This window comes from Phaseolus vulgaris, chromosome 9 (genome assembly GCF_000499845.2).
Source record: "Phaseolus vulgaris cultivar G19833 chromosome 9, P. vulgaris v2.0, whole genome shotgun sequence".
Taxonomy (NCBI): domain Eukaryota; kingdom Viridiplantae; phylum Streptophyta; class Magnoliopsida; order Fabales; family Fabaceae; genus Phaseolus; species Phaseolus vulgaris.
The window spans coordinates 818,803-962,981 of NC_023751.2; the positions used below are offsets into that span (position 1 = coordinate 818,803).

The 144,179-nt window shown below is 35.0% G+C and overlaps 9 protein-coding genes, 2 long non-coding RNA genes and 1 pseudogene across 13 annotated transcripts; 7 read left to right on the forward strand and 5 right to left on the reverse strand.

Moving 5' to 3' along the window:
- Positions 1-19,982: 19,982 nt before the first annotated feature.
- Positions 19,983-21,565, reverse strand: LOC137820542 (dehydrin ERD14). The gene is made up of 2 exons (XM_068624679.1): positions 21,022-21,565; positions 19,983-20,644 (listed from the first exon to the last, which is right to left on the reverse strand). Exons 1-2 carry the CDS (start codon positions 21,256-21,258, stop codon positions 20,273-20,275), a joined length of 609 nt encoding a protein of 202 aa, XP_068480780.1. The 5' UTR covers positions 21,259-21,565; the 3' UTR covers positions 19,983-20,272.
- A 1,984-nt stretch (positions 21,566-23,549) lies between these two features.
- On the reverse strand, positions 23,550-28,427 carry LOC137820543 (chromatin remodeling protein SHL). Its single transcript, XM_068624681.1, has 5 exons — positions 28,218-28,427; positions 27,742-28,087; positions 27,292-27,360; positions 24,603-24,738; positions 23,550-23,920 (listed from the first exon to the last, which is right to left on the reverse strand). Exons 1-5 carry the CDS (start codon positions 28,288-28,290, stop codon positions 23,894-23,896), a joined length of 651 nt encoding a protein of 216 aa, XP_068480782.1. The 5' UTR covers positions 28,291-28,427; the 3' UTR covers positions 23,550-23,893.
- Positions 28,428-31,659: 3,232 nt separating this feature from the next.
- On the forward strand, positions 31,660-33,623 carry LOC137820544 (small ribosomal subunit protein eS10z-like). The gene is made up of 5 exons (XM_068624682.1): positions 31,660-31,813; positions 31,902-31,950; positions 32,036-32,315; positions 32,529-32,664; positions 33,344-33,623. The coding sequence occupies exons 1-5, from the start codon at positions 31,811-31,813 to the stop codon at positions 33,416-33,418; spliced, it is 543 nt and encodes a 180-aa protein (XP_068480783.1). The 5' UTR covers positions 31,660-31,810; the 3' UTR covers positions 33,419-33,623.
- Positions 33,624-34,797: 1,174 nt separating this feature from the next.
- LOC137820545 (probable phosphoribosylformylglycinamidine synthase, chloroplastic/mitochondrial) lies at positions 34,798-41,657 on the forward strand. 2 transcript variants are annotated; one of them, XM_068624684.1, is made up of 3 exons: positions 34,798-35,082; positions 36,763-36,829; positions 37,262-41,657. In XM_068624684.1, exons 2-3 carry the CDS (start codon positions 36,788-36,790, stop codon positions 41,447-41,449), a joined length of 4,230 nt encoding a protein of 1,409 aa, XP_068480785.1. In that variant the 5' UTR covers positions 34,798-35,082; positions 36,763-36,787; the 3' UTR covers positions 41,450-41,657. The 2 variants fall into 2 exon arrangements, with proteins under 2 accessions (XP_068480785.1, XP_068480784.1); XM_068624683.1 differs by lacking the exon at positions 34,798-35,082 and having other exon boundaries at positions 36,365-36,829.
- A 2,769-nt stretch (positions 41,658-44,426) lies between these two features.
- LOC137821461 (BEL1-like homeodomain protein 7) lies at positions 44,427-48,439 on the forward strand. Its single transcript, XM_068626069.1, is given in 5 exon segments — positions 44,427-45,570; positions 45,572-46,054; positions 46,801-47,177; positions 47,279-47,339; positions 47,471-48,439. Coding segments are annotated over 5 exon segments (2,046 nt in total). The 5' UTR covers positions 44,427-45,153; the 3' UTR covers positions 48,179-48,439.
- Positions 48,440-51,869: 3,430 nt separating this feature from the next.
- On the forward strand, positions 51,870-54,236 carry LOC137821085 (26S proteasome regulatory subunit S10B homolog B-like). Its single transcript, XM_068625511.1, has 10 exons — positions 51,870-51,995; positions 52,108-52,227; positions 52,345-52,481; positions 52,615-52,776; positions 52,887-52,973; positions 53,064-53,150; positions 53,243-53,380; positions 53,470-53,661; positions 53,746-53,844; positions 53,943-54,236. The coding sequence occupies exons 1-10, from the start codon at positions 51,893-51,895 to the stop codon at positions 53,991-53,993; spliced, it is 1,176 nt and encodes a 391-aa protein (XP_068481612.1). The 5' UTR covers positions 51,870-51,892; the 3' UTR covers positions 53,994-54,236.
- Positions 54,237-54,558: 322 nt separating this feature from the next.
- On the reverse strand, positions 54,559-58,043 carry LOC137821086 (bifunctional phosphatase IMPL2, chloroplastic). Its single transcript, XM_068625512.1, has 9 exons — positions 57,628-58,043; positions 57,441-57,519; positions 56,688-56,782; positions 56,550-56,599; positions 56,017-56,141; positions 55,763-55,829; positions 55,176-55,265; positions 54,959-55,070; positions 54,559-54,840 (listed from the first exon to the last, which is right to left on the reverse strand). Exons 1-9 carry the CDS (start codon positions 57,842-57,844, stop codon positions 54,770-54,772), a joined length of 906 nt encoding a protein of 301 aa, XP_068481613.1. The 5' UTR covers positions 57,845-58,043; the 3' UTR covers positions 54,559-54,769.
- Positions 58,044-58,789: 746 nt separating this feature from the next.
- On the forward strand, positions 58,790-83,823 carry LOC137821685 (uncharacterized). Its single transcript, XR_011082861.1, has 3 exons — positions 58,790-59,329; positions 59,621-76,561; positions 83,457-83,823. It is a non-coding gene; the product is annotated as an uncharacterized lncRNA (long non-coding RNA).
- Positions 77,952-78,786, reverse strand: LOC137822842 (late embryogenesis abundant protein-like). Its single transcript, XM_068627845.1, has 2 exons — positions 78,443-78,786; positions 77,952-78,351 (listed from the first exon to the last, which is right to left on the reverse strand). The coding sequence occupies exons 1-2, from the start codon at positions 78,722-78,724 to the stop codon at positions 78,100-78,102; spliced, it is 534 nt and encodes a 177-aa protein (XP_068483946.1). The 5' UTR covers positions 78,725-78,786; the 3' UTR covers positions 77,952-78,099.
- Positions 83,824-83,911: 88 nt separating the features above from the next.
- LOC137820569 (helicase and polymerase-containing protein TEBICHI-like) lies at positions 83,912-98,320 on the forward strand (annotated as a pseudogene).
- A 1,524-nt stretch (positions 98,321-99,844) lies between these two features.
- LOC137820743 (uncharacterized) lies at positions 99,845-104,580 on the reverse strand. Of its 2 annotated transcripts, none has more exons than XM_068624976.1 (5): positions 104,367-104,580; positions 103,141-103,550; positions 101,868-101,914; positions 100,601-101,567; positions 99,845-100,331 (listed from the first exon to the last, which is right to left on the reverse strand). In XM_068624976.1, exons 2-4 carry the CDS (start codon positions 103,454-103,456, stop codon positions 100,623-100,625), a joined length of 1,308 nt encoding a protein of 435 aa, XP_068481077.1. In that variant the 5' UTR covers positions 103,457-103,550; positions 104,367-104,580; the 3' UTR covers positions 99,845-100,331; positions 100,601-100,622. The 2 variants fall into 2 exon arrangements, with proteins under 2 accessions (XP_068481077.1, XP_068481078.1); XM_068624977.1 differs by having other exon boundaries at positions 99,845-100,334.
- Positions 104,581-119,326: 14,746 nt separating this feature from the next.
- On the forward strand, positions 119,327-119,826 carry LOC137822529 (uncharacterized). Its single transcript, XR_011082934.1, has 2 exons — positions 119,327-119,414; positions 119,495-119,826. It is a non-coding gene; the product is annotated as an uncharacterized lncRNA (long non-coding RNA).
- The last annotated feature ends 24,353 nt before the right edge of the window (positions 119,827-144,179 follow it).

Here is a 144,179-nt window from a genome sequence, read left to right on the forward strand (position 1 = left end):
ACTCTTTTTGTATAAGGGTTGGACCACTTTTAAAGTCGTTCCCATTTATTTATTTTTTATAGTTGATAAAAAAAATATAATAATGTTATTTAAAAATATAGATAAATTTAAAAGATTGTGTAATGAGACTATATTGCTAGTCACACAACTAGCAAATCATGTAATTGGAACAAAAGTAATGTTGAAAACAATATTTATATTTAAAAAATGCCCATATCTTTGTCTTAATTTCCATAACCATTTAAATGGAGACAATTTTCTGTCATCATTTCATATGTCATGATAATAAAAAGGTTAACCAAAAAGTCCATGTCTTTGTCTTAATTTCCATGACCATTTAAATGGAGACAACTTTCTATCATTATTTCATGTCAGGATAATCAATAAAAAAGATTGTATTCACACATACCACTATTAGTCCTCTTCACGGTCATATATTAGTAAAAAAAAAAGATAAGGTTTGAAGATATTAATATACATAAACAAAAAGTAATTGAAGAGAAACACCAACATAGTCTCTCAAAGAAATCTTTCAAGATTTATAAGACGTGCATAACTTTCAAATATATTCTAAAATACAACTTCATTCAAATATTAATTCATACTTTTAAGTACAACTATAACAAAAGGAGAATATTTGATGGAAATCATTCCGCCACAAAATCTCATAGCAAATGATGAAATTTCAAGAAAAAAAAAATTCTACATACCAAGAGTAGAATATAAGTATTTTTATTTATTTATTTAGTTTTGTATAAATTGTATAGGTATAATTTTTTTTATTTTGTAGAACTTTGTAGAGATTGTAGTGGACTATAATTGAGTCTTGTTGGATGACCAAATTGAGAGTATTTCTTCCGGTATCCTATCAATTTTGAAAAAGACTGTTTTATCCTTTTTTAAAATGATTTTTGGATTATTTTTTCTAGAATGTTTCAAGAACATACTTTTTAGAATTCATGAAATATATTTCTAGAAAATGTTATCCGAAACAGAATTTCTAAAATAAACTTTTCAAAACGTATTATATATGTTGCAAAATGTGTTTTATAGAATAAAATTTTCAGAATTCCGAAAGAGCTTTCAAGAATGATAACGAATTAGATGAAATATTTAGATATTTTATATAATTAATGTAATAGATTGAGAAATTTTATGAAATGTAGGAAGAAACACTCCAAACTCCATAGTAAAAATTCTAGTAAAAGCTGGTGAAGAGAGAAGAAAGTTAGATCATGAAAACTGTAAGGACCGAGAAAAATAGTCTTAGAGTATAAATGATACAATTAAAATGACACATGAATATTTTATTATTAAAGTGAAAATGCTATATATATAGAAATTTAGTTATTCAGGTTTCATTTTAAAAGAACCATCATCTCTCTAAAAACTCCTTTTCCTTTCTTCTACTTTCTCTCTAAAATTTCGACCTCCTCGCTCATTAGATCAACGATCAGAATCTGCCATTTGGACTTCTGGCAATGAACTCTACAAGATTGACCGATCAAAATCCTAGATAGAGTAAGTTCTTTCTTGGCTCCTTTTCCTTTGAGTTAGTTTTGATTTGATTAGGTTGCCTTTTAGTTTAAGTTTGCATGTGAGGTTTTTATCTTCAGAATTAGTCTCTGTTAGCTCAAGGTCTTAGTGATATAGTTGGATTTGTGATCAGGACTTTGTGGTGCAGGTTAGGGTATCCTTAAGCTTTTGGTGGGTTTGGAACTCTTAGTGAGCATATGCTAAAGTCCAGGTAAGGGAAGCTAGTTTAAAATCTTCAATAGAACCCTAGGTTAGAAGATTTGAATGTGAGTATGATGTGGTCACCAATTCCAAATTTTGTTGCAAGATTTCTTGTTCTGAGTAGATTGTAGTTTGATTGAAATTGAAAGTGTTGTGATTGAGAATTGGTTGTTTGATTTAAATGGTTTTGGAATTAGAATGTATAAATGGACATAATAGCTCAATGATTCAATGAGAGTGATTGTATCATGCTGAATAGGAACTGTCAATGTAATGTGTAGATTTATAATTTATGAATTGAATGAGGTATTGATTTATAATCTAATAGGTATATTAAGTTATGCAGATTTTTTCTGCATATTTCGCTCAAGCTAAAAAAATTTGGTGCTTTCTGGAGGATTTTACCTCAAACTAGCGAATTCTAGCTCAAGCTAAATTTCTAGGTGCTCTCTGGAGGATTTTAGCTCAAGCTAGCGAATTCTAGCTCAAGCTAAATTTCTAGGTGCTCTCTGGAGGATTTTAGCTCAAGCTAGCGAATTCTAGCTCAAGCTAAAATTCTAGGTGCTCTCTGGAGGATTTTAGCCCAAGCTAGCGAATTTTAGCTCAAGCTAAAATTCTGGGTGCTCTCTGGTGGATTTTAGCTCAAGCTAGCGAATTCTAGCTCAAGCTAAAGTCTAAAAAAAATAATAATAAATAAAAATATTAAACTAATTTTTATTTGCTTTTAAAAGATTGATTGATTTATTTCTATATAGTTTTTCTTATAAAGTATGTTAACTTTTATTTCATGTATAGTTAATTGAAAATCTCTTTAATTAGACATTTATATGATTAGTCAATAAATTGTTGTTTATTTTGGATATTCTAAACATTGGTATGATTTGATTGTTTGATGTTGGATATTATGAGGTTCAAAATATGAATTTTAATCAAGACATAGTATTTTCAGGAAAGAAAATACCGTGTTAAGATTGTTTAGGATGTGCATTGACTAGGGATTCGTCTAGAAGGAGATATTCTGACTCTACTGAGATAATGGAATCATATAGATGAAGTTATTCAGGTGATGAGAGTTGAAGGAGGTTCATATGAATGGGTAAGTTGTTTGAAAGATAACTAACTTGACCTGTTATATGAGTTAACCCTGTCATACTAGGAGAGAGATGATATTGAGATTAATTATGCGCATAGCTGTGTGGATTTCACAGTGATGTAGTATGACAGGTGCAGATCTCTGAGTCTAAGTCAACGCACGAGTCTTCCGGAAGTATGAATCAAGTGTCTATGTGTTATGAGTCAGTAGAAGTCTGACATGACAAAGATGAATATTGAAATTGTTGATAAACATTTTATTGTTATGTGGAATGCATGAGAAATGATGGATTTATGTGGATGTTTAAAGTTATATTATGTTATAAGTTTTAAAAATACCTAGCTTATCCTTTGTTTTGTTTTGTGGTTGTTTTTCTTTGATATGTGATGATCGTGTGTATTTTACACGGAAGCAGATGATATTACAGGTGATAAAGTTTCTCGGTGAGAAGATGGATGATGGAAAATGTTTATTTTCTTTTGAAATTTTGTTTTTAATTCTTTTATGTAAATGTTTCAAGTCTTATAAAGAGAGAGATAATTTCAAACATTATATGAAAGAATTGCATATATATTTATATTATTTTTATATATTTATTTTAATATTTCATATGGAAAAATATTGGGATGTTAAAAAAACCTCCCATCACATTGACCAATTTTAGGCCGAAGTCTTGTACAACCTTATATGGGCTAATTTCTGAAGGCTTACTTCCAAATCACATTCCTCATGGGCTGTTTCTTCCTGCACCCTAACAAATATTTTTCTGCACTCCATCATTTTCAAAGAAGATTATTTTACCCATTTTAAAAATGAATTTTGGATTGCTCTTTTTGGGATATTTTCGGAACATATTTTTCAGAATATATTTTATTAATTTCAGATTTACCAATCCAGAAATAAAAAAATGCTTTATGGAAAGGATATTTTAGGATGATTTTTTATCTTGAATTTTTTATTTCAAAAACATTTTTACTTACAGAACTCCTATTCCGAAAACTTTTTTGCTTATAGAACCCCTATTCCAAAATCATCCTAAATTGTGAAAGGTTAATTTTTTATTTCAAAGAATGTGGGGGTGTAGGAAGAAAAATATAAGTGTGTAGGAAGAAACTCCCTTCCTGATGTTCTTTGGGCTTATTTCAATATGCATATAGTCTTCAGGGTATTTCTTCTTGCACCGGTACATTTTTTTCCTGCACCCCTATATTCTTTGGAATACCAGAATTATCTTTTGATAATTTTGTGTAATTCCAGAATGGTTTTCATAAGCAAAAATTGTTTTCGGAATAGGAGTTTCATAAGTAAAGTTGTGTTTTCCAAATAGGAAATTTGAAAGACAAACCATTCCATAATATTTTTCCAGAACACATTCTTTTCATTTTCAGAATAATAAATCCAGAATTCATGAAATGTGTTATGAAAATATTCTAGAAAAAATAATTTAAAAGTTTTTAAAAAAGGATAAAATAGTCTGTAATATAACTTACCTTCGTCTATGGACTCTCAGGTATGCCGAATATTACTAAACAACAACATTTTGTAAATGATAATAAAAAGGTTTTTTTCTCCATATTTAACTGGAACATTCTTCTGCTTTGTGCTTTGTTTTGCTCTAATACTATGTTTGGATTAAAGGGTGTGGAAGAGTGAAAGTGTGAAGATTTGTGAAAAAAGTTGAGGGTGTTTGAATTGAGGTATGTTAGAGTGGATGTGTGAGGAAAGTTCATTGAAATATGTGAGTGATGTGGTGGTTGTAAGAATATTTTGAATTATTTTTAGTTGTGTAAATTGTAAGATTATAAATTTACCGTTGTATATATATATAAAAAAGAAATATATGATAATTAATTTTGTGCACATTTTATTTAATTAAAATAATTTAAATTTTCAATTATAAATAAAAAATAAAATAATGTAGAATTCAAATAAATAAAATATGTATATAAAAAATTATCCTTGTATATAAAAAAAATAACAAAATAAAATATTAATTAATTTAAATGACATTTTAGTTAACTAAAATAATTTGTATTATATTATTAAATTTGTATTATATTAATTTATTTATTAACATTCTTAAATTCCATTACTATATTAATATTTTTCATTTAAAATAATGCATATAATTATTTTTGATTAATACGACAAACTTAATTTATATTACTAATAATAATTCAAACGTAACATTCAATTTTCAGTTTTAATTACTAAAAAGTAAATTATATATATAAATATATATAAATTAATATGTTTAATTATATATAATATCTCAAATTAATAAAATATATCTAAATTAATACTTGAATTATATATCCCTACTGTCGAAATATTAATTTAAAATAAATAAAAAAATTAATAAAGAATTAAATGTTGAAAAAATACTTTTGTAAACAAAAAAAATCTAAAAAAGTAAAGGAATATTCTCAAAACCACATAAAAGAAAATTCAATATTTTATGACTAATATAAAAATAAACTCCTATTAATCAATAAAAAAACAATAATAATATTAATTTGGTCTATATTTAAATTGGATTTTAATTAAGACAAACTCATTCAAATGATTCTCAATAATAGATATTTAATTTAATATTTAGTTTTAAATAATATAATATAAATTCCATTACTATCTTAATATTTCTATTTTAAATTAATATATATAATTAATTCTCATGAAAATAATTATATTATTTTTATTACTAATAATATTTTTAAAAAACATATTGACATCTGTAATTTAAATTAATGTAAAAAAAATAAAAATAAAAAATTCATAAAATAAAAATCTTCAAAAATACAATAATAAATTATATAAACAACTTCACAGGAAAAAATAATTTACTAATACAATTATTGAATTTCATATCAAAATTTACATCTAAAATTAAAAACTTATTAACAAATTAAATTATAAAACCATAAACATCCAAACAGAATATAAATATAAACCACAAATTTAAAACACAAACCAAAAATAAATAAATAAAAAAACATGAAAAACAACAGATTGGAAATATCACCACAAGAAAACAATATAAAGTTGTGCCGAAAAACAATTCACAAATAATTATAAAACAAACAAAAATAAAAAATTCACAAATTTGGAAAAAACACATGAAGATAACCGATTAATTATTCCCTTAAAAAAAGAGCATAATCGATTATTGCTACAGTTTTAAATCCAACATAATCGATTATTCCAAACCATAATCGATTTACCTCACTTTTACACATAGTACATAATCAATTATGCTCGTGACATAATCGATTATTCCAAACCATAATCGATTTACCTCACTTTTAGACATAGTACATAATCAATTATGCTCGTGGCATAATTGATTATCCACTATTTTTAACAGCATAATCGATTATGTAATTTGTTGTTTTTCACTGATAATCGATTATCTACTCTAGAAAAGTAAGAGAAAGCTAACCTGAGATCAGAAACTCACTCCCCTACCACTGTGCTACCTCACAAACCTCTCCAAGCCTAGTGAACCAATTCACAACTATGTAAAGATAAAGATAGTTTAAGTTTGTTTTGAGTAAATTCTTAAGTTTACATAGGCATGACTTTATATGCGTGAATCAACAATTTATTGACACACATATACTCTCACCTACTGCATTCAAAGCAATTCAAATGGCACTCTATGGTCAAAGGATTCCTGAGCCAAAGTCAAGAATCTCATTACATGCGTAAATGGTGCATGACAATGGTTCTGGTTTGTCGTTGCATGTGTGAAGAATCAAATGAATAAAATGAAGGGTAGCATGGTAACTTCATGTGTGTGACATGGCTTTAAGCTCATCCCTCTCTCATTTCTCTTCACTCTTTAGATGATCCCCAACCCCTTCAATTTCTCTCCATGAGCTCCCTCACCTGCATGTCACCCTTGAAGCAAATGGGGTGGCACCCAAACATTCGGCATGAGCAGTGCCACCCCCAGAAGCAAACAAGCACTAATGCTTTGTTTGGATTGGAGAGTGAAAAGTTGAGAGTGTGAGAGAGTGGAAGTGTGAGGATTTGAGAAGAAAGTGTGAAGAGAGTTTAGGGTGTTTGGATTGGGGTATGTTAGAGTAGATGTGTGAGGAAAGTTTATTGAAGTTTGTGAGTGATGTGATGATTTTGTAAAAATTATTAATTTTTTAAGAGATGTAAAATGTAAGTTTACAAATTTACCCTTATTTTTAAAAATATATTAATAATAAAAAATTAAATAATTTATATATTTATTTTTATAATTAATAATAATTTTATTATTATATAAATTTATTTTTTATATAAATAATTATATTTATATTATTATTATTTATTTTATTCTTATTATAACTTTTTTAAATGTTTATTAATACCACGCTGCATCTTGCACATACATTTTGGGGGTAAAAGTGAAAAATATCACTATTGATGTGACTTTCAGCTCAATTCTTTGCATGTATGTGAAGAGAAGATTTTAATTCATTCGCATGTTTCCACGCCTTCAAATTTGCACATTTACCTTGATCCGAACACAAATAATTTCATACTTCCATCGTCAACAACCGTAAATACGTGGATGCAAACACACCATAAGGTTGTGTTTGGATTGCGGAGAAGATTTGAGGGAGTGGAATTGAAGTGATTTGAGAGGAAAGTGAGGTTGTTTGGATTAAGGTATGTTAGAGTGGATTTGTGAGAAAAGTTTATTGAAATTTGTGAGTGATATGATGGTTGTAAATGAATTTTTAATTTTTTTAAAATGTGTAAGATGTAAGTTTATAAATTTATCCTTATCTTTAAAAATATTTAATGTAAAAAAATATTTATTTTTATTGAATAATTTTATTTTTATTATAAATACATTAAAAAATATTTTAATAAAATCAAATTAAAATTAATTTATTATTATTATTATTAATTTTATTATTTAATAAATTTATTTTAATTATTATTAAATATGTAATTTATATTTATTATTATTGTTTACAATGTATTATTATTATTGTAATATATATAAAGTGTTATTTTGTATGTATAAAAAGTTAAGTATAGTTTTGACGTAATATTATATAATTTTTTGTTAGTTTCTTTGCCATTCTTCGCCTGTAAGTATTCGTTTTTCTCTCCTCACAATTGAACAGATACAAACGTATAGTTTGCTCGCTTTTCAATCCGAGATTCACTCGTCGGATGCAAACAAAGCCTAAGTGCGTTACCAAGAACATCAAGAAAGAAACCACATATCAATGGGTTTATATACGATTCATCTTTATATCTGTTATAATGTATGTGCATATTAATTATGAGGATGCATCTACTATACGAGTAAATTTTTTTTTCTATAATCTACAAGAAACTAAGTTATGGAGAGGGAGAGAGAGAGAGTGGCATATTGTAAAGAAAAGAGGGTATGGGTTTAACTTTTTCTTAAAAAAATTCCCTTTGGAATATGAAGAAAAGAACACGTGGAAAGTGTTTCAGAGATGGGGAAGGGTTGTTGATGTGTTAATCTCTAAATGATTGAATAACAAAAATCAGAGATTTGGTTTTCTTAAGTTTCAAGATTTGGTAGATGTGGTGGAGTTGGAAAGAAGATTGGACTCCGTTTGGATCGGATACTGGAAGGTAAGGCTAAACAGACCGAAATACAACAGAGACAGAGCGCCCAAGAGACGGGAGGTATGTAGAACCCAAACCAAAATTTAGTAGCGACAGAGAGCCAAGGAAGGAGTGGAATGGTGAACCTACCATGAATCAGAGCCATACAGTTTGGAAGGAAAAGATGTTGTATGCCTCCGTAATAGAGAAAGGAGGTGAGGGGAAAACGAAGATTACATACCCAATAGCGTTCAAGGCAGAGGTGAATCATTTGGAGTGGTTAGACAATTGTTTCACTGGTAAAACTGTGGAATTGAGTAAGGCTAAGGATCTTAATGAAAGTTTTATTTTGGGAGGTTTTAATTTTATTCGTGTGCATTACTTGGGAGGCAACTACGCCCCACTGTCCGGAGAAGATGCAAACTTGATTAAAAAGTCTATAGATGAGAATAAATAGTGGTTTGAATCAATTTTTGAATCCATTATCCCTTAGGAGAAGGATTTTGTGGTGTCAGAAAAATTTGTTTGGGGTCGTATTAGAGGGCTGCCCCTAAATTTGTGGAGTAGGCAAAGCTTGGAAAGCATAGCGTCTATGTTCAGAATGCTTGTAGAGATTGACAACTCTACGTTGGAGATGGAAGAACTAGAGTATGCAAGAGTTTTAATTAAATTACCTATATCAAGGGAGACTCGTTGGGCAAACTGTATGATGATTAATAAAAGTATGTGTCAAATAGCTATTGAAGAAGACCATGTTTTTAAAGTTGAAAGGTGTTGTAATCATGACTTGGAAAATTATTTTGATGATGATGAGCTTGGAAGTAATTTAGGGGAGGAGTGTTTTGCTTTGGAAGGATCGGAGATTGGGAGGAATTTAAAGTTTAATGGCGGCATTGGGGAGGAGACCATGGTGGAGGCAGCAGAAGAACTTCTCTGTCGTGAGTCACAGAGGACTTACATTGCTACAAAAGTTATGGGTGTTGACGTGGAAGGTTAGTAACTTAGTGAGATACAAAATACTAGACGTCTTAATGAGGCAACTGATGAGTTAGGTGGACAATTTGGGTGATTTTAATGAGGTAATTGATGAGTTAGAGGAGGAGCCTAGGCAATTTAACGTTGCAATTAATGAGGTAGGTGGGCAGAAGCAAACCCTAACAAAAATTAAAAGCTTAAATGTTCATATTGGGCCTTTTGAGTGTGATTCAGCCAAATTCCAAATGCTAGAGAGGGGGTGTGCTTAGCTAGAACAAGCCCAATTTTTAGTGAAAGTGAATTTTCTGGAGTTGGGAGTAGGACTGACGTGACCCTAGGTTGCAATAATAGGACAACGCACTTGAGTCGCTCCCTTGCCTTACTGTTACCGTCGCTTGCGACGCAACTCCGTGCCTCGCCGTCATCGTCGCTTGCGACGCAGCTCCGTGCATTGCCGTCATCGCTGCTTGCGACGCAGCTCTGTGCCTCGCCATTAACGCCACACACAGAGTTGTTTCGTGCCTCGCCGTTAACGTTTTCCGGAGACGGAGGGACATTTGCGCCGACGTCTTCTTCGCGGTGTGGGAGCAGGTTCGACGCACGGATGGAGGCGCCTGACACTGCCGCTTGTGACGCAACTTCTTCCTCTACCTGTCGCCTTGCCATGCCTGTTACACTTGTCGAAGATGGAGGTTTGGTGGTGGCGGAAACCCCTTCGGGATGTGGTAGCGACCCAGCATACTCTTTGGTGGTTCGTAGACCTTTGGGCGTTGCCACTGTACACTCTGGGGGCCTTTCTACGAGCTCTGCCACACACGTGCGCCTTCACCACCATGCGACGCCGTACTCCGGTGATGGACATAAGTTGTTGGAGATTGGAGAGTGTAGCAGTAGAAAACCACAAGAGGTGAGGTATGCACGCTTTGATGAACTGTCCCGCAAGACGGATGTAAGGTTAGATTCTAATTCTAAATGCATTACTGATAATGGTGTTAAAAATTGCAATCGTCTGGTTAGGTTAAATAACGAGAATTTGGAAGCAGTTAGAGTCTGGAATGTAGGACAGGAACTAGGTTTCTCTTGTCTGGGAAACGAGGAAGAAGTCTTAGATAGTATAAAAAGTCTGAAAGAAAGGGACAATAGAAATGAGGGTCTAAGTAGGGATGGGCTAAATGATTTAGATGATGAAAATGATTAGTATGAATATTAGGGGTTTAGGAGGAAGGGTAAAAATGAAGTATATTAGTGATCTCATTAGAAAAGAACAAGTTGAATTTATTTGTCTTCAGGAAACAAAATGTGAACAACTTAGTAAGGAAAGGTGTTATCAAATTTGGGGGTGAAATGAAATTGATTGGATTGAGATTGGGGCAGTCAATAATGGTGGAAGGATAGTTACTATGTGGAAGAAAAATTGCTTTGAACTGAAAAGATACAGAAACGGGAACAATTTTTCAATCATTGAGGGAGTGTGGAAGATAGGAACACCAATAGAAATAACGATAGTTAATATTTATTGTGGTGGTACCTTAAGAGAGAAGAAAATTATTTGGGATGATCTAAGTGAGATAAGAAAGAGTCACCTAATAAAATTGTGGTGTGTAGCTGGAGATTTTAATTCTATCAGATGTGTTGGGGAGAGAAGAGGCCAAAGCTTTAATGTCAATTATGAAAGCGAAATACGGAGTTTTAATAATTTTATCGAAGATTCTAATATGGTAGATATTCCGTTGGTGGGTAGAAAGTTTACTTGGTATAAACCTAATAGGACAGTTAAGAGCAGAATAAATAGAATTTTAGTTTCACTTGAATGGTTAGAGAAGTGGTCGGGTAGTAAACAGTATGCGGAAGGGAGATTAGTTTTGGATCACTTTGTCTTGATCTTAAAGGATATAAACATTGGCTCGGGCCCAAAACCATTTATATGTCTAGATGTATGGCAAAAAGATGCTCGTTTTTAGGAACTCATAAGGACTAAGTGGGAAAGCTATGTTATTAGGGGAAATGGTTTGTATATTTTGAAGGAGAAGTTAAAATTTGACATAAGGAGTTGGAACAAATTTGTCTTTGGAGATGTTAATAAACAAAGAGGGGAGTTGGAAAAGAGAATACAATTTCTGGATGAAAAAGATGATGAGGGAGTGTTGAGTGTGGAAGGTAGAGAAGAAAGGAGACGACTTTTAGCTAATTTGGGGCAAGCCAGAGTTAAACAAGAAGCGATTTTACAGCAAAAAGCAAGGATGAAATGGGTAAGTCATGGGGGTTTGAATACAAAGTTTTATCATTCAAGTATTAAGTGGAGAAGGATACAAAACGGGATTAGTGGTCTCACGGTTGGCGATCAGTGGTGTGATGACCCGATCGAAGTAAAAGTTAGAGTGAAGGAATTTTTTTAGGACAAGTTCAGTGAGGGGGAAAGAAAACTTGTTAGATTGGATAATGTTTCGTTTAAGGGTATCACAAGAGAAGATAATGAAATGTTGATTGAAACTATATCTGAGGCAGAAGTTAAGGAAGCGGTGTGGAATTTTGATAGTTCTAAATTTGGTAGAAGTTAACTTTAGGTTTATAAAATTTTGTTGGGATGTTATAAAAGGAGATGCTTTGAGTATGGTACAAAGTTTTGCAAAGGGTGGGAGTTGGCCGAAAGGTACTAATGCTTCCTTTATTACTCTTGTCCCAAAGACTGTGAATCCACAACTTTTGAATGACTTTAGACCAATGTCCTTGGTGGGATGTGTGTATATAATTGTATCTAAAATTCTTTCTTCAAGGTTGAAAAGGGTGTTGGATAAAGTCATTGACCCTAGTCAATCTGCTTTTCTAGAAGGAAGGGGGTTGTTGGATAGTGTGTTGGTAGCTAATGAGACCCTTGAGGAAGTAAAGAGCAAAAAGAAAGAATGTGTGGTGTTTAAGGTGGATTATGAAAAGGCTTATGACTCTGTAAGTTGGGAGTTTATTTACTATATGTTAGGAAGATTGAGATTTTGTGGAAAGTGGATTGAGTGGATAAAAAACCGTTTAGAATCTTCCTCGATATCTGTGCTGGTAAATGGAAATCCAACAACTGAGTTTAAACCAAAGAAGGGCTTAAGACAAAGAGACCCTTTAGCACCATTTCTTTTTCTTATTGTGGTTGAAGGGCTTGCAGGGGTAGTTAGACAAGCGGAAGAGAAGGTGTTAGTTGAGAGTATTGAGGTTAGGGAAGAGCGAGTAAATGTGAGTATGCTGCAATATGCAGACGACACTCTTTTTTTTTTGTAAAGCCTCAACTCAAAGTGTTCCGACCTTAAAAGCTATTCTGAAGTGTTTTGAACTTGCCTATGGTCTTAAGGTTAATTATTCCAAGAGCAAGGTTGGTGGAGTGGGTGTGAACGTCAACCAAACGATGGTTTTTGCCTCTATTCTTAATTATGATATTATGAAGGCACATTTTAGTTATTTGGGGGTGACGGTTGGAGGGAATCATAAGAGGTGTATTTTTTGGGAATGGGTGCTTAATAAACTACGGAGTAGGTTGTGCTCTTGGAAAGGAAAATCCCTCTCTATGGCTGGTAGAATTTCCCTTATCAAATATGTACTTACATCCTTACCGTTATTCTACGTCTCTTTCTTTTGTATGCCAACTACTGTGGTGAAGGAAGTGAAAAGGATACAAAAGAGTTTTTTGTGGGGTTGGGGTTCAGAGAACAGAAAAATTGCCTAGGTGGCATGGGACAAGGTTTGTGAGTCAAAAGAAAAAGGTGGATTTGGGGTTGTTGATACAAGAAAATTTAACTTAGCTCTTCTGGGGAAATGGATTTGGAGACTTAAGTCTGAAAAGAGAAGTTTATGGAAAGATATTCTAGACTCTGAGTATGGTGGATGGAGGGGATTAAGGTCTCAAAAGAATTGTAAGGAATTGTTATGGTGGAAGGACATCTGAAAAGTTTGGAAATTAGAGGAGTGGAGTAATGACTTTGAAGATAGAGGGAGGTGGGAAGTAGGGTATGGAAAAGAAGTTCGATTCTGGGAGGATAAGTCAGTGGAAAATGTCCCTTTAATGCAAAAATTCCTTATACTATTCTCTATCTCCTTAGATGTTGGTCAAACTCTATCATAAGTTGGGATTTGGAGCAATAATAGTTGGTTGTGGAAGTTGAGATGGAGAAGGGATTTTTTTTGTGTGGAAATCTAGCCTGGCTGAACTTTTATAGCAGGTGTTGGATAACAAGAGGCTTTCAAGAGAGGGTGAAGGTACGACCGATAAATGGCTGTGGAGGGATGTAGATTCTACAGACTTCTTTGTGAAGTCAGCCTATAATATTCTTTTGGGGAGGAGTCTTCAGTGTATGTGGACTTTTTCGCGGAGTTCTGGACATTAAAAACCTTACCTTCGTCACATTTTAGAGCTTGGAGGGTGTTATCCAATGCAATTGCCACTAAGGACAATCTCTTGAGACGTGGTATTCTATGGTGTATGATCGGTGTCCACTATGTGGTGTGGAAGAAGAGACGGTAAGACATCTCTTTTTTGAGTGTAGGGTCTCTTGGAGAATTTGGGGACTGTGTCTCAAGTGGTTGGGGTTTTCTTTGGTTTTACATTGCGATGCACATATGCATTTTAAGATGTTTAAACCTATAGGTTTGAAACATGTTATTATTAAGTGTTGGGGGGGATTTGGGTAGGTATTGTAAGTGAAATTTGAAATCATAGGAATAATTTGTCTTTAAGGATGGGCGAGTAGATCTAGTTGAGGTCTTTACTATGGTACAAAGGAAGACTTGGTCTTGGGTTACTGTAAAGGAAAGATTGGTTGATTTCTCTTATTCAGACTGGTGTTTGGAACCTCTTTGTTGTATGAGTTATATGAGAGTTTGATGTTTGGTGACTCATATTTAACATTTTTTGTCCAGGTTTGGAAGTGTTAGCATTAAACTCAAAGCCTTCAGCCGTCATCAGTTTTATTTTAGCATCTGAATAGACAATAATTATTATCTTTAATTCTAGTTTTGAAAGTCATTTATACTATGATTTAAATGTAAATTATAGTATAGGTTTTATGAGAGAGAAGGTAGAATTTGAGAAGTCTATTGTAAGACTATTTAGAGAGATTGTATTCTTATTTGAAAAATAACAGTGAAATAAAATATATATTTTCTGTTCACAAATATCTTGCTCTGTTTTATTCCCTCAACACCAACAATTGGTATCAGAGCTATTTTCTTGAGGGATTTGTGAGGTTAGTAGAGTGCACCAATGGAAGGAGGATCAAATTTTTCAGCAATGGCACCACCTGTCTTTGATGGAGACAGTTATCAAATGTGGGTTGTTCGTATGGAGACCTATCTAGAAGCATTGGATTTATGGGAAGCTGTAGAAGAGGACTATGAAATTTAGTCCCTTCCAGAAAACCCTACGGTGGCACAAATAAAATCACAGAAAGATAAAAAGATGAAGAGTTCAAAGGCAAAAGCATGCCTATTTGCAGCTGTATCTCCTATGGTATTCACAAGGATAATGTCCTTGAAGTCAGCAAAAGAAATCTGGGATTACCTCAAGGCAGAATATGAAGGTGATGAGAGGATTCGGGGAATGCAAGCCCTGAATCTAATCAGAGAGATTGAATTGCAGAAAATGAAGGAGTCGGAATCCATAAAAGAGTACTCAGACAGACTTCTAACCATTGCCAACAAAGTGAGGTTGCTTGGATCTGTGTTTAAAGATTCAAGAATTGTGGAAAAACTGTTTGTAACAGTTCCAGAGAGGTTTGAAGCCACCATAACAACCCTGGAGAACACAAAGGACCTATCAAAGATTTCTCTTGCAGAGCTCTTAAATGCTTTACAAGCACAAGAACAAAGGAGAGCCATGAGACAAGATGGAGCAATAGAAGGAACCTTACTAGTCAAACATGAAGGTGGCTGGAGAAACAAAGGTAGAAATTATCCTCCTTGTAAGCATTGCAACAAGTTAGGTCATCCACCGTTTAAGTGTTGGAGAAGACCTGATGCTAAGTGCAACAAGTGCAATCAACTTGGGCATGAAGCAATTATTTGTAGAAACCAAAGTGAGCAACAAGATGTAGATGCTCAAATTGCAAATGAGGAGGAGGATGTGCTTTTCGTTGCAACTGGTTTTTGCAGCAATATTTCAAGTGCATCTTGGTTAATTGACAGTGGCTGCACCAACCACATGACACATGACAAGGAACTCTTCAAGGAATTGAGAACTATTGATGTTAAAAGGGTGAGGATTGGAAATGGTGAACACCTGGCAGTAAAAGGAAAAGGCACAATAGCTATCACAAGCTATAAAGGTATAAAAATCATTACAGATGTTCTTTTTGTGCCAGAGATTGATCAAAACCTTTTGAGTGTTGGTCAATTGTTGAAAAAAGGCTATAAGGTGATGTTTGAAAATAAACATTGTTTAATCAAAGATGTTGATGGCAGAGATTTGTTTAAAGTTGAAATGAAGGGAAAAAGTTTTGCTCTCAATCCAATGGAGGAGGAGCACATTGCCTTTAAATCCAAAGAAAATGTCACAGAAATTTATGTACCTGACTTGAAGAATAATATTCTCAGTATGGGAAAATTATTGGAGAGTGTTGAAGCAAAATTTGATAACTTGGAAAAAAGGTTTACAAAATTGGAAGAAAAATATGTTGATATGGAGAAAGACAAGGAAAGTAGAGTCAATCAAGTTGAAGAACTCCATTTGTTGCTTTTGGCACAAAAAGAAAAGGTGAATGAATTACAATTCAAATTAAAAGCCCCTTTTGGTTCATGTGTTTTACTTGAAAATAATGGTTTTGACTTAGGAGAAGACCATAAATGGAATGGTGTTGAGACATCATCTGAAAGAGAAATATGGTATAATCATTATCTTCGAAGCTCATTGAAGTCAAAGTCTTTCTTAAATCCTTTTAATTCAAAGGGTGAAAGTGGAGAAGATTTTGTTTGGAAAATTAAAAGTAATTCAATTCAAAATTCTGCACGGATTGATGCAGTGAAGGAAAATATTGGAGGCAGTGTGAGCGATGACAATCAGAAAAGCAACAATCTGAATGAATAATATGAAAGGTTTGAGTTTAAGGGGGAATTTGTTAGCATTAAACTCAAAGCCTTCAGTCGTCATCAGTTTTATTTTAGCATCTGAATAGACAATAATTATTATCTTTAATTCTAGTTTTGAAAGTCATTTATACTATGATTTAAATGTAAATTATAGTATAGGTTTTATGAGAGAGAAGGTAGAATTTGAGAAGTCTATTGTAAGACTATTTAGAGAGATTGTATTCTTATTTGAAAAATAACAGTGAAATAAAATATATATTTTCTGTTCACAAATATCTTGCTTTGTTTTATTCCCTCAACACCAACAGGAAGTTTGTGTGTTTTGTGCAGGTTTTTTTTTTGGCTTTTGATTCTACCTGGCAAGGTCAAGTTGATGGATTTGATCTCGGGTTACAGTAAAGAAAATGTTATTTGTTCTATCCCACTCGGTTTGGTGTTGGAATCTTTATGATGTATGAGTTTTGAGAGATGGATTTTTGGTGATTATGGTTATGATTTAACCACATTTGGAAGTTGTGGTGTACTTTGTGTAGATTCATTTTGGTTTATTTATTCCTCTCGTAGGGTCGGTTTGTTAGTTTAAACACTTGGATATTTAGTGTACTTTTGGTTATTGGCAAAGTTCTTGTTTAGTTGTTGGTTTTTGTGTCCTGATTAGAGGGTGTGTTTTCTTTGGGACGTTGTTGTTCTGTATTTGTTGAAATCTTGTATCTTGTTCTGGTTTGTTATTATGGTTATTGTGTTGTAATGTCTGTCGGTTTCCTAGTTGGTTGGGTGTTAGGAACTTGATTTGGAATTTTGTATAAGGATTGAGCACCTTGAAGTGCCTCACTTTATTTTATTTATTTTTTGCTGATAAAAAAATTAATATATAAATGGTTGTAAAAATGAAAAACTTATTGTTTTTGTTGTATAACTATATAACAATTATAACAATTGATAAAAAATTAAAATATTTTTATAAAATCACTTTAAAAATTCAAATTTTTATAACTTTTTCATTGCAATATTCAATAATGGTTCATATTATTTTATTTAAATTTTAAAAATACAAACACATAAATAACAATGGTTTTCCTCTACTTAAAAATAAATGGTATATATGGCGTAGGACTATGGATGTGAATTTTAGGATTTTCTATCTTCCTCTCTCTCCTTCATCTTCTTTCCGTCTTTTTTTTTCTTCTTTACTTTGCCTATATCTCTCCTCTCTTTATCATTATACTTATTTCTAAACTGTAAATATTTAAAGATTGACTGGTACTTTTTTTAAGTTTAATGTCAAAAATTTAATTTTTAATTCATTTTACATAGCTAAAATTAAATTGTCCCATCAGGATTAAGAATTTTCAATTAAAAATAATAATTTATCCGATCAATTTTTAAAAAAATTCAATTCAAACTTAAACGTTTCAATCTTAAAAAATTTGACATCTAAACGCAACTGAAGAATATATTTTTACTTGAAATGGGAGAAATATATGTTGAGATTTCTCGTGGATATATATAACATTTTTGTGTATTTTAGGGTGTAAAGGTTTAGCTTTAGTAGTTTTATGTTTAAATGGGCCATGATGAAACTTGTAGCAGAGCTCCATTAATGGCGCTTGCACAGGTCCGTGTTTAAAGAAGAAAATGTTGAGTGCCCTACAAGAGGACCAAAAATAATGAAGTATTAAAGAATCCTAACACGAAAATGAATATTAGTACTATAGCCTACAAATGGTCAACAATCATAATTTCAGAGGTCTTTGTCTCTTTGAAGTGGGGTATGGCACTGTTTACATTATTGCCCCAAATCGAATGCCCTAGAACAAAGAGGAATATTTTTTTTTCAATTCAAAAGTTTAAGTGAGTTCAATTTTGAAATTTAAAGTTGAAAAGACACTTGTACATATATAAATTCAATCCAGACTAGACGACAAAATTTAAAGTTAAACACGTAGTTAGATATAAATAAGTCAATTTAGGTAATAAATACGGTTAAGGCACAATTGGATATTCGTTTGAACTCTAAAGCAGATCTATAGTAGCCAGAACTTATTTAAAGTAGTATAAATAGTAGAAGGGGCACAACACCCAAAGAAACTATTCATTCCCTACTCTTCTGGTATGTAGCTCTCGGACTGACTTGATCGTCGAAGTGTCTTCGCAGGTACTCCCCCATCATGTCCAGATCAAAGGAGATACAACCAAAAAAGCCTAACCGAAAGACGAGAAGATTGTAACAGAAAGTAGTGTTGTACAAGGTTTAAGCTTTGTAGAAACACGTACCAATATTAATTCTAGTTTCGTGATGTTGGAATATTTATATCTATAAGTCAAGACTAATTTACATAAAATTAAAAAATTAAAAATAGAAAAGCTACATAAAATAAATTTACAAATAGATTATACATAAACTATTTTTAACTTTTAAATTGTGTATACAAAAATTTATCCAAATATATTCTATATTGAAATGTCTTAACTCCTTCTCAGATCAGGCTTTTAACGTTTCGCATGTTTCAATTTTTTAATTTAAATTATTATTAATAAATTCCATATATAAATTATATTTTATTTATTAATAAATTTATGCAATTAAAATATGTGCACATAAGTATATTGTTAGAGGTTATTTGAGGAGTTTCATTAGTTACTCATTTAAAATTTTATATAAAAAATCCTTTACAGTTATTTCAATTCAAAGAAGAAAAACGGTATTAAATTAGATATAGAGATTAAATTTCTTAAAAATATAGTTTGACTCTTAATTTGTTTTTAAACTCTTTTGTGATCGGATTAAAGTTAAGAAAACTTGTCTGTCTTATGAGATGAGTTACTTAAAAAAGAAAAATCATCACTTAAATTGAATTGATATTTTTAAACCTCCAATTAGTTGTTTTGATATTTTAAATTAATTTTTATGAAAGTACGTATTATTTTGGTATTTTAAATTATTTTTTGCAGAAATACGTTATTTTTTATTAAAAAAATAAATTTGATTAAATAATGAAATATTTTTAATTAAAACAATGATAAATATTGTGTAGGTGTGATAGATATGGGAAATGTGTGTGCTTGTGTAAATTTAAAAATAATATAAATAATTTTAGGATAATAATACATTAACAACTCATATTTTTTATCCAATCATATTATTATTTTAATTTTTTTTCAGTTATATATGGTCAAATATCATTTTCCTAACTTTTAAAAAAAATGTTGAAAAAATATTACCTGTCTACAAGTAGAGTGCGGTATAGGAACGGTTACTTCCACTTAAGTTTCATTCAATAAAATATACTTTGAAAATTACAAATTTAGTTTTTTTAAAACAAAACAAAGCTTAAATTCAGTAAATTTTGATCATAAAATGTTTAATCCAAATCAACTTATTTTAGTGAATAGAATCCTAAAGTTGAATCAAATTAAACTATTTCAAATCATGTACAGTCTCAATTAATTGGATTGGGAATTAAACTGATGCGTGGTGGGGAGTTTTATATACATCCAATCAACAATTATTAAATATTATTCAAAAAAGAAATTCTAAAGCACAAATAAATAGTAGATTATTGAATTAAATTTCTTTCCATACATTTTTTTTACATCAAACAAAGTTATGAAAAAGAAAAAGAAAGAGGAAAGGTACAGAAAGCTTTTTTGTATATGCAAGAGATGATACATACACAATAATAATAATAAAAAAGTAAAGTATGCATGAAGAAGAAGCACAAAAGATAAGAAAGCCCACAAGTGTTTGATATGATGAAATGAAAACAAAGCACACCACAATCATCTCCAACCAAACCCCACAACACAACCCTTCTCTCAATCTCAGTGACCACCACTCTCCTTTTCTTTCTCCTCCTCTGTCTTTGAGTGGTAACCAGGAAGCTTCTCTTTTATCTTCTCCAATATACCTTTCTTCTCCTTCGCCTCTCCTTCATGTTCCGATGAGGTGGCAGCAGGTGGTGGCGGAGGAGGAGCTGCCGCCTCCTCACTCTTCTTGTGCCCTGGTAGCTTCTCCTTAATCTTCTCCAGGAACCCCTTCTTTTCCTCACTTTCCACAACCTCAACTTTCTCCACTGGAACACTCGTGTCTTCCTTGTGATAACCCTCTATTTTCTCCTCGATCTTCTTCTTCTCCTTCTTCTCCTTCTTCTTCTTCTTCTTTTTCTCCCCGTCTTCTCCTTCCTCCTCGCTTGACTGCACATACACCAATCAAAACCACATTACTCTTTCAATAAAACCCAGATTGGATCAGTGTTTTTTAACAACCAATAATGTTAATTAATTAGATTTACATATGGACAAAATCGCTTAAGTATTCATCACAAATGATTCATTAACATAAATCTCTATCTCACAAGACAAAACTTCAACAACTCCTATACATGAAGAGATCCACAAACTTTTACATTAAAAAAGAGTTGACAACTTGCATAAGAAGTTACATGTTAAGTTGGTTTGAGCTTATTCCTTTGATCAGCTACGATGAACAATTACACGCATATACATATACATATACACATACATATATATCTATATATTTGCATAGAGACAAAAGGAAAAGAAAAACTTACAGAGCTAGAGCTGCTGTCAGATCGGTGAAGCTTTTCTAAAAGGCTGTGCTTCTTCTCTCCTTCCTCTTCCTTCTTCTCCTCTGACACTGTGATCTTTTCAAACTCGGTGACGATCACCTCTTCCTGAGGCTTCTCTTCTTCCTTTTTCTTACCGAGAAAGTCAAAAACTCCACGATCCTGGACCTCCACCTCACTGCTCTCTGCGGTCTCATACTTGTTCTGGGTTTCCTCTGCCATGATCGGATCACAATAACAAACTCGAGAAAAGAGTGAACGGAACTGTAGGTGTATGATATAGCTGGCACTGCCAAAAGCAAAGTGATGAGTTTATGAATTGAATTGGATGATTTTAAGGTGTAAGAGTGGGACACCATTTATACTTAGCACGACGCGCACTATCCGCGATTAAGAAAATCAAAAGGTGGTAACCGACGTGTGGATTAAGTTAAGGAAGAAAAAAAAAAGTTCACTCTCGCTTTCCTTCACGCGCCTGTAGTTGCAACTCTGCATTCACGCCAATGAATTTGCCTCCAAATCCAACCTCCTGCATGTATTTAATATACAAAATGTTCTCAATTCATTTTCATGAAATTATAACTATATATTTTTTACAGTAACGTGTGTCATATTTTAAAATGATTGAAATACTGTTTTCCTATTTTTACTTGTATTATAATTATCGAGATGGCATCTTATTTTTTGTTTGTTTTATTTCTTAAAATATTTATTCTAACAACTAATCGTGAAAAAAGTTAAATGGACCTATCAGGATTATTTTCCATCTAATTGATTAATTATTTAAAGAAGAGATAATTGGTTTATTTGAATAATTTATAATATTTATTAATGATAGAGTATGAAAAAGAAAAGAATTAATGTGGTTGGTTACCTGGAAAGGAGTTATTGAATAAATGGGTTTGTTAACTTTTTAGAATAATAGAGCGAGTGAAGTGAAGTTGGAGGGAGTGCGAGGGTGGGAGAAAAGAGAGAGAGCTGAGATGGGACGAATGGAGAAGAGACACGTGGCGGAATAACGTGGGGAGGTGTGGCAATGAGCAGAAAATGCCGACCTCGAAAGGATAAATCTGGAGAAGTCGGTGTGTGTGTGTGGCAGTTGCGTCGGGAATCATAATTCCGTACGACACTGGACGGCGACGTCGTTTTTATCCCCTGCAACTCCGTTTTACTCTTTCTCTTCCAAAATCATCCATAATTTTCAACTCTTTCCTACTTTTATTTTTTTTTACAAAATTTGTATAATATATTCAGAAATTTGGTATTATAATATGTAAAATATTATTTATAATTTGATCGGATACTATGATAACGAATTTAGTTATAAGTATTATATGATGATGAATTTAATTATAATTAACGGATGACAAGTATTTAATAATTAATTACTTTTAAATATTTTTATTTTTATTTAAAAATATATAAATATAGATTGATTTTTTATGGAATATTCACTTGATTCATTTTTTTAATATTTATATTTTTTTATTTTTTCTTAGTTTCTCTAAAATCTAGTTCCGTTTTTTGGAAACATCATTCTCTTCATTTTGAAACACTTCATTTGATAAGAACATTTACTGATATAATTCACATTTTAAAAGAAATATATTTTATGTTTTAGAAGCAAATTTCACAAATATAATTGAAAAATAATCATATTTTTAAATATGTAGGTTTAGGTCAAAATACGAGTTAGTGGATATTAAATCCAATAAGAGTTGAGTAACTTAAGAAAACTATAATATTAATATATTTAATTTTGGATTTAATGGTTGTACAGTCGTAAAAGTTACAATATGTTAAGAGTGATAAGTGATTATTTGGAAACAAAAATATTATAATTTTAAAAGAAAAACCAAACTTAACCTTGTTTATATTGACCAACTTTAAAAAATTTACTTTTATGAAACATGTAGTAAAAAAAAATCATCAAACTATGTATAATTAGAATTAAGAAATAGAAAAATACAAAGACACTACTAAAATAACGGGAAGGACACTTAAATCACATACATTTATAAATAAAACCTAAAGATAAAAGTATGACAAGAAATATTGACATACTATCTAATTGAATATTTTAACTAGAAGAATAATTAAACAAATTTAGTCTATGTTCTTATCTAGATGCAGCATTACAGTTTCACGGTAGAAAAGATAAACTAGATTAACTTTAGTATAAAAAAAACATTTACTTACATTTATAAAAATAAATTTGTAATTATAATACATAAACCTCAGTCAGCCCACAACATTCAACCAAAATTAAACCAATAAAAGAACACAGAAAAAGAGACAAATGTAAAAATAAGGAAAAATTCAAAAGGTTACATCTTAAATAAAATTTAAAATTTTCTAATTTTAAGTGATTCAGTTACTTTAATAAAATATAAAAAGACATTTTAAAATTTGTATAAAAATGAAGTATTATCACAACTGAGACACTATTGGCATGCAATGTATGGGTGAATTGAAAATCTAGATCACTGCCTATGTTTATCGGTAGAAAGAAAGAATTAAAGTGTCTACTGCTCTCATAAACAAGTCAAAATACTTTACAAAAGTCCGTCCGAGTCAGAACAAGGACCAGAACAAGGACCAGAAGAGACGAGACAGAATCTACACTATATAATTACATAAACACCTCCTCCACTTCCAAAGGAAACTGCATCAGTACTCCAACCAAACATTTCCAAACTAGTCTCTTTCCATGTGAAAGTGAACCACTACAACTTACTACAACATAACTTTGTCTCCGTATTTGTCTGGCCCCTACCCAGGATTAGAAAACCAAGATCTCCAGTACATTCATTATAGATCTAACTCATTTTATGATGCTTTATACACTATCACACTATTACCTACGACGGCGTTTAGTGTCCACCTGCAATACCAAGCAACACAGATATTAAAACATCAATCCTTCCTTTTTTTCAGCAGAATTTTTACATGAAAACTACTCTCACGTGAATCCATATAATGACCAATGGCATTCTACTTCAACAATAACAGATTAATGTTATTTCATGGCAGTGCCTAAGAAGAAGAATCCAGATATCTAAATTATTCAGGTGGTCAAAACTGATAATTCTTATGTGAGATATCATGGCAGGTTTCCATAAATGTATAGCGCAAATAAAATGGTACCACTGTTCGTAGGCATTCAAGCCATACGAAATGAAGTCCTAAAATTCACACCTAACCAGAAAGAAACGTTAAGTTAAGCAAAACAGGATTGGAAAAAGATACGAAATACCAAATGCATGTCAGTCACAACAACTTTTGTTATTTATCAAAAGAAAAATTAATTTGCAATGGCACTGATTCTCTTACTCAAAAGGTGACTTCCTACATACAAATGAACCAACTGAGAACGCATCTGACCATGAAATCACAGGATATTGAGGATATAATCATTCGACAATGGAATAGAATTTGGAAAACCAATAGATGATAGATGAAGATATCAACTTTTCCAAAGTCTCAGTGAGTCGATTCAATGGTATAAAGTTCTGAAAAGTGAAAACAAAACAACTCACGTTATCAAACACGGTTATTTGAAATACCTTTGTATCTGAGAGTCTAGAAGCAGAATGAGAGTTCTGCAACTTTTTTTGACCTTCGGCAGAGCAGCTTTCACAAAAAAAGTGGTCAAGTCTTTTGGCTTCTTCAACAGTCATGTCTATGCAAGCAGGATGGAACCTGAAAAATAAATTATCATGCTGAAGACTCCATTCACTCAGCCTGACATCGGCACGTGTTGCAAAACAAGCTTTTTTCATCCAATGCACAAATCCTCATTGAAAGAGGTATCGAAGTAAAAAATCTTCTATTATCATGGTTTATCGAACAAACTAATAATAATGGCTTTCTAGTAAACCTTGCATATTTATTGTGCCTCCCATAAAAATATGTAAAACATCTCAAAATTCACAAAGCAGATCTTTAGTCGGTTCTATAGTAAGAATGATGAGGATACCAAATTTGCTATGAATAAAATTGATGTTCTCTTTCTGTTAGACTAAGGTTCCAGGAATTTAATTAAGCTGTTCCATGAACTAATTAGTTGATCGTCACGTCCAATCTAAAGGCTATTGCTTAGCTAGTTTGTGGACGTGCTACTGTTTGAATTGCCAGTGGAATAATTATGCACATGAATTTTATCCTGCGCTCATTATTCACATAAAAAGAACATAACAAATTAGATTAAAAATTAGCTTTAAAGGAAAAAGATGAATAAAACACTGGGAAAAAAATAATCTTATAAAATGTGAAGGAACATAGTCAATACACAGCTAACTTTCTTATGCAATGCAGCAATGAGCAAGGAAAAAGGGTTCAAATCCTATTTTTTAAAAGCAAAAAACACATTAGAAAAATGGGGAGAAATCGCAATTTTACAGTTAAAAACCTGAACAATGTTGTTTCCCAGATAAAAATGGACTTTTGAGGACAGTACGACGGGTGAGCAGCTATAGCCATGAACAAGGTTATCAAACTCTTGAGCATACGATCCTAGATAGAAAAAAATCAGTTAACTTGTTATCGAACTCTTTTCTGATTAACTTAAGTAAATTCTCAAAACTTGTGCAAACTCACATAACTCTCAAATCAGGAAATGGGCAACGAGTTTGGTACTAAATGTTGGTCGTCAATAGACACTGGTTTTGCCACTATTTGAATCTTGTTGGGACCACTCTCCCACTGTGCCATAGCATCCTATTGACTACAGTGGTTTAAGCATGTTTTATCAACTTAGACAAATATTTATGGGGAACATCAAATTTATGCTATGAATTTGGCACATTAACTTGAGTGCCATTGCATGCATACATGCAAAAGAGTGGAAGCATTAAAGTACAATAATGAATCCAAGTACATGAATCTTTTGATGAATTTTGTTATGATATTTTAAACAAGATATGAAATTCCTGAAACAATGTAGCTTTGATAACTGTCTAGTATAGTAGATAACCATAATAAGGAAAGAAATAAGAAATTAATGAAACACCTTATCAGTGGCAGATGACACGGTTTGCCGAATTAAGAAAGACAAATAACATGGCCACCTAAACGTATTGTTTGCATTAGGTTCCATCTCGATCTTACTTTATATGGCCATGAACAATTACAATTTATAAGTGGTTATAATTAAAAGAAACTTAGTTCTCTTAAGTTACAACCCAGATGTCAATAACCCACACAAAAGAGTGGCATAACACTTAAATGCATGCAGCAATCCATGATTATAAGCAAAATGTGGGCAGCTCCATAAATTCACAAGAGTTTACTTCATATAAGAAAAAAATATCAATATGACCATAAAGGTTGGTGATGGTGAACATGCAATGGCAAAGGTCTCAGAGTCTTGTCTGTTAACACAGCACATAGAGAAGCCTTCATATCATTGGAAATGGCACCATTACATTACATCCATGTGCTGGGTCACTAGTGCCTTACCAGCAGCAAAGGGCCACTCGGTTTGGCCAACCTACAATTGACTACTACTGTTCCATTTAATATTTAAGCTCGCATGAATTCACCCAACATAATGTTGAACTCGTGAGTTTGGAAGAATTCATGTGTCTATGATAATCACATTTTATGCACACTTTTTGAATAGTTAATTGGATGGTTTATCACTGTTTTAGTGTATCCATATTTATTCTTAGTTCAGTTTTAATAAACTAACCATAAAAGAGAAATTGATCAAGAATGACCTTAATTGTATAAAGTTTATCTGCATTGATTAATATTCTTTTAACAGGTGACATAAATTTGGATAAAGAACTCTCAGACTAACCCAATCCTACCGAGTTCCCGGAAACTGATGTTGCATTTGAGAATAAACTCGAGAAATTTTACTAGTTAAGCAGAATTGAGAAGGTTAAGGGAGAAATCACAAGCAGCCTAGTCAGAAGCAAGGATGAAAAAACCAACACATCAAACCAATACTACATAACACTGGCTGTTTATGGTGAAGAATAGTCCAAGTGAAAAGTAACAAACAAGGTAAAATGATGCCTGCATACTGCTGACTTAAAATACTTTCTTCAAATGATACCAGCAAAAGAAAAAAAAAAGAGATAAAGGACTTATAAAACCGAAAGTTCCATGAGAATGATACAAGATATTTAAAGAACTGAACATACCAGGGTCCAATAAACCAAACAGACACCTTACAGATAACAGGCAGGATAACAGAGCTGAAGCTCAATAATTTGAAGATAAAATCACTTTATATATTCCGCTTACCAGTCACTGCAGCCCTCGCATTGGACCATTAGGTCGTCAGGGTTGTAAGGCATCTCACATTTACAATACCTGCAATGAAATTTTAAACAACTTCCATCACACAGCCAGCAGAATCCAGATAAGATCACACAGCTCGATTCTAAAAAAAGTAGCTACTTACCATTTCCAACTGAACAGATAAAGCCCTAATAACATAACTAAGTAAATATATTCTAGAATAATCCCAAAATCTGAACCATTACCATATTAACCGACAGAAACCTAGAATGGTCATGAACCAAAGCACATTCCAAGTTAATAGATAAATTGATAGCAGCTGAGTAAAACAAAGAGTGAAAGTCCATTCATTCCAACAAGAAATTCTACCAAAAACAAACATATTTCGAATTTAGGGCAGCAGAGACTCAATAGAAAATATATCTGAGCATCTCAAAGAAGTGATAGACTCACACGGCAACTCTATCAGGATTGAAGGCACCGGTGGAGGAATTGTACTCAAACCGACAGAAGAAATCGTCGTTCCCAACGGCATCCAGTTTCGTGTAGCTCTTGAAGCTGTGGACCGTACACTTGCCTTCGATTGTGTCGGTGCTCTGAACATCAAAGTGATCAGAGAGGAAAACCTCCTTTGAACCGTGAAACTGGCGGCGACCGCCGATCGACTCCTCTGGCCGGTAGTACCACCGCACGTGAATCTTCACATTTGCGCCACGCGCATCCGCCTCGATCCGCTCGATCCTGGCCACATATGACGGTTTTCCCGGATCCGACGGCCGCATGAGCACGCAATCGCCAGCTGAGAGAAAACAACAAAACGCGCGTTTGGATTTAGGAAAGCAAATGGAGCTAGCACAGAACAGAATTCGTCTGATTTAATCCAAGAAAGTTTTGTCAAAAATATTGTGGGAAAGAGAGAGTGAGTTTACCTCTAATGGTTTTGGTTATGTGTTTGACTGAGTATGACTCTAGGGTTCGCCTTGGAGCCTTCGGTTTTGCCATGGAATGGAATGGAAGCACAGCGATTCAGAAGATAGAGGATGAAAAAAATACAGAAAAATATTAAGTCTTTTTTTTTTACATGTAATGGGTCATTAACTTTTATTTTATTTTATTTTATTTCAGTGCTTCGCTGAGGCAGGGGTAATGGTGGGGCAAAGTTGATCTTAACGTTCATTGACCTGCGGGTTTACGTACACCTAAGAATGGACCACAAATTTTTGTATTTATTTTTTTATCTATAAAAATGTTGCAGCGCATGTAATGATAATATCATATAATAATATTGGACTCTGAACAGGATCTTAATTATGTTTGGACGAGCTTGAGAGTAAGAAAATAAAAGAGAATAAAAGAAAATAAAAGAGAGTGGAAAATGAAATTATGAATGCAAAAGAAAATAAATAAGTAAAAATAAATAAAAAATTTGTCAATAATATAATTGATATAATTAGGATGTAAATAAGATTTATTTGTATAATTTAATAATTTATCAAAATATTATTATTTAAAAATTGTTAAAATTAATATAGTTTTATTTAAAAACATATGAATGTTTATATTTAAATGTTTTATATTTATTTGTACACTTGTGTATCAAGTTTTTAATTAACGATAAAATTTTACAATTATTTTGAAAAAAAATGGAAATAGATGTGCATGAAATTTTATAAATGTAATTGATACTAAATAAGTTCTAATGTAACAATGGAAAAAAAAATCTAAGCATAACCATGCAAATAAAGGCGAACCACAAATTAAAAGGGCAATTTCAAACTATTTTATATTATATGTAGATTTTGTTATCATGTACTATTAATCCTATTTTTCTTTATGAATTAAGTTGTTCTTTTTATTTGTGTATTCGTATAACATTGTAAGCTTTAATCTCATCCTAAACCTCACAGTATAATTTAATAACTTATTTCAAATACAAGGTTATTAGTTATAACATTTTTTCACTTTTTAATCATGTAAACTTACAAATAAATCACAAATTGAATGCAAATGTATCAAAGTGACATTGTTAAGAGGTTAAGAAATATCACAATAACATGCATAAAATCATTTGTAAAAAAATAGATCAGGATTTATTATGCATGAAGGTATAATCAATTATGTTTCATCGTGTAATCAGTTGTAAACATAATCGGTTACATGATTAGGCCTAATCGATTATGCATCATGACCCTACGAAAACATGATACAAGCATGTAATAAATTTCTCAAAATATCAAATTCACTCTTATTTCACCAGTAAAATACCAACCAACTCATGCAAGTCCAACAATAAGATAAACATTACAAAAAAAATGTGTCTACATTGTTTTTTTTTTATCATACATTGTATTACAACTATACAATGGATGCAAAGTGTCATAATTGATTATGGCTCATGGTGTAAACGATTAGTCACATTCACATAATTGATTATGACTAATTTTTAACCCTTACACCATGCCTTCTTCAATGATTCACGAGGCTAACAACTTCATCATTTTTCTATCATACATGTACACTAACCATAACCATGTAGCACCAAAGTTGTGAATTCATCACCTCATGTCACACTTTCCATGTTTTTCTCATCATCTTAGAGGAGGTGCTTATGTTCTACCCTATCTCCTTTATTTTCACTCTTTTTTGTGCAAATCAATCAACACAAAAGATGAATAGTGTCCTCACTTTCACCATTCATGATTACACTTCAACAATACACTCATCAATCCAAACACACTGTCAATGTCTAACCTGACATCTTCGTTAAAATGTCACGATATTGTTCAACCAAAAATATTAACATTCCATAATCCATCCACAAGTTTGCATAATTCACAATTTAAATATTTTTCAACTTAAACATGTTTTTAAAAGTTATTTTCACTAAATTCAACTAGTGTTAGATTGCATTTGTGCAATGATGGAAGGTTTTCATAATTAAGTTTTTAAAAGTTATTTTCTCTAAATTCAACTAGTGTTAGATTGCATTTGTGCAATGATGGAAGGTTTTCGTAATAAAGATGATTTTTAATGGATGATGAAATAAAATAATATTTTAGTTAGATTTGTTTGTATTTATAAACTAAGTTATATTTTTTATAATATTTAGATTGATTTCTATTTAATGAAAATTCACATTCATTTTGATTTGAGATGGTAAAATTATAAATTAATAAAAATTATAATAAAATTTATAACATCCATAACTTCATAGGAATTTTAAATATTTACATAAAGTTAAAAATAAAACATTCAAAAGAAAATAAACATTTAATGAATAAATGTTTACATATTTTCATATTTTCACTATGGAGCTCTCTCGCCTATAGTCTCATATGCTTATACGTAAATGCACGATTGTCACATGTAAAGAAAACAAAACACGTCAGAGATATCAAGCTAAACTAACTATTTTTAAAACTTCTCATATATATTAATATTGATAACAAATATAAATTCATCAATTCTCGTACATTTGTACAAAGCAATAAATGTCTAAAATCTCATGTTAAACTTTTAATGATCCACATACTTAGACACTTGACTCTACTCCGCAAAGACCTGTGTATTGAAATTATCATACATAGACCTGCACAAGTCATACTACCACTATGAATCCACGAAACCATGCAAGTAATAATCTCACCATCAAATCACCTTGTATGACAAAGTTAATTTATATGTCCTAAAAGACCATGTTATTTTCACTCTTTAGACAAAATCATATGAACCTCCTTGAACTCTCACCACTATAATAATTTTATCTATGTGATTCTATTATATTAGTAGAGTTAAGACCGTCTACTTCATAAGACAAACACAAATCAATACACTTTATTAACAACCTCAACGCGGTATTTTATTTTCTGAAAATACTATGTCTCAATTACATTTTCATATTTCACATTCACCTTATCCAAAATCACACAATTTAATCATACAAAACTTAGAAAACAAAGAATATTTTTTTTTTCCAAAATTTACATAAACACAAAAAACTAAAGGATTTTCAATTAAACATATAATTAAAATTCATCTAAAATTTAATTAAAAAGAATAAACCATAATAAAACAAAAACAAATAAGCAAATGTTAAAATTTATTTTTTTTAAGTCTAATTTGAACGATTTTTTTTTAACTTAAAACGAGAATATACTTGTTATAAAATAAATACATTATGTAGCAACATTTACACAACATCTTATAATCTTGTGTTCTGAACTTTAGAGTTGGGAAGGTTTACGTACTATACAATTTAGAAATGAAAAGAAAATCTCTGCACCTTTTGTTAAAGGGTAAATTTGGAAATAAAAGATTTATTGAGGTGCAGAAAGAAATTATGGAGGTGGAGAAAGAAATTTCCGAAACAACGTATTCAGAAACGTAAGCGGCCCACGAATAGGCCCATAGTACAAAGAGCTTTGAAAAGTTAGGGTTTATAGCAAAGAAAAGAAGACAACTAAGAGATAATCGTGTGGAAGTATTGGCGGAACCTCCATTGCCTCTCTTCCACCTTCTAACCATGGTACGATCTTCAATTCTTAATCGCCAATTCTTTTTCTTATTCAGTTAACATTTCATTCTTATGCTTGCGTGCGTTTTTATTTGTTTAGATCATTTCGGAGAAGAACCGTAAGGAGATCTGCAAATACCTCTTCCAAGGTAAGTGTATCTGCGTTAATCACGAATAATCTTGGTTCCTCTGGGTTTCAACTCGTCGAATAATGTGAGATTGTTTATGGTGCAGAGGGAGTTTGCTTTGCGAAGAAGGACTTCAATTTGGCGAAGCATCCTGAGATTGATGTGCCTAATTTGCAGGTGATTAAGCTTATGCAAAGCTTCAAATCTCGCGAGTACGTGAGGGAGACCTTCGCTTGGATGCATTATTACTGGTTTCTCACCAACGACGGCATCGAGTTTCTGAGAACTTACCTTAACCTTCCTTCCGAAATTGTGCCTGCCACTTTGAAGAAACAGGCCAAGCCACCTGGCAGACCCTTTGGTGGCCCATCCAGTGATCGCCCTAGGTATGTCAAGAAGATTACTGTGTAATTGATTGAATATCATAGTACAAAGAGACACAACATATATTTATAGGATCACTATGGTACCAAGTGAAGTGGTATGACCTTGCCTAACTGATTACAAGGGGCGCAATACAAGCCAATCCAACTGAGCTAAACTAACTATTGTTTCTACTAGTTGGTAGTCATGTGGCTGATCCGTGTTGCCTTGAACAGGGGTCCACCTCGCTTTGAAGGCGAGAGGAGGTTTGGCGGTGATCGCGACGGATATCGTGGAGGTCCCCGAGGAGCTGGTGGAGACTTTGGAGGAGACAAAGGAGGAGCTCCTGCTGACTACAGGCCATCTTTTGGGGTAATCCTATTGCCAATGCAGTTCTGCTTTTGTTTATCGATGTGTATATGCATCATGGTTGTCATTTTTTGGCCTACTTCTCATCATCATGATTGTTGTATGTTGTTTAGTTTTAAACTGAATAGCAGTTTTAACTTTGATAAGTATTTGTTTTCAAGCTCTTAAAAGTGTATATGTACTTGATGTACAGGTTAAAGTTAACTTTTTTTTCAACAAGGATTGATTCGTTTACCATATTTTTTGTTTTTCTCTTGCAAGCTCTTAGTGACAAGTTTACTCGAATTGATTGAGTTCACTTGTTTTTTATTTTCCCATGATCTGCACCTTTAAGTCGTAGAAAATGTGAAACTTAGTCCTTGGTTGGGAACTCATCTATATCATGTACGTGTTCAATCTTTTCTTCAGTTAGGCGATGCAAATAAGCTATTTCCTGCATTAACTTTCTGCTAAAGCCTTTTTGAAAGCTTGAGGTGATTGATGTAGCTTATCGGAAGGTTTAATTGTTAATGTTATGATGGCTGTGTCCGTGAAGCAGTATAGTTATTGTGTTCATAATCATGCCTGCATCATCTAGGGACATTTCATTTTGCGCAGCAAGCAAAATATAGAATGATTTTTTGGTTTCTTTTCATTCCATTGTTTTCCCCCTCTCTTTATCAATTGGTTTGCTACATTGCAGGGACCTGGAGGAAGGCCTGGCTTTGGTCGTGGATCTGGTGGTTTTGGGGCGCCCACCAGCTCAAATACTCCTTAAGTGTATTATGTTTTCTGCTTTATATTTTGCTTAGTTTTCTAGAATATTTCCCCCTTCCTATAGAATGTTTTATGGGCTTGACAAATACTTTATATCCAGTTTTTCTTTCGGTGAAGATTTTGAATTGAGTGTTTCTGGTAATTTGTGGTGGCCTTTTCTTTCATCCCCATTTTATTATGATATGATTAGAGATTCGAACTCCAAATGTTTGCAGTTCTCCCAACATTGTGAAAGTTTGGTCAATACATACTAGATTTTTATTCTGTACATTGTAACGGACTAATTTAATCTATAAATTAAAATAGTTGTACTAACAACACTTACCTAACTGAACTAATGGACTTGTTTTTCAGCAAAAAATATTTTTGAATAAAGATTTAAACAGAAAGTTTAAAACATGCAAAAGATAATGTATTAAATAAATATCTATGATAAAAATATCAAAGTAATAGTTTATTTTAAAATATAGGAAAGACAAACACTAAAGAGGAGGTGAGAGGAGCAAATTAGATTAAATAATGAAATGGGACAAAGTAAGTACGTAGGGAAGATATGAAGGAATTTAATATAGTACATAATGAGAAAGAAGAGAATTTTTTTTGGGTAAAACTTTTTGGAAATGCGAAATCAAACGTAAGAGAATGGAGTTCTCACAGGCTACTCAGCATTTTAATCTGCAAATATAGAGAATGTTTTTGAGTTTAAGATGTATGATCGTTACAATGTTAGTCACTAGATTAACTTTAGTAAACAAATCATCATTATTGTATTATATATTATTTTAATGTATTTACTATTAGTATAAATGAACTAATATTTAAGTTGAAAAAAATAAGCATAAGAAAGTATAAACGTTGTGAGGTATTTTATGGAATCCATACGTAAGCTCGTGGAATCTTCATAGACTCCTAAATTTGTAAGAATTTTACATGATTTTTTTTAATATTATATTTACTCTTAAAGGAGTTTAAACTCAAAGTAGTTAAAAGAAATAAATCAACTATAAATATATAATTTCAAAATACTTCAAATAACATATAAATGCTATAAATATTAAATTGTTTAAATCATAAAAATTAAATAATTAAAAATAAACAAATATCAAATTTTTATATCCACTTCTCTAATTATGTCCATCAATACTTATTTCATATTTTCTAAAGCATTTTTACTTGTATTAAAAATAAAAAATGTACTTAGATTGACCTCACTTTAATTTTATCTATCCCTGACATTCTTTAAAAAATATACTACTCCAAATTCAATTTCTGACAAAACAAAATAAAATTTATACCAAATTTTTTTCTAATTAAAAAAAATAGCATTCCCAAAAACAAACTGCACCTCAATTAAATAAAAAAAATCTATTTGGAACCCATATTGTATTCTGCAGTCCAATAAAAAAACCCTAATAACCTAAATCACACACAATCCAACCCTAATTCCACATCACCCAACTGCACCACCGGTACCACCATCGACTTGCAATCCGCGACCACCGCACGAACCGCAACCTGCGACCACCGCACGAACCGCCACCACCGCGCGACGTCCTCTGCTCCGCTCGATCGTCACCACTGCCGCACTCGTTCAGAGAAGACGCACCACCTCCGCACCAGAGAAGACGCAACGAATGTGACTGAAACGCAGCGCGAAACCCTAAAGTAAGTTTATTCCATTTAATTCCCAAGTCAGAACGACAACGTTTTGGGTTAAAACGAAAACCCAACTAGCCAACGGAGCAGAATCGCAAGTTTGAACGAGTTTACCGAGTTCACTCCGAGTCTGAATTTTATCAAAAACCAAATTTACTCGTTTTTTTTATCAAAAACCAAATTTACTACCGAGTTAACTCGCTAGTTTCACGCTAGTTTATATGAAAACGTAAATTTGGACGAATCAACAGATCACTCGCTAGTTTCACAACCATTCCTGAAACTGCAATCCTAAGTTAATAATTAATAGATATTTAATGACTCGGGTTTATTAATAATTAATAGATATATTCAATAAAATTATTCAAAATATTAACAAAAAAAAAGTACTCAAATTTTATTGATTAAATATTAATTAAGATTTAAAAGATAATAAATAAATAATTAATATTTATAAAATATATTTTTCAGTAAACCTCTAATTTTAATGATTAGAGATTAATTAAGATTTAAAAGATAATAAATAACTAATTAATATTTATAAAATATATTTTTCAGTAAACACTAACTTGTTTCATTACTTTGAATCAGAATAGAGAAAATAAGTAAGCAACGCAAATAAATTACACAAAAAAATATAAATTTGTTATACAATAATTAATTTTATATGAAAACAGATAAAGTTTATATTGAGATATGTTAACTCATTAATTTTTATTTATTTCGAAATTTTATAAATCACATGCAATTTGATTGAAACATTAAACCTTAAAAAAGAAAATCCAAATTGTCCTTACAGTTTCGGTAGAGCCAGTTATACTAAGAGTGTAATGAAGGGCCACATAATAATAATAATACTAATAATTATAATTAATATTATTATTATTTTTGTCATTTAAAAGTCATACTCATTATAAATACATAGAAATTACTGTTTACTATACAATGATATTAATTTAATTACTTTCTTCTGTATGAAACTTAATGAATGATCGCAAAATATTTATATTCATCTTACTTTAAAAGGGAGAAAAGTGATACTTATATAATATTTCGTACAATAATTTTTATAACATTTTTTATTAAATAATATAAAGAGATAAATAATTTTTTTTATAGAATATTATTGTTTTTTCTGATAAAAGATGAGGAAAACCGTAGCATACACAACTTTTTAATATGAAACAATATCTTTTCGCCAAATAAATATTATAGTAATATATTATTATTATTAAAACCACCTTGTCCTTATCTTTCTAAAACATCTTAGCAATTGTCAATAAAATAACAATATATGGTTTTAGTGTCTTTTACGATCTCTCCGTAAAGTATCATTCGGATTCGGCTGAAAAAAAACAGAAAAAAAAGATGAACAGAGAAATAATTGATCGATAAAACAGAGGAAAGGGAACAAAGAATATAAAATTGAAGAATAGAAAATAGCGCCAAAGCAACCATAGTTGAAAGGGTAACAACATTGTATTTTATTCATTCATTGGAGTGAAAGAGAGACAATACAAAGTGGCTGACTGTAGGGTTTTGTTTTGTGCCACACCAAAACCCTCTTAGTTCTACACTACTGCGTTTCGGTCTTCTTAGTTTCTACTTAATCCACACCACACCCTTTTCAGATTCTGCCCAGTTCCCTTTTCAAAGTTTTTATTTTCCCCCCACTTTTTTCTGTTTTAGAGCTTTCCAACACTTGATCGAGGACATGGCGGCTGTCAAGGAATTTGGGGTGTCTCAATTCGTGCAGGTTTGGTTTTATCCCCTCTCTTTGAATTAACATCATATGATGCTTCCTTTTTATTTATGGATTGTTGTTGTTTCGCGGGAGGTTTTTTTTTCACGCTTTGATGTTGTAGTAGCATGTTTTTGATTTGTTTAAGGTTTGTACTTTTGCCATATGTTTGTTTTTATATCTCAGTTTTCGTAGATCACTGGGAGCATCGTGTTTAATTTAGCAGATGAAGTGCAACAGTGTTTTATGGGTTTTCCCTTTCCCTTGTGTTTTTTTTTTCTCCTTTGCTGTTGTACTAACATACTGGGTTGACTTTCAAGTTTGCATCGTCGACATGGGTTTGCGTTTGTTTTGTTTTTAACTCTGTCACTGACTAGTTGGTGACCATGTTTGATTTGGCAATTGAAAATGAATCTTTGCTTATGGGTTTTGTGATTTTGGTTTCAGGGTACTTCTAGGCAAACTTTGTTTTTGAAGAAGTCTCGTAGACAGAGAAATCACATGCTTTGGGGTACGCTTTGGAATAGGAATTGGGCGCTGGGATCAACTCGAAGAGCTTTGCCTTTAAGGTGTCAGGCTCAAGAAAATCCCAGAGCTGTGGTTTCTGGGAGTGTGAGCTCTTCTGTAGAAGAGCAACCTGGCTTGATTGGGAAGCCTGCTTCAGAAGTTGGTCATTTATATCGAGTCTCATTAATGCAAGAAAGTGCAGCTGCCGAGCTTCTGAAGGAAGCTCAAGTGAAAATCTCTAGTCAGATTGTGGAAATACAAACGGAACAATGCTATAATATTGGCCTTAGCTCACAACTTTCCAGTGAAAAATTTCCTGTCCTTAAATGGCTTCTTCAAGAAACTTTTGAGCCTGAGAATCTTGGAACTGAGAGCTTTCTTGAGAATAAGCGGAAGGAGGGTTTGAGTCCAACTATAGTTGAGGTTGGTCCGAGGTTGTCATTTACCACAGCGTGGTCTACTAATGCTGTAGCAATTTGCCAAGCCTGTGGATTGACGGAAGTGACTCGTTTGGAACGATCAAGGAGGTACTTGTTATTTGCCACAAGTGAACTGCAAGATCATCAAATCAGTGAATTTGCATCTATGGTGCATGATAGGATGACAGAGTGTGTCTATACTCAGAAGCTAACATCCTTTGAGACTAGTATTGTTCCTGAAGAGATTCGTTATATACCAGTTATGGAGAAGGGACGAAAGGCATTAGAAGAGATTAATCTGGAGATGGGTTTCGCCTTTGATGACCAGGATTTAGAATATTACACCAAACTTTTTAGAGAAGACATTAAGCGCAACCCAACAAATGTAGAGTTGTTTGATATTGCTCAATCCAACAGTGAGCATAGTAGACACTGGTTTTTTACTGGAAAGATTTCCATTGATGGACAGCTTATGGATAAAACTCTAATGCAGATTGTGAAAAGTACTTTGCAGGCAAATCCAAATAATTCAGTTATTGGCTTTAAGGATAACTCAAGTGCAATCAGGGGTTTCCCAGTAAAGCAGCTCCGACCAGTTCGGCCTGGTTCATCATGTCCACTGGAAATTGCCGTACGTGAGTTAGATATCTTGTTTACAGCTGAAACTCATAACTTTCCATGTGCAGTGGCACCTTATCCTGGTGCAGAGACAGGTGCAGGAGGTCGCATTAGGGATACACATGCTACAGGAACAGGATCCTTTGTCCAGGCAGCTACAGCTGGTTATTGTGTTGGAAATCTCAACACATCAGGCTTTTATGCTCCATGGGAAGATACCTCCTTCACTTATCCATCAAATTTGGCACCACCTTTACAGATTCTTATAGATTCTAGTAATGGTGCATCTGACTATGGCAACAAATTTGGAGAGCCATTGATCCAGGGTTTCTGTAGAACTTTTGGAATGAGACTTCCTAGTGGGGAAAGGCGAGAATGGTTGAAGCCAATTATGTTCAGCGCAGGCATTGGACAGATAGACCACCTTCATATATCAAAGGGAGATCCTGACATTGGGATGCTGGTTGTCAAGATTGGAGGCCCAGCTTATCGCATTGGTATGGGAGGAGGAGCAGCCTCAAGCATGGTCAGTGGGCAGAATGATGCAGAGCTTGATTTCAATGCTGTGCAACGTGGGGATGCTGAGATGGCTCAAAAACTATATCGTCTTGTTCGTGCTTGTATTGAGATGGGGGATAAAAATCCAATTATCAGCATTCATGATCAGGGTGCTGGTGGTAACTGCAATGTTGTGAAGGAAATTATATATCCAAAGGGTGCTGAGATAGATGTCCGAGCAATTGTGGTTGGTGATCATACAATGTCTGTTCTAGAAATTTGGGGAGCAGAGTATCAGGAGCAAGATGCAATCTTGGTGAAGCCTGAGAGTCGTGATCTCTTGGAATCAATTTGTAGCAGGGAAAAAGTTTCAATGGCAGTTATTGGAACTATCAGTGGCGATGGACGTGTTGTGTTAGTTGATAGCGTAGCAACTCAGAAGTGTATTTCACAGGGACTTCCTCCACCTCCCCCTGCTGTTGATCTTGAATTGGAGAAAGTCCTCGGTGACATGCCTAAAAAATCTTTTAAATTTAATCGGGTTGTCTATGAGCGGGAGCCACTTGATATTGCCCCTGGGATTGCAGTGATAGATTCTCTGAAGAGGGTATTGAGTTTACCATCGGTATGTTCAAAACGCTTCTTAACGACAAAAGTTGATAGGTGTGTTACTGGTCTAGTGGCACAACAACAAACTGTAGGCCCTTTGCAGATTCCCCTTGCTGATGTTGCTGTTACAGCTCAAACTTTTAATGATTTGACTGGAGGTGCTTGTGCCATTGGGGAACAACCAATCAAAGGCCTGTTAGATCCCAAAGCAATGGCTCGGTTGGCTGTTGGAGAAGCACTGACAAATCTTGTATGGGCAAAGGTCACTTCCCTTTCTGATGTCAAGGCTAGTGGTAATTGGATGTATGCTGCCAAGCTCGACGGGGAAGGAACTGACATGTATGATGCTGCCATAGCTTTATCTGAAGCAATGATTGAACTTGGCATTGCTATTGATGGAGGGAAAGACAGCCTTTCTATGGCAGCCCATGCTGAAAATGAAGTTGTCAAGGCTCCAGGAAATCTTGTCATCAGTGTTTATGTTACTTGTCCTGATATAACAAAAACAGTAACACCAGATTTAAAACTCAAGGATGAAGGTGTTTTGCTTCATATTGATTTGTCAAGAGGTAGGAGGCGGTTAGGAGGATCTGCTCTTGCCCAGGCATTTGACCAAGTTGGGGATGAGTGTCCTGATCTTGATGATGTTCCTTATCTTAAAAAGGTATTTGAAGCCGTTCAAGATCTTCTTACTGATGAACTGATTTCTGCTGGTCATGATATCAGTGATGGTGGACTGCTTGTTTGTGCTTTAGAGATGGCATTTGCTGGTAATTGTGGACTTAGTTTGAACTTGTCATCTCAAGGTAACAGCCTCTTCGAAACACTCTATGCTGAAGAGCTTGGATTAGTTCTTGAAGTAAGCAAGAAAAATCTGGCTTTGGTAATGGATAAATTGAACAATGTGGGAGTTTCAGCTGAAATCATTGGTCAAGTAACAGCCAATCCATCTATAGAAGTTAAGGTTGACGGCGAGACTCGTGTAACTGAAAAAACTAGTATCCTTAGGGACATGTGGGAGGAGACCAGTTTTCAACTTGAGAAGTTCCAAAGACTGGCGTCTTGTGTGGATATGGAGAAAGAAGGACTGAAACATCGATATGAACCCTCATGGGATCTGACCTATCGTCCTGTTTTCACTGACAAAAAGTTTTTGTTTGCAACTATAAAACCTAAAGTTGCGGTGATTAGAGAAGAAGGGAGCAACGGAGACAGAGAAATGGCTGCAGCGTTTTATGCTGCTGGTTTTGAGCCATGGGATGTTACTATGTCAGACCTTCTCAATGGAAAGATCTCTTTGCACGAGTTTCGTGGAATTGTGTTTGTTGGTGGATTTAGCTATGCTGACGTGCTTGACTCTGCAAAAGGTTGGTCTGCTTGCATAAGATTTAATGAACACGTTTTGCAACAATTTCAGGAGTTTTACAAACGTCCAGACACTTTCAGTCTAGGTGTATGCAATGGTTGTCAGCTAATGGCTTTGTTGGGGTGGGTACCTGGTCCTCAAATTGGGGGTGTGCATGGTGCTGGTGGTGACCTATCACAACCAAGGTTCATTCATAACAAGTCAGGGCGGTTTGAATGCCGCTTTACAAGTGTGACCATAAAGCCCTCACCAGCTATAATGTTCAGTGGCATGGAGGGGAGCACACTGGGTATATGGGCTGCTCATGGTGAGGGAAGAGCTTATTTCCCAGATGAAAGTGTGTTTGACCGAATAGTTCATTCAGACTTAGCTCCTGTAAGATATTCTGATGATTCTGGGAATCCAACTGAGGTATACCCTTTCAATGCGAATGGCTCTCCCTTAGGGGTAGCAGCTATTTGTTCCCCAGATGGGAGGCATCTTGCCATGATGCCTCATCCAGAGCGTTGCTTCTTAATGTGGCAGTTCCCATGGTATCCAAAGCACTGGGATGTGGAGAAGAATGGTCCTAGTCCTTGGTTGCGCATGTTCCAGAATGCAAGAGAGTGGTGTTCCTGAGATTATCAAATGTTTCTTTTCGTTTTGCCATAAAGCGCTTTCCTTGTTTTAGTTGATGACTTTTCCATCTCTCTCATCAATAATTAATGGACAGGTTACTCAACAACTGTGCACTTTACTCTATATAGAGTTTCACATGTAAGATAGTTAGCTTTCAAGTGGAAAGCTTGGGAATTTTCAATACCCTTTATATAGTGTTTTTGTTTAATTATTGTTGTCAGAAATTAAAATGCTTGATCGGTGAAATGAATTTGATTGGACCGAAAATGACGTCTTGATTGAGTCTTGACGGTTCATAAATACAATGATTACTGACTGAAAAAAATAGCAAGCCGTAGTGCAAGTGTATGCATATATATTGCATTACCTAAACTGAAAAAGAAAACTTCCCATTAAAGTTTATTAGTCTCGTTTAGACAACACAGTGTATGCATAAATTATGAATGCTGCAATACTTGCGTAGAACTTGCTATATTGTTGACTTGTTTAGCTATTGATGTTTAGTGTTTGACAATTGAGAACGGTGTGATGGCAGCTTTTATTGAATGTGTACTAATTGCATGCCTCTTTTGTTTTTGATGTGTTTTGTGTATGTCTAAAGCTTTTGAGTTACTTTGGCATGATGTTGGGGTTGATTTGGTACTGTACTTTGTCCTCAATTTCTTCGGACTGTAACCTTTTGCTGCTTTTGTGGGTTGTCTTAGGTTTTATTTTATAAAAAATGAAAGTTGGAATACCATTAATATATTTTTACAGTTGGAAGCATTTACATAGAGGTTTAAGATATACAATTTGCTTCCGACATGGTTTCTCTTTTGTCAAAAATACCTCGTAGGCATTTGAAATTTACTTGGCTCAGGTCGTGTTAGTTGTGTGTACCTACCTATTGGTAGCAATCGTGGAGCATTATATGTCATGCAGTTATTGCAAAGCAATTGCTTTAAGATCTTTTAGGATGTTAATTTTTAGTGTATAAAGCATCAGTCTGAAAATCCTTTCCTCTTATTCTACTACATTGTTAGTTTTAAAGCAGTAAGTATCTGGTGAGTAGTAACTTAGTAAGTATAAGTTTGTGGGGGAGATGAATCATAAAGTAGGTAAAACAAGCATGCTTTCTACTCTTGAAGAGACCCATCGAAGCAATCATTTATATTAAAATGTTTTTTTATAATTTCTCTTAGTACTTAAAGTTAGTGTTTAAAGACTAAAATAATAATTTTCTAAATGTATTTATTTTAGTCTGGGAGTCCAAGATTAAATTAACCTCGAATTACAACAATTAAAGAGACAATTAAACAAGTTTATGTCAATGTAAGTTATTTTTTATAGTTCTTTGCTGGGATTAGAAGATGAAAAATGAGAAAGGAAAAAAAAGAGAGAAAAAAAGTGAAGTTATTTGGATAAAATAAAATGAGTAAAAATGGATGGAAAGTTAAATATATATATATATATATATATATATATATATTAATAATATTATTTATTTCTTATAATAAAAAATATAAATATTAATATAAAAGGACATAATATTTAGTATATATCAAAATATAATCTATTACATTTTTATTATGTCGTAAACATTAACAATTTTTTTTATATAATTTATATAAAAAATGATAATTATATAATTGTAGATTATTATAACTTTTTGCCTAAATTATTTTATATTAATTTTTCATATTTTCTATCTCTTTTCCATTTTTAACTTTTGCTAGTCTGTCTTAATACAGAGAAGATATAAAAGTCAATGGAACAATCAATTTCAATCTTTTTAAAGAAATACAAGTAAAAAAAGAAAAGAAAAGGTTAAGAGATGATTTTTTTACCGTAAAATTTTATTTTAAATTTTTGTAGTACTTTTTGATAGGTTTCTCCCAATCACCCAAAGTATCGAATTTCTTAATATTTCATTTAATTTTTACTCTAGTAGTAGATATTAATTTAACATCTTGAAATAACTTTCTGTAAGTTTTACAATAATAAATTTTTTTAGTAGGAGAGAACTTAAAATAAGATTTTTTTTTTAAAAAAAAAAGATTTTTTATAGAATAATTTTTTTTTATAGAGAAAATCGTACCTCATGAAGATCTTATAAACAATAAATATAATGTTCAAAATAATTTGCTGAAAATCCACCCTAAAGATAGTTTAACTGATCTGCGTTCCTCTTTTTCTAAAGCTACAACAAAACATCTTGGTAAATACCCAAACCTTAAAATACCTAAAAAAATATCTGGCTAGACAATAGATCACCATGACAACAAAGGACAAAGGAGAAAGAAATAGGAGGGAGAAATCAACTCTGAAATTGTCCCTTTTTTCCCTTCATTATTTTAATTTCTTGTGTTTTCATCTCAAATTGTTTGCACCCATATGCAATAAAAAGTTAGAGGAAATACCCACTCTTAAGAATTCTTTGAGACAATTCTATAATTAATCATATATAACATTTTATTTTTTGACATAAAACAGATCGTTAATGTGGTATGCTAAAACTAGATAAATTTCATTTTTTGTGTGAATTTAGTAATATTATCCCGTTTATTAAGGCACTAATTGAGATCAAATTGATTCTTTAGAGATTTGAGTGACTAATATATTTGGGTTCTAAGATAGAAAATTGCGTTACAACATATGAAGAATGTTTTACTGCTAGACAAATGGTCGTAACCACTAAAAATATTATGATTTGTAGGCTTGCAAAACTAAAGGTAATTTAATATTAACTTACGTGTAGTGAGTTAAGATTGTGAAATAATAATGTGAAAATCCATATATTATTAGTATATAGATTATTATTATTTTTTCCTTAGATTAATGTTTCTATAAACATGATGGTGTAATGTTTTTACTGGTATGAAGCTGCTTCCAAACGAACAGTGATTTTGCACCAATCCCAAAGACAGGGCAGCATTATGTCAAATCACCTTCACACTGCTCTCTGTGCTAATTCCCTTTCCCTCCTCACTCTTATCTTCTGCTTTCTTTTTCTTCATCTTTCTCCTCTTCTCTCCACCATTCACACAACACAAACTTTTGTCTTTCCTTTCTTTCTCTGTTAAAACTCATTCTTGTTTCAAATTATGAGATGCTGAGTTGAACTTCTAACAGAAACTGCTCCTCACTGCTCTCTCCTTCCTTTAATGTTGCACTTCCTTTCAAACGCACAGTTGCAGAAGCATACCTTCAAGTTCTTTGCTTCTTATCCTCTGAAACCCTGTGTAAGTCCTTCCTATGTGCCTCTCTTTCATGGCAGAGAAAAGCTTGCTTTGTTGAGTTGAGAAACCAAGCTTTGGTCCTCTCTGCATCTTTCTCTTTCCAAGCCACCTCTGTTTAAGACAACTTTTACATGAATGTGGTTTTGTGTAGCGACTTTAGATTTTACTTTCTTCTTTTTGAAGCTTAATTATTATGTGTAATGCCTGATACGCCTGAGGTTGAAGATCTGCAATTGAAGCATGGTGTTGGTGACATGCGAGTTAATGGTTATGTTACTGCGTAACAATTAGTTCATTTCAGGAAGCATTCTACTTCTGTTTCAACTTTCATTATTGGACAACTTGAAGTTACAAACTTAGCAGCAACCACCAATTTGTTACTTCTCGGGGGAATCAGAAAAGTTCAGGCAGTGTTTGTCTCATTTAGTGAACAAAATAGTTTGTGTTTAAAAGTTTGCGGCTTTTATTTATAGACGGCCTAAAATTATGGCAACTTACTACCCATGTTCAAGTAATCAAAGGGGTGCTGTGCCTATGCTGTGTCTTAGGGAGCCTTTGCATAATTCGTATCCAGAGACACCAATTTTGCCCAGCAATATGACAGTGTATATGAACTCCGGTTCATATTCTGAAGCATTGCCCGGAAATTCTCAGCAGCAAAACAATTGCTTTGTGATTCCATCACCGTCAGTAGGTGCTTCAAATTCCACAGTTGAGCAGCAAGAAATATTGGCTAATATTGGTGGATACCCAAATGGGGTTCATGATTTCAGTGCATGGAGGGAGGGTAGAAGTGAGATGTTGGTCAGACAATCTATGGATGGACAGAACTTGCAAGGTCAGGGATTATCTCTAAGCCTTGGAACCCACATGCCCTCAGGAATTCAACTGCCTTCTGTTCATTTATAGGAACCATTGCTCAAATTTTGATTCGTTTTTGGGTGCAAATCCATCACTTTCAGCCAACGAGGTCTACCAAAATGGCTCGTCTAGGGATGCGGGTACGAGACATTCTGAAAATTTTCCTCCTGTGTTACATGAAGCTGGTCATTATTTGAACAAAGCAGATTTTTCATTTCATGGAATTTCTAGTGCTGGAAGAACAGTTCCTAGCTCCAAATATCTCAAGGCAGTGCAACAACTGCTTGATGAAGTTGTTGATATCCGACAAGCTATTAAAAGACCTGAAACGAGAAGTTACGGAACACATGAGAACTCCACGAAGAATTCGAAGGAGGGTGATGAGCATCTATTAAATGAACGGTCTTCTGTAAATGTTGTGCCAAATTCTCAAGCCTCAGCCAGTAACTCCTCTTGTGAGCTTTCACATACTGAAAAACAAGATCTGCAAAGGAAGTTAGCAAAGCTTCTGTCAATGTTGGATGAGGTAAAACCTATTTATATAGATTTCCACTGTTTGGTATCTCTGATTTCTTCATTCGGTTGACCATAAAGAAAAAGATACACTTTTTCAGAGCATTTGTTCATGTGATTGTTCATTGTGCACTGATGGCTGTAACCTTCACCGAGATGAATATTTTGACCTCCGTATCTCCAGTGTTTATGTTCATGTGTGTGAGCTTCTATTAAATAAACACACGCTAAACTGTGATAACTGATATTGACTTTCTTTCCTTGACAGCACACTATTCGTTTTCATGATTCTGCAGTGGTTTAACCATCTTAAGTATGAAAAGGAAATATGTCAATATTATATAAGTGCAAATTTTGGATCTATTTCGAGCTTTTTGCGTGCTGGCATGGGGTCTGAAAGAAGGAATTTAAATTCTAATGTCCTTAGAATTGATTATATCTTTTATGACTGATATCTATCTGATAACAAACCTCTCCTGGTATGTGATTATGAGCATAAGATGCTTTGGATAGAACTAATTGTTATTTCCTCTTTTTTTTGGTAATGTTTTATGGGATGGATTTGTCTGGCATGCTTAAAGTAAAATTCTAGTTCGTTGTTTTTCTTTTTTGTGTAATCGAGTACTTAAGATGATGTAACTGATCATACTATTTCTATTGTTAAGAAATGAAGTTGACAAAAGAGTCGTCAAGATAAACAATCATTCTGCTCTTTCTTGCAACAATATAGTTTTAATGGGCACCTGTTAATTGCTGTAGGTTGACAGTAGGTACAAACAATATTACCAGAAAATGCAGAATGTGGTGTCATCATTTGATGTGGTAGCAGGATGTGGGGCAGCTAAACCATACACGGCCCTTGCTCTACAAACCATTTCATGCCATTTTCGGTGTTTGCGTGATGCAATTAGTGGTCAAATTCGTGCAACACGAAAGAGACTTGGGGAGCATGATGCTTCTGGAAGTAATAAAGGAGTTGGAATGGCAAGACTAAAGTATGTGGACCATCAAGTCCGACAACAGAGGGCTATTCAGCAGCTTGGTATGATGCAGCATGCATGGAGACCGCAAAGGGGGCTTCCAGAAAGCTCTGTTTCAATTCTTCGCGCATGGCTTTTTGAGCATTTCCTTCATCCGTAAACCCTCACATATCAACCTTGGTCTTCTGGTTTCTTAACTTTTGGATCCAAGATCATTGTGGTTGTTTAATCTAATTGGCATTTTCTATTTTTCACAGATATCCAAAGGATTCCGAGAAGACCATGCTAGCAAAACAGACGGGCTTGACCAGAAGTCAGGTATAAAAACAAAAAACCATTTCCAACTTGATTCATAGTGTTTCTTTGTGCCTCTCTTGTTGCTTGGAATTATTGATTTAAAAGAACCAAGAGGTTGATATTTTCATGCATTTGAAATTTGCTTGAATTAGGTCTCAAATTGGTTTATAAATGCACGTGTGCGTCTATGGAAGCCTATGATTGAGGATATGTACAAGCAAGATGTTTCTGATGCGGACATGGACTCAACTTCTTCATCTGAAAATGTCTCCAAGGCAACAAAAAGTGATGTCAAGATCTCCAATGATACGGGTGATTCACAGCATTGTCAGAGTCCAATAGTAACTGATACAGATCACAGTGGTGGACAAGCTAAGGAGGACCTTGGATATGATCAGGTTCTTGATACAAAAATCATGGCATCCACTGGATTAACTAGTCTCATTAGTGGAGGTCATGAGGTTGAAACCGAACACGGGTCAGGAAAGCAGAATGGGGAGAAAAGGCCAAATTTGGATGATTGTGGTCTCTTCTCTGATAACATGGTTGTTCAGTCTGATGGAGCCACTAATGACAGGTTTGTAGCAGTTGGTCCAACGTGCCAAATGTCAGAGTTTGAGAGGTTCAAGTCAGGAAGTGGAGTGTCTCTAACATTGGGTTTACAGTATTGTGAAGGAGGAAATTATTTGCCTGGTGAGACCCATCTCAGTTTGGTTTCCATGAGGGAAAATGGCATCTACAGCAGCGCAGCTGCAGATTCTACAGTTGGAGTACAGACAGCAGAACTTGAGTGCGTTGGTGCTGGAAACCAGCGACAAAGGTTCAGTTCACCTCATATGTTACATGATTTTGTGGTATGATGATAATATGTTGCGACCATTCTGTGAATGGTAAGTGCTGATGTTGGGACCAGTTTTCAGACAACTAGTCATAGAAGGAACTCAGTGGTCCTCAAGGGATGATAGGACTGACAAAAACAGTTGTATGATATCCTTGAATTTATTGGGAAGATCTATATCTTATGGTTAATGTTTAGAAGGAAACATGTATATTTAGGTCTATTTCTGCAATGAAGAAATTAAGAAACATATGACAATGGTAATAACAAATGGATTGGCTCACTGTTGTATTAATGTTGCAATTTAGTTAATCTACCATAGCAACAACAATAAAAAGGCCTTTTTTTCCATTAGGTTTGGGTCAGTAACATGGATTATTAGACACCATATATTTTTGTTATCACTAAATCTTTCTCGATGGTTTGACTTAATAGTTTTTCTCAGTCTGATTTTACCATCTACTATTAGGCTCTGCAATCTGAATGAAAGGTGTGAATTCGTAGAGTTCTCAAAGGAAAATTGTTTTCCCTCAGGCCTTGGTGTGTAGCAGAATGTTTATACAAAATTGGAGCTATTACAGAAGCTCCATCCTTAGAAAGTTACACGGAACATGAAACTTGAACATGTTGGGCAAGTTTTATAGTGAAATGATAATGGATTTGATAGGTCTAAAACGTTTTAATCTTTGCCGTCTTTGTTCTTGAGATAAAAACCTGATTGTTATTTTTATCCTTTTGAATTACGATTATATGATTTTAGTTTCTAAATTTTTACAGAATGAATTATTTTACTCTCTCGAGATTTTAGAGAGTCAATTAAGCTTCTGTGTTTTTTAAAATTAAATAAACGTGTTACTTTTGTTGATTATTTTTTACTTACAACCTTCAAATTATCATTTTTCACTTAAAATCTTCACAAATGGAATCAACTCAATTATTTACTTATTTGTTTACAAAAATTCTTTTGTCTTAAGAGGAACAAGCCTACTCAAGGGAATCAATTTTTTTATTCAAGGGAATCAATTTTTTTATTTTGACGTTAATGTAGATTTTAATTTTCATATATTGACTCCGACTCTTAAGAGATAAGGGATTTATTCTTATTCTTAAGAGATAAACGAACGAGTTTTCGATTTTCAGAGACACTTGTTAATGTTCAAACTTTAATTTTAAATTCGACTGCTAAGTGATGTGGGATGACTAGACGAAAGAGTTTTCGATTTTCAGAGACACTTGTTAATGTTCAAATTTTAGTTTTAAATTCAACTGCTAAGTGATGTGGGATGATTAAACGTATCCGAATATATATATTCAAATATTTGGATAAAAAAGAATGAACAGAAATTAATTTGCTGTTGAGTTAAAAAGTAAAGAAACCTTGGCTTAAAAAATAATCAAAATTGCACATAATATAAGTTAAAGAAAGTAAGAGTCCAGTTCTGCATCAAAATATAAATTAAGGTATAACTAATGATACATATAAGTCTAGAAAAACCTTATGGCAAGACATATATATATGTACATATGTATATTATTACATGTCCATGGCATGAGAACATGGGAAGAAAGAAGGTGTTTATTTGAATAGGAAAAAGAATAGGAAAAACTGAATAACAGATTGTTATTTGAATTTTCTACAGTGATAGAATGAAAAGCATATACAAGCGTGAAGAGTTTTGGATGAATAATAAAGTAAAATGAATGAAATAAATATATACATAGGGGCATAGGAATGGTGGCATATGGAATGGATTTGAGCTACAAAATTGAATATTGGAGTGTAAATAAAATGCTAAACGTTGACGTATGGAGTGGTTAATTGAGTGCAACTTGGTGCCCTTCGGCAAGGATAGGGAGCAAGGTTCAGCAATTCCTTCCTGTGAGAACGTTTCTTCCTTTTCTTTGCATCAGAGTGTTCTGGTTTCTTCAAATCCTCCACAGAATGCACATCTTCCATGCACACAAATGATCTTGATTTACCAGAATAATACCTAGACAATCCTCTCCTGTGCATGCATGCAAACAAATTCATATATACTCTTCCACCATCAAATTTTCAAACACAGAAAACACAATATATATTCAGAAAAAGCTCTTACTTTTGTGGAAAAGTGGTTCCAAGAGAACCCATGTTCAATATCAAATTGTCAATTTCTTGGTCCATTTTCACGAGAGGCAAAGAAAGATGAAAACGGAATGAGAAGGTCATTTGTTAAGGATAGTGTTTGGTTTGGGGTTGAATAAATACACACATGGTTATCACCACATCCTTTTCTACACTTCCTCTTCATCATTCAACATGCTACTATTTTCATCTTTTCATTTCTCCTTTTAGCATCTTACTACATCACCTCAAATCCAAATATCCACCAATAAACAATGCGTAACAAAAGGAGAGTGTTACGACCATCAATTTTAGAAACAATAATTATTTTATTATAATATAATATTTTATTTAAAAAAAGTTTGTAGAATAACGTTACAAGTAAAAGATTTTTTAACAATTTGGAGAGGGACCATGTTTTTCTTTTCTAGTATTAGAGTGTGAAAAGAAACTTTATTATTTAGAGACCAAACAAAGCTTTATTTTCTTTTCAAAATTCAAAAAGGCTAAACTGTGAGTAAATAGTCGATAATAAATGTGGGTACAAAGGGAAGTTGTTGCAAAGTAGTTGTTAAATATTACAAATAGTTTAATTCTTCACAAAATTTGAGTAACAAATGCATATATTAGCAACATCTATGTTGTTATCTTTGTGTTATTGTATACCGTGACTAAAAAAATTCATTTAATTAAAATTAAAATTAAAGATAAAAAATAATTAATCATTATATTAATTAAAATAATACATTTCTAATAAAAGAATAATTATAAATAAATAAAAAATTGGATTTCTTCCTTTAAATTTTCTTTTTCTTTTTAAGAAATAAGGATTTTTCTTTTCACTCAATGTTTTATTATTTGGTTCATCATTAAATAACAAAGTATAATAAGTTAGAACGTGCACTGCAAATATAAAAATTAAAAAGATATTAATCGAGTCTCAGAATTTATATTTTGAAAGTCAATATTTTGAAAAGTTATATATACAAATATTAAGGAGTTTGTATTGTAACTATTTAGAACTAGTGAAAAAAATATTCACACATCTATTTTATTAAAATAATATGATTTTTAAATATATAATTTGTAAGAATAATATTTAAAAGTATTAAAATAAGTACATACATAATTTAATAAGAATGGTATTAAAAAATGCATGTGACCGGTAATTATTCTTAAGTAGGAATTTATTTAGCTATATTGAAGTAGAGAAAAGTTTTTTGAATTACTCGTTTTATTTAATAAATATTTTATTTATTAAAATGTGGAATTGTCTATGACAGTAAAAGAAGTTAAGGTGTAGGTTCTAAACCCTAAAAGAAGTTACAAAGAAGTTTATTTCATTTTTATTTTTAAATATTTGAAATCAATAGTAAAAAGCGTTATTTTTTCAATATATAATTAAAATTTATAACAATTAAATATTTTTAAAAAGATTGAATTTGGATAAAAAAGAAATCATTAAAAATAAAAAGAATTGAAAAAAGAGAGAGAAAAGAATACATTTATTACTTGAACGTAACCTTCAAGGTGTGGGTGTGGCGGGAAGCGAAGTTCTTTAAATAAGAATGAGTAACGTATCAGAGATAATTAGTTAGTTAATCGGTTGTTGGTTGTTGCTGTAACTGTGAAATGTCGAACGAGAGAGATGAAGCTACACGGCGTCGTTCGGCGGAGACTGAGTATCGCGATAGGCTTCGCTTGCGCGAAAATTTGAGAGTCCTTCTTCGATTTGGTCTTTTCTTTCTCTTTTTTCACCTTCACGTTTTATGCAATTTCAAATCTTTTTCATTCTTTTGATGCTTTTCTGCGTTCATTTATTTGTTTTGGAATTACGTTGGACTCAGGCAGAGCGTATGTGAGGTTATTAAAGAGGCATCTTGAGCGAACTGAGCAAGAACTCGGATACTTGAACGGTGTTGGCTATATCGTTGGTCATGTTCTAAGCTCCACTCACAGTGAACGCTGTAAGCATGCATGCGTATAACTTCTTTTCTGCGTTTCAAGATTCAACAAATTTGCTTATTATTTGGGAGATCGGTTTGAGATGAATTAAGCAATGTAGGGTATTTGAATCCTTTCAGTTGCTGTAGAAACAAAAGTTGGATTTCGATATTTAGTTGGCTGTGATAGTAAGTTGGACAAGAAGAAGATAACTGAAGGAACAAGAGTTTTCATGGAGGAGAACACGTTGACCATCATGGGAATTCTTCCGCGCCAAGTATATATATGTTCATAATCTATTATTCTTGGATTCGATAGTTTATTGTGTTTGGATCATACTATTATTACTATATTAAAATATTTTTACATTTATGCATGCATATGTTACTGTTTTGTTCATCATTTGCCAGGTTGAAAGTGAGGTACACAATATGATTGTTGAAGACCCGGTAAAGGTTAGTTACGCTGCACTTGGAGGGCTTTCAGATCAGATTCGAGAACTCAGGGAGTCGATAGAATTGCCTTTAATGAATCCTGAGATTTTTCAAAAGGTTGGAATCAGACCCCCCAAGGTATACTCACTATATGGATGTTTAATTTTGGAAATTTTTTAGTGGATAAATTAAGTTTAATGCTTTGCTAAAAAGATAAAACTACTGAATGTTTCTCACATACAACGCAGGCTGTTCTTCTTTATGGACCTCCTGGAACTGGGAAGACACTGTTAGCGAGAGCAATAGCCAGCAATGTGGATGCTAAATTCTTGAATGTTGAATACTTGTATTCTGTTCTCTGTGTTTTATACCAATTGTTTAATGGGGATTTCCTTAAAAAAATGAACTTTATTTATTTATTTCAGATTATAACTAGTACTCTTTCGGTTAAATTTCCTGGTGAAGGCTCAGACTTAATTAGAAGAATATTTAGTTATGCACGCGATAATCAGGTGTTCGAAACTTCTTCCATTGCATAAAAAATGAATATTTTTTTTCATTCTCCTTTGAAATTGATTTATACTGTTTGCATCCTTTTGTTTAGCCTTGCATCATATTCATGGATGAGATTGATGGCATCTGTGCACGACGTTTAGAAGAGGGCACAGCTGGGGATCGTGAAATTCGAAGAACCCTCACAGAGCTGCTTCACCAGATGGATGAATGTAATGGGCTAGAAAAGGTGATGTTGCTCTTGTATGTTCATTGTTCATAATGCATAGGGTTTAAACAATAGTATTTGTTAAATTTGGATGTTGTATTTTCATCCAGGTGAAAGTCATTATGGCTACAAATAGGCGTGATGTACTTGATCCAGCCCTTCTTCGTGCGGGTCGATTTGATAGGCAAATAGAAATACCATTACCAAATAACCACTCAAGGATGCAAATCCTCCAAATCTATGCTGCTGAAATTGCAAAACAGGGCGAAATTGACTATGAAGCAGTTGTTAAACTGTCTGAGGTATATATAAATGATACCTATGCATGCATGCCTATTGAAAGTATTATTTTGGATTCGTTTTCTAATTGTTTTGTTTGAATTCAGGGATTCAATGGTGCTGATCTTCGTAATGTTTGCACTGAAGCTGGTATGTTAGCTATTCGTGCCAACCGTGATTATGCGATTAATATAGATTTCATGAAGGTAAAGTGTTTACATTTGATGACGGAATGAGATTTTTGGGGGACACCACCCACCGATATAATAAATCCTTAATGCTTTTAGAGTTTGTGATCCTTCAGGCTGTGCGCAAACTGATTGAAGCAAAGCAACTGGAATCGACTATCCATTAGTTGGCACTTGGCAGAGATGTTTTTCTGTTGTGGAGCATCTTAAACTACACACCATTTTCATTCTTTGCAGTCTTAACTACTGCTTTCATTAGCTTTGTAGTTTACCAGCATTTGTCATAGATTGCGATGTATAACATTTTGGAGTCCCAATATGGATTTGTGGTGACTGAAATACATGAACGCGGACAGGCATATTTGTGTATACTTTCTGCTGTCAGTTCAGTTTGCCACTTGATTGTCCAACCCATTGTGTTCAGTGATAAAACAAACAAAAAATTAACTTAAAAGAAAATACACTTTAGGCGAAGTTTGAATAAAGGGTTTTTTTTTTTTTTTTAATTCTTTAAGGATTTGAATAACTAAACATTTACATATGGAATAAGTTCAAGCAGTACGTTGTTTCCTAGTGTTATATCTTTCTAATAACATTAATTTGTGCACAACTCAATTATAAAACAAAATTATTTTGGTTTATTTTGTATTAATTTGATAATCAGGTTTGCTTTGACAGCATCATTAACTTATATAAAATAAGACAAGATAGAAAAACGAGTGGACACGTAAATTTCTTTAATTTTGAAACCGCTCAAATTCCAATTTTCAAATTTGTTTATATGTCGATTTTTGAACTTGTTTATCAGGCTTGAAGAGATTAATTTCTGCAAGGCATTCAATTACACGGTTTTCAACTTAATGCCGAATGATAATACATGCACATCTGAACCAAGATGCGGTTTCTAGAGAAGATTATTCTTAACGAAGGTTAATTCAAGCTATCACTTCCACTGCAATGAATCCAGAGCTTGTTGATGAATCTGTTTGTCACCCGCAGCCACAACATTAAAATCTGTCACGTGAAATTGAACAAGTCATAAAAATTTCATAGGGTTTCATTTTTTCAAAAGGTGACAGAAGACCAGGAAACGCATCTAAGAATGATATTGAAATTAGACCAAAGGATATACTTGTTGCGATTGAAAGTGGAGAAGCTTCCCAAAACAGTTTGTCCCCTTTCCAATCAGTTATGACACCTCCAGCACCTTCAATAACAGGTACCAGTGCAAGAAAATCGTATGGCTGAAATTCAAAATTTAACGAACAAATATTGTTTTAACCATCTTGGGCTTTTGATCTACATGGGTCAAAAGTTAAACTGCAACCAAAGGTGAGAGTGCAGCATACCTTCAAACCAGACTCAACAACAAGATCCACAAAACCAGAAGACAGAAGTGCATAAGCATAGCAGTCACAGCCGTATAATGGAATTTTAACCTGTAAAGACAATAATATTTATATATTTGAAAACAGAAAATTTTCATTTTGGCAATACTATTTGATGAGTCTTCTTACTTAGAAAAGTTAGATGTTAATGCACATAGAGACATAATAAGCAGAAGACAGGCGATGTAAATACTGTTAACTGAGTGAGAAATGTAAGAGGTCCAAGTTTATCTTAGATTCACATTTTCTGTGATACTTGAGTAGTTCAGTTCAGAAGGCTGACTTTGAAATGGTGAAAAATAATAAGTATAGGTTTTAAAATTAAATTAAAGGTGGTTTCAGCAACAATACAATAACAGATATTTTACAACACAAGTGGATTAATGTGCACTAACCCTGTTTGTTTTTGAACTTGTGATCAATGCTTCAGTTGGACTAAACAACCTTAAGATTGGGAAAAAAAATGCCTCAAACTAAATATTCTGACTAAACATTTCATCCTTTCATGATATTATGTGGAGTCCATTTACGTTAAAAATGTAACAGACCTTGCTTCTAACACGGATGAATGCCTCTTCTGCATCTCCACTGAACAGATGTGGGCTTGTGGTGTACCTATATAGTGAAGAAATGAAATTAGATTTGATACCTGCATTGTAGACCTATGCTAGCCATTTCTAAAGCTGCAAATAATGAAAAAGAATGTATACTACTCTTCTAACAACCTTCTTTTCTCTCTACCAATCAAGATCAGGAAACAACTCATAATAAAGTTTGTTAAGGAAAAATAAGAAAAGCATACAAGTATGCCTGAGAAAGATCTGCACAAGTGCGGGTAGATATTTCTTGTCCATTCAGTGTAGATCTCTTTCCACTTATCCCGATCCACCTCTCTTTTAATACAGGTTGATCAATTATGCCAAGGATCTATCGAAAAGGAAACCAAACTCAACAACATAAATTTTATGACTTGATTAAATGAATGATGTCAAAAACAATTTAAATTTCATCTGCACTGTCTACAATATCACTATGTTGGTAAACATACCAAGTATCACTTACAATCAGGTAAGTGTATCAGTTAATAGCAAAAAATTATATTGATTGATGTTGACATTTTGCATCATTTTCTTTTCATTTGTTTGCATATTGTAATATTGTAATGTATAAAGAGAAAAGACTCAATTTTGTCTAAAATATTTAAGAAATAAAGATGATTGAACATCCAGCTTTTCTTCATTCTTAGGTAAGAAAGTGGCAATAATTTGTGATGGATTCAAGGGAAATAAAATGTGAATGGGTCTGATAAGCATTAAAGTGGTAACAGATCCTTACTGGTGTTCCATTTTGTAGAAGAGCAATGAGAGTACCAAATACGGGTTTCCCTGAAATCGTTACACAACAAGCAGAGCCAAAGTGAAATCTCGGAACTCTGACCCAATAATAATAAAAGAATCCATGAAAGAAAATTACCAGTAATAAAACTCTTTGTCCCATCTATGGGATCTAATATCCAAACATAATCAGCAGTCTTTTCCTTACACCTCCACCCATTTTCCTCTCCATAACTGCAATTCATTGAAAAATCCACTGTTGAGCTTCAGTCCAAAGAATCTACCATCCTATTGCATTCATGGATTTTGCAATAGATTCAGCGGGCTGATAACTCATACACTTAGGCACCGGGAAACAGAAGCATTATACATTACTCTCCTGTTTAGTTGTTTTAGTTGTAAGTTAAATTGCATAATTACAATACAAATTTACCAATTTAAAGGGCAGAACTATGGAGCATTGACAAACTCAAGTTTTCTAATAGTAAAATCCCTTGATTCACTTCAATGTGTGTAATTCCTTCAAGCTAGTAGCAAATACTTTATTTCAATGATGTTAGCATTTCAGTTATTGAATTACAACGAATTGAATGACATGCAATGTAACTGCAAGACTCAACCCGATAATGGTCCCATTCTATTCACTTCATTTTTTTTCTAAGAAAAATGTTTTTAGTCGCTGTATTTGTGGTACTCATAAAAACACGATGAATTCTTAGAGAAAAGAGACTAAAGCCTCATGTTTTGGAGTACCAAATTAATCAATACGAAAGTGTATGATCCTTGATCACCTTTGACCAAAAGTATACCAACTAAAAACACATTTTCGACGAAAACAGAATCCACACAATTAGTCGCCAACAGCAAGAAGAAGACAGGATTAAATAGTTACATTGCATGAGAAGGGAAATTGTCTAGTATGATTGAAACCATAGCCTCCTCAGCCGATCGATCTGCAATGGTTACTGGACCTGCAACATCAAGTAAAAGCACAGAACATGAACATTAAAATAAAAGAAAACAAAAAAACATTTTAAAAGTTAAAGGGATAAAAATGAAAAAGAGAACAAGTAACCGACTGAGATCATGTTTGTGAAGAACGTCGAAGTTCTTCCTGAAGTATTTGCGAATAACTTCTCCGGCAGCATCGGCGGCAGTGTTACCGACCTCGACGAAGCGATTGAGTTGAAGAGGCGTGGTGTGGGGCGCCATGGCTCTGAGACGGAAGGTTGGGGAGAGAGAAGAATTGGGTATTGGGGAGTGAGAGTGAGAGAGAAAATGGCACTGTGAGAACATTGCACTGTAGTTACCAACCCAAAATCAATCTCAGTCTCTTCAAAAACAACACATGCTTCAATGGTATAGCTACCTCAGACACTGAAACTCTGAAAAACAAAATGAGGGTTTTCCATTTGTGCCTCTTTCTCTGTTTCTTCTCTCTCGCACTCTTTTTTTTTTGTCATGTTCATATCAAAACGTGGCCGTTTCATCGACATGCACAGTAATGCACTAATAATTTACAATATTAAAAGATCAGAAATTTGTGACTGTCCTTTGTTGGTGATATACTATAACTTACTGGATTGAATAAACTAATGTCAGTTTTTCAGGATTAATTTTTATAGATTTCTTTAAAATTACTAAACAGTATAATGAATTATTTTTGTAGAGGACTAATTCTTACAAAAAAAAAATTAAAATAACTAAAAACACGGAAAAACTAAGTCATATACAACCTAATTCAAATTACATGCATATAAAGAAAGATGAAAGCCAGAGTTTTTATGAAAATAAAAGATGAAGAATAATTTCATGTTGTCATTTAAATAAAACATTGGAAAAAACAATATTTTAACAAATAATAATTTTATTCAAATGTTAGAGAGTAAATTTTATAATTTTGTTATTAAATAAAAAAAATTATCTCCGTAGAATTAAAAAAAAAAACTGTCAATATCCTGAACTTGAGGAGGTCTTTCCACAGGTAGGAAAAATAGTGTTTCTTGTGAAACATCAGATAATAAAGAAAAAGAAAAAAGAAAAAGTAATGGAATGATAGAAAGAAAGCACATTGAATAGCACTTCTTGCAGTAGCAGTACCCTTTCTTTATTGGTATTTGTTTTTTATTATTTTACATATTACGCTCAAATTATTAATTTTAAAAAAATTGTCAAGAATAACTAAAAAGAAATTAAAGTACATGCATGAACATTACTACACACAGGATACACCATAGATAAGTCGAAATAAATAATATAACAAAATAATTAAGAACAGTTGATAGTAGAAATAGACAATAATCAGTGTAATTAAAAATAAATTTAAAGCCCTCTTGTAGGGAGAATAATAACTCAGAATAAAACCCCATATCTCAGACACAGTAACACTTCCAAGCATTGAGCAAGCAAACCCTCACTTCCTTTGCCGGCTCTCAATTTTTCGAACCCCAAACCCTAGTTCAGTTTCGTTTTCATCTCTAATAATTGCACTCTTATACGTTTTCACGCTATTCATGTGGGTATATTTTTATTTTGGGTTTGAAAAAAAAGTAAGAGAGAGTGGGTTGTAGCTCGGTGGAGAAAGGAAGAAAGAAGATTATGGAGGATTCCTTAGAGCAAAAATGGAAGCAGCGAGAGTTCATGTTGGCATCAGTTTCCGACCTATCTTCCGCTCCTCCGTCCGCTTCTTTGCCAGGAATAGCTCGCTTTGACTCCGACGGTCTCCAAATTCATCACGAATCTCAACAGATTCCGCTCAGTATCGATCCTCGAACTGTTCTGGTTCGTTTTCACCTTCTGCATCTTTGCTTAACTATTGCAGTAAAACAAGATTTTTTTTTTAGCCTTAATACTCTGCTCTGTGTTTTTTATCTTATACGGCTGCTGAGTTATTTTTTTTTTATTCTTGTCGTTTTCTTTTTTTCTTCTTTAAATTTTAATGCTGTGTTTTTGCTTTCTTTGTTCACTGAATGAGCAAATAGCCAAGTATTCAATGAATGAAATGACAATCTTCATTAGGATCTCTTAATTATTCTTACTTCTTTGTTTGACCTGGTGTCTGATATCTTGAAGGGTCCAAGATTTATCCATGCAAATAGAGCAATTTTTGTGAGGAGCATTAGATACCAAACCCATCCCCAAAGAACAACAATGTTCAACTAGAAGAAGCAACTTGAAAAAGTACAACCAGTAAAGAATGACACATCCAACCCAAGAAGAGATTTACAACAACAAGAATACCTCTCATCGTTTTCTTCTACGAGTTATTTAAATATCCTTTTCTCGAGAGAATTAAATAAATTTGAATGTAAACAATGTTTTTTTTTTGGGCAATAAATTAATAAAATAAAATGAGACACTTTAGGGGTGTTTCAACCCTTATACATAAGTCATACCTGGTTAAAACTTTCAACATGCCAAGACAAAGAAAATAGACGCTCCACTTACACAAAGAGCATAAGCTTTGGAGCCGCCCCTACCCATAACAACACTCTTACACAAAGAACCTTGTCTTTCAGAGAACAGTCCCTGCCCATAACAAAATTGGTTCTACAAAAAACTAGCTGAACACAAAACTTAAAAGTTTCAAACATAATGACTAAGTGAGACTTTATCCCTGATGCCCTTTTACAGCCTTGTGGTCTCTTAACACTTTTGCCTGCTTCCCAAATAACCTGCAACATTTAAAGCTTAACAAAAAATCCTAGCATATGATGTAAGGTTAGCTGCTAGAAATTTATCAAGCTAACAACAAAGTGTTTAAATGCTTCCTTCCTTCTTTCAACTATGAGTAATGCTTGCTTCCAATAACTCCATCCCAATAACTCCAATCCACTCCCTCGTAGAGCTTTGTTGGCGGGCAAGCTAAGTAAAGCATAATCCTTCCATTCTGATTTTAGTCTTGAGTACCTGCACCAAAAGACCATACCTTTCACGCCTCGCAACCATCACAAAGACTAACATATGACTGTACCACTAAGTGATCAAAGCACAAGAAGGGAAAAAACAAGGCAAACAAGATCGCGCAAGGTAAATCATGCTTTCAGACCGAAAAAGTTACCTAGTTGCCATATTAATGCAAGTTTGTGGGGATAAAATCCAATCAGAAAAAGAAAAGTTTACATTCCTTATTTTATGTTTCATCCATGCCCAGGATTGTACCTGTGCCAGGGTGAAGATTTCATTTGCATCACTCTTTGCTTGGTTAAAAATAACTCTATTCCTATGCTTCCAAATGCACCATATCACGGAAATCCACAGACTTTTCCACAGCTTATTACCCTCTTTGTTAAAGCACAAACAAAAGAATTGGTCAAAGTGGTTTTCCAAGGCATTGTGGTTCACTGTACTAATCCCAAGCCAATTACTGCACATGTTCCATACTGAATTTGATACCTTACACGTAATGAGGATGTGTGAGGTTGACTCTTCCTCCTTCCCGCATAGAGGACAATATGTATCACTCATTATTATCCCTTTTTTGTGAAGATTCTGCTTCGTAGCTATCCTATCCAACATGGCCCTCCACACGTAGAACTGAGATGAGGGCATTACTTTTAGATTGAATGTAAACAAATTTTGAAGAGTTATTTTTCCCTCTTCTATAACTGCAATATTGTTGATTCATTGAGAAATAAATTTGTGGAGATTGAGACTTTAATAAATAAAATAAAGGTTTGAGTGGAACATAATGAAGCAAAGGGGTAGATGAGTTCCTATTTTCTCTGATCCATCTGTACTGGACCAGAGCGCTGAGCTCAGTGCTCAGGTGATCGGACATTGGCACCTGCATCGGCAGGTCGATTCGGTGGTCTGATCGAGTTAATGAGCCACTTAAGTGAGTCAGGAATACATGCATTGAAGTTCATTCATATATATAAGGCTTGATCAACGAGAAAGTGCAGGTGGTGTTTATAGTACATTCGGGTCCAACACAAGTAAATACCCCCCAAAGACGCCTAGGCCCAAGAGCGCTAGGGTTTTCGGGGGTAAGTTGCATGCATGATACGTGAAGGCTAGTGCGCCTACAGTAAACAGATGGGCCCCATGATGTTGGTACATGAGTTGGTACCCTGACGGTCATGCTGTTAAGATTATGCATTCCAAGGAGGGAGATTCTGGGAGGTTGTTGCACTAAGATTGTGCACATTGTAACAGACTCTCCTCCTATGAAACCTACTTTCACTCGAGATAAGGTTCTCTTGAGAGAAGAGTAGTTACAAGTAGTAACCTAAGAGTAGTCTATAAAAGGGACTTGAGATCCCTGGTAAAGGTACACTGTTTCTAAGACTGAAACTATTTACTTATTCTTTCTCAGCCCAGTACTAACTTGGTCATCGGAGTGCAATCATCAGGTAGGGCCCCCTTTGTTTCAAACGAAGTCGCGTTCCAACATCCCTGGGAAAGAGCAAATTCGGCAGAGGCAGACGGATTCACAACCTGTTCCCAGAGTCAACCGACGACCAGGTCAACCGGCAAGAATATTTGGCGCCCACCATGGGGCCCGATAAAACTAGGTCTCATCCACAGTTGTGATAAGAGCTATCAGAAGATATGAGGAATACAAGACAAGGTAAATCTGGACAGGAAGAAGGCGACAACGTTACCATGTAGCAACTCATGGAGACTATCTGCACTCTTCAACAGACAGTGGCGGCATCCAAGGCTGATCAGGGAAAGGGTTTTGGCTGAGGTACGAGCCGAGCAGGCACTTAGACAAGACTAATTCAAGGTCGAGTTGGACGCATTGCGGACAAACAACAAAGAGTTACGCAGGGCCAATGAGAAGCTGCAGAGAGATCTATAACGCTTAGGGGAACGTAGAGCAGGGGAGCACAACCTGCCTATTCCCATTAGGGCTCTCCCCATGTCGTTCTCTCGGGCAATCATGGATGTCGTGATACCAACAAATTTCATGACACCCAGAATCACTTTCACAGGTACCGAAGACCCAAAGGCCAACATCACGACTTTCCATACTCAAATGATGATTTTCGGAGAAACAGATGCCATGCATTGCAAACTGTTCATAGGGACGTTAGTAGGCACGACATTGGATTGGTTCATCGGACTCCCGGACGGACAGTACCAAGGAGAGCCCCTGAAGGACTTCCTGAACCGGTTCAGAGCGTTGGTGGTAAAGCTCCACACCAAGGATGAAGCTCTGATGGTGCACGTCTTCAGGCGGGGAATTCTATCAGGGCCCTTCAGCTATTCTCTAATAAAAAATCTTCCGAAGACGTTCAACAAGATCCATCAACGAGCTGTTGCCCACATCGACCAAAGAGCAGGTAACGGTAAAACGTGGGAGCGTTGGGCTGACAAGACCTTGTGAGAGTAGCTGAGCTCAACTCATGAGGGTACATGAAGCTGCGACAGAGAAGAGATCACCAGCCTGCCAGGTACCCTACGAACCGAAAAAGCACCAGACTAGGGCAAGAGCGAAGGGAGACCTGCCCTGCCGACACAAGTTCAAAATAAGCCTGAAGGAGTTTATCGTTATCCCAGACGTGGCGGACAAGCTGAAATTACCCCTAAAGAGTGACAAGAATTTGGGGCTAAGCAGGAGTACCTGGTGCGAGTTCCACAAGGCCTTTGGGCACCAATTGGCTGATTTGGTGAAAGATGGATTCCTGAAAGAATACCCAGAGGAAGCTCACGAAGCCTCAATGGTGGTGACCCCAGCAGGGGATTAAGGACACGAAGTGCCAGTCCATGGTAAGGTTAACACGATCTTTGAGGGTTTCTTTGGGGAAGGATGCACTGCCTCCCAACGAAAGAAGTATGCTAGAAAGGTGATGACAGTAGAAGCACGGGAACCTGACCAGTCACCTGAGCCCGACCTCTACTTCACGAAGGCTGATTTGCAGGATGTGGTCTCACATGATAATGACCCGATGGTAATTTCAGTGGTGACAGTAGGGAGAAGGGTACACCGAGTCCTCATCGACCAAGGGAGCTCGACATATGTAATGTTTTGGTCGACCTTCAACAAATTGCAGTTATCGCCCGACCAGCTGAGACCATACGACGATTGTTTGTACGGTTTCGCTAGAGACCAAGTAGAAGTAAAGGGGCACGTGGAGTTAAGGACGACCTTCACAGATGACACCACATCCCGAACCGTCAATATCAGGTACCTCGTCGTCAACGGTCTCTCAACTTACAACATCCTGTTGAGCATACTTGCTCTGAATAGGATAAGAGCAGTGGCCTCGACGAGGCATATGAAGATGAAGTTGCCTTCCCTTGAGGGAGCGATAATTACCATCAAGTCTGACCAGAAGACGACAAATAATTGTTATGAGAATAGCTTGAAGGCGAAGAAAGGGGTATGCTCGATCACCAGCCAACCTTAAGAAGGAAAAGGGGTCGCCCGTGCAGAGATGACCCGTGAAAGGTGATTTGAGCCTGCAGGTGAGGTACTGGAAAAAGGGAGATCGAGGGAAAGAAGTTTAAGCTTGACAAATCTTTAGGACAAGAAATAAAGGACCAGATCGTTGAGGTGATAGCACGACATCTGGATGTCTTTGCGTGGTCTGCCTCGAACATGCCCGACATCGATCCTGATTTCCTGTGCCATCGTCTCACGATGGATCCAAAGGTCAGGCTTGTCCTACAGAGGCGGAGGAAGTTCAATGAAGAAAGACGCCTGGTCATTAGGCAAGAGACCCAGAAGTTGTTAAGTGCTTGTCACATAAGAGAAATCCAATACCCTAAGTGGTTAGCAAACGCGGTGTTGGTCAAGAAGACCAACAGGAAGTAGAGGATGTGCGTCAATTTTATGGATTTGAACAAGGCCTGTCCAAAGGATTCATATCCGCTGCCTAGCATCGACGCCCTGATGGATAGCGCGTTAGGTTGTCGACTTCTCAATTTTCTGGATGCCTTCTCAGGCTATAATCAAATTCGAATGCATCCTTGAGATGAATGCAAGACAACATTCATGACACAAATCTCTAGTTATTGATATAAGGTGATGTCCTTTGGGCTCAAGAACGCTGGCGCGACCTACCAAAGGCTGATGGACAGGGTTCTCGCCCCTAGGATAGGGCGAAACATGCAGACATACGTGGATGATATGGTCGTCACCTCCAAGGAGAAGAACCAGCACATTGCCGATCTAGAGGAGCTATTCACCATAATAGCCAGGTATAAATTGAAGTTAAATCCTGAAAAGTGCGTATTCGGGGTGGAAGCAGGGAAATTCTTAGGGTTTCTCCTTACCGAGCGGGGAATAGAGGCTAACCCCGAGAAGTGTGCGACAATCATAGCTATGAGAAGCCCGACCTCGGTGAAGAAGGTACAACAGCTAACAGGATGCATGGTCGCCTTGTCTCGATTTGTATCAATTGGAGGAGATCAAAGACATCCCTATTCTTAGGGAGGAACAACCGATTTGTATGGACAGGCAAGTGTGAGGAAGCGTTCCTCAAGCTGAAGGAGTACTTGGCCAACTCGCCGATTCTGTGCAAACCGCTGCCAGGCACACCCCTTCGCCTATACTTTGCTATTACAAATCGAACGATCAGCTTACTCATAGTTCAGGAGCAGGATCGTGTCCAGAGGCCTATATATTTTGTTAGCAAAGTGCTGCAGGGGCCCGAGGTGTGTTATCAGGCCATTGAGAAGGCAAAACTAACAATAGTATTCACAACACGAAGACTCCGCTACTATTTTTAGAGTTTCACAGTGATCATAATGACCGACCTTCCCATCCGCAAGGTCTTGCAAAAACCTGATGTGATGGGTCAGATGGTGCACTGGGCGGTCGAGCTGTCCGAGTTCAATGTGCAGTATGAGCCGAGAGGACCTATCAAGGGCCAAGTTTATGCTGACTTCGTGGTAGAACTCTCCTCGACAGCCACACACCCAGATAGTGGATATTTCTAGTGGGTCTTTTCTGTGGACGGGTCCTCTAACCAACAAGGCAGTGGGGCTGGTATCGTCTTGGAGGGACCAAACGGGTTACTGATCGAGCAGGCCCTATGATTCGCTTTCAAAGCTAGCAACAATCAAGCTTAAAATGAGACCTTGGTAGCAGGAATGTTGCTAGCCAAAGAGATGGGTGCTCGAAGCTAGTTAGTGAAGAGTAACTCGCTACTAGTAACTGGGCAAGTTACGGGCGATTACCAGGCCAAGGACCCCCAGATGGCCGCGTATTTAAAGTATGTCATGCTCTTGAAAGAGGTCTTCGCTGCATTCAAGTTGGTACACATTCCCAGGGAACAGAATGTCTGAGCTGACTTACTGGCGAAGCTCACCAGCTTAGGCGGGGGGGCCGATAGAGGACAATTATCCAGGAAACCTTAAAAGCGCTCAGAACCACCACAGGCTGCGCGAAAGAGGTCCAATAGGTGAGTGTCTTCGAGGGCGGAAGGAGAGGTCATCGGTCGTTGACCTAGGAAACGTTGAGGATACCCAAGATAAGTGCATACAACTTGTCAGTGGAAGAATCGTTGGACATTTGTCTGGTTGATATAGGTGAAACCTGTATGACACCCTATAAGTGTTACCTGGCTGATGGCCTACTCCCACAGGAGCCAACGGAGGCTAGAATCGTTAAGAAGAATGCAGACAAATATACCCTGGTAGATGGAAAGTTGTTCAGGCATGGCTACACTCACCCTATCTTGTCCTGTGTGAGTGGTGAGCAGTGTACACATATCATGGTTGAGCTCTATGAAGATATCTGTGGGAGTCACATCGGTGGACGAACTCTCTCATCAAAGGTTGTTTGAGTAGGGTATTACTGGCCGACCATGAGAGAGGACTGCATGAAGTACGCACAGCGGTGCAAACAGTGCCAACAACACGCCGATTGGCATCATGCACTCCTAGAGGAGTTGCAATCGATCCACAACCCATGGCCTTTCCACACATGGGGGATTGACATCTTGGGTCTGTTTCCCTTAGCAGTTCACCAGATGAAGTACCTGGTGGTAGCCATAATGGATAGAAGTCGAGCCTGTAGCACAGATCACAACTCACAAGGTTTAACACTTTGTGTGAAAGAACATAGTTTGTCGTTTTGGAATCCCAAAGCGTTTAGTGTCTGACAATGACACCCAGTTTGCAAGTCATCAGCTAGGCAAACTATGCACAGAGCTCGACATCAAGCAGGTGTTCACCTCGGTTGAACACCCCAGACGGATGGGCAGGTCGAATCTACTAACTGAGTCTTGCAAATAGGCCTAAAGTGGAGACTGGAGAAAGCCAAGGAAACTTAGGCATATGAGGTTCCTAGAATTGTGTGGGCCTACCACAACACTCCCCAATCCACCACCAAGGAGACACCTTTTAGCTAGGTGTATGGATCGAATGCCATGATCCCCGTCGAGATCCAGGAAAGTTCGTCACGATTTCAGAACTTCGTGGCTGAGGAGTCTAGCGAGGAAAGAAGAGTAAACTTAGATCTACTTGACGAGGTCAGAGAGGAAGCACGCATCAAGGCCGAAGCCTGGAAAAGAAGGATGGAATATAAACAAAAGTCCAAGCTGAAACCTCGACAGTTCCAGGTCGCCGACCTGGTAATGCGAAAGGCTCACCCCTATCAGTTGGAGAATAAGTTGTGTCCTAAGTGGACTGACCCATTATGCGTGATAGAGGTGCTCGGGAACGGATCGTATAGACTCGAGACCTTGAAAGGCGGGATTATTCCCCAAACATGGAATGAGGCCAATCTTAAATTTTATTTCAGTTAATTATGCTATTGTATGTAGTACGAACGTTTAAGGGGACACTCTTGTTCCCTTATCAGGGTTTTTTAATGAGGTCGCCCAATAAAAAGTTATTTAAAAAATATGCTTGCAGTATATCATGTTAACAGTAAAAGCTCCCCTTGGTAAGATTCCAAGAGTGGGAGCATCAAGATCCACAACGATTCAGGCGAGAGGACCTTCCGCTCATTAAGACTCTGAGCTTGGGTACCCCTGAATCATAGCTCGCCAACGTTTGGCTCGAGTTGGGAAAGTAAAATCTCCCCTTGGTAAGATTCCAAGAGTGGGAGTAGTAAGGTTCATAGTGAACCACAATGAAATCTCCCTTTAGGGAGCAATAAGATTCATAGTGAACCACAATAAAATCTCCCCTTGGTATGATTCCAAGAGTGCGAGCAGTAAGGTTCATAGTGAACCACAGTGAAATCTCCCTTTAGGGAGCAATAAGGTTCATAGCGAACCATAGTAAATCTCCATTTAGGGAGCAATAAGGTTCATAACGAACCATAGTGAAATCTCCCTCTTAGGAAACAGTAAGGTTCATAGCGAACCATAGCGAAATCTCCCTTTTAGGGAGCAGTAAGTTTCATAGCAATTCAGGCGGGAATACCTCTTGCTCAGAGAGCACAGGTAACCCTGGTCGTCGCTTGCCATTGTATTGGCACGAACCACAGTGAAACCTCCCTTTAAGGAGTATGTACAAATAAGGCAAAACAATTCGTGCAAGAGGACCTGTTGACCAGAGAGGCTCTGAGCTCAGCTACCCCGAAGCATATGTTTACAATTGGTTAATCATGAAGACGACGCTACTTAAGTGTGGGCGACCATTAACGTTCGATTAGTTGTTAAAGTTATGAAAGTTGTATTCATCGCTACTAAGCTAGTCGAAGTCAGGTAAGGAAAACATGTATATATATATATGTATATATATATATATATATATATATATATATATATTAGAATTGCAAGTTGTTCATAAGATTACAAAAGGGAGTCAATAACGGGGGAATCCCACACGGCTATTCCTCATCTACCAGTTGCCCATCTACGACAACTTTGCCTAAACCTATTTGGGAGAGGTCCAACTCAGGGTGGACACAGGTGGCCTGGGTGACAACGTCCTCGAAGCCTGCCGCGTAGGAGTCAGCGGCATCACTCATCAGGTCTTCTATGGTTTTCTAAAGGAGCTCATCTTTCTATGCCAGCTCATCCTTCTGCCTGGCCACCTCCTCATCCCTTTTATCTAGTTCTTCCTTCAGCTATTCCACCTCAATGCGGAGATCATTGTTCCTCGTGTATAGCCCGAAGGCCTCTTGGGACTTCCAAACAAGAGAGCCTTGGTCTTTTGATGAACTTTTTGAAGCTCCTCCACCTCCAGTGTGAGTTCGGTGACTTGTCGTTTGAGCCCTGCAGCTTGAAGGGCTTCGTCTTTGGCTAGCTCCTTCGATTTCCACAATTTGGAAAGGAGAAAAAAGTTTGCAACTAGGGTTTCCCCCAGTTGCCTTGTAGGATGCTCCATCAATGGACTCTCCTCCAAGTTTTCCAACCTTCCTCTAACTTTGGAGGAGAGCAACATTCTTTGAAGGAAGAAAGCTGGGTCTGAGGAGGGATCCCACTGATCTTCCTCTGAGTCACTTTCCCCCCTGCCCTCCTGCACTACAATGTCGTGAGGAGGGGAAACACTGGGTGGAAAGTCCCAGTACGAGGGAGCTTGGTCATCTGAGATAGAATGAGCGGAGGTTGCATCAGCACCCTTTTGTTTTCTTTTGAAGACGAGTCCTGAACATGTCTCTTCGTCTCCAGAGGGAACGGTTTCAGCCACCGCTTTCAGTTTTTTATCCTTGGCATAAGGGGCTGGGGCGACCTTCTTCTGCATGGCCAAAGCAGCTAAGTTTCTTCTTTTTTTAGCATCCAACATACTTTCTGCATAAGAACAAAGAAGAATTCAAAAAACACACACACATAAGATATTGCTAGTGGGAGTAAAGGGAAGGGGGATACCAATGTATGCCTTAAGATTCGTTGGGTTGTACTCGTGCTTTTTCAAGGTGGCAGTGCTAAACACCACCTTGAGGTTGGAGAGGAAAAGGCACACCTCTCGTTCTCATTGGGGCAGGTTTTCAAGGCATTTGGGTTTTTGGAATTCGGGTTCCTCAGTCTAGTATAGAGGGAACCCGTCCATAAGGGTTGGATCGTTGTCATTGCAGCGGATTTTGAAAAATTTGCCTTTGAAACCTTTATAAGATTGCTGGAAGAGGGTCAACAAAACTCTCCCACCAACTCCATTGAAGCTCACCCATAACTGGGGACCTAGCCATTTGGCTTCAAAGAAGTATAAGAACACTTCCACTGATGGCAGATGGCCAAAGTGGTGGCACAAGATAGAAAATCCCCGAACAAACAACCAACTATTTTGGTGTAGCTGGGCAGGGACAATGTTGATTTCGGTGAGAAGGGCTCTTTCAAGACTGTATAAGGGAAGGCGAAGAAGGAGTTTTTTTGAAAACGTAGAGTAGAAGAAACCAAATGGGCCATCGGGGTCCGATGACTCATCACAACAGACGGGTTCATCTACCCTACAAGGCACAACCCTAACAAGCTTGTCATGCTCTCTACCAAAAAGAAGATTCTTTTTAGGGTGTTCGCTCTTCCTATACAACAGTATTTTCTCATGGGTTGTGAACTCAGAGGTTTCCTCTAAAAGGCGAACAAGGGCCCAGGGATACATGGTTTTGTAATCCATCGAGCAGGGAATCTAAACAAAGAAAAACGAATGCAATACTCAGATGAAGGAGCACATTCGCTTTGAAGAAATGAACAGTGAAACAGAAGAAAAAGGCATTTGCAAGCATAAAACACGAGAAGTTAAACAGTCCCAGCGTAGTTATGAGCATATTAAAGCATTTGAGGCAAGTTAAAAGCAGTTACCAGATAAAAACGCACCTTGAGGCAATTGATGAAACGAGGCGAGGAGGTGGGTTTGAGGAAGAAAAAGAATAGAGTATTTGAAAGAGAAACGCAAAGGGGAATGAAACAGTGAAGGGAGCATAAGAGTTCGAAGGACTAACATATAGTGGGAGCGTGAGCGACAACATTTCCCAACCGTTGGTGATGGCCATGTGTACGCTTGTAATGGAGTATGGTGAGACGTCACCTCAAAACACTGTGTGCGTCGTTTCGCTCATAAGACACGTAGGTCGCCCATGGGCGAACAATTAGCCTCTTCACTGGAACAAGTTCCAGTTCGAGCCTGGGGGGCTTGTGTACTTGACCAGAGTGTTGAGCTCAGTGCTCAGGTGATCGGACATCGGCACCTGCATCGACAGGTCGGCTCGGTGGTTTGGTCGAGTTAATGGGCCACTTAAGTAGGCCCCAAGAATGCGTGCGTTGAAGTTCATTCATATATATAGGCTTGATCAACGAGAAAGTGCAGGTGGTGTATATAGTACATTCAGGTCTAGCACAAGTAAATACCCCCCAAAGACACCTATGCCCAAGAGCGTTAGGGTTTTCGGGGGTAAGTTGCATGCATGATACGTGAAGGCTAGTGCACCTATAGTAAACAGATGGGCCCCATGATGTTGGTACATGAGTTGGTAAGATTATGCACTCCAAGGAGGGAGATTATGGGAGGTTGTTGCACTCGAGATAAGGTTCTCGTGAGATAAAGGTAGTTACAAGGAGTAACCTAAGAGTAGTATATAAAAGGGACTTGAGATCCTTTTTTTTTATCAGCAATGAATAAATTAAATTAAGAGAGATACTTTAGGGGTATCCCAACCCGTTTACAAACCACAAACTGGTTATACCACTGAGCAACCATAAAGAGGCTTAACCTGCAACAATAGATACATAGCTAAACCTTGCAAAAAACAGATTCATAGAAGTAGGATTGAGCTTACAAACCAACTAAACTCATCCTCCATGCAAGCGTGAGAAGGGTGCTCTTAGCTTGTGACCTATCCCTTAAAACGAAATCCTAAGGATGCCTCATTAGCAGTGGAAATGGCAGCAAGTACCCCGGAGTAACTTGCCTTACAAAATACCATCATATCTTTCACCTACGCACTCTTGAGTTGCTTAGCCCATCAACAAATTCAGGAGGAGATCAAACACTAAAACCAATGTGCTTGATATATATTCTCAGTTGCAGCAAGCTTCAAAAGTGGTGATTTCTCTTGCACTAAAAACAACCTCACACATTTCTACCCAAGTATGTTCTTCCAAGACCACCAGCTCACCTTCCAGCTAATATAACCAAATACCATCATCCAAAGCCATCACCTATCATACACCTACTGTTGTCCTTCCGTAACACCACCCTTCCATATCTTCATCTGTTGTAGCCTTGCTCCCAACTTACCCATGCCAAGACAAAAAATCATAGCTGTATGTACACGATGAGCAGCCTCAAAGCTCCAACAAGCCTGTCCTGCACCACTAAACCAGTTCCAACACTCTCACAACTAGACCAGTGATGTTTACGCCAGCTCACTTGTGGGTAAGAATGAATTGAGGGAAAGACAGTGCACTTCTCAAAGTAGTGCATACTCTCGAAAACTATTGAGCACCAAAGCTATCACAACTTCTCCCAAGATCCGTAACACTTACAAACCTCCAACACCAAAGCATCCCTCTCCAAGTATTTCAACTTGCTTGATTTGTCCTTGAATCTTCATAGGCACCTCGACCCATCCTCTGCTACCATCAGAAACCATGAACAACATTCCACTCAAAGCCTTCTTCTCCAGCAATCAATATAAGCTATTCCATTCCCCTGTATCTGCATCAAAGACTTGCCTGGAGGTACTACTTGAAGCTCCTAATGCAGATAATTGGATTAAGGACCCAATCAACGAATGAATAGTTAAAGGAAGGCGTTTTATGCTTCAACCATAGCCAAAACTTGAGTTGAGCCTTTTGGAAAACTTCCTCCACGTCTACTACCCCGTGCTGGAAAACAATCATGTTTCTTTGATCCCATATGCTCCTAATAACATTTGCCTAAACACCTTTCCATAACAAATTTTGTTTGCTACTAACTTGGAATAAGAAAAAGCTTTGAAAGTGCGCCTTTAAATCATTATGCTGAACAGATAAAATACCTATCCAATTAAAGCACATAGACCATACCCGTTGAGCGTGTTTGCATTCCAGGAAAAGATGTTGACATGACTCCTCCTTCAACTGGCATAAAGGACAAGACGTAGAGGTCATCAACACCCCTTTCTTGCTCAAACACACTCTATATGCATTCTACCCACAAGTACCCTCCAAGCTGTCGTTATTATGCTTGGGAATGCCTTTGCCTTCCACAAGAGTTTAAACACATCGGATTGAGGATCTCTAACTTGCTTAGTTAGGCATCCGTATGCGGATTTCACAGAGAACAATCTTGATTTCTCCTTCCCCCACGTGTGATTGTCCTTGACATTCTTCTTCAAAATGACCCTGGATAAGATCGTGCTGAGGTATGATTCCATTGAAGTCTCCCACTCAAATCTAGCATGCCTCCACTTCAAACTCCACCGCCACTCCGAGTTTATCCATTCACCAACCTCACCCACTGCTTGACCCTGATTTAAGGACAGGGAATAAAGTCGTGGGAACATGGATTTCAGATCGACACTTCCAACCTACACTTCCTCCCAGAATTTTACTATGTCCACATCCTATTTCCCATCCTAGCTCTTCTTGAAACCAACCTTTACCTCCTCCCTCCTTGCACATCTTTAGCAGGTCTCTCCACTACCAAGATTGAACTTTGGCAGGTGTTTGGCTGCCTTCTAGCTCCAGGTTGTACTTTGAATCCAATAACTCCTTCTACCTTCCATTCTCATCAGACAGACTGCGTCATCTCCATTTAGCTAAAAGAGCATAATTGAGCATACGTATATCCCGACAACCCAAACCTCCCTCCACTTTAGGTTTGCATACGTCTTTCCAGCTAATCTAGGAGATTGGCTTATTGGCTTTCCCCCATCCCCATAGAAATCTCCTTTGAATGCTCATAATCCTCTTACAAACCGCCACCGGTGCTCTGAAAAGGGATAAGTAATGCAAAGGTACAACCGTTAAAACAGAGTTGATGAGACAAATTCTCCATGCCATTGATAGGAATCTTCCTTTCCATACGCTAAGTCTTGCTTTTAACTTATTAATGACCGGTTCCCAAAACTGCTTCTTCCTTGGGTTTCCTCCCACTTCCAGGCCAAGATATTTGAACGGAATCCCCATCTGTGAACAATTTAGAGTCTTAGTGTAGCATGATATTGCACTGCTTTGAACGTTTATACCTGCTAGCCTGGACTTATGGAAGTTAATCTTTAAGCCCGAGGCTAACTCAAAACCCCTCAAAATGACTTTCAAAGTTAACACATTGTTGAAGGTGTCTTCACACAGAAATAAAGTGTCATCCGCAAATTGAAGAATACATATCTCTATCTCCTTGCTTCCAATCTTGAGGCCCGATAGCAAATTGACCTTCAAAGCTTGTCTGACAATTCCAGCAAGACCTTCTGCTGCCACCAAGAAAAGGAAGGGGGCTAAGGGATCACCCTGTCTCAACCTTCTTGATGGCTTGAACTCCTCCGTAGGGCTCCCATTGACCAGTATAGTTTCTGAAGCGGACTCCTTACAACCTCGGATCCAAGTGATCCATAAGTTATGAAACCCCATCCTGTGCAACATATCATATAAAATTTCCTATCTAACTGAGTTGTATGCTTTCTCGAAGTCCACCTTTAAGCAAAGCCCACTTCTCCCCTTTTTTTCTAAGATCCTCCACCACTTCATTAGCCATTAGCACACTATCTAGGATCCCTCTATTCTTTAGGAAGGCTGATTGGCTTTCATCTATGATTGCGGGCAACACCTTCTTCAATCTGCCAGCCAAAACCTTTGATATGATTTTGTATAGGGCTCCTACTAGTGAGATGGGTCTATACTGCTCAAGCTTAGATGGGTCCCTGACCTTAGGGATTAGAGCTATGAACGAAGCGTTACAACCCTTCGGAATGATCCCAGTCCTATGAAACAGAGCCATTGCTGCAGATATGTCATCTTTTATAAACTCCCAGCTTTTCCTGATGAAACTGAAGTTAAAGCCATCTGGACCAGGACTCTTCGAACCTTCACACTGCCACACTGCGTCCCTTATCTCTTCCTCCATGAACACCGCTACAAGTCTCTCATTATATGTTGGGTTAAGAGATTTAAAATCGACTTCATCCAACCTTACACCAAGATCTTTCGTAGCACTGAATCTAACTTCAAACATTTTTTTTTGCCTCTATGCGAACGGTACTTGGTTCCTCACACCATTGGTCCCCAACCTGGACGCCCTTCACTTCATTCCTGAGCCTTTTCCACCTCAATGATGAGTGAAAGAACCTAGTACAAGAGTCCCCATTTTTAAACCAGCTTGCTCTAGCCTTTTGACAGAAAAGGTTTTCAATTTTCTTCTCAGTCTCAACCAGACGGCTTGTCAATTCCATTTTTTCCAACCTCTCGCCTTCCCCTAAGCCCCCATTGCAGTCTTGGCAATCTAAAGCCTCCAGATTCTGAAGGATTCTCCTCTTAGTAGTATCAAGGTTTCCAAACACATCTCTGTTCCATAATTTCATATCCGATTTGAGCATTTTCAATTTTTCTTTAAAAACCGTTATACCATTCCCATGTATCGAGTATGACTGCTAGTTATCCTTCACCATCCTGTTAAATCCCCTTTCCAATAACCAAGCATCAATGGATCTGAAGGGCTTGGGTCCCCAGTCCTTCTCCACAGACTTAATCACCAGAGCACAATGGTTGGATACCTCCCTCCGTAGAACATACTGTTTACTCATGGGCCATAGCTTAAGCCACTCTTCAGAAACAAGCACTCTATCGATTCTTCTCTTAGCCGTTCCATCAGGTTTGAACCACGTAAAACTCTTGCCTACCCGAGGTAATTCTAACAGAATTCGGCATCAATGAAGCTATTAAAGCCAGTTATCTCACTTGACTGTTCACCCCATCCTCTAATGCCTTTCCTTTCGTTTCTGCTTCTCACAACATTGAAGTCTCCACAAAAGCACCAAGCTAGAACTTGAGAGGCCAGTTTAGCAGAAGAAAAATCCTCCCATAAGTTCTTCTTACCACTTAATGCACAAGGAGAGTACACATTAACCACCACACACCTATAGGAGGATTTAATAACACACTACAATAAAACCTTTGCCTAGCAAGTGATATTTTAAAGGCTTCTTTATGCCAAAGCGACAGTAAACTTCCATTCCCATCATCCCCTTTATTATGTATCCAACCAACATTGTTATCTCCCCAAAGAGAGAAACATCTACCATCCGAGATCTCCTTAACTTTTGTTTCCTGCACACACACGAATTCTGCTCCCTCGCTTCCAATGATATGCCTCAAATACCTGGCTTTGGTACCTCCCCCCAGGCCTCTTATATTTAAATTGACAATTATCATTTAAACACATCCTTCTTACCCTCCGCAACACTCTCCATAAACTGCAGATCTCTTACTTCCAAAGAAGAGTATTCATTGACAACCTTCTGTTCGTCCCTTTGGCACGTGATCCCCACTCTTCTACTAATCTCTCACAGTTTGGCCGGGGCCACAGGCGAATCAGGATCACCCAATCGAGTGTTGCAATTATCAATATCCCCATCAGAAAGCGAGACTGAGATCGTACCATGTCGGGAATGAGAAGAATTGTTCACATGTTTAGCTCTTGAACTGATTCTCACTAAACGCCTCGGATGGGACTTTGAATCTCCTAATTCCAATAGGCCTTTCTTCTTGCGTCGTCGTTGATAGGTTTTTGTCAACCTTCCCATCGACGTAATATCCTCTCCTGAACATGGCAAGTGACCGTTTCCTTTGCGAACGACCTCTTGACCAGATGCGTCTTCCTTATCATCGACTGGGCTGTTAACGAGCTCTCATTCCTGCTGCAGGATCATCGTCTTCGGACCACTCTCCACAATGTTATTATCGTCGTCGTTGCAGCACCATACACGCTAGAATCTGCTCCTTCTGTAAAGGTATACTATTACTAAGACTGAAACTATTTACTTACTCATTGTTTCTTAGTCAAGTACTGACTTGATCGTAGGAGTGCAATCAATAGGTAGAGCCACATCTAAATCTGCTCTTTCTGTAAAGGTATACTATTACTAAGACTGAAACTATTTACTTACTCATTGTTTCTTAGTCCAGTACTGACTTGATCGTAGGAGTGCAATCAACAGGTAGAGCCACATCTGAATCTGTTCCTTCTGTAAAGGTATACTATTACTAAGACTGAAACTATTTACTTACTCATTATTTCTTAGTCCAGTACTGACTTGATCGTAAGAGTGCAATCAACCGATCGTAGGAGTACAATCAACCGGTAGAGTCACATCTGTTTTAAACGGAGTCGCATTTTAATATCTTACAAATCCAGGAGAGATAAACAAATTCACAAACCGACGACCAACACAACGGAAAACACGATCCTTCACACCTTTAAATACAAACAAAAGAGTAAATACAAACAAAAGAGGTTAATTAAGAGAGCATAAGGATTAACTAGTTTTCATTCTATAATTAAAATTATAATAAATAAATATTTCTATTAGATTATAATTAAAGTTTATAAATATCTTTGTTGTTTAAATTTATATCTTAGATTTGTAATAAATAAGTTAATTTTTCAATGTATACGTTTAACTGTTAATATCTTAAAAGATTAATAAAATAGTAAATACTTTTTGTAAATTTTTCCTTACTCAATTTTTTTCTTATTTTTTTTATGCTGGTATAAATAAAATAAAAAGATAATATGCTGAAACCGGAAGGAATTACTTCCACCATTTCTTTTAAATTTTAGTTGTCAGATTTTGTAATTTTTTTTGTTTTTATTTATATGTGATTTCCAAAGTGTATGAGATGATATTAAATATTATTTAATTAATTACAATTTTATTTGTCATATTTTAATTGTAATTTTTTAAAATAGTTTTATTTTTATTTATTTATCATTTTCAAAGTCTAGGACATAACTAATTATTCTGACATTAACTGTTATTTCAACAAGTATATAAACTTCTAAGTTTGTATTTCTACAAATTTTACAAATTAATGTATAAATAAATTAATTAAATTTTTTCTTTTTTTCTTTTTTATTTCCTTCTTCAGAAAAGCTTCCCTAAACTCGTGGTTTTAACTTAGAAATTACATTTTTTATTAATTTTTGCATAAACTAAACAAAAATTACTTAATATTTTTATCTTCTTTTCTTCATTCTGATAGAAAAATAATTTATTTCTACAAGTATGAGCTGAATAAAAAACAAATTCCTTATTTTCTTCCTTCTAACAGCTTCCTACACTAGCAAAAATTATATTTTCTTTTGTTCTCTTCTTCTGATGAAGTTTATAAACTCAAATCATACCCTAAATTTGTTATTTAACCCTCGAAAAACAATTTTAGAATGCCGAAATGTTACTACAAAAATTGTTACTATATTATTTAAGGTATTATTATTCTAATATGTGTTGTTTATAATTCCTTAAAAACTCACTGCATTTAGATAAATTACGAAGCTTGCTTCTTTAGTTAATTAAAATATAAATCGAATATAAAAATTAGTAGAAACTGAGGGCCTTTTCCATGACAATAACAATACAGTATTTGAAAACAAGATAGCTTAAATTAATTAAGACACCCTGGCATCCATATGCATACATTATTTAAAAAAGACAAGTAGTTAGTTAATTAATTAATTATTAATCACCACTCAAACGAGATCATAACATAGAGCCACATTCAGAGAGATTTTCAGTGGTTGTGGTGCCCAGGCAATTTTTCTTTTATCTTCTCCATTATGCCCTTCTTGTGATGCTCAGGGTGGCTAGGGTTAGGGTTAGGGTTAGTGGCGGTTGGCCGTGTCGGGTGGGGAACACCAGTAGCAGTGGTGGTAGCTGTAGTTTTTGGTGGTGAATGCTGCTCCATATTCTTCCTCCCTGGTAGCTTCTCCTTTAGTTTATTCACTCCCTTCTTCCTCCTCCCACCCTGTCCATCATCCTCAGACTGCATACACAATTCAACAAGTAGTTTCAACAATTCTTGTATAAAGTTATAAAACGATTAAGGAAAGGAGGGAAGAAATGAAAACGATTACCGAGCTAGAGCTAGAGCTAGAACTGGAGGAACGATGAAGATCTCTAGTGTCCCTTGGTTGGGCTGCTATGAGATCCGCCACGGTGGTCGTGAATGTGGTTGAACCAGCACCACTGTAGGTCCGAAAACCAGAAGCTGCAGTGGCGGCTGACGGAGGAATAGTTGCAATGCCGGTGACGTGGACGGGGTTGCCGTGCTCGTCGGTTAATATAACTGGGTTACCGTGCTGATCGGTGAGGGGGATAGGGTTGCCATGCTGGTCTCGTAGTTGTGCTTCAGCCATTACAATTTCCTTAAACTCTTCACTTACCTCCGCTTCAACTTCAACTTCAACTTCAAGGTAACATATGTGCACTCACTGTGAGTGCGCCTAATTATATAACCTCGGCTACGTGGCGGTGAATATATGCATGTAATTCCACACCAACACGTGCTTCGACAAGACGCTGACACCTCACAACTGTTGCCACGTAAGGGGAATGAGGACAGGTGTCACTTTATTTCCAGGGTTACGATACCAGTCATCATATAATATTATAAAAAAAATTATAATATTAATATTTATTGGATTATAGATGTAAAAAACATTTTTATATAAAAATAAACATAATTTTTTTATAAGAATAGTATATAATTTAAATATATATATATTAAAAAGTAAATGTTATAATTAAATAATATAAAAAAATTAAATTATAATATTGAGGGTTGTAATATAATTCTAAAAAAATATGAATTCTCAATATATTATTATTTTCATATTTTCTTAATTTTTTTATCAGTTTCACAACCTTTTATAATAATAATATTTAAAAGTTATCTCACTTATTTTATCCGTCAAATAAACTTACCAAAATATTATATAGAATTATGATATATGTTGAGAAGTTAAAAGTAAAAGAAAAAAAAAATATTTTTTTACTGAAATTTGTGAGAAAAAAGAATTGTATAAAATATAAACCGGTGCTTTTTGACAGTGTAATTTTCAAAGTAATAATTTTCTATTATATAAATACATTTTTCAAATATAATTATTCTAATGGTGAATGAGTAAATTTCACCACTGCAAAAAATTTGCTCAAAATTTTGTAAGAAATAAACAGAAATTTGTTAATTATTTATGTAAGTATTATTTTCGTCTCATGTTTTTTTATTTATTTTGAAATTATTAATTTTATATATTTATCTTCTTATTCAACAGTTTTTATCATAATAATTTACTAACTGAAACAAAATAAAAGACATTTTGTTTCTCGTAATTAAATATAATAAATAAGTTGAAATGAATAAAAGTCTAATGTCCATAGAAAGGTGGCATAAGATTAAATGGGATGCTGTCATGGACCCTAAAACCAACAAAATGGGAGGATATTATTGTGACAGATTTCAGGTCTGATCTTCTGATTATGCCTCGTGGCATATAATGTGGATTACGCTACTGTGACTGATATTCATAGAGTCACGAGTTATCTTCTGCCATGTTCTGTTCTGGATATGCGTATGCATATTTTGTAGACCGCTTCTTCCTGTACCTTCATTCCTTCTTCCCCACCTCCATAAACTTTTAAAATTTCAAAATTTTCTTTCTAATAAAAAAATAAAAATAGAAAATTTGTTTTACCTTTTGTCGCAGAGTGAAAACAAAGGTGTTTGGTGTTTTTTGTTACTGTGGTGATGGTGACAGTGCTCCTTGTGGTGATAGTGACGGTGGTAACCGTAGTGGTGGTGCCGACAGTATTGCTATGGTGGTGGTCTTTACGGTTGGCTCGCCATTCTTAAGTAGGTCTTCAACCAGTGCCTTAAACACTTATTTCTGGATTGGTTAATCCGCTAGATCAACGAATTATACAATCCGTAACAATTTATGCAAAGCAATAAACTTCATGTTTATAATCCTGAATGTTTCCCCAATCCGTAAGACAATATTAAAATGTATCGGATTAGTTAATCTGGAGGTTTATCGGATCTGGAACGAACATACTCACTCTTTCGGATTGTTTAATCCAGTGCAAAATGAACTATGAATTACGTAATCTGGAAGTCATTTTAGAACTTCAAATATGGCTTACGGATTATGTAATCCGGAATGCAATTTGCTATTAAAATTTGACTTACGGATTACACAATCCGGAAGTCATTTTTAAGTTGTCAAATGCATTACGGATTACCTAATCCGAAAGGTATTATTGTAGTTATTAAATGAGTTATGGATTACACAATCCAGAAGGGAAATTGAATGCTATTTTTATCCCTTTGGATGCTATGCTTCTTTCTCCCACCCTCCGACGACAATGCTCTTCGTTATCCCTTTGACTCCAATTTTTCCCGCTCCCACAACAAAGTAAAACACTAAACCCACACTCAAAGCCTAAGCTTACCATTCTACCTTCATATAAATGAAGTTTCACACCGGTTTCCTCTACAAACCGATGTAATATACCCACACATATGAAACTGCCCTTAGTTTTAAAAACATGTCTTACACTGGTTACATGTACAAACTGATCTAATATACTGATACGACCCACATCCATAAAGAGATGACCATGAATGCCAACTTTGAAGGGTCATCTCAACAAGCAAAAGAAGATGTCATCAATAGGAGGAATGATCAAGGACCACAACACTTGAAGTTCTTCTTATTAGTGTTCTTAACATTGAAGCCCAAGCCCAACAAAAGCCCAAGCCCAAACTAAGGTCCAAGACCAACACATGATTTCATCATCCATCATGCCTCAGAAGATTATTAAGAGCAAGGACACAAACATTAATAGATAAGCATAAATTGATGTATCTTTTTATAATTTCTTTATAGTAGAATTAAGTATAACATAAAAGGGAGGTGTGGATAGGAGTTTAAGGTTTATGAGATGAAGAAACAAAGTCACACCTTCCATGTGACATGTTTTTTGGCTCCATTTTCAAATGGTTTTCATTTGAATTTTCCCACCTAAATTTCAGCCCTCTCACACTATAAAGGTGCTTGGCTCATGTAAAAATATATTGAAATTCAAGTAAAGTTACTATACTCAAATTGAGTGAGAATTTGTGAGACTTGTTCTCCTTACCTAGTCTTATCTTGTGAGTCTATGGGAGCTCTCAAGCTGCGGCATCCTTCACTCATCTTGGAGTCTATTCACCTTCCAAGTGGCGTGTACCTTTTCCCTTGCTTCAACCACATAAGTTCTTCCTATCATTCATCTTCTAATTCAATTTTCCATTCCATTCAATGCCTAAATATGATGTGTTGTTTTGTTCTTCATTCCAATCGGTTCATATGTCTTCCCTGTTCATTCTAATCGGTTAAAATGTGTTGTTTTCTGTTTTAATTGGATAATTTGTTCTTGTTCTTGTGTTCATGTTTCCGCACCATGTTTAACACTTATTCATCACCTATACTTGTGTTTTTCCTTTGATCTTTGGAAATGAACCTTCACATCTACTTAACACTTGTTAAGTTAATGTCCAGTGAGAATTTTCCTTAGATTTCTCACCTTAATTGTTTAAGAATCTTGATCCTAAATCTACAAAGTGTCACCTAATGAATCAACTTAAAATCAACTCACATCATGTGGTATCATGAACTATGATTTTGTTCATCTTTTTTAGTTGATTTAGCACTTTTAATTCAAGCAATTTACATTCAAGTACCTTTACATTCAAGTACCTTTACTTTCAAGTACCTTTACTTTCTGTTGGTTATTCATATTTTATTATTATTAATTCTGATTTTATTACCCTTAAACTATTTTACCGTTATATTGCATTAATGGTTAGTTTACAGGTCTGCTAGTATTCTTATTTTATAGCTTACAGTAATTGTAATTTTATTATATATATGATTGAGTAAATCAAAATGAATAAGATCAGTTTTTCAATTTTGTGCAATTACGTTCAATCAGTTGCTATAACCTTTTGCCTTTTCTTATTTCCTTCCATTAGTTCCTTCACTTTCAAGTACCTTTACATTCTTGTTCTTTAAATTCAAGTACCTTTACTTTCTTGTCATTATATTCGTGTTTTTAATTTTCTAGCACCTTTAATTCAGTGCAGAATTTTTTTTAGCCTTGTTATATTCATTGCATTTTTTCGTTTTGAGTATGTTCCTTGTTGTGCCTTTTCTTTGATCTTGATTTTTACTTTGTGTCATATGTTCTTAATGTTCTAGGTGTCCTTACTTTGATTCTTCTTGCTTACTTTTAATTGTGAACTTTACATTTCAATTAGAAACTTGTTTTAGTAAAAGTTGATGTTAAGTTCCAAACATATGATTGCAAGTGTTCAATTATCTTGAATCCACCAATTTATTTTGTGGAAAATTGAATATTCTTGACACTTTGCATGATGCAATTTGGATTAAAAATGAGCTAAAACAGCAAGCTCTTTTCATATTACCAAAACAGTACCGTTTTTACATAAAAAAACAGTAAGGAATTTCAAAACAGCAAGGTATTGTTGTTAACAAAAAAAAAAAAAAACAGCAAAGCATTTTATTTCCAAAGGCATCTTGCTTATCATTTGGTTTAGAATTTCATTTTTCACATTTATGGATTCAACTTGATTGACAAATTGTTTTCTACTTTGTGGAATTTTGTATCATTTTGCTTTAGTAATTTTCTAGTTCAAAAAGTTTCATAGTTAAAAGTTTAGTAAGGTTCTTTGAGTCTTCTTTTGTGTCTTTTCTTGATTGTCTTCTATTCAAAGTTTTGTCATATCTCTTTTCTAACTTTGGTTTAGTCTTTATTGTTTTAAACTTTTCTTGATTGTCTTTTCTTCTTTCCTAAAGTTTTGTGGTGATATTACTTTGAGCTAGTGTTGTTGCTTTGACATTTTTCACTTTAGAGTTATCCAATCCACAAGTGAGACTTTGGTTAAGGAAATAATTTTTTTTTCTTTGAGTGCTTAATTCCTTTTCTTCATTTTGGCCGTGAGCAATTTTTCATTCTAACTTGATTTCTCTAATTGTTTGTTCATTGTGTTTTGTGTTTGTTTGATAATATGGATCATCTTTCTAGTGGTGAATCATCTAAGCCGCATTCTCCTCAAAAAGCTTTTCTAATAGAAGAATTGAAGGAAGCTAAAAGAACCATTCCACAAAAAGAGGAAGCACTAAGACAAATGGAGGAAAGACTCCAAAGATTGGAAATGCAACATGAAAGGCCTCCAGAACAAAGAAGACAACATCATAGATATGAACAAGAAGTTCTCCAAATTATCAAGGCTATGATGAAGAAACCGAATGGAGAACGCAACATTTTGAAGATAGGTGCCAACATGTGGCAAAGCCTTATTTACCATTTGTAAAATTGCCTAGTTTTAGTGGAGATAGTGATCCTAATGTGTATTTAGGATGAGAGGTTAAATGTGAACAAATTTTTATGGTGCATGAGGTCCAAGATGACCAAAAGGTAAAATTAGCCTCCCTAAAATTCTTAGACTATGCCATGCAATGGTGGCATAAACTTGCAAAATGGACATTGGGATAAACAAGAGACCAACCGTGGTTTCTTGGGAGGATTTAAAAGAATGCATGCATGCTAGATTTGTGCCTCCACACTATAGGAAAGACCTTTTATTGAAACTCCAAAGGTTTCATCAAGGCACGCTAAGTGTGGATGCTTATTTTAAGGAACTTGAAACGCTTTTAACTAATATTAACATGCATGAAAGTGAGGAGTCCAAAATGGCTCGCTTTGTAAGTGGTTTTAAAAGGGAATTCCAAGATGTGGTAGAATTTTATGAGTATACTTCTTTAGAAAAATTGGTTCACCTTGCCATCAAGGTAGAATCCCAACTTTCAAAGAAAAACTCTTTTAAAAATTCTCATAATGATGACTTTTACCACACATCTTGGACAAATAAACAAAAATCTACTTCAACTTTTCCCTCCAATTTTAAAAAGGAGTCCACTTACAAACCAAAGGATTCAAAACCCTCATCTTCAACTCCTATATCACCTACCAAAATCTCAAATATTTTTTTTTTAAATGTTTAGGTTTTGGTCATATAGCCGCAAATTGTCCAACAAAGAGAATTGTACCGACCAGTCCTCGGACATCGATGACCGCTAGTAATGGTGGGTCACATAAGCTGGGTCCCACAAACGGTATAAGTTAGTGTGCCGATCAGTCGTCAGATGTCGATCACCAGGAAGTGTCGATGTGTCATCAGACATCGATCCTCAACAACAGAGTGAGGCCGATGTGACCTCGATCATCGGTGGTTTGAACAACAAAATTGGGCCATGAAAGGTGGAGCCCAGGAAACACACCAGTTATTAGTAAAACGCCCAGAGGTAGGGGGAGGCCCAAGTCACGAAGTATCCATGCGTGTGGTGTGGATAGCGCATCTGGGCGCGACACAAGTGAAGAGTCTTGGAAGACACTAATGCCCGTTAGGGTTAGGGTTTCCAAGGAGGTTGCATGCATGGCATGTGAATACTTAGGGCACCCCCAGAACAGATGGCCCCAGAGATTTGGTGCACAAGTTGGTACCCAGGTAGCCATTTTGTGAGTGGTTGCACTCCAGTAAGGGGAGCCTTATGTGCTAGATTACACTAAGATTGGGTAATAGCGGTGCGAGGGCATTCCTCCAGAAACCCTAAATGCGGGTAATGGAACCGAAGAAACCCTAGGCTATATAAAGGGTAGTAAGAAAACCCACAAGGTATGCAGTTTCTAAGATTAGAACTATTACACACGCATATTGTTTCTTGGCCCCAAATTGACTTGAGCGTCGGAGTGCAAACGGCCTCTAAGGCGCCCCCTTTGTCTTTGCAGGTACAGAGTGCTTCGATCTAGGAAAACGCGAACCTAGGAAGAGGCAAGCGGGCGTGAGATCGTCGTTAGAGTCAACCGGCAAGAACAAGAACCATGATGGTTAGGGGGGAGGCAAGTAATAAGTGAACATAGTGATAAATCTTCTAGATCTAACTCCCCTTCCCCTTCTAAAACCCTTAGTGATAATGATTGTGAAATACCTTGTGAAAGTGACTTATTGATGATAAAGCGAATGTTGGGAACAATTCCAAAACCTTTGGATGATACCCAAAGAGAAAATATTTTCCACACTCGCTGCCTTATCAACAACAAGTTATGTTCCTTGATTATAGATGGGGGTAGTTGTACTAATGTGGTTAGTACAAGAGTTGTGGAGAAGTTAGCCTTACCCACTATCTCTCATACCAAGCCTTATAAATTATAATGGCTTAGTGTCGATGGTGAAATCATGGTAAATAAACAAGTCCTCATAAACTTTGCAATAGGAAAATATAAAGATGAGGTTTTATGTGATGTTGTGCCCATGAAAGTAACTCATCTTCTTTTAGGAAGGCCTTGGCAATATGATCGCCATGTTTTACATGATGGCCTAACAAATACAATGTCTTTTTCCTTCCAAGGGCGCAAGGTTACCTTAAAACCCTTCTCTTCCCAAGAGGTTCATGAGGACCAAATAAAAATGAAAACTAAAAGAGAAAATGAAAAAGCAAAAGAAGGAAATGATAAACCGAGTCACAATACCCTATCAACTAAAACAATCATGTTGACTTGTGCTATGACTCAACTTGTCCCTCCAAGGTGTTCTTCTTCTTTGTCTTTTTTATTACCCAAGGTTCCTACTTCCACACCATCTTGGTTAAAGAATGTTAGGGATGATTTTTATGTACCTCATAATATCAACTAAAACAATCATGTTGACTTGTGCTATGACTCAACTTGTCCCTCCAAGGTGTTCTTCTTCTTTGTCTTTTTTATTACCCAAGGTTCCTACTTCCACACCATCTTGGTTAAAGAATGTTAGGGATGATTTTTATGTACCTCATAATGGTTTTCACCATTTAAGAGGACTTTTTCTAAAAAATAGCATCATTCCCAAACAATCTTTTCCAACATGGTCTGTCTATAGGACCTCCCTTTCTGAACTCCCCACGCTTACAAATTCTAAGTCAAGTTTGCGTTTCTTTTCTTCCGCTGTTTTATTTGATAGCAAACTGACTTTGTTATATGCAGGAGTACTAAATTCGTGGTCGAGTTCTCTCCAACTTGGGGGGCATGATACGACCCACATCCATAAAGAGATGACCATGGATGCCAACTTTGAAGGGTAATTTCAACAAGCAAAAGAAGATGCCATCAATAGGAGGAATGATCAAGGACCACAACACTTGAAGTTCTTCTTATTAGTGTTCTTAACATTGAGGCCCAAGCCCAACAAAAACCCAAGCCCAAACTGAGGCCCAAAGACCAACACATGATTTCATCATCCATCATGCCTCAGAAGATTATTAAGAGCAAGGGCACAAACATTAATAGATGAACACAAATTGATGTATCTTTTTATAATTTCTTTAGAGTAGAATTAAGTAGAACATAAAAGGGAGGTGTGGATAGGAGTTTAGGGCTTATGAGAAGAAGAAACAAAGTCACACCTTCCATGTGACATGTTTTTTGGCTCCATTTTCAAATGGTTTTCATTTGAATTTTTCCAACTAAATTTATAACCCTCACTATATATAGAGGTTCTTGGCTCATGTAAAAATATATTGAAATTCAAGTAAAGTTACTATACTCAAATTGAGTGAGAATTTGTGAGACTTGTTCTCCTTACCTAGTCTTATCTTGTGGGTCTTTGAGATCTCTCAAGTGGTGGCATCTTTCACTTATATTGGAGTCTATTCACCTTCCAAGTGGCATGTACCTCTTCCCTTTCTTCAACCACTTAAGTTCTTCCTATCATTTATCTTCTAATTCCATTTTTCATTCCATTCAATGCCTAAATATGATGTGTTGTTTTGTTCTTCATTCGAATCGGTTCATATGTCTTCCTTGTTCATTCTAATCGGTTAAAATGTGTTGTTTGCTATTTTAATTGGTTAATTTGTTCTTGTTCATGTGTTCATTTTTCCGCACCATGTTTAGCACTCATTCATCACCCATACTTGTGTTTTTCCTTTTATCTTTGGAAATGAACCTTCACATCTACTTAACACTTGTTAAGTTAATGTTTAGTGAGAATTTTCCTTAGATTTCTCACCTTAATTTCTTAAGAATCTTGATCCTAATTCTAAAAAGTGTCCCCTAATGAATCAACCTAAAACCAACTCACATCCCCTTAGTTTAAAAAACAAGTGTTACACTGGTTGCATGTACTAACCAGTGTAATATAGTGAAAAAACATAGGACTTAATATTTTACACCGCTTGGTTTGAATAACCGGTGTAAAACCTACTTGCAAGTTTCAACGATTCATAAACAAAAGAAACAAGCATGGGGCGATGGTACAACAAAGACGTTTAAGTATTTTGCGACGTTTGTTCTAGTCCTTTTTGTCTCTCTCTCCAACGCTAGCGTTTTCGATACATGCGAATCACTATTACACCTATGTCCTAAGATATCAGCATTGCCCTTAGTACCACATCACTCCCAGCACAATTACTATAAACCCCACTGCCACATCGTCAATTTATGCCACGCAAGCGGTGTCAAGTGTGTGCTAGTGGCAGAGGGTGTTAATAAAACATTTTCGTTTAACAAAATGTGTACATTGGACTACCACAACATGTCTCATACTACTAAAATTGCTAAAGCCTTTATTCTATCAACAATGAAGGAAACTTGTTTAAAGTTCTTAGACTTTAGGTTTAGATCTAATTTAATCTCGCAAAACAAGGTTGTAAGATAAGGTTTTGTTAGGATATATGGACATGAGAAGTTTATTAAGATAGTTAGAACATTAATGGGTTAGTTTGATATAAATAGGGGAAGAAGGATAAGAGGGATTCAAATTTGTTTGTGTAAATTGAGCATTGGATATTTAGTCTGAGAAAGGAGGAATGCTTTTGGAAAGGGCAACCCTTAGAAGAGAGTATTCTCTCATATGCAATTTTCTTTTCATCCTATTCATTAAAAGTCATTCTTTCTTAATTCTTGGTTCCTAATAGGTTTACACCCAATTTTTTAAAGTCATGTCACTTATTGATGTGAAACCTAACCACCACACATGATATTGCAGTTAAGACAACCCCAAGGGTGATTGCACGTTTAAGACAACCTTCCAACAATCTCCCTCAAGCCCATGACTTCTAGCTTGGAGTGTGACATTTGTAGGTGACCCAACAAGAGATCTAGGATATACTTTGCTACTATCTAAGAATTTTCTTTGGACATAACTTACATAATTTATTTGTAAGATGAAATTTGCACCCCACTTACATGTATTCCATTGTAGCCATATCACCAGATGATGTGTACCTAAATAACCACCCTTGATTTTGTAATAAAGAGAAACCCAATTTAACGCGACTTTTCAACAATAGTTTTCATCATTAACATGTTAAAAAGTCTCTAAAAAGCTCATATCTATTGGAAAAAGGGATAATTTTGTTTTCAAACTATCACATGAAGGATAACATAAAACAAAAATAAAAAAATACAAACAAACATAGGGGATTAGGCCAAAACCTATGCTGAAAAAACAAAGCGAAACATGGGGAGTTTAGATCTGTTGTGCAAGAAGTCTAAAAAAATGAATAAAATATTTATTCTCCTATTATTATATTTATTAAGAGTGATATTCCTTTTTTTCTTAACATTGATGAATAAGTAAGATCATTGAATTGTATCGGTGATACATAATCACATAGATTCATTCATGTATCATAACATAAGATTCATTTTAGATATGAATTGGTAGAGAGGAAAAATGTATCAAATCTTCAGATTTGAATTAAAAGATTTTGATAACTATGTCTGTTATGACATAAATAAGGAGAAATTAGTTAAGATAGTTAGAATACTACTAAGTTAGTTACTTGAGGTGTTAGATAAAAATAGAGGGAGAAGAGAGAAAATTATCCCTGGAATTTCATTAGAGCTTATTTTATTTCTTGTGTAAATGTGATGTTTTGAAGGAAACTTCTGTGGGTGAAGTTGGTGAAGCATTCAAAGTTGCTAGGGGAATGGTTCAATACTTTCAAGAGAATGCTTGCAGGTTTGCATCTATGGTTGCTGTGTCTTGTGAAAGACTTGGATGGCAAGATCTTGAAGGATTAGTTGCAGTTTCAAAATCGTGTATCATTTGGAGTTAGCAGAGATTGTAGAACTTACCACTATTCCCTATGTGAAAGTAAGCGCTAAGCACACTCGAGTTCTGTGATTGCTTGACAGGCTCCTTGGTATAATTTTATTTGCTTGTACTAGTAATCTTATACCCTGTTTCTTTCATTCAATTTGCATGGTTCACGAGCCATATCACTCTATAAAGTAGGTTTATGTACACCTCTTGCAATTGCTGAAGCATCCATTCCCGAGATAGTAAAAACACTTTAAGTCTTCATCGTGGGCCACAGAAGGTGATTTGTGGATTAAGTTTTCTAAATTCTGTTATGTTGGTTTAAGTTTAATATTTTCATATAAGTTGAGATAGTATTGATTATTCCTAGAAACTATGATGGAAGATGATGGAGTTATGACTTCATTCCGATTAGATTTTCTCGGTGGAGAGATGGGGAAACTTCATGGATTGAAATGGACAAGGAGCTCGCGTATAGTTTGTGGATTCCTTGAAGGTGAAGGCTAAGTATGGAGAGTGATAGGTGAGGCCTAATCACTTGATCTTGTGGAAATTTGAAGACTAAGTGTTTATCCTAAAGAGGTAGAGACAAGAGTGAAATTGGCTAGCGATTTGGGCAGCAATTCACTCATTCATTAATCTTGAAAAAATGAGAGCCAAGCACCTCAAGTTATAGGAGAGAGAGTTGAACATTTTGGAGCCAAAATTTGAAAATTCAAAATAAAACTCTCCAATAAGAATGTGTTATGTGGAGTCATGCTTTCCATGTTTAGCTCACACCTTTTATGTTAAATCCTCTCCACTCCTATGTTGCCATGTGGACGTCCATGTGCTCTATGCCAAGGTAATTTTCGTTCTCCAATATACCCTAGACGTTTTAGGGTTACATTGGGCTCAAAGAAGCCCAATTGTTACCCTAACTATTCACTTTTAACCCCAATTAGTCATATTTTACTATTGGTCCAAATACAAGCCCAAAAACCTATGCTACTTGGCCCAAATATTCGGTCCAATTATTTTATGCTACTAGGCCCAATACGTGGCCCATGAAATCCTAAACAACTTTATACAATTTATTTAAGATAAAACTTGGCCCACAAATAATGTTGACTAGTCAGCAAAAACCTAGTCTTCTAGTGTTCTTCTGGCCAAAGCTCTAGTTTATGTTTTGATGACTTGGATGTCTTCTTGGATATGTTTGTACATTCCTTCACCCTAGAGTTTTCCTCTTGATTGGGCCTACAAAAATAAACAAAATTCATCCTCCTTATTATGGGGTTGTGTGTGGTTGGACGGTTTTCATCATCCCCTCCTTCTTGAGAGGATTTGTCCTCAGATCTACAGGGTTGATATCAAACAACAGCCTTATTCCTGCTTTGAAAACTATGCTCGTCCTCCAGGATCAAATGTCGATCTATTGGAGTCATCAAACAAATCAAATGAGTTAGTTTCAGGAGTTGCATAAAAATCAGTCTTATTAAGTTGTCATTCCTCTTGTTTTTCTATTGTTTTTGGCAACTTTTCACAAGATTTCTTTAGAGAGGAGTACATAATTTTCTTTTCTAAGTTTTTCCTCCTTTGTTCTACATTTTTATTACTATACTCTTTAGACACTACCTTTTGTTCTAGAAGAGCTAGTGATTTTTCAGTTTTTATTTTTTGTTTTAATCTTATTTGATCATTTAACACCCGGGAAGGTGTTAAAGGATAAAAAAAATATTTATTTTTTTCATGTGTGATGGTAATCTCGTTGGTACAACCATTGTGCATGTAGTTTTTAGCAAATTGCAATGGTCGTCTCAATAAGACATGACAAGTTTCCATAGGCACTACATCACATAAAATTTTATCTTTATAGATGCCTACAGATAACTCGACCTTCACTTGTTGGTGATATCTTAGCATATAGTCAAAATAAACTACTATATATTTACCTATGCAATTCCTAAGGACATGATTCATAAGTCTCATGAAAGTGTTAGGTGCATTAGTGAGTCCAAAAAGTATCACTAACCACTCATATAGTCCAAATTTGGTCTTAAAAGTAGTTTTCAACTCATAACTCTTTTATTTTTATTTGGTGATATCCACTTTTAAGATCAATCTTGAAAAATATAGTGGACCTATGAAAGTCATCAAGCATATCATCAAGTCTAGGAATTGGATGCCTATATTTGATGGTGTTGTTATTGATGGCTCTATAGTCACAACACATTTTCCACTTGGCATCTTTCTTAGGCACTAACAAAATAGGTACAACACAAGGACTTGGACTCTTTTGAACCCAACCCTTCTCCAACAATTTCTGAACTTGTGATTCTATCTCCTCAGGATTAGTTCTATAAGTCGATATATTTGGTAAACTAGCTCCCATAACTAAATTTATTCGATGTTTTATATCCCTAAAAGATGGAAGTTTAATGGGTCCTTCCTTAGGGAATACATCACCAAATTCTTTTAAAATTCTTTTGACTTGAGAAGGTAGTTCACAAACTTCAGCAAGTGTGGCAGTGAAGTTTGTTCAGATAGAAGTATCTTTTCAATTTTATTTTCAAATTTTTCTTCTTTCTGAATGACCTTGTGGGAAGGAACACTCTTCTCCCACGCCTTAGCTTGGTCCCTAAGGACTTTCTCTTGATTTTCTATTTCTTTCTTTTTTTTCTCATTTTCTTCACTCTCACTAGTTTCTTCTTCTTGGCTACTATATTCATCTTTGTCCCTTAAGATCATAGTTCTTTCATTGGGACACTGAGATACTAAATGACCCTTACCAAGACATTTAAAACACTGAATTTCTCTAGCTTAGTGTATAAGATATGCTCATATTTGGACAGTTTTTGGGAAGGTTCTAGAGATGTTTCTTTTATACGCCATTCCCCTCTTTGGAACTCTTCCTTGTCATAAGATACAGAGTATGAACTTTGTTTTTTACTTGATTGTTTTCTCAAAAATTTGTTTTTCAACTTTAGTGTTAAGTTGAATCAAGTCATTTAAATCTTTATAAGGTCAAAGTTCAAATTTGTTTCTTATCTCAAGTTTGAGACCACCTAAAAACCTAGACATGGTGGTATGGTTTTCTTCATTAATCCCTGCCCTTATTATATATAACACCATCTTTTGCCAATATTCTTCTACACTTAGATTTTTTTGATGAAGTCTTTGGAGCTTGTCCATCAACTTCCTATTGAAGTATGAGGGAATATGGCGACATCTCAAGGCTCCCCTAAAGTCATTCCAATATGTAATGGGAGGGTCCTTGTGGAGATGTCTCTCTCTTTTTAGGGAAGTCCACCAATACATAACATTCCCTTGGAAACTTAAGGTAGCTAGGGGTACTTTCCTCTCCTCACTAACATGGTGACAAGCAAAAAGTTGTTATACCTTCATCTCTCATTCTAGATATGTTTCAACATTTTCCTTCCCATAGAAATGAGGTAAGTCTAACCTAGTTTCCTTTGGGTTTTCCCTTCTAGTTCTCCTAGGTTGAGGTTGATAATATTCATTCATTCTTAGACTCTCCTCAGCATATGAATCATTCAACCTAGAACTAGATGCATGTGAAGATTTTTTTATTTTTTTGGTGTATTCATCCTTTTCTTTAACAAGTTTCAACTCTTCTTCTAATTTAGTAAAATGAGCATCCCTTTATTTTAGTTGGGCATCATGTTGCAATTGTCTATATGATAGTGATTGAAAGTCCCTGGCTAATTGTTTTAAAAGAGATTTTGTAGACTTTCTATCACTTTCATTTGGACTAGAAGAATGAGAAGACATGTTTAAAGTTATGTGTTAAAAGTAAGTTACCACAAGAAAGATAAGTGGAGTAATGTAGGTAGATTTCCAGGAAAGGGAAGTGGATCACTTGGATCACTTAAGTACCAAGCCTTTCCTAGCCAGATTCTATCATCCAAGACTTTCACAAACCTTTCTCTAAGTAATTCACTTAGAGCACAATCAAGAATGAAAACACAAGTTTTATTTAAGAAAACAATGCAAAGCAATAAAACACACAATTGAAAATTGCTAACTAGAAAGCTTTAAACTAGGTGAATCCTAAAGGTGAGGCTTCTTGGCACTTAGAACCTCAAAGACAAACTCACCATCTAATTGCGCCATTAATCCACTAATTGTTCAAGGTTTAAAACAATTACCACTAAAAGAAAATACAATGAAAAATTGGATCAACAAATTTTAGTAAATCCTATTTTATGAACTCCTTTCTTTTTGGCACTCCTCCTATTTGCACTCCCTCTTTGTGTAGACTTTGTACAAGATTGTTGTTGTCCTCTTGCTATACCTCTTAAGGATATTCAACTTGGAGTATTCAAATCTGCACCTATTTGAGTGATAAGGTTCTCACCAAAGATGTTAGCTCCAAACTTAACAAGGCACCTTTGAAGCACTTCCACCAAGAAAGAGGTCAACAAAATTTTAAACCAACAAAAGTTCAATTTAAAATTGGACTACAACAAAGAGAGTTGATAGATGAAAAAACTTGAAAATGACAAGAAAACAAAAATAAGGTACTCAATAAAAGGTGGCACACAAATTGAACCTAAAGAATGACACTAGATTTGGATTAAGAAAACCAAAACAGTACTACTGAAAAATTGAGGTGTAAAATGCGTGACTTAAACAATTTATGTTGAGCTGGATAATTCAAATTTGAATTTGAAATTTAAACCACAGACAGTTCAAGATCTTAACTCAAATTTGGCGTTGGAATCACACCAAAACAATGCGACACTTAATTGTGATCAATTTTTCAAATCTATTGCCACTTCACCGTTTTTGTTCGTGCCAAATTGCACACTGCTTGTATTTGATTTATCATTTTTTTATTTTGAATTTTGATTCACTTTTTTTGCACTTTTCTTCTAACACTTCAATTTATTCAGATCCAGAGTTTAACAATTTTTCTCCAACGAAATTAATTTTTATAAACAAACTCAGCCAACACAATTTCAGGAAACCTAATCTGGAATTAAAAACAGTACTAATAAACTTCAAAGACACAATAGAATGGATGTATAGGAAATTGTATGGATCTATCACACAAGCATGAACTCAAATCTAAAAATTAAAATGCACCACAGGCTCAAAAACAGAATTATAAAACTGTACTCAATTTTAAAATCAAACAACCAAAATTATCAATAAAAAGGACTACATAGAATTTATGACATTTTAGGATGCATATGACTTGACAAAACAGAATTGGATTCAAAAATCAAAATGACTCAAATCAAAACAATATGAACTGATTAAAACATCAAGAAGACTCAATTTAAAAGCAAATCAAAACAAGAACACAAAAAAACTACATGGAATCCTACACAAAATTGCACACGGATTGCTCAAGAACAATTGAACAAGATGCATCGATTGGAATTTCCAAACAACACACCAAATTAATTTAAAATATTAAAAAACATCAAGACAATATGGAAGTGATGAACAACACGGAATCCAGAATCAACACAAAAATTTAATATGAAAAGAAGAAGGCACACTTAGCTCTCGAAGAACCTTGGCTCTAGATACCACTTGATGGAGTTGTGGCTTCATTCCGATTGGATTTTCTTGGTGGAGAGATGCGGGAGCTTCATGGATTGAAATGGACAATGAGCTCACGTAGAGTTTGTGGATTCTTTGAAGTTGAAGGCTAAGTATGGAGAATGATAGGTGAGGCCTAATCACTTGATCTTGTGGAAATTTGAAGACTAAGTGTCTATCCTAAAGAGGTAGAGACAAGAGTGAAATTGGCTAGAAACTTGGACAACAATTCACTCATGCATTAATCTTGAAAAAATGAGAGTCAAGCACCTCAATTTATAGGAGAGGGGGCTGAACATTTTGGAGTCAAAATTTGAAAATTCAAAATAAAACTCTCCAATAAGAATGTGCCATGTGGAGTCATGCTTTCCATGTTTAGCTCACACCTTCCATGCTAAATCCTCTCCACTCCTATGTTGCCATGTGGACGTCCATGTGCTCTATGCCAAGGTGATTTTCATTCTCCAATATACCCTAGACGTTTTAGGGTTACATTGGGCTCAAAGAAGCCCAATTGTTACCCTAACTAGTCATATTTTACTATTTGCCCAAATACAAGCCCAAAAACCTATGCTACTTGGCCCAAATATTCAGTCCAATTATTTTATGCTACTAGGCCCAATACATGGCCCATGAAATCCTAAACAACTTTATACAATTTATTTAAGATAAAGCTTGGGCCCAAATAATGTTGACTAGTCAGTAGAAACTCAGTCTTCTAGTGTTCTTCTAGCCAAAACTCTAGTTTATGTTTTGATGACTTAGAGTTCTTCTTGGATATGTTTGTACATTCCTTCACCCTAAAGTTTCCCTCTTGATTGGGCCTACAAAAATAAACAAAAGCCCAATTAGACCCATATTTGCAATTAAATCAATAAACCACCTTTAGGTCTTCATCCTCCTTGTTGTGGGGTTGTGTGTGGCTGAACGATTTCCATCAGAAGAGGCCCAAGCTCAGGCCCTAGTTCAGGCCTAACAACTAGGTCCATGACAAAGAGGATTCAAGAAGATTGTGACTCTACTACTGATGGCAGAGAAACTTTTCTTTATATGTTCAAAGAGGACCACAAGAAGTAAAGCCCAAACCATGGGAGCTAGTTTCTTTATTTGTAATTTCAGTAGAATAGGATTCCTTTAGCATAATATGGGAGGTGTGGTTATCATTGTAGCTTGAGTAGAGCATTTTAGAATAGGAAGTTAACCTAGCTTCTAGAACTTTGCTCCTAGGGTGTGACATTGACTTTAGTCAATACCCTAGTAGCCTATCTTTTGAGTATTTCCCATCCTACTCTTACTCCTTCCTCTCGGCACCATCTCCTATAAATAGGGTGCTTTGACTCGTGTTTTGTAAGATCAATTTATATGAGTAAATACTGCCAAATTTTTTGCAAGCTTCTACTCCCTTTTACATCTTGATTTTCATCTTCACCTTTTTCCAAGTGATATGGCTCAACTAATCAATCTCCATACATTTCATGCATCTACAAGGAACCCATAGCTCTATATGAGCCATCCTTGATCTATCACCTCCATTGCTTTCGCCACCTTCACATTATTAAAACCCATCATTTGGTATCAACCCATCAAACTATATGACAAATTGTAAATATGGAACCAAATTAACTAAATTAACATTTTTTTCCTAGAGAAAAGCCCATTATCAATGTACTGTACTTTTAATTTATCCAAGTTTATCTTTTTATGTACATTTTGCTTCTTAATTCATTAAATTGATTTTCTTAACTTGGGAGTGTGTGTGTGAAGCTGCCTTTCATTTTCCATGTTTTATAAGTTGATTTTGTTTCATTGAAAGTTTCTGCCCAAAGGAGCTTACAATTTGGTTAGCAAAAAGGATAAAGAATGGTGCTCGCAAGATTGTTCTTGATCAAGTTGAGGAGGCTAGTAATGCTGCTTTCTTAGCCTTTAACTCTCTTGGGTTTAGTGTCCCACAGTTTGCTCCTCACCTATTATCTACTGCTACTCATGATTATATCCGGCAAGGAGCTGGAAGTACCTTCGGAAGTGACACAACTGACACTAGTCGTAATTTTGTTGATGCAAATCACAATGATAATTCTAATAAATTTACTTTTGACAAAGAAAAAGAAGACTTAATTAAATTATCTGTTAATGGTGCTCGTGGAAGGAAAATCAAGCAGTAGTATGCTATGTAGCTTGTCCACTTTTCCAGTTGCAAGATCGATAATGGATGAGCAGAATGGTAATTTTGACCTTGCTAAAATTTCAGACATGTCCAACTTCTTTGCTCCATTTCAGAAACCAAAGGATAAATCTCGTGTACATGATAGGTGCCATGCTCATTGTACAGAGGAACAACATAAGAATGGAAATTTGACCAGTGGTAATTGTGGTTGTTCAAGCAAGAAAGGACCCAATAATGCAATTAGTGGTCCGGGTGGGCTTGGTTCATTTTTGGAAATATGGGACACTGTGCCAGAGTTCTACTTTGATATCCATTACATTAAACGATTGGAATTGTAGTCTGCTGCCCCCTTTGAAATACATGGCATAGCCGTTTGTTGGGAAAACTCTCCTGTGTATTACATTAATCTTCCCAGAGATATTTCGTTTTCTGACAAAGGAAAAGATGATTGTTTATCCGTGAGTACATGCAGTCATAAACAGAAAGTTTCATCTTTTAACTCTAACCAAGATTTAGAGATTGCTAGGATTAGGTGGGGGCAGAATTAGTAAAATAACAGGGAAAAGAAATGTCAGAAAGTTCACCTGGAATTTGAAGATTCAGATTCAGGTGCTAAAAAGGCCTGCATTTCCGGTTCAGAAATTCAGATGTTTGGACACACCTGGACAAATTGTGAAGCTTGAAGTTAGACAATTCTTATGTGTTGTTTCCCCCTATTCATGTTCAGGATGCAATTGATCTATGAATTGCGGCTTGGATTCTTTGGCCTGATGAAGAGAGTAGCTCTACTGCAGACCTGGATAAGGTAATGTAAATGCTTGTACTGCATCCATGAATGTACGGACTTGTTCCCAGTTTGGTATCAATTTTTGATGATTTGACAGTGTATCTTACGAGTTTCAACGATTGTGGTTGACAATATAGGAGTTGAAGAAGAGGTTATCCTCTGACGAAGCTGCAGTTGCCAATCAGAGTGGCAGGTGGAGGAATCAGATGCGAAGTGCTGCTCATAATGGTTGTTCTGCTCTTTGGAAATTACTTGTTTATGAGGATCTTGCTGAAGTGCTTATGGAATAGAAATTCCGCTGGTAAGTATTTATGAAGCTTTGGTATACTTGGAAGCGTGTTTGATGAGTATTTTACACCAATTTTTCTTTAAATGCTTTGTTTGGATTTGGAAGTGGATTTGAGAGAGTGAATTTGAGATGATTTGAAGAGAAAGTGTAAAGAAAATGAGGTTGTTTGAATTCAGGTAAATAAAATAGAAAGTGTAGGGAAAATTTATAAAAGTTTGTGAATGATATGATAGATGATATTGAAATTAATTTTTTTTAATTGATAAAAATATAAATTTACAAATTTATTTTTATATTTAAAAATTGTTAAAAGTTTAATTTGATGGATTTATTTATAAATTATAATTATTTTTAATTAAAATATTATTTTCATTGAAATATTATTTTTGATAATGTATTATAACTAATTTCAACAAAATGCAAAATGATATAAAATTTGATAAAAAATATTTAAATATTTATAATTATAAATATTTAATAAAAACTATTTTTATATTAAATAATATTTTTAGTTTTTAATAATTAATATAATTATTATATAATTTTTTATTTATTAAAATTATGTTTATTATTATTATTATTTATATTTATAATTTACTATATATGTAATATGATTAATTATATTGTTTTATAATAATTCTTTTTTATAGTTTTAATTATATTTTTTTATATTTGAATTATAATCTTATTTTAAATAAAATAATAATAATTTAAATTTAAAGTAAAGTTAATTAAGTAAATTGAAAATAATATACAACTTTCTTCGCAGTTTTGCAAAGAAAGTTTGAAACGATAATCTAATATTGAACAATTTCTGGATTTATGTAGAATGCTCTTATCAATATGTGGTGATGGATACATCTTAATTAATCATTCACTTAATTAGTCATAATTTTTTTTATCCTTAATACAACTGGTTTCATAACTCTTTTTTTCTCATTTCCCTATATAACGTATACAGTGAAAATAAAAATAAGAATATATTTAAAAAGTTTTTTTTGAAATTTCTTTTTATAATAAAATATTTGATAATAAAAAAATATAAAAAGTATTATCATAAAATAATAATTTATAAAGTTATAAATTGAATGTAAATGAAAAATGAGAGTAACAAAGTATCATTACTCATTTGAAAAACATAATTTTATATAATTTAGTTTTAATATACTTATATAAACTTTATATCATCAATCAACTAAAGATATTTTTGGAAGTCATATTTAAGATATAACTTAACAGGTTGAGAGAAAAAATTCCTATAATAATAAATCAAAAATTAAACTGTGGATAGTTTTATCTTAAACTTTTGGATTAACAGATAAGTGGTGGAGGATCCTCCACAAATGGACAAAAAGAAATGGAAAACTCACACCCACAACTCTCAGGACATCAAATAAAAATAAAAATAAATTGAACGCAGAACTCTATTATTAAAATGAACTAATTTTAAGTCTACGTTCAATCAAGAAGCAACACAACTTCCTTCCACTGATTGATGCATGTAATTAGAAAAAAAAGCTATTAATTTACAGGATGCTGTGCTGAAAACGTTCTTCCATTAAAGCCAACACATATGAATATAATGTATATATATATAATTGGATCCGCTAACTACAAAAAACACTAATTTGATAATAGGCTATCCTGAAACTGCTCTTTCATTAAAAGCAACCAACCAATCTGTGAAAACCATTGCCCAACTTCAGAAACTCCGAAGGGCTAATGTTTTGCATTACATATAAGCAGAACCATGGACAACAGAACATCATTTGGATATAAGAATTATATCCATGCAATAAACAAATCAACCTGTACACAATGCAGAAAGACCCTTGGTCTCGAAACACTATTTTTTAGGTCTGTATGTTTCATCTTATACTTCTGTATGTCTTCTTACAGAGTAACTTCAACTCCTTATCCAGTTAAAATTGCACATTAGTGTATACAGATGCTCCGAAAGCATGAATTGCATCTTGTCCTTTTCCCAAACCTTTAGAGGGTGCACAGGTGATCAACAGTGGAACCTGCTACAAAGAAAGTGAAAAATAAAAGTTTTAGTAAAGAAGAATTATTGAAGATTTCCATCGTACCAGGCAGAAGGACCTTGAAGTACAATAACTTGAGAACTATAGAATGGAAAACCAGCAATATCACATTTCATCATTGCAATGCATGGCATAAGCAAAAGATGCCACTGATAAACATACGCATGCAACAGATGGAAGATAATGTCACCGATAAGATACTACTGATAAACATACACGTGCAAGAAAAGAAAGATAATGCCACTGACCTCCCAACAACCAAGAAGCACCTTATTCCTTCCTAGATTTTGCCCAAAAGAAACCCTTCTTTCTTGTAGGGTGATTATCTAACATGGATCTGGAACCCTTTGACCCAAAGGAGAAGTGTCGCCGCAGAAAAGGTTTCCCAAAGGAGCTTCTCCTGCTGGAACTGAAGTCATTCCCAGGACCTTTACCTTTAAACCCTCTCCCTTTAAAATGATCAAACGCACCAGAATCATCATCAATATCACTGTCCACAATCCGATTCTTTGATTTATTGTTTCTAGCCTTCAATTCCATTTCAGCTTTAAGGGCTTTTGCCGACAACTTCATAGTTTGTTTTTCACCGAAAGTGCAAACTGGACAAGCTGGATCATACTTATTGATATCAGATGTCATTCTCTCCAAACATTCAGCATGATAGACATGTCCGCAGATAAGTACAGAAACTACTGAAAGATCATTACTCGCAATTATCTTTTGAGTGCTCCAAGAAGACTTGTCCGCTAAAAGTTTTGAGCAAATTCCACATGATTGCAAATCAACTGGTGAAGCTGAAAACCAACTACTGGATCTATTTAATCTTTCACGGTTAAAACCAAAGGACTCACTATCAAATGACCACCTTTCTCTGTGAGGAGTTCCCATCAGCTCAGAAAAACCAGGTATAGACCAACCATCTGAAGATCCACCATGGGAGCGCATACCCACCTCATTGTTCCATGAAGGAAACACTGGCCTCTCTTCAGACAGAGAGAAGCTGCTGGGTGACTTGACTGCTGGGATTCGGCTATCAGAAGCTTGCTTTGATAGCTGATATCCTGGGGAATGGCAGGGCCACCGTAAAGGGGTCGAGTTTGATGGAGGTATGTGACATTGGGATGATAGAGAGGATGTTGATAGAGATGTTGAAGGCAGTGACGGTTTTGCAGGAGATGGACAAGATATTATTGCTGATTCCGCCAGCCCATTCACCTAGAGTGTGATTCATAGTTAGAAAGTGCTACAAAGAAGTCACATACCAAATCTGTGTGCGTGGTTGGAGGGAGCGCGTATCTAGTAAAAGGGTCATATTTTCTGAATGAAAGAGTAAGTCGAAATTGTACAGATATACATGGATGGACTTAAAGTCACGTGACTCCTAAAAAAGTCACTTCATACAACATGCATTTTCATCTTGATCATAATGTCAATATTCATTTTTTTTCACTCATAAAAAAAGGTTTTCTCACTAAATACACCCCCATTAACACACATTCACCAATATAACCTCACCTGTTCCACACTCACTTCCGTTGAAACAGTCCCCGAAAAAGATTGGTCTGCAATAATCACAAAATAATCATATCAGATAGTGTAAAAGGGACCAACTGACAGAATAATAGTAAAAAACCATTGGATTAGTTAAATTTAAAGTGTGATAATCATATTTTAATAAGCTGCAAAATAAGCACTACAGAACCACCTTATCCATCATAATTATTTTCTTAGTTGCCTAAATTATATTCCCAGGTTCTATTGAAGGAAGTACTAATTACAACTCACCTAACCTATCTAAATAACCAAAAAAACTTCAATATCCTTAACTAAAAGCTAAATTGACTAAGCCTAGTTGTTAAGAATTATTTCCTAACTTTGTTGGGTAGAATCCTCAGAAGAAATACAAACGAAATATTTATAAGAAAATAAATAACTTTCATGATGTGATCATACAAGAATGATCTCCAGTGTTTTCTTAGCCAAGGAGATGAACCGCAAATGATTGAATATCCACCTTGAATTTTTGTAGGGAGCACAAGCATGGACACAGTAAGAAAATTTTCAATATTTTGGTGGCATCCGACTAAACTCAACATGTTTGATTCATCAATTATTTTAATGGAAAAGGGTTGTTGAAATGAATTCACTCTTATTCATGCTTAGTCATTTGCTTTTATTTTTCTACAGACTATCACCAACACCTCCTGTCTGAAAATAGGGATCATCCCAAATAGATCTAAAACTGTTTGAAAATCTGGTTTCTTAATCTAACAAGCTGGAAGTCTGTAACTAAATTAATCTAAGACAAGTTTCAGAATAAACAAAGATGCTGCTTTTCCATTATCATCTTTTCTCTTTTCGTTTCCCTTCTGGTTTATTATGTGGATGGTTTAACTTCATACATTGATTAGCATTGTCAAATTTAAATTCCTAGCAGTACATTTCTCGTATTAGATTAATGGTGCCATCATATTTAAATAACCATTTCTAACCCCTCTATTCTTGCTACAGCAACAATGAGAAAAATAAAGCAAAAACAGTTGATAGTTCTTTGGTTTCTGCTCTTACAATTTGTTCTCATATCTGATTGCTTTGGACACAAAAATACGTGAGAAGACATCATTTCTCCAAGTTTCAGATATGTACTTAAATTTCATATCTTTCACACGTCTCGGTCATTATAAGTGAAGAATGAACTATGAAAAACTGAGTGAACAGCCAGTTCTAGAAAACTCCAACCCAAGTAGGTTCATGTTTAAAACCAAAAGGCAAAATTCCCAAGGGTTACCTGATGTTGAATTTCTCCCGCGTACAGCAGTTGCTTCCGAAATTGGAGACTGTTGGCATCTTTTCCGTTGATAATTATGCAATGGACTTCCGTCCTCTGACACATATGCTGATTCATTTTTATTCTCCGATCCATCATTTCTGCTAATACCATCAGAAAACCAATTTATAGAAGTATCTTCACCAGCTACACGCCCTCGGTGATCCCACCGAAAGCTCCATGTTGGAGAACATCGAACATTCCGATGCAAAATTTCACTGGTTGATCCACTTTGTATAGTCTTGTCTCTGCCAGCAACACAACAAGCAGCACCCATTGCGAAGTAGCAACAGTTCTTAGTTTCTTACACCAACATAACCACTGAATGCGTCAACAAATACAACCATTCACTGGTTAAGACAGCACTATACCTGGAACAGTAATAAAAAAAAGGCAGACCATCAATTGCAACAATCAATAATATGACAACCAAAAGCATGACCCAAGAAATCTTTATTCACCTTTACTCAACCAGTAATTCTGCTCAAGATAGACAAAATTCCAAATCAAAAACCCCAAAAAACCCCAAATAAAATGAACACAAGAGAAAGAACAAAACTGAGTTTAGAATAACAAGGGCACTGGAAGAGTCTAAGGACAGTCGGTATTTTCTTATTTTTAAGAGAACGCGTGAACACCACTTCAAGACACAAATAAACTTCATAAAAGATCTAAATCAATATAATAGTGATAGTGATGAACACACAAACTTCAAAACTATAGAATATGCAGGAAGAGGGGCAAAAGCTTGAAGAGCATTCTTGTTTTTTTTCTAAATGATATTCTACTCTCATCACGGATATCGTACCAACCTGAAAACACCATTTTCACAGGCGACACAAGAAAAAAAAATAAAAAATGATTCCCCCAAAATTGAAAAGAGGCCTCGGATATGATCCAATAAATTTGATACAGTTTTAAAAAAAAAATAACTGTAAATCCGATTAGAGAAAACATTGAGCTCACTGTAAAAGTCGGAAGGATCCGACATAAACGCCAAAGTAAAGGAGGAATTCACGGTGAAGACTTCCAGAGCTTGAAGAGTAACAACAACAGTAATTAATATTCTAGTAATTGAGGAGGGAAAGGAAAAACAAGCAGTGATTTTGAAATTTGGAGCATAAACATGGTTTTGGGTACAAAATGAACACATCTTATGGCTATAACACCGACTCAACAACCCGTACCTTTTTGAAGAAACCAAGAGCCACACCACATAGAGAGAAAGAGGGAGCGGAAAGACGAAAAGAGGAGCGTTTCAGCTGTTTCTTACGCCGTTTTGAGGCTCTCCCTCTTCTTCAGTAGAGGCGATTCGCACATGAGCTTTCTGAAGTAATAAACCAAAAATGCCTCTCAGCAGTTTCGGCCAAAAAATACTTCTAAAAAAGAGGTTTATCAATTATTATTTTGGACATTATTTTTTCTTTCTTTTTACAATTAATAAATAAAAATATTCGATAATATACATAACATTTTTTTATATAAAAATATTTATATTAATATTCTCATTATTGATAGCAATATTAGGAAGGCAGCTTTTTTGGTTGCCCTGGGAATTTATGCCATTGTTGTATTTCTTTTTCCTTCATATCAATCTTTGCATATATTCCTGAATTTTGTGTCCAATACTCTTTCTTTCTCTCTTTTCTTTTTCTATTAAATATTCTTCTAACTTTGATATAGTCATCTTAAGCCTAAATTTGGTTATTATTTAAGAAACTTGTTGAAATTAAAGTTAGATTTTTATGTGGATTTGTTTATCATTATATAATTTGAAACTTAGATGGAAGAGCCAAAATCAAAAGCTTTCTTCCAACTTTCGGTTGGTACCTCCCCGAACCCTAAGCAATCTCTAAAGTCTTTCTTGTTTTTTCTTTCTTACTCCTCAATTTTCTAACCATAGATTTTTCTTAATTTTTAAAAAATACATGTGGCGTAATTCCAACCTTTTTTAATATATTAGTATTTCTTCAATATTTACTAACTCAATTTTATTTATTTAATCAAACCACTAAATCAAAATCGATATTCAAATTAGTAGAGTGAAATTTTAAAAGATGAGTAGTAAATACATGTGAATACTTTTTACTATATATATGATAAGCAAAAAATGATTTTATAAAATCAGTTTATCGTATTCTTCTATTGATACTTTTTATAAAAATACATTTTATCTGTTTATTATAAGTTCAAGGTTGGTGTTTTTTAATAATCAAATATAAATTTTCAATTATGATTGTTTTGTTTTTGTTCGAGAATATATATATATATATATATATATATATATATATATATTGAGTGCTACATCATTATTTTTTATTTTGATTTTAATTGTGTTGAGGTTTTCATCATATTAACTAATTTAATCTCGATTCAAAACTTATAGTTTTATTTTAAAAAATGTGTTTTGGATAATTAAGAAAAAATAAGGTTTATAAACTACTTTTTGTGTGATTAATTTGGTATATTATAACATTATCAATACTTAATTTACACAAATAAGTACTAACTTTGCAAAGTTCCTTTTTTAATAAAAAAATGTGTAATCCCATAATTTGTCACAAAGGCCACAAAATAACACTAATAAATTTATTTATTTTTGTTATGTTAAATCATATATTAATATTTGCTCATAATTTAAGGATATTGTTTTTCACTTCTTCCTAAATATATTTCCAACTTTGCATACAATAACTATGTTAACATGATTTATTGTTTAATAGAAGAGCGTGTCCTTTAATTATGAAGTTTTAGGAATTCTTTCAAATTATATGATTTTTATTGAATAAATGTACAAATATCCATATAGAACACTTTGATTATTAATTATTTGAAATATTGTTTAATAGAAGAGCGTGTCCTTTAATTATGAAGTTTTAGGAATTCTTTCAAATTATATGATTTTTATTGAATAAATGTACAAATATCCATATAGAACACTTTGATTATTAATTATTTGAAATTTATAAGCATATACTTTAATTATTAATATTTAAATTGACAGTGCTTAATAAGGTATGAGACAAAGGTAAATAAGAGCTTCATATCATCTTAAGTTTTCTAAGTATGATTTTTTTTATACATATTTACAACAATAAGACATAAAAAAAAAACTAACATCGCTCTAAATATAAAACTTTAAAACAAAATTTAATAGATTTTTTGTCTTTATATTGTTTGACTTTTTTATTTCTTACTTAATCTCATACTTTAATTCTTAAAAAATATGAAATAATTTTATGGTTCAATAACAAAAATCAGCATGTATAAGAAATTTGTTGACTATTATAAATTTACATCAATATAAATTAATTAGAAATTAAACTAAAGTAAAAAATTAATAAATTGGGTTAGATTATGTATATTTAGTATAAAAAGTAAAAGTATGGAAATTTTAGTGGAGACAAAAACTTAACAGAACATCAGTATCTTGTACAATACTCGAAGTACTGTGTACGCATTCCATGCCTTTCACATTGGATGCAAGTATCATCAATTAATATATAGAGATGTGAGATTCTTATCAAAACTTTTTATTAACTTTCATATATAATTCCTTTATTTTTACTGTGATATATATATATATATATATATATATAGTAAAATACAAAATATAAACATCATCTTAAAATATATCAAGTTAAGTTTGGTATCAAATTTACATTGATACAAAATAAATAGGTAGATTGCAATTTATAATAAAAGAATAATTTTCAATATAATTTGAAAATTTTGTAAGGGATAAAAAATTTCACAAAAGTCTCACTATTTCTTTTATTGAGTTAAATATATATTTTTCTTATCCTATAATATAAAATTTATTTTTCTTCTTAATTTAAAATCTCATAAACACTTGTAATAAAAAATTATTAAAATTAAACATCACCAATGTTTTTTACATAATAAAATATGTTTGTTACTTTAAAATTTTTTTAAAAAAAACTTATTTAAAAAAAATCTTATTACAAGTATAAAAAATCTAAAATTTAAACTAAAAACCAAAAATATATTTAATCTCTCTTTATTTATTCTATTTATTCTATTAGATGAAGACCAAACATAAATATTTCTATTGATTTGCAAAAATTCTTGGAATGAAAAGGTTAACAACATAATATGTTCACCATTGAAACAAATTTTTTTTCAACAAAGAAAACCATAATAAATATCATGAACAATTATTACGACTTAACAAAACTCTATCACTGATTATACTTTTTTTCTAATAACGCTTTAATCGTTTTCAAATAAATAACAAGCTAATGTTTTAGTGTATCACCAAACAGAGCCTAAAAATGTCCAATGTCATGTTAGATCATTTCCCTTTTAGAAAACCTGTTGCATTAAAATTAATTTAAATTAAAAAGTTAAAGAGAAACATTGAGGTGTGAGGAATATAATTTTGGTTATATTAATTTATAAGTTGGTGGGTTTTTGTTGGATGGTCCCATATAACAAGATACCGACCATTAGAGTAGTAGCTAATCTTGTTTATAGATGGATAATAATGCAATTAAGAAAAGAAACAATATTTGCCTCACTCAATGAATCAACTAATAAGGCATTGCAACTTCCATAAAGTCAAAAAATAAATCAATTATTCATATATAGTGAAAATATAGTGTTAAGGTGAAATAACACCTTATTAAATTCGCATTAGCAAAACAAACCTATAAACTGAAGTATGAAGGGTAACACAATTCAATTAAGAGGATAAAATATTTGTCGTATTATTTTTCAATAAATAAAAAAATATTTTAGCAATGTTAATATTTAAGTATAATAGTTATTCCACGTGTTATGGAAAAAAAATGAACTGTGGTTAAAATTTGAAAAGAGAATCGAAAAGAGTTAAATAATTGCATGCAAAGAATAAGTATTGAGGCTTGTTGGGTGAGTGAGAAGTGTGGATAGAGATAGATACATAGTGGGAGCTTTGGTCTTTATCAAATGTCTAATGTCAAACAGTTTTCGAAAACCATATTATACTTAATTCCCAAATTAGTTAAAACCTACCAAGCTTTATATATATATATATATATATATATATATATATATATTTGTATCATAATTATCTTCTTCTCTAATCATTTTTAATAAATAATTTTTAGTATAAGATTTATTTGATGAAAAATCACATAAATTTCACTTGATTATCATTCATAATCTTTCTTAATTTTAAAACATATTTAATTTTTCTTAATTTAAAAACATATTTTTAAAGACATTTTATTTTATTTTATTGTTTTTTTAAGTTGATTAATCATATTTATCTTAATTTTCTATAATAAAATGAAGTTAAATATAAAAATATTAGAAACTATTGGGTAACATCTAACCTACCGATGTGATTAAGCATAATGTAATAATACACTTTAAAAAAAATTAAAATAAGTTTTTCTTCTAATAGTAAATATTATATATATATATATATATATATATTATTTCTTCTTAGTCTATTTTTGAATCTGTAACACATTAATCTGATTTAAAAAAACAATACACAAAATATGGTAAAATTATACGTCCATATATCAAAATTATATATATATATATATATATATATATATATATATATATATAAATATATATTTATTTACATTTCATAATATTATTCACATCTCATATCTACAAGATACATAATAAATTCATTTAATAAACGTTTATCAGAATGTGTCTAACTCTAAACTCATTAGTTATCTCTCAAGTTATTAATCACAAACATCCCCCATGTGTGACATGGTAAATTCCAATGACATAATTTTTTTCACATCACAAACTAGGTCATATAAACCTCCTTTGACTCTCACCACCTAATAATCTCCTCTACATAAGTTCAATATTAGTAGAGTTTAGACATCTTATACAACATCCCAAATTCTATCAAGATAATGAAATTTAAGTTTAATTTAACTTTACTAAACTTGCTCAATAAGGTGAGGTTTGACCCACTTTTATATATTATAAATTGGTCTTATCTCCCATCAACTTGGGAATTGAGGAGGACTCGATAGTAGGTGACATGATAGTTCAAAATCTCAAACAAGATAGACTCTTAATGGATATGATATCGTATTAAGATATTGAGTTTTTAAACTTAACTAAACCCTACAAAATAAACTAAATATAAGGTTTGCTTTCACTTATATACTTCAAATTGATCTTATCTCTAAACAATGTAGGATCTTCAACATGTCAAATACATTCTACGTTCACGTCGAAGAATTTGTTCACATATTAAACAAGTGAAATTTTTTTTTACGTCTAATAATTTTAATACATATTTAATCTGGATGAAACAAAAACTTACACTGAAACTCATTGAATATTTAAATCAACATATATTTCAAATACTTTTAAACTGAAAAACAAAATAGTTTCAAACTCAAACCAATTTTTTTTTATCAACAACTTGTACAACTCTTTTCAACCACAAATAATTCACAGCATAAATAAACATTTTTTCAATAACACTTACAATATCAAACCATAACTAATATATCAAAACGATCAAAAATTCATCTTTTTACATTTACAAAATATACAAGGTCAACATTTATTGTAAACTATCACATCCTATATAAAATATATTATTGTGATCAAGTCTCATTCAGATACTTCAAATCTTTTATCTTAATGTAGTATCATAAATAAAATTAACTTCTTTTACCTTCTTAACTTGTTTAAATAAAGTTTAAGCTACTAACTTTATTATTTTTACTGGAAAGCTAGATTTGTAAGGATCTAGAAAATAAATTTAGAGTAGAAGTGATATATTTTAAATGACACTTGAATATTTTACTATTAAAATGAAAAGAGCATATAAATAGAAAATTCAGTTATTCAAGTTTCATTTTAAAAGAACCACCATCTCTCTATAAGTTTCCTTTTTCCCTTCCTCTCCCTTTTCTTTAAGATTTTGACTTCCTCACTCATCAGTTTGACGATCGAAGTTTGCCATTAGACTCTTGGAAGTGAATAATACAAGATTGTCCAATTAAAATCTTTGATAAAGTAAGTTCATTTTTGCTATTCTCTTTGAGTCAAATGTTGAACTTGTTAGCTTTGTCTCTGGCTAGACTTTGCATGTGACTCTTTTAGCTCCAGGGTTGATCTCCATTAGCTCAGGGTCATAGTGATATAGTTAGATTTTTTATCAAGACTTTGTGGTGCATGTTAAGCTACTCTTGAGCTTTTGATAGATTTTGAGTTCTTAGTGAGCATTTGCTCAAGTTCAGGTAAGGGAAGCTAGTTTTAAATTTCCAATAGAACCCTATGCTAGAAGATTTGGATGTGATGTGGTCACCACTCTCAAAATTTCTTGTTTGATTGTTTTTTTTAAGTATATTAGAAGTTTTTTGAGATTAGAATGTGAAATTTTATATATGGTAGATGTTATAAAATTATATTATTTTTTATTTGAATAAGTAAATGAATGTTTTTTTTTATCGGCAATAACAAATAAATAAATTAGAACCACTTCAGAGGTGGTTCAACCCTTATACATATTACACAATACCAATTCCAGCTACATATCGCCAAAACCAACAACACAAACCTTGCCCTTACATGACCTAGCAAAAAAAAGAAACTTCAGGAAACTAACCTCATACACTCCATTGGTTCCAAACACCAATCAGAATAGGAGAAAGAAACTAACCGGGAATTTGTAGAGACCCAGGACCAAACCTTTACTTGTACCAACGCAAAAACTTCAGATGCATCTGCCACTCCTCTTTTGAAAATTATGTGATTCCTGTGACTCCAAATTTCACTGACCATCCCTACCCAGATTGTGTTCCAAACAACAAGACCCGTCTCAGAAGATAGACTCAACCTAAATTGGTCAAAGTTAAACTTCGGCTCGATGTGAGACACAAACAGAATCCCAAGCCATCTATATCATAAACACCAAACTCGCCAAGCAAAACTGCATCCAAAGAACAAGTGGCTACCAGACTCTTCCTCCTTCCCGCACAATACGCACCTCAAGCTTTCTAACTGCACCCCTCTTCTACTAAGATTGACCCTAGTAGCAAGCTTGTTTTCCAACACCCTCTAGGCCATAAGCACTGCAGAAGGAATTGCCTTGCACCTCCATAACTTACTAAAAACCGGCGAAGAATCCGCCCCATTATCCTTCCTGACAAGGTTGTAAGCATAGCTAACTGTAAAAGATTGGAGACCCCCATCCTTCCAAATCCATCTATCAACCTCTCATGGGACAACCCCAGCCCAAGCAGGAGCTGACTCAACTGATCCGCCATCAAATTCTCCCATTCGAAAAACGACCTTCTCCAAGCTAGTTGCCAAACCCATCTTCCATTAGACCAAGACCCCAACTCCAACAATTTTGCATCTTTGTTAAAGCTAATAGAGAATAGTCTTGGATATACATTCTTCAACGCCTCACCCTTCAACCAACTATCCTTCCAGAAATAGATATCCTTCCCATCACCTACTTTCCACTCAAAATTGTCTTCGAAACATCTCCCCCAACCCTCCGAAGACCAAACTTCCTTCAAATATTTTCACCAAAGAGAGCAACTCCTACCTTTACCTTCCTCTCCCAGAAACCACCCACCGTACTTAGAAAAAAGGACTTCCTTCCAAAGACCTACCTCAACCGAACCCAACCTCCAAATCCACTTCCCCATCAAAGCCAAGTTGAACAGCTTTGGATCTATGATTCCAAGCCCCCCGAACTCACGAGGCTTACAAGCCATGTTCCAGGAAGCCCAAGCAATCTTCCTTCCATCTGCACCCCATCCCCAGAGAAAATCCCTTTGTAACTTGACCAACTTCCTTGCCACTCTAGAAGGCAATCTGAATAACGACATAAAGAATAACGGAATAGAAGAAAGCACAAACCTTATTAGACAAATCCTCCCAGCCATCGACAAACTTCTTCCCTTCCACCTGCTTAATCTAGCCTGCACTTTCTCAATCACCCCGTTCCAAAAAGCACCGCGCTTATGACTCCCTCCAACTTGCATACCCAAGTATATGAAAGGAGATACCATCGTATCGCAGTTAAGAATCGCTGCAAAACGCTGAAGTGTGACCTGGTCCATCCCCGTCCCTCCGATCCTACTCTTCGCAAAATTAACCCTTAACCCAGAAGAAAGCTCGAAACTCTGCAGAATCACCTTGATATTAAAAACACTTTTGGTATTTGCTTCACAAAAGAACAAGGTGTTGTCCGCATATTGTAACATATTTACCTTTACTTTATCCTTTCCAACCTCCAAACTGTCAATCAACTTCTTTTCTTCTACTACCCTTGTCACTCCTGCTAACCCCTCCGCCACAATAAGAAAGAGAAAAAGAGCAAGTGGGTCTCCTTGACGAAGACCCTTTTTAGGAAAGAACTCCCTAGTTGGACTCCCGTTAACCAGGACAGACACCGATGCTGACTCCAAGCATCCCTTTATCCACCGAATCCAACGATCGCAGAAACCCAACCTCCTTAGCATGTAATATATAAAGTCCCATTTCACCGAATCTTAAGCCTTCTCATAGTCAACTTTAAAAAAGATACTTCGCTTTCTCTTTCTCTTGTAATCCTCAAGAACCTCATTTGCAATGAGCACACTATCCAATAAACCTCTTCCTTCAATAAAAGTCGACTGTCTTATATTAATAATTTTTCCAATCACCTTTTTCAAACGCAAGGAAAGCGCCTTAGAGATGATTTTGTACAGGCAACCTACTAACGAAATAGGTCTAAACTCCCCCAGCTGTTGAGGATTTTCAACTTTTGGTATCAAACAGAGAAACGACGCATTTGATCCTCTTGGCCAACAGCCAAAACCAACAAAATCTTTTACCGCCGACATCACATCCTTCTTCAAAATGTCCGAACAAGATTTTATAAAACCAAAGTTAAACCCTTCGGGGCCTGGACTTTTTGAACTATCACACCCCCAGATCGCTGCTCTGACCTCTTCTTCAGAAAAATCACTGACTAACATATCATTGTCATCCTCCGAAATGGTATTGAATCTAACCTTATCCAGTTTGACTTGACAAACATCGTTCCTGGCGAACCTTTCTTCAAAGAACTTACAAACCTTATCCTTTACCTCCTCCTTATTATCACACCATTTGTTATTATCGAAAACTCCATGTAACTGGTTCCTTGCCCTCCTCCATTTTACCGCTGAATGAAAGAACTTTGTATTGAGACCCCCCTGCTTTATCCAACTCTGCCTTGCTTTCTGAAATAAAATTGCCTCTTGTTTGGACTTGGACTCGGTAAGTTTAGCAAAGAGAGACTTTCTTTCATCCCTTTCTGACTCTACTAACCCATCTTCGTCATCACGATAGTCTAATTCGTCTAACCTTTTCTAGATTTCCTTACTAGCCTGATTCACGTCTCCGAAGACTTCCCTGTTCCACACCTTTAAGTCTGCTTTTAGCTTTTTCAACTTTTCTTTAAACACAAAAATTCCCCCTCCTGTCACCTTGTAAGCAGACCAACTCGAACTCACAAACTCCTTAAACCTACTATCTTTCAACCATACATCCAAACATCTAAAAGGCTTCGGACCCCAATCCACTGAGACTTCCTTCAAAATAACTGCACAATGATCCGAGATTGATCTATTTAAGACAAATTGTTGACTATTTGGCCAGTACTCCAACCACTCCTTAGAGACCAACACCCTGTCAATCCTGCTTTTTACCAAACCATTGGGCTTGAACCAAGTAAACTTCCTGCCCACCAACGGAATATCTACCAACTCTGAGCTTTCGATGAAATCATTGAAACCCTTTATTTCTCTAGAGTAGTCAGAAGACGAAACCATACTCTTCCTTTCCTCCTGCCTTCTTATAGAATTAAAGTCTCCAATGATGCACCAAGCCTTTGTTAATTGACCCTGTCTGAAACCACTGATCTCGTTCCACATCTCTTTCTTTTCCTGTAGAGAACCTAAACAATAGATATTCACAATAGTTACGTGGTTTCCAATGCCCCTCTTCCAAACCCCTTATAACACAGAAAAATTCCTACCATTTACGAAACTGAACAGCTAAAACGCCTTGTTGCTCCACATCGTAATCACACCGCCTGCGCTGTTAACTGCTTTGTTTTCCACCCATTCCACTTCGTTGGTTCCCCAAAGAAGACACACCTTTTCCCTACTAAAATCTGAACATTTTGTCTCTTGTAAGCACACTATGTCCACCTGCTCCCTACTGATCAAATCCCTGACATAATTCATTTTTACAGCCCCGCCTACCCCTCTGATATTCAGACTAAGAATCTTCATTGGCAAACTTACTCCTTTCTTTCCACATCCTTCTCGTAGTCACTCCACCTTGATTAGATAACGAATAAATACCATTTAAAACTACATCTTCTCGACCAGGGAACGAAAACCCTGCTTCTTTCCCTACTCCCCAGACACTTGCAGCCACATTCTTATCGGTCTTCACCCAGAAAATCCAGTTACAATTCTCAATTGCATTGTCAGAAGTGAATAAAGAATTCGACGAACTGCCTGTTTGGCGAACCAAAAAAACTTGATCCACTACGGAATGTTTTCCTTCGACTTCTCCAGCCAAACCCGCCGACCTGCCCTTCGTAGAAACATTATTGCCCCCACCTTCCACACCACCTTCCAAACCCGCCCCCAACCCCGCTGACGACCCTCCCGGAGGAAAAGCTCTCCCACACTCTCTCGATGTTGGGACCTCGGACCTCCTTGCCTTCTCCTCATCATCTAACTTATCAAAATCTGCAGATCCGTTATCAATCAGTCCGTGGATAACTAAAGTCTTTGAATGATCTTTTAAAGATGTTCTCGAACACCCATCGTCTCCTTCTCCACCCACCCTGGCCCCAAACTGTTCCAATTCGTCCATTGATGGTCTTGTCCCTAAAGAATCTTCAACCCTACTCACAAAACCCGTTTTTTCGAATCAAGCCCAACTACAATGTCCTCGTAACCACCGTCCTGGAAGCACGTATTCTTTAAATCCCTTCTAGTTCTCAAAGATTTCGGAAGTGCAGTTTGGTCATTAAATGCCCAAACCTCTTCTTTCCCACTCAATGCACCTCTTTCCAAGCACCCAATCAAAGGGGAGCATTCCTTTTAAAAGAGAAGAGGGCACACGGTCATTAACACCTTGCACACCTTCTACGTGAAACGACGCTCCTACCCTTTCGGAGTCACTTCCCATTGGAGGATTCTTACTGTACTTAATCACGCCTACACCAGAATCACTCTTTGCCTTTTCATCTGCTGACTTGGTGTCCTTGGAAATAGCCACCTCAACATTTAAAGATGATTCCACTTTCTCTTTCTTAGAATAACTAAGAGATCCGTGCCCAAACAATGATTCCACTTTCTCTTTCTTAGAAAAACTAAGAGAGCCGTGCACATTCAATGACCCTCTTAATTGGTCTTGAGCAACTCCCTCGTGCAGCTGGCGCTCCTTACCAAGGCAATCTGAATCCAGCTTACCCTGGACCGTCTCTTCATTCCCCATTCTTCCTTCTCCGACGACGCCCACGCCACCTTCTTCGGCCGCACCAAACTCCGACCCCACAGAATCATACAAGCTAGCCCCTAAACTTCCTTCATCGGAGCTTGCTTCAGTGTCTACCTCTGAAACGCCGCCATCCCATTTGCCAAGACACATCTCTGCGAAACTCACCTCTTCAACGAAGGTCACCTTGCACGGGCAGCCATTGATACAAAACTCCTTCTCCATATTGACTGCAATGTTTACCATTGTTTTAACTCTAAAATGAGCAAACTCCACTGTTTCTCTTTTCTCAGTTGCTTCGTCAATCTCCACCACCTCCCCCACCACGACCCCTACTTTGGAAAAGCTCTGATTGCACCAGAACTGTAACGGAATTCCTCTGCAGCGTATCCATGCACAACGTTCTTTCAGTACAAAAGAACCATCCCAAGGAGTAACCGTCGAGAAAACTTCATCAAACCAAGATCTGTTATCTGCTATGATCTTTCGCAGACTCCCTCCTTCATCACATGATAGCATAACAAACCTTCCTCCAAGATATCTCAATTTGACTAGGTTGAAACCTCCCATCACAAAGCTCTCCTTAATCGATTGCATGCATGGAATCTCCTTAAAACTACCAACATAGCTTCCTTCTAGCCAAGAATCCTGTTCTACCTCCACTGTAATCTGATAAACTAACTCGTCCCCCAGAGAACTGCTTGCATTCTCACTTGTTCCGTTCTTGGCTACGCCCTCTGAAACAACTTGAGCAAACGAAAATTGCTCCGTTTGCTTCCCCTTCACACTCCTTATTTCCCTAGGATGCGTTGTATTCAGCTTTGGATTCCACCCGAGTCTAGACCCTTCATTCCTCTGCTTCCTTAGTCCATCCTTCCTCTGATATTTGGGAAGGTTCACCTGCAGCTTCCAGGTGCCAATCCAGATTGCATCCAACTCTCTTTCCAGAGAAAAAACATCATTCACTCCCTGAAACCTTACAAAGCCAAACTTCTGGTTCCTTGCATTGAGTTTTCTTGAAACAAAAACGTCCAGAACCCTTCCCCACCTTTGGAAAACCTTCCAGAGATCTCTCTCCAGAAAATGTTCGGGGAAGTTAGTAAAGAAAAATGAAGTGTCCGCCATTGTCTGATATCACTCCCCTCCCTCGCCGGAGCATGCACGTTAAGTGAAGAGAAATTGTTGGTTCATGATCCTCGAACTTGAGCATATGCTTACCAAGAACTCAAAACCTAACAAAAGCTCAAGGGTAGCTTAACTCTATTAAAGATTATGATCGGGCAGTCTTGTAGTGTTCACTGTCAGGAGTCTGATGGCGGACTCAGATCATCAAACTGATGAGCGATGAGATCAAAATCTTAGAGAGAAGGTAGAGGAAAGGAAATATGAGCTTTTAGAGAGATGATGTTTCTTTTAAAAAAAATAAAATAAATAAGTATATTTAAATAGTTTGATGAATCACTTAAAGGATAATATTGTTGAGTATTGGTTTTTTATTTTGATTTAGAGTAATTATCCAACCCTAGCAGGGAATTTGTTACTTTGGTTTAGTATATTCAATAAAATAAAAAGTTTAATGAAAATATTAGGTGTTCTCGAGTCCATTTTTGCTCAAACAAGATGGGATCTCATTCAAGAGAAAATAGGGTAATTTTTTAGGTACTTTCTGGTCCATTTTAATTCAAACAATTTTTTTTCGCTCAAGCCAAAAAATTTGGGTGCACACTGGTTCATTTTTGCTCACACCAAAAATTATGGGTATATGTTGGTCCATTTTTGTTCAAACTAAAATTTTTCGCTTAAGCCATTTAAAATAAAATAAAAATTACTATTATTATTTAGCATAATTTATTATTGATTATTGTTGTTAAGTGATTTTCTATATATATTTGGAGTGTTTAAAACGTTTAAACTATGATATGATTGAATAGTGTATTTATAAGTTATATGAAGTATGAAATGATGTGAAAGTTTGATCAAACATAGTATTTTCAAGAAAGGAAATACCGTGTTGAGATTGTTATTAGGGTGTATTGATTTGTGAGTGTCCCATTAATGAGACGATTTTGTCTTTATTGATATAACGAAATTACATAGATGAAGTTATTCAGTTAGTGAAAGTCAAATGAAGTTCATATGACTTTGTCTGTTGTTCTTTTGGAAGTAAAGTCAAGTGTTTGAGTATGTGAGTCAGTAGAAATCTGACATGAGTAATATGAATGATAATTTTGATAGTTTGAGAAATTGTATGAAACTTGATGAATTATGTTTATTAATTTAAAATTGAAATTAGTTAAAAAAAGTTATATAGCTAGTTTATCCTATTTTTTGTTGATCAGTCCGAGGATGAGATTTTCATTTTGAATGTTTTAAATTTTAAATTGTTATATATATTAAAATTCCTAAGTAGATGGATATATTTTGAGATAGTATTATATATTTATATGTTAATTAGATACTGTATACATAATATATTATCAAATATAGATAAAAATAAGGATGTTACAAAATTTTGTACATAAACAACATAATCAACATATCATAATATTTTTTAACGAACAAAGATTCATCTTTATATAAAAAAACAACACAACCATTTTCATAAAATTAACTTAAGGAAAATGATAAAAAAATACTTACTAAAAACAAAAATGACTTTTAGTAAAGTGAAAATGTTATACATCCACTAAAATCTCCAAAGGGGACTCACATATAAAAAAAATATTAACTATTTCAAAAATATAGAAAAAAAATTAAAAAATGTTGATTTTGGTAAAATTAAATTTGAATAATTAAAATTTTTATTTATAAACTTTATAAATTAATTAATAAAATATTGATACTTCAAATCTCATTTAAATCACTTGTATTCTCAAAAACAATTCAAATTGTTCCTTTCATTATTGTCTTTCTAACTTTGAAAATATAATAATAATAATAATTTTGTGTGTCTTTTAATAAAATGATCCAATAATAGATTCTTGATCATGTTATTTTGAATATGAAATAAATATTGTTAAAGAGATTAATTATCTTATGAAAGTAGAAGGTCCAAATGTAAATCAAATGAACTATTATATTATATAGAATTATAATTTTAATACTCCTTTATAAAATTCTAAATTTTAACAATTGAAATATCAAATAATATATTATCAAATGTATAAAAATTTAAATTTAAATAATTCAATGATCGGTACTTTTATAATTTAATTATGAATATTTTTATACTTAAAATAAATATAATATTGTGATAAAATATTCATCAGTACTTCAACCAATTCATCAAACACAACGAAAGTATGATATTTAAGTAAGTATATTGTTTTTTGAAACTAAATTAAAAAGCATTTTAACATGTTACATAAATATAAAACATTAAAATAAAATAATTAAAACTAAACAATATAATTAAAATAACAAGAACCCTTGAAAAACCTTGTCTCATTCTAATTTTCTGGTACAGTGGCTTAATATTTTTCCTCTTTCTTTCTTATAGATGGATCAGTAAGAAGATAAAAAAAAGTAAAATGGTAGATAATGGCATCATGAATTGTGAATGTTACTGTGAAGTTAACCTAACCGTGAGATCACCACTGAAGCATGAGATCCTGAGTGTTATATATACATCCTCATTTCATCTCTATAGCAGCAAAAGTGAACAGCCATGGCAGGGTTTCTTAAGCGTATTAAAGTATTTGCAGCTTTTTTTGCCCTCATTGTTCTTGTAGCCTCAGGTAAGTCCCGTTACGTTAATCCTAAAATGCATGTTTTTGTTGTTGATTTGATTAACTTGTGAGGTTATTTGTGTGGACAGCTTCGGAAGGGAAGGAAGACAGAGGCAGTTGTTGGCGGAGCAGCAAAACCTGGCCTCATCCAAGATGCTTCCATTCTTCCATTTGCAACCACCATTGCCAGACCTCAGACAACGCAATCTCAGGCCAATGTGCTTTCTTTTTCAAGAAATGCAAATGCAATTTCTGCGATGACCCCGTCTCAATGCCTCTTATATAATGCACATCTTCATCAATAAAATATCATATCCCCACTCATTTCATTTCTTCACAATAACTGCTGTATCTGTTTTATTATGTTCTTTGTTTTGGTTTTTATTATAATATACTGCATGCTCTTATTATACTTCTGCTATTCTAATTCTCTTAATTTTTTTTTATTAGCATTGAGATTAAACTATGATTAAATTATATATAAATTCATTTTATTTTATGGATATAAAAAATTAATAAATATGAGTTATTTTAAGGGTGTTTCAATCCTTATACATAATGACAACCTTAATCACTCTCAGTAGACATACTCCCAAGTATGGCTATACAAAACACTCCTAACTTAACCCAGAAAAAGTCACCTAACATACAAAGTAAATATCTCATAAAATCATCCCCATACAAACCATCGGATCTATGCACCAATCAGAAAAGAAAAAAAAAACAGAATGCGACTTGGATGAAACTCAAGACCAAGTCTTTAATTTGACCAATGCCTCCAATACATATACTACTCCTCCTTTAAAGATAAACCATATTTTTGTGCTTTCAGACATCATTAACTACTGCGATCCGAATCTCTCCACAAACCTCATCCACCGAAGCCAGCGCATTGCTCATCCTAAACTGGGAAAAGTTTAACAATGGGATATTATGAAACGCACCCTGCACACCCAGCCATAAACAACAATGGTTCCACAATAACCAAACAAATTTGCACTCGAAGAACAAATGGGTACTAGTCTCCTCCACCCCGCACAGGCTGCACGTAGAACTTGAAACCATAATCTTGTGCCTAACCAGGTTAGCCTTAGTGGCCAACTTGTTTTCCAACACCCTCCAAGCCGTAACTAGTGCAATAGGTACAACTTTATTCACCCAAAACTTTTTAAAACAATGTCCCATTCTCTCCATCTTTGTCCCCCCTTAGACGAAGTTAAGCCGACTTAACCGTATACCCGAGTTTTTCCCCTTCCTTCCACTCCCACCTATCCTCCTTATCCAAATCAAAAATCGCACCTTGGGCTACCTAAGAAAATAGAACCACTATTTTCTTCTCCCATTCAAACAGATTCAATCTCCAGACAAATTTTCATTCTCACTTTCCGTTATTCCATCCCCTGAAAGCTGCCACCACAAAATCTTTTAACAGACTCAGAAAAAACAACCTCCGGAAGACATTCTTCAAAGCCCCACTCCCTACCCAATTATCTTCCAAAAACAAAACTTCCTTTCCAGATCCCACCTTCCAATTAATGGAATCTTCAAAATTCCGACCCCAACCCTCCGAATTCCAAACCTTCCTCAAATCTTTACACCATATATATTCCTTATTATTTTTCCCTTCCTCTCTCAGGCTTCTCCAAACCCCGTACTTGGAAACAATAATCTCTTTCCATAGGCTACCCTTGGCTGACCCCAAGCGCCATACCCATTTACCGAGTAACGCCAAATTAAAAGTCCTTAAATCGATAATTCTGAGACCCCCGTCCTCACGAGCTTCACACACATTTTTCCAGGAGGCTCAGGCTACCTTTCTTCCCTTGGAACCCCACCCCCATAGGAAATTCCTTTAGATTTTCACAAACTCGTTTGCCACCGCCTCCGACATTTTGAATAAAGATAAATAAAACAATGGAATAGATGACAATACTGACTTTATCAAGTAAATCCTCCCTGCTAGAGACAAAAATCTACATTTTCACCTACTTAAACTTTTCTTCATTCTACCAACCACTCCATCCCAAAACGCCCTCCTCTTATGGCACCCTCCTACCGAAAACCCCAAATATACAAAAGGAGTCACCATCACTTCACAATTAAAAATCGTCGCGAAGCGCTGGATCATTATCTGCTCCACGCCCAGACCACCTAACTTGCTCTTCATGAAGTTCACCTTGAACCCGAAAGAGAGTTCAAAGCAATACAAAGTCGCCTTTATATTGAAAACACTTTTGACATTTGCTTCGCAGAAAAATAGAGTATCATCAGCGTACTCCAACATGTTTACCTTCACTTTCTCCCTGCCAATCTCCAAACTATCGATCAGGTTCTTCTCAATCACCATCCTAGACACTCCCGCCAAACCTTCCGCCACAATGAGAAACAAGAATGGAGCTAGTGGGTCGCCTTGTTAAAGATCTCTCTTTGGTAAAAACTCCTTAGTCGGACTACCGTTTACAAGAACTGACACAGAAGAAGACTTCAAACATCCTTTAATCCAAAGAATTCATTTGTTGCAAAAACCGACCCTTTCTAACATATAATAAATAAACTCCCATCTTACAGAATCATATGCCTTCTCAAAATCAACTTTGAAAAAACACATTTTTTCTTCCTTCTTTTCATCTCATCCAAAACTTCATTAGCAACTAACACGCTATCCAGCAAACCCCTCCCCTCGAGGAAAGCTGACTGCCTGACATCAATCACTTTGCTAATCACCTTTTTCATACGCAAAGATAACGCCTTTGAAATAATTTTGTACAGACATGCGACCAACGAAATAGGCCTGAACTCCCCTAGCTGTTGCGGATTTTCATTTTTTGGGATCAAACATAAAAACGACATATTTGAGCCCCGATGCCATTTTTCGCTTAGCTCAAAATCCTTCATCGCTGCCATAATATCCACTATAATGAAATCCCAACAGAACTTTATGAAACCCATATTAAAATCATTTGGACCAAGGCTCTTAGAACTTTCACAACTCCACAAGACTTCCTTAATTTCCTCTTTTGAAAAAGCTCCGACCAACATCTAATTATCCTCCCCAAAAATAGTATTAAAACAGACATTATCTATTTTACCAACAACTCTTCATTCTCAACAAATCTAGCTTCAAAAAAAATCGTTGACCTTATCTTTAATTTCATCCTTATTCTCACACCACCGAAGTTCTCGAGCACTCCTTCTATATTATTATATAATGTATAACCATAGTATATAAATAGGTGGTATAGCATTTTTTTAATTTTTTAGACAATTCTATTTTGTAATTTTATTTTTTTTATCTCATTCTCACCCAATATAAATTCATAAAACATTACTTTTAAAGGGTTGTTAAGCTATTAATGCAAACAAAATTATAATTAATTTTAAAGTGGGTGATTTCTGTCTGAACTTTAAAGTTTGATAAAGAGTTCCCTCTTTCATACGGAATCAAATTAAGATGATGACAAATATAAAATCGAAAAGATTTTATAAGGATTACATGATACTAATGAAAGTTATGTCTCACAAAATCTAATTAAGAAATTAAAAAAATTGTAAAACGACTTATTGAACTATAAGTGTTTAATGAAATTATATATTAAAATATATTTTTATCAATACAAAGTGATAAAATCAATACATTTAAATATATATAAGAAAAATTAATTTATTTAATCAAAATATATTTCGAAATATTTATAATTCAGTGTATTTTATCAACTTTTATAAGTGTACATGGTTTAGTTCTTTATTCATGTCACCATATTTATAAAATCTCTAAAAAATTAAATCCATGAGTAAAAAGGTGAAAAAGTCATGCAAACTATAAATTATATATATATACCTCATCACCACAACCTGCAAATAAAAAACACAACCTACAGTAACCCAACAATGACGAACGAAACCAAACCCACACCGAATAAACAACCAAACCAAAACCAAAAGGGAGAAACAACCAAACTCACCACAGCAGCATAGAAATTAAGGAAGGAAGAGAGAAAACAAACCACCAGATCAAAACCAAAAATGCTCAAAATTTGCATTCAAATTCAACAATTTTTTTATTATTTTGTTCACAGTTTTACCTTTTTACTATATATATAAATACTTTATTTATTTTTTAAAATAATCATTAAAATTAAATTTCTCTCGCTCATTTTCATTCTTTCTTTTTATAATTTCAAAATTTTCTATCCTCTCACGTTTCATTTATTCTCTCTCCAATCAAAATACTTCAAATTCCTTTAATTTTAAATTTAAATCTGTTAAATAATATCTTAAATATAAAGAAAACAACTTAAATAAAATAAAAAATGAAAATGAATATATAAAATAATAAATTTCATCACAATAACTAAATTTTATCTATAAATATAAAAATGTATGGGAAGGGAGCGCGTGGGGTTGAAGTGCAGTGGAAGTGAGAAACATGTGGGAGGCAATGCAACTCCTACCAACCCATCACCATTATCTACAGAATGCCCTAAACCACATCTAGTCTAAGTTTAGCTATGTCAGCTTCGCACGGCCATCTTTGATACAATGAATTAGAGAAAATATCTACAACTAAAACATAAAGAAATTTTATAATATATAATTGGATATAAAAATTATCTTATTTTATAAATATTTTTATTAAATTTATTGTATCATTTATAAGAACATTTTAAAATGTATAAGTACTACTGGAAACTTCTTTTTATAAACTGATTTTATAAGTTTGAATTAAACTTATAATTCTCTTCAACTCCATCTTTCATTATTCAGAGATTCCTCGATGATAGACCCGTTCAGCGTGTTACTTTGTTTCAACAAATGTTGGAATCTAGAATAGAGGTGTTTCAACAAATGTTGGAATCTAGAATAGAGGTGTTGGAATCTGGAATAGAGGTCAACGAGGTCACGGTTGTCTCTGATTTGAAGGAATGAGTGAGGCATTGGAGTTCACTCTCTGTCCAATGTTGTCACTACTCTTTGTTGATATGTGTTCTTGCCAATAAATCTGAGTTAGATCTTGGAAGTGGATTTCAGGTTAGTCTTTCAAATTTGTTGCTTTAAGATGCTTGAAAGATTATTCTAAGAAAAATTTCACCTCTTGATAAGACTTCGACGATAAGTCATTGAAAACATTAAAAATATGCTATAGTTTATATTGCATGAAAATAGTACTCACCTTTGTTTCGGGGTCTCAATATAAAAGGTCAATATATTTTCCTTTATTTTAAGGGTGTTGATGCATGGAGTATTATTTGTGTATTTTTGTTGAAGTTAGTGATAAGATAAATATAATTAACTTATTTAAGGGTGTAGATCTAATTGTTTTCTTTTTCATATTGTTTTAAAGAGTTTAACATATTTGGCAGTTGTCCTAACCTCTTTCAAGACTATTGAATTTGTCTTTATTTAGGTCGAGTTCTATCAGTTGGATCTCAGTTAAGTGGACCAAAGACATATGTTTTAAGTGATCGGGTCATGATCACGATCGAATCACTGGTGCATAAAGGCAAAATAAGTGCAGCTATTTTACATTTACAAGAGCGGCTATATAGCCGCATTTGATCAACACGCATTCTTAAATCGAAGAGAGTGCGACTGTATATCCGCATTTGTAAATACTATTTATAAGGGCAGTTATTTCTGGTAGTCGCACTTGTATATGCTTTTGAATCAGGGTTTAGGGGTTTAAAGGTAATGCATTTACAAGTGCGGTTGTGTAATACCCGCACTCATAAATGTGATTTACAAGGGCGGCTATGGTAAATAGTCGCCCTTGTAAATCACATTTATGAGTGTAGTTATGATAATAGCCACACTTGTAAATCTTGTGTTGCATTTATAACTGTGGCTATGGTAAATAATCGCCCTTGTAAATAGTGTTTTTTTAGTGCAATCTGTTTAGTGCTAATTCCCATATAAATTAACCTGTTCAATTATATATACCCAGCCAGACAAATACATAAATTGAAATAAATTAAGAGAATCAAATATATATTGATCAAAATGTATTACAAACACTAATCAAATTATATATAATTCCTACACTATTTATCAACTATCGCAGAGTTATAAAAGTTTAGGAAATATGTGGACCAAGAATGTCTCACATATGCTATGGCATCTGAAGTCATTGGTGTTTCATCCGTGAAGAACTGCATTTCAAAATATGGTTGACATAAATTAGTTTTAAGATACATATATGTTCAAGAATTATAAAAATAATTTAACATATCATGTTACCTCTTTCCAATCACTTTTAAGGTCTAGTCTTACAATGATAATCATTCATTGCATAACGTAATAGCCACACTCATAGCTTCCTGGTTGTTTATTACACTATAATTCAATAAAAAGTAAAAGTTAGTATATTGATAAACAATGAAAAGAGAAAGAAAAAAATTACAAACATTTATTCTTATCCAAATCAAATTTTGAAAATTTGAATTGGATCGACCTCTTAGGATGTTATATCCACGCCATGAACTGGTTAATACAAAAAACCTCGTTAGTAGATGGTTAATTGGTAACATACAGAGTTAAGTTTATAGTGTACTTATGTATCAATGATATTTTTAAGACTTGGGGATATCTTCTTGTGTAGGGAACATAACCACACAACAATCTTATCAACCATTGATAAGACAAGTAATTGCCAATGACCCCTATATCATCCATGAAAAGAGTTAGTAAATATTTAAAATATGAAATAATAATAATTGACGACATATAATTAAACTTACTCATTAATATAAGGGCATAAATAAATTTGTTTTCCCTCTTTTTCCAGGGTGTTAGTGATGTATGATTGGGTCTCATTTGCCTTTGCTCCAGTGGGATTAGTATATGCAGGATCTAAGAATCCATACACATTTTCCTTCTCGTCAGTGAGACAGACTCCATGCAAAAACCTACAAGTTATTAGTTAAAGCATAATCAATAATAATTTAACATAAAGTAAATTGAAATATAGGTAAAGATACTTACATCATAAAAAATTGAATTATATTTATATTGAGCTCCTGATACCCAGCTACAAATTCTAATAAATATGTCATGTATATGTATAGTGGCAGTTCAGTGTTTACTTGAAAAAATGTATCATCCCAGGGAACTTCCAAAGGATCTGGACCAATCTGTCTAGCAGCTACAACTAAGGAAGCTATAGGATCGTCAACCGGAACCTCATGCTTCTTTTCCGGACTTGGTTTCCGACGAGGTTTCTACAAAATAAAGAACATTTGTATTAAATTATATGTAATATATAAATATAAATATAAATATAAATTAATATAATGAAATGAAATTATTACATGAGGTTCTGGCATAATTCGAATGAGGTGTTTGGGCCAGGCAGCGAATGTCTGAAATGCATCAAGCCATAATGGTTACCTCATCTGAAGGTAGTGGAACACGATTATCATGTACTCATACTGTTTCAACTGTTACCTTCGCCACATCAGGGGAGAGAGGAATGTTATGTGATGGAAGAGGGCCAAGCACACCCTTCCATGAAAGGCAAGAGCCAAGTCAAGAACGTCTAGACCCCAAGGCAAGAGCATCTAGACCATCCAAGACCAAGCTAGGAGCGTCCAAGACCAAGCTAGGAGCGTCTAAAGATCAAGCTAGGAGCGTCTAAGACCAAGCTAGGAGCGTCTAAGACCAAGCTAGGAGCATCTAAGACCAAGCTAGGAGCATCTAAAGATCAAACTAGGAGCGTCTAAGACCAAGCCAAAAGCGTATAGAACAAGGAGACTTGGATCAAGCTATGAATGGAAAAAGGCCTAATAGCACATATTCCGTGAAGGCCCATCAAGTGTAGTTTAGCTTTAAATGAGGTGTAAATAGCATAACCATGTGGACAATTGTTTAATTTTCTGCACATTAGAATTAAGGAAGCATTAACCTTGATTAGCTAAAGGTTTCTAGAAGCCTTTACTAATAAAGGACCATGTGCACCCATGTGCCATGTGCACCCATGTGCTTCACATTTACATTTCATTTGGCTTACATTTGTGTAGCATTTAGGTCATCAAATCTGGTCCTCCTTAGCCTATAAAAGGAGGAGCCAACCTCATGTATTGCAAGATTAATTGAATAGTGAAATGCTGCCAAAATTGTGCCATTCTCACTCCTTGCCTAAACTCTCTTAGGAATAGGCTTTTAATCTTCAAACCTTTCACCACCTTCAAAGGGGTTGGCTGAACCTCCCCATTTCCACACTCTTCATGCACCTTCAAGGTCACCATAGCTCCTAGGAGGATTTTGCACATCTCAATCCATAGCTTCCGCACCATTTTTCACAACATCCAAGAAGAGCTCCATGAATTTGCCATCATTATGTAAGGTGGTGGTCTCTTCATAGACTTTTCCAATGGCCACCACCTGAGGAAGCTTATCGCCTGCTACCAGTAGCTCACATTCCCTTGTCTGCCCAATGATATCCTCCCCTGATGTTGTAGGAGTCGCAAACCTCCCTTTTGTGCTCTTGGGAGTGGGACTAACAAGGGGTTGAATCAGCTCAGCACAAAGTTGTTGCGATAGAAACTCTTGTCGCAACTCTAGCCGCATCCGATCAGTCTCCTTTCTCATCTCCTTCATTAATTCTTCACGTATCTTAGTCTTCATTTCTGCTTTGCTCTCTTGGGGGGAGGAGGATGAGTGTCGTTGTGAAACTCCAAAATATAGTTTAATTCCAACCCCTTGTCAAGCTGCACGAACACGACCACAATGCTCAAGTCGTGCAATTGCTTCAACTAGGATATCGTGACGACCTTCAGGAACAAAATTATCTTGGGATTCCAAGGAATCCTGCAAGAGAAAAAAATCATATCAGTTTTTAATATAATTAATGTTTTAAAATAAATGAAAAAGGGCTAAAGATAACTTACAATTTTTTCGATGATAACCCCTGATTGCTCAGAACTTGGTGCACCCGACTTTTTAATTCGAACTCTCTTCCATTTTACATGGCGAAAAAGTGGTGATGGAGGAGAAGTGACCCATGTTTCCACATTCTCAGACGATGTCCCCTGTCTAGATTGCTCCTTTTCCACCATCAGTGATTGCTCAAGCTTTCGATACCCCGAACGAGACAGTACGTGTGGGGTAACATTCTTTAAAGCTATCTCTTGAGCTTTCTTCCGACGATCCTGTCATCATTGAAATAAACAAAGTGAATTAAAAAATATCAACTTATTAATGCTATATAAATAAAAATAGTTAAGTAACTTCACTTACCATCTAAGCTTCATTTTCACGGCTTTCTTTAAAAAGACGTTATGTCTCTTCATCAATATGTTTGTACTTTAAACATGGATTTTCGCCTTTAAGGTTGTAAAAAATATATCTAGAAGTTAGTCTTGACTTAAAGTGACGAAATTTAAGTCCGATATTGGATATAATCTTTGATCAAAGCAGTTCCACATTAGGAATTTTAAAATTTTCCTGCAAAATAACATCACCAAATTAAAATTAATCAATGAATATTAAAAAGCATTATATGGTAACAATAATAATGTAAAGCTTACCAAAACATCCTCCTAGATCATGTTCTGATCGACCTCTGACATGTCATCCCATGAATTAATCAAAATGGAGAGCCTCTCACGAGAAACAACTCCAAGATAGTTATTAAACTCATCTGCATTAGGACCAAAAGCCACTCCAGTGTTGACGTCAATGTCAACACATGTCGTCTCACCAACAGCATGTTTCAATGTGAGATGCTTCAATCTAGTAGGTTCTCTACTGCCTCGTCCGGATTGGGATCTGATTGGAGTTTGATCGTCATTCATATATGTGTTAAAAAAATTAGGTAACAAACATTAGTTAATTTGCATCGAATTAAAATCATATAAAACAAATACATAAAATTCTAAATGTGTATTTATAGGTTGCATGTGGGTTGAATGTTCATATGTAAATTCCTTCACTGTGGTCTTTACGGGTTGCATGTACATCATCAAGTACATCCTCATCTTTATTAATTATTATGTGAAGGAACGGGGGTCACCATTTTCAATATCATCTATGGTCTCCCCCTGCTTTTTCCCGTGTAAAACGACATACCAATGTTCTGACGTAGGATCTTTCACGTAGAAAACCTGATATGCTTGTTGAACCATTATAAAGGGCTTATCTCGATACCTTATCTTTCGAAAGTCCACTAGTGTGAATCCTGATTCATCAATTTTAACCGCACTTTTATTGTCAACCCATTTACACTTGAAAACTAGAACGAAAAACTTAGTGTAGTCACCTCCCATATCTCTTTTATAAACCCATAGTATGCCATTGATCCAAGCACTCGATTTGTATCTTTCGAAGTCAAAAACTGCATTGACTCGGCTTTAAGAGTAACACCAGAATTTTGAAATGTACTCTTTTCATCCATAGACTTCGTGTAAAATATACAATTATTCACTTCATACGCTTTACATGAAATGACATCAAACTTCAATCCAACAACCAACCAGGTCAAGGTCTCTGATGTCGTTGAATCCTTTAACACCTCGTCTTTAAACCAAGGCATGAAAGTTCTATTATGTTCCATCAAGACCCATTTCTCTGCTTGTCTTGGGTTATTTGACTTCACAATGGCTTTATGAGCTTCTATGTAAGGTATAACTTCATCTATGTTATTCAATATATACAAATGTGCTTGCAAGACTTCTGATCGAGATTTGCTTACAATATTCACACCATGTAAACATTTACTTGTAGAATGCTTGTGGTGCCATGAATTAGCTGGAAGACCTATTGGATTTTCTTTTGACATGTACTATGAACAAAATTCAATACTTTCTTCAACTATGTACCTTTCAATCATTGAAGCTTCTGGACGATAATGATTTTTTACATAACCTTTCAAAATTTTCATATACCTCTCAACAGGATACATCCATCTTAAGTACACTGGTCCACACAATCTAACCTCTCTTACCATATGCACCACTAGATGAACCATGATGTCAAAAAAAGATGGAGGAAAAAACATCTCCAATTCATACAAGATAACAACAATTTCATTTTGAAGTTCATCTAGTTTTGATGGATCAATGACTTTACAACAAATGGAATAGAAGAATGAGCACAAACGAGTTATGGTATGTTCAACATTTTTTGGTAAGATCCCACGAATAGCTACTGGCAACAACTGTTGCATCAAGATGTGACAATCATGAGACTTCAACCCAAATAACTTCAAATCTTGCATTGACACTAGGCTCTTCACATTTGAGGAATGTTGATGGCATTTCATGTGTTCTTCTTGAATCAAAGTAGTGAAACGTGATGCGGAAGCAATGGGTGAGTGAAACAAAGCCCTCCTAGGAGTTGTGTTGGCTTTGAAGGTGCATGATGAGTGTGGTGTTTGAGTGGTTCGGCCAGCTCAAGGGAGAAAGGTGAAAGGATTGAAGTTTATAGCCTAGATTTCTAGGAGAAGTAAAGCTAGTGCACAAAAATGGCAGCATAACAATACTCAATTAAACTTGAAAATACAAGGTGTAGGCTCCTCCTTTTATAGGCTAAGGAGGACCTTAATGCAACCCTAATGTTACCAAAATGAAATGCAAATTACATCCAAAGACTAAAGGCACATGGCCGGCCCTAGCCTAAAGATTCCTTCTAGAAAACGCACCAAATCTTAACAAATCTAGGTTAAGTCCTTATGAAACCATGTGTGCTATTTACACCACAATTAATACCATGCTACCCTTAATGGGCCGTCCATGTATCTTACACAAATCTTTCTTGGATTCACATTGGTCTAGACGCTTCCTCCATTGGCCTAGACGCTTCCTCCATTGGCTTAGACGCTCCTCCCATGGCCTAGACGCTTCCTCCATTGGCCTAGACGCTCTTGGTTTGGCTTTGGATGCTTATGTCTTGGCTCTTGTCTTTCTTGTGAGGTTGTGCTTGGCCCTCCTCCATCATCCCCTCCCTCTTGAAAAGGATTTGTCCTCAAATCCAAGGCTTTTGCTTGGGGGATGGTTATGGCTGGATGGTGTCCATCATCTCCTCCTTCATGAGAAGATCTATCCTCAGATGTGCATTCTTGATCTCGGATAGCAGCCTCTTTGCTTCGTCAAGATGTATCCTCCCGGATCAAATGTCAATCTATGTGAATCCTGAAACAAAGCAAAGGAGTTAGGGTGAGCCTTTGGAAAACAATTAATTGTGTGAAGTTGCCATCTTTGTTTTTCTCTTGTTTTGGTCAACTTCTCAGAATATCTCCCTTTTGAGGGTTGTAGGTGCCCTCTATTCCTCTTATATTTTCTAAAATTTTCAAAAGTAGTTACTTTTTCCTTAGGCATAATACCTTTAGGAAATGGTGACAACTTTAAAAAGGCAAGAGGACTATGTTCACATACAACTTCAAATGGAGAGATATGAGTAATCTTGTGGACTACTCCATTGTATGCATGTATAAAAGGAAAAAGATTCTCATCCCAAGAATTGTGGGTGTCCCTCATGATTTCGTGAAGCATAGAAGGGAGAGCTATGTTTTCAAATTTTGGAGCTCTATCCCTTATTTTTGAAAATAAATCATGGAGGCTTGTCACTTTTCTTAAGAAGAGTTTGTCCACTTCCATGAAGAAAGAATCAAGACCTTTTGTTGTCCTAGGAAGCTCTAATAGGAAATGTGTGTCTTCCCAAGTATCTTTTACAAAAGGTGAAGGAGTATAGAGTTCTTGAGACTTTGCTTTAGGTGTAGTTTGAAAACAAGAGTTGTACCTAAAGTAATGTCTTTGAACCTCTTTTCTCATGGGTGACAAAAGTTTTCCTCTTAAAAGCTCTAGAGTTTCATCAATTCTCATTTGCCCCATGAGTTCTCCTTCTTGTAGACTTTTTCTCTTATGTGCAAAGAGAGTCTCGTTGGTACAACCATTGTTTATGAAAATTTGTACATTTTGCAATGGTTGTCTCAATAAGACATGGCAAGTTGTTCTAGGCACTACTTCATACAAAAATTGGTAGGTGCTTATAGATAACTTGTCATTCTTTTGGGGATATCTTAACACATTGGAGAAATAGTCTTGGTCTATGCAAGCTTCTTTTAAAGACTTTTCTTTTGTGCTCATGCTTGCAAGTGTTCCTTTACAATAGGAAAGGCTAGGTTGTTCAACAAGAAGCATGTTTGTAAAGATAGTTTCATTGTGCTTGACTTGTTGAATGACCTTGTGGGAAGGAACACTATTCTCCCACGCCTTTTGTTTCCCAAATTTTTTTTCTTTTTCTATTTTTTCTTCATCCCTTTTGTGTTTCATTTGTATTTGGTCTTTTACTACTTGGGAATGTGGTAAAGGGCTAAGTACAAATCTTTTGTGCTTGTGGATGAAAGAAATCTCGTTAGTTAGACCATTATGCGAGGTTTTCTTATCAAATTGCCATGGTCTACCTAATAAGATGTGGCAAGCTTCCATAGGTACTACATCACATAAAACATTGTCTTTGTAGTTACCTATAGAAAACTCGATTTCCACTTGTTTGTCTACACGTAGTTCTCCATCCTCATTGATCCATTGTAAATTGTACGGTTTTGGATGAGGAACTACTTGTAGTTTTAATTTTTCAATCAATCTAGTGCTACAGCAATTGCAGCATGACCCACCATCCACAATAAGAGAGCATATACTTTTTAAAATATTGCATCTAGTATGAAAAATGTTCTCTCGTTGTGTCTCGTTGGATGCACTAGGTTGATTGTGGAGGATTCTTTGAATCATCAATAAGTCCCCCTCCAAAGGATTTATCCTTTCTCCTTCCCCTTTTTCTTGAGTACTAGGTTCATCCTCACCACTTGTGTACTCATCTTTTCCTTTTAAAAACAAAACCCTTTGGTTTGGACATTGTGCTTGCACATGCCCTCTTCCAAAACATTTAAAACACTTGGTGTCCCTAGCACGGATGTATGGGGTGGAGGCATCTTTCACTAAGGGTTTGGTAGTTTCTTTGGATTCGTCTCTAGGTGTACTACCCTCCCTTTTAAAGTCTTTCTTGGGATAAGAGTTGGAGTAAGAACCCACCCTTAGATTTGAAGTTTTGCGCAAATTTTGTTGTTCAACTTTAATGCAAAGTTGAACCAAATCATTCAAGTCTTGGTAGGGTAATAGTTCTACTCGATCCCTTATCTCAAGGTTGAGCCCACTTAGAAACCTAGATATGGTGGTGGTTTCTTCCTCTCTAATGGATGCTCTCATCATGTAGAGCTCCATTTTCTGCCTATACTCTTCCACACTTAAGTTCTTTTGTTGGAGTCTTTGGAGCTTGTCCATCAACTCCCTATGGTAGTAGGAAGGTATGTGGCGACGTCTTAGGGCTCCCCTAAGGTCATTCCAATATTCTATGGAAGGCTCCCTATGAAGACGTCGGTCTCTCTCTAAAGAGGTCCACCAATACATGGCATTGCTTTGGAAACTAAGGGTTGCTAAGGGTACCTTCCTCTCTTCACTCACCCTATGGCAAGCAAAGAGTTGCTCTACTTTCATCTCCCAATCTAGGTAGGCCTCTACGTCTTCCTTACCATAGAAATGGGGTAGGTCTACCCTTACTTCCTTTGGGCTCTCTTGCTCCCTTTGTCTAGTTCTTCTAGGGGGTGGTTGGTAATAATCATTGATTCTACGGCTGCCCTCCCCTAGAGACTCAATACTTTGAGATGCATGAGTAAGCGTTTTTTTTTATTTTTGAGATTTTTGGGATTTCTCTTCTTGAGCTCTAGCCAACTCATTAATTTTGTTTTCATTCTCCAATTGTCTAAAGGAAATTAATTGTACCGCTTGGGATACCTCTTTTAAAAGGGTTTTCAAAGATTTTACTTCACTTTCCATAGACTTTGGAGAATGAGAAGAAGAAGACATGGCTAGAACTTTGTGTAGTTAGATGTTTTACTTTGAGAAAGTTTAGGAAAGCTAGAGAAGGTAGTTTTCCAGGTAAGGGAGGTGAGTCACAATGGACTACTTAAGTACCAAGCCTTTTCCTTGCCAAAAACTTTCCTCCAATGACTTCACACAAAATTTTCTCTTAGTAAAACACTTAGAACACAAGAAGTTGAGAAATCAAAAAGCAAGAAAACTATGTAAGCTAGATATGCAGCAAAGCTAGTCGGTATAGCACAAAATTAAACAATACTAAGCATGCAAAACGTTTCTACCAAAACAAAAGAAAACAAGTTCAAACAAGCAACAAATTACTAAGCAAAATTACTATGCTATTCGGCCCTAGGTGAGGCTTCTTGGACACTTTGAGCCCTTGAAGACACACTCACCGTCTAAAACGTAATTTAAAAGAGGTAATTAACAATAAACCAAGTTGTAAAGGAGATAAGAAAACCCCCTTTGTTGTTCCTCTTTTTGGTTAGTGCACTTTCTTTGTTGTCTTGATTGTTGATCTTCTAGGTGTTTGTAGTGTTTGTTTCAAGGAAGCTTGTTTCGGCCTTAGCTTTGACTCCTCCTTAGAAAGTTGGCTTTAATTCTCCAATTTCCAGCACCTATTCACAAGGGCTTAACCTTAAACCAAGTCAATTTCCATGCACATAAGCACCAAGAGAGAATTAAATTCCAGCACCCAAAATGAGAGGTCAAGAAACAAAAGCAAGAAACAAATTTAATTGAAAGAAAACAGTACTACCAAAAGGATTTATAATATGACAACTTAGAAAGAGATTCAAGAAATTAAAGCAAACAATTAAAGGTACTCAATAAAAGTTGGCACACAAAAGGAATTCCTAAAGAAAAGCACTAGATTAGATGACCAAATAAAAAAAACAGCACCACTGGAAAATGTTGTGGGCCAGAAAACGTGTTTGTTCCCCGATTTATGCTGAGCTGTAATTGTAAGATTTGTTTCTGAAATTTGGATGCAAGAAAATTCAGGATCTTATCTAAATTTTGGCTTTGGAATCACCTAAAACGCATGCACCATTTTTTTTTAATAATTTTTTGCAAATTTGGTGTGCAGTTAGACCAGCTGGAGCGCTCAAGATTTGCACTCTGATTTTGTAAGATTTATCATTTTTTTTCTGTTGCTTCTTTTGACCTCATTCTTTTTTTGTCTTTTCTATAACACTTTAAACTTGCATTTTCCAGAAAATCAGAATTTTCCTATGGGTGGAAATATTTTTTTAAAACAAAACAGCCCAGAACAGAGAGATGATACAGGGGAAATCTGGAAAACTGGAAGAAAACAGCAAGATAACCAAAATTAACACAATGGAAATGTAAGAATGGAAATTGTGTAAGAACTAAGACACAATTATGAACTCAAACTAAAAATAAAAAGCACCAAAGGATCAAAATAACAGCAGATTAAAGCAATATAAAGAGACCCAAAACAAGAAACAATCAAGCCAAAAAAAATAGGACTACTAAGAATTGATGACAATTATGGATTCACATGACTTGACACAACATTTATAGATTCAGAAAAATAAAGACTCAAAGCATAAAATGAAGCAATTATAAGAAAGCAATAAGGACTCAATTTCCTAAAAGAAAAACAGCCACACAATGGTGTAAGGAATCCTATCACAAGCTGCACAGAATTTGTTCAAGATCAATTGAACAATTGTGCTTTGGTTGGATCTTCCATAAGCACACCAAGAACAATTTAAAAATATAAAAACAGCAAGACAAGTAAGGAATTGAAATGACAAAGATGAAATAAAGAAGAACTGAAATTAAAAGACCAAGCTACTCATCTTGAAGAACCAAAAGCTCATGATACCAAATGATGGCATTTCATGTGTTCTTCTTGAATCAAAGTAGTGAAACGTGATGCGGAAGCAATGGGTGAGTGAAACAAAGCCCTCCTAGGAGTTGTGTTGGCTTTGAAGGTGCATGATGAGTGTGGTGTTTGAGTGGTTCGGCCAGCTCAAGGGAGAAAGGTGAAAGGATTGAAGTTTATAGCCTAGATTTCTAGGAGAAGTAAAGCTAGTGCACAAAAATGGCAGCATAACAATACTCAATTAAACTTGAAAATACAAGGTGTAGGCTCCTCCTTTTATAGGCTAAGGAGGACCTTAATGCAACCCTAATGTTACCAAAATGAAATGCAAATTACATCCAAAGACTAAAGGCACATGGCCGGCCCTAGCCTAAAGATTCCTTCTAGAAAACGCACCAAATCTTAACAAATCTAGGTTAAGTCCTTATGAAACCATGTGTGCTATTTACACCACAATTAATACCATGCTACCCTTAATGGGCCGTCCATGTATCTTACACAAATCTTTCTTGGATTCACATTGGTCTAGACGCTTCCTCCATTGGCCTAGACGCTTCCTCCATTGGCTTAGACGCTCCTCCCATGGCCTAGACGCTTCCTCCATTGGCCTAGACGCTCTTGGTTTGGCTTTGGATGCTTATGTCTTGGCTCTTGTCTTTCTTGTGAGGTTGTGCTTGGCCCTCCTCCATCAAATGTCCTTGTGGCACTTTCACACCCTTTAGACATTGACATAAACTAGTTTTTTCATCTTTTGACATGGTGTAACAAGCTAGGGGCAAATATTTACACTTACCCATTTCTATGGGTGCCAACTTGCCTCGGATGTTCATCTCAATCAAATCTAAATGAGCACTTAGACCATCATTCGTCTTCCCGTTAATGTTAAGAAGTATACCAATTAAGCTATCACACACATTCTTCTCAACATGCATTACATCTATACAATGTCTGACTTCTAACCTCGACCAGTACGGAAGATCAAAGAAGATTGATTTTTTCTTCCAAATGTTTGTCACATGTGACTTTTTTTTTACTTACCGAAGGTGTGGTCTGTGTTATTTACCTTTTCGTAAACCTCAACACCAGTTAATGGAGTCGGTGGACCATTAGTCTCTTGGTGTCCATTAAAGGCTTTTTTCAACCTCCGGTAAGGATGATGACTTCTAAGAAACCTCCGATAACGAAGATATATTGTCTTCCTTCCATGTTTCAATTGTTGAGAAGCAATGTCTTCTTCGCATATTGGACATGCTTTATGACCCTTAATACTATAACCTGATAAGTTACCATATGTCAAAAAGTCATTGATGGTGCAAAATGACATGGCATGAAGTTTGAAAGTTTCATTAGCAAATCCATCAAATACTTCAACTCCCTGGTCCCACATTAACTTCAAATCTTCAATTAGGGGACTTAGATAAACATCTATGTCATTCTCTGGCTGTTTCGGATCGGATATCATCATAGACAACATCATGTATTTTCGTTTCATGCACAATCTAGGAGGTAAGTTGTAAATAACTAGTAAAACAGGCCATGAACTGTGATTTGTACTCATATTACCAAACAGATTCATTCCCTTTATAGCTAAACCAAGTCGAATATTTCTTGATTCTTTACCAAACTCTGGAAACCCATCATTAAATTTCTTCCACTGAATAGAATCAGCTGGATGTCGGTACATGCCATCACATTTCCTCTCATATGCATGCCATCTAAGATTCTTAACATCGTTTGGATTTGCAAACAAACACTTCATCCTTGGAATGATGGGAAGATACCACATAACCTTCATTGCTTTTCTATATCTTCAATAGTATCAACATCTTTTTGTTTCAACTTATAACGTGATAACTCACACCTCGGACAACTTTTCAACAATTCAAAATCTTTCCGGTATAATATATAATCATTAGGACATGCAAGTATCTTTTTATACTCCATACCCATTAGACAAAGAATCTTTTTGGCCTCATAATTACGATTAGGTAGAGTATTTCCCTTGGAAACATATCCTTCAAAAACTGAAGTAATTTTGTGAAGCTTTTATCAGTCCATCCATTTATTCCATTTATTGCCTTCAAACTCATCAATCTTAACACCGCCGACAACCGTGTGAAGTTAGTTGATCCAGGATACAATGGAGTCTCTACATCGCTTGACATACTTCCATATCCATGCGCTTCTGCAAAAGACTCAACTCCCACATCATGAATCATGTCCTCCAATCGATCATCATCTACATCATCATGTACTACATCTTCCATGGTGGACCCCACATATTCTTCAGTTATGGAAACACGTGGTAAATTTAACACTTTACCATGCCATGTCCAAGTTTTCTAAGATCGAAGAAACCCATCACATAGAAGGTGTTCCCTCATTATTTTAACATCCAGTATCCTTCCATTTAAACAGTTAACGCACGAACACCTGATATTTGCTCCATCATGACCACTATTAATCGTGTTACATTGTGCAAATTGTATAAATTCTTCTACTCCTCTTTCGTACTCATCACTTATGCGAAGAGAATTAATCCAATTTCGATCCATTCTATTCTGAAATAGTCATTCAGATTTTTTTTAATCAGTGTTCTATCTCACTTGTTTGTCGAGGGTCGAACACCCCCGGACTCAATACCAGCACGTATCAATTGTAGAGGGTGGACCCTCGAACTCAATACAAACACAATAATTCTATTTTAAACTAACAACTAACATAATATAAATTAAAATTAAAATAAACACTAAATAATATAAATTTTAAAAAATAGAAATTATAATACATAAATAAAAATTCAAAAAATAGAAAATATCACCAACCTTGTGTGTGAAGGCAACATTGCCAAGAGTAGCACAGCGGCGACAGCAGACGAGGCGGTGCATGCGAAAGCAGCGACGTAGCACACAAGAAACCAAAGAGGAACCCACGAAGCCAATGCAACAGTATCAATGAACCCACGAAAAAATTTATGTACATTGGTGAAGAAGAAAGAGAGCTCAGAAACATACACAGACACAAACGCAGTATCAATGAAGTTGCAAGAAGAGATGAACGCGAAGCACAAATGCGAGCAGAGTGCAAACGCGAAACGCTTCTGGAGTAAGTTGATTTAGGGTAAAAATGATTTACGAGTGTGCACTCATAAATCAAAGCGCTTGATTTGCGAGTGCGGCTTTACCTATAGTCGCACTTATAAATCAAAGTGCTTGTGCGACAGTTACAAATAACCGCATTTGTAAATGAATTAATTTCAAAAATGTCACCGCATTTTTTACGAGTGCGTCTGTTCATAAAGCCGCACTTAATAAACAATAATTATTTTTACATTTTGCACTAGTGAATGGTACCATATGAACGACAGAGGGCACGGAAGGTGTTTGATGATGTTGTGGGCAAAGACGTTTTCGTTTGGACTGCAATGATTTCTAGCCTTGCCTTTCACGGGCTATCCAAGGAAGTTGTTCACATGATTTTTATGGAAAGCTCTGGAGTGAAACCTGATGAGAAAACGGTGCATGAGGTTTTAAATTAATTTCTATAAAGTGACTCACATGACTTAGAGTTTGGGTTTTGGGCCCGAATATGATTTAGCAATAATAATAGGATTAAATGTTGATTGGTTAATGTGAGAAATATATATATGATGATATACCTAATGAAAACCAACATCTGATGGAGATTGGGAATTAAGGTCAATAGGGTTCTGTTTCTGCAAATAATAGTTGTCTCACTATTAACCATCACGAAAGTGTGTGACAAGAACGGAATTGCTAAGAGATAGATTGAGACAAAGGAGATAAAGAATTTGCTCAAATAGGATCACTCATGGATCAAGGTAAGTGCCTATTCCTTCTTGATTGTGTGAGAATAAAAAATATGGTAAGATTTGTATGTGAACATTATTGTATGTGTTCAATTATACGTTTACAAATGTTTTAATTTACATGTGGTATCAGAGCCATGTTGCTCATTTTGTGATTCTCCATTAATGTTTTTCCATAATTTTAAGAACCCTAATTCGGTTTCCAATTTAATTAATCCCAATTGAAGAACCCTAATTTTAAAATTAGGGTTTAATGATCAAAGTTTTCATTCCTCAATAGCATAACCTAATCTGCACCCACCGCCATTATCGGCGTTAACACCCTGTACCCGAACCCATTATCGAAGTCGCTATCGGCGCGGAACCGCAAGCCACCGTCGCTCGTGCAGCCTCTCTCGCTGTCGGAGCGCCCCTCTCCGTCACCACCCATATTTGTCGCCGACGACACAGGTGGCCGCGACCTGGTCGTCGTCAAGGAACAAAGTGGTTCGTGCGGTGATCGTGGATTTGTAAGGATCGAGTTGAGCCCAGAGTGTGGTGAACGTGGCTTAGGGCGCGGCAGGATTGGGGTTGAAGTCTGGTGCGGCGTGATTGTTCGCACAGTGGCCGACGCGATGGTTCATGGCTAGAGGCGCAGTGGTGGTCTCCCTGAACGACCTGGTGCGGCGTTGGGGTTGAAGAGGGAAAGTGAACCCTTCACGCTAATGCAGAAACATATGCTTTTGGTTGCATGATTGTCTTCCAAAAGAATGGTTCTAGGTTTGCAATACGGTGAATGATGGTGCGCTTGGCTCATGCATGTATGAATTAATTCGCTGCACCTTATGTCATCAATTTTTTTTTGGTGTGTGGAAGTATCAGCCTTGGCGTGGATGATGTAATGGCAGGGAGGGTCCAGGTCCTCACGAAATTGGAATGTGACCAAATGTTGTATTCAAAATATTATAATATAATATAATTAAATCCATGTATGAATTATCTGCACCTTACGTTATTAATTCCCTCAACTTTACGTTATCAATTTTATTAATGTTTTTGTTAAAGTTTAATTAAATTCTTTTCCAAATTTTATTATATTATAATATAAAATAATGAAATGCATGTATGAAAAAAATTCAATTAATGAAACGCATGAATTCATTCCTGCACTTTACGTCATTTATTTTATTAATGATTTTTTATTAAATTTTAATTAAAGTTTTATTATATTATAATGTAATTTAATTTGCATTATATTAAAGTTTAATTAATTGATTGAAAGTGAGGAATGGAAAATTAATTTTTCCGCTTTATGCATTCAATTTTAAATTAAAATTTTGGAATTATTTGTATGATAGATTTGTAATCACCAAAGTGGTCAAATCTTTATGTTTTATTTAATTCTAAATTATGGATGGATTTTATTTCAATTAATGATATAATTTTTGGAATTATTTGTATGATAGATTTGTTAATCACCAAAGTGGTCAAATCTTTAAGTTTTATTTAATTCCATATTATTGATAAATTTTATTTCAATTACCTATAAAATGGATGCTAAATTATTTAAATATAGGTAAATGGAAATTCGTTATTATAAGACATTTTTTGGATTGCCCAAATGTTGATTAGTTGTCCTTATAATTAATGGATATGATTGTTGCTAGTGAGTATGTGTTATTAGTTTTACTTGTATATCCAAAGATAAAATATATTTCTAGTTAATGCATATATCTTGCCATATAAAGTTAATACTATTAGCATCATTATGTTTTGTGTATTAATGAATCTCCCAAAGGAGAACATTAGTATGCATAGAATGTTTTCTGAATCTGTATTGTATGTTTAGTTTATGACTCAAAGTATTAATGTTAAGCATGTGTGATCAAGTATCTGGTCCTGTATCTTTATGCGAATGAGCATAACAAGTACTATTAAGTCTGCTCTTGCCAAAACTGATAGTGCAAAAGAATTTATGAAATTTGTGGAAGAGCGCTCCCAAAGTACTGATAAGTCTCTTGTTGGGACATTAATGAGTACATTAACCACAATGGAATTTGATGGTTCTCGTACTATGCACGAACATGTCATTGAAATGACTAATATTGCGGCAAGACAGTGGACTAACATTGAAATGACTTAAGTCTCTTAGAATGACAGTGGATGAGAATTTTCTCGCGCAGTTCATCTTGAACTCTTTACCGTCTGAGTATGGTCCTTTCCAAATGAACTATAACACTATGAAAGATAAGTGGAATATGCATGAATTACATAGCATGCTAGTTCAAGAAGAGGCTAGACTGAAGAATCATGGAAACCACTCCATACACTATGTGAATAATCAGGGAGTTGGAAAGAAAGTATTCAAGAAACAAGGAAAGGGTAAAGGACCACTGAAGATAAATGAGTCCTTTATTAAGCTCCAGAAGAAGAATGACAAATGTCATTTCTGCAAGAAATCTAGACATTTCCAAAAGGATTGTCTAAAACGTAAGACTTGGTTCGAAAAGAAGGGTAAGCATAATGCTTATTATGTATGTTTTGAATCAAACTTAACTGAAGTTCCACATAATTCTTGGTAAATCGATTATGGATGCACAACTCATGTTTCTAACATGATACAAGGATTCCTTTCAACCCGAACCATAAAGCCAAATGAAAAGTTTGTCTTCATGGGGAATAGAGAGAAGGTTCCAGTGGAAGCAGTCGGAACTTATCGTTTAATCCTCGACACTGGATTTTATTTAGACTTGATGGATACTTTTTATGTACCTAGTATATCTAGGAATTTAGTTTCATTGTCTAAACTTGATGTTGTCGGATACTCTTTTAAATTTGGGAATGGATGTTTCAGTTTATATCAACGTACCTATTTGATTGGATCTGGTACTTTTTATGATGGATTATATAGATTGAATCTCGATAATCTATATGCTGAAACTCTTATGACCTTGCATCATAATGTTGGCACTAAACGTAGTTTAGTGAATGAATGTTCTGCTTTCTTGTGGCACAAACGTTTGGGACATATTTCCAAGGAAAGGATGGAAAGATTGGTAAAGAATGAAATACTTCCAAGTTTGGATTTTACTGATCTGAATGTATGTGTGAATTGTATTAAAGGCAAACAAACAAAACAAACAAAATACACAAAGAAGAGAGCCACAAGAAGTACTCAGCTTCTTGAAATTATACACACTGATATATGTGGACCTTTTGATGCAAGTTCTTTCAATAAAGAAAGGTATTTTATCACTTTTATTGATGATTTTTCACGTTATGGTTATGTCTATTTACTGCATGAAAAATCGCAAGCAGTGAATGCCTTGGAAGTTTATATAAATGAAGTGAAAAGACAATTAGACAAAAAGGTGAAAATTGTCAGGTCAGATAGAGGTGGTGAATATTATGGAAAGTATGATGAACGTGGACAACATCCTGGCCCGTTTGCTATGTTCCTTGAGAGACGTGGTATTTGTGCTCAATACACAATGTCAGGTACACCACAACAAAATGGTGTTTCAGAAAGGCGTAATCGTACCTTAATGGATATGGTTAGGAGCATGTTAAGTAAGTCAATTGTACCTGTTTCATAGTGGATGTATGCTTTAAAAATTGCCATGTATCTGTTGAACAGGGTTCCTAGTAAGGCAGTTCAAAAGACACCTTTTGAATTGTGGACAGGAAGGAAACCCAGTTTGAGACACCTGCATGTTTGGGGATGTCAGGCAGAAGTTAGAATATACAATCCGCAAGAAAAGAAATTGGATGCAAGAACAATCAATGGATATTTCATTGGTTATCCAGCAAAGTCGAAAGGGTATATGTTTTACTCTCCTACCCATAGCACAAGAATTGTTGAATCTGGAAATGCACAGTTCATTGAAAATGGTGAAACTAGTGGGAGTGATACTTCACAAAATGTGGAGATTAAGGAATTTAGAGTACAAGTTCCTTTGACTAGTACTTCAACTTCAAGTATTGTTGTTCCTAATGTAGTTGAACCACTCAACGATGATGAAGAACAACAAATTAATGATCACGAGGTTAATAATGAACCTATAGTAGAACAACCACAAGAAATAGAATTAAGAAGATCTCAAAGAGAAAGAAGGTCTGCTATTTCGAATGATTATGTGGTTTATCTACAAGAGTCAGAAAATGACTTAGCTATTGATAATGATCCATTTTCATTTTCAGATGCCATCAATGATGATAATTCTAATATAATTCTAATAAGTGGTTAGATG

Excerpts from the sequence above, each read along its gene's own strand:
- LOC137820542 (XM_068624679.1), bottom strand. The coding sequence starts at position 21,258 with ATGGCAGAGGAAACCCAGAACAAGTATGAGACCGCAGAGAGCAGTGAG. Across the intron at positions 20,645-21,021 it reads CTGACAGCAGCTCTAGCTCT|TCAAGCGAGGAGGAAGGAGA; the intron begins GTAAGTTTTTCT and ends GTGTATGTGCAG.
- LOC137820543 (XM_068624681.1), bottom strand. The coding sequence starts at position 28,290 with ATGGCAAAACCGAAGGCTCCAAGGCGAACCCTAGAGTCATACTCAGTC. Across the intron at positions 27,361-27,741 it reads AATCCTGATAGAGTTGCCGT|GTATTGTAAATGTGAGATGC; the intron begins GTGAGTCTATCA and ends ATTTCATTGCAG. Across the intron at positions 23,921-24,602 it reads CTAGACTCTCAGATACAAAG|GTGGACACTAAACGCCGTCG; the intron begins GTATTTCAAATA and ends TTGGTATTGCAG.
- LOC137820544 (XM_068624682.1), top strand. Across the intron at positions 31,951-32,035 it reads CTGCAAATACCTCTTCCAAG|AGGGAGTTTGCTTTGCGAAG; the intron begins GTAAGTGTATCT and ends TTTATGGTGCAG. Across the intron at positions 32,665-33,343 it reads ACTACAGGCCATCTTTTGGG|GGACCTGGAGGAAGGCCTGG; the intron begins GTAATCCTATTG and ends GCTACATTGCAG.
- LOC137820545 (XM_068624684.1), top strand. The coding sequence starts at position 36,788 with ATGGCGGCTGTCAAGGAATTTGGGGTGTCTCAATTCGTGCAG. Across the intron at positions 36,830-37,261 it reads GGGTGTCTCAATTCGTGCAG|GGTACTTCTAGGCAAACTTT; the intron begins GTTTGGTTTTAT and ends TTTTGGTTTCAG.
- LOC137821085 (XM_068625511.1), top strand. The coding sequence starts at position 51,893 with ATGTCGAACGAGAGAGATGAAGCTACACGGCGTCGTTCGGCGGAGACT. Across the intron at positions 51,996-52,107 it reads GAGAGTCCTTCTTCGATTTG|GCAGAGCGTATGTGAGGTTA; the intron begins GTCTTTTCTTTC and ends CGTTGGACTCAG. Across the intron at positions 53,381-53,469 it reads AATGTAATGGGCTAGAAAAG|GTGAAAGTCATTATGGCTAC; the intron begins GTGATGTTGCTC and ends ATTTTCATCCAG.
- LOC137821086 (XM_068625512.1), bottom strand. The coding sequence starts at position 57,844 with ATGTTCTCACAGTGCCATTTTCTCTCTCACTCTCACTCCCCAATACCC. Across the intron at positions 55,266-55,762 it reads TCATCCGTGTTAGAAGCAAG|GTTAAAATTCCATTATACGG; the intron begins GTCTGTTACATT and ends TTGTCTTTACAG. Across the intron at positions 54,841-54,958 it reads TCCACTTTCAATCGCAACAA|ATTTTAATGTTGTGGCTGCG; the intron begins GTATATCCTTTG and ends TTCACGTGACAG.
- LOC137822842 (XM_068627845.1), bottom strand. The coding sequence starts at position 78,724 with ATGGCTGAAGCACAACTACGAGACCAGCATGGCAACCCTATCCCCCTC. Across the intron at positions 78,352-78,442 it reads CTAGCTCTAGCTCTAGCTCG|TCTGAGGATGATGGACAGGG; the intron begins GTAATCGTTTTC and ends TTGTGTATGCAG.
- LOC137820743 (XM_068624976.1), bottom strand. The coding sequence starts at position 103,456 with ATGGGTGCTGCTTGTTGTGTTGCTGGCAGAGACAAGACTATACAAAGT. Across the intron at positions 101,915-103,140 it reads CGGGAGAAATTCAACATCAG|ACCAATCTTTTTCGGGGACT; the intron begins GTAACCCTTGGG and ends TGATTATTGCAG. Across the intron at positions 101,568-101,867 it reads CGGAAGTGAGTGTGGAACAG|GTGAATGGGCTGGCGGAATC; the intron begins GTGAGGTTATAT and ends ATCACACTCTAG.